The sequence below is a fragment of the Heteronotia binoei genome, chromosome 8 (assembly GCF_032191835.1).
Source record: "Heteronotia binoei isolate CCM8104 ecotype False Entrance Well chromosome 8, APGP_CSIRO_Hbin_v1, whole genome shotgun sequence".
In the NCBI taxonomy this organism is placed as follows: Eukaryota; Metazoa; Chordata; class Lepidosauria; order Squamata; family Gekkonidae; genus Heteronotia; species Heteronotia binoei.
Window position 1 is genome coordinate 25,133,559 of NC_083230.1, and position 144,179 is coordinate 25,277,737.

Consider the following 144,179-nt stretch of genomic DNA (forward strand, 5'->3'; position numbering starts at 1 on the left):
GCACTGTTGCTGAATGTACCTAAAACATGGAATTTATAGGTAATTTATAAGATAATGTAATATTTTGGGTCTACAGATAAAGTCTTAACAGAACAGCAATTTCAACATCCTGTACTGTCATCTCTCAGCCTAACTCTAGAACAAGCAAAGGCTATGCGATCTTACAAGTCTACTGATTACCAATTCCTTCGCACTGTCAAGTATAAGAGAATATGTCTAAATTATAAATTCTATCACTGCTGGCAAGCTTACTGTTTCTGCTGGGCAGCAATGAGCATATTTTGGGGAAACAAAAAAAAGTAGTTTTTCTTCATATTCAAACAGAAAGTATAAGAACATAAGAGAAGCCATGTTAGATCAGGCCAATGGCCCATCCAGTCCAACATTCTGTGTCACACAGCGGCCAAACATATATATATATATATATATATATATATATATATGTATACACACACACACACATACACACTGTGGCTAATAGCCACTGATGGACCTCTGCTCCATATTTTTATCTAACCCCCTCTTGAAGGTGGCCATGCTTGTGGCCGCCACCACCTCCTGTGGCAGTGAATTCCACATGTTAATCACCCTTTGGGTGAAGAAGTACTTCCTTTTATTGGAATGTATTGGAAACATGTCAGAGGCTTGCTGAATTAGGGTTACCAACCTCCAAGTGGGGCCTGAAGTTCTACTGGAATTACAAATGACCTCCTGAGAACATAGATTAGTTCCCTTGCAGAAAATGGTCATTTCAGAGGGCAGACTCTAAGGCAGGGGGGGCCAAAGTTGCTTAATGTAAGAGCCACAAAGAATGAATGTCAGATGTATGAGAGCCGCAAGACATGAACATCAGATGTTTGAGGGAGGGAGGGAGGGAGGGAGGGAAAGAAGGAAGGAAGGAAGGAAGGAAGGAAGGAAGGAAGGAAGGAAGGAAGGAAGGAAGGAAGGAAGGAAGGAAGGAAGGAAGGAAGGAAGGAAGGAAAATAGAAGGGGGAGAGAGAGAGGTGGAAAGAAATCAACTTTAACTTTAAATGCATTCTCCAAGCCACCAGAGAAGCGATTTAAAGAGAGAAATACCTTCTCCAAGCTAGCTGACAGGGTAGTGGGGGCTTTGAGAGCCACATATGTGTGAAAGAGGCACATGTGGCTCCCGAACCAGTTTGGCTACCCCCTGCTCCCCAGATTTCATCCTACACAAGCACCACCCCTAAATCTTCAGGAATTTCCCAGGCTGAAGTTGGCAACGCTATAATGATTTTTTTTTTTCTCCAAACAAACAATCATCCAACAAGTCAACTATTCCCTGCCTGAACTACTATAAGTTCACTTTTCTTTTTTTTTAACAATCATCTATTTGGAACATCATAGACTGCCTTCATGTTCTTCATGCTGTTTATTCACCCCTGTCTCATCCATCTCATCCATTCCTTACAGGGCTTCATTCTATCACCACTTAGCCTGTTGTACAAAGCCTTTGCTCTCTATGGAATTCTGTCTGCTGGACAGTTATTATTGAATGGTCTCCATTTTTGGCAGGTGGTCACTGTTTGTGCCATAATATGTGCTGGTATGGCAGGCGAATGTCTGATTGAGTTTTCATGCTAAAATGGGACCTCTAAAATGATGGTGCCAATCTGTATTTTGAATAGTTGTATACCATAATAGAGAAGCTAGGTTTGGCCATCAAAAATTTTTTTTAAATCATTTAGAGCATTTTAAACCCACTTTTCTCTAGTCAAGATGGGTTGCAAGCAATACTCCCTCTAAGCTGTGGAGTCTTGTGAGCAAATATTCTACTTTGTGAGCTACTGCATAAATCAGTTTGTTCTGGGGCCATTTTTCCTGAGCTAAGACAAAAATGTGTGATCTGGAGGCTAAAAAACTGTGAGCTAGCTCACACTAACTCAACTTAGAGGGAACATTGGTTGCAATATGTACTGTATATTGTGGCTCTTGGCAGTTACTAAAACAACAGCCAATGAGCTCTAAGATTCCCCACTCCTCCACTTGCACCTGCTAGCATGGCCTTGGGTTAGCCATAGCTCTGGCAGAGGTTGTCCTTGAAAGGGCAGCTGCTGTGAGAGCCCTCTCTGAGTTTGGTACAAGGTGCTGGTTATTACCTTTAAAGCCCTTTATGGCCTAAGACCTGCCTACCTTAGGGACGGTCTCTCCCCATATGTCCCCCAGAGAGTGCTGAGATCGGGTTCTCAGAATCTCCTTACAATCCCTAGGCCAAAGGAGGCCCGTCTGAAATCAACTAGGGACAGGGCCTTTTCGATCACAGCCCCCTGCTGGTGGAACCAGCTGCCGGAGGAGGTGAGAGCCCTGCGGAACCTTGGGCAGTTCCGCAGGGCCTGTAAGACAGACCTCTTCTGGTTGGCATACAACTGAACGATATCTGAACATCCGAATATCTGAACATCAGAATATCGGAATATCTGAATAGCTGAATTTTTAAGGAAGACTTAGCATGGCATACAGATAATTGTGTTTTTACTCTATTTTATTGTATAAATTATTAATGTATTTTAAATTGATTTATTGTTAGAACTTTGTTTTGTGAGCCGCCCTGAGCCCGCTTCAGTGGGGTAGGGCGGGATATAAATCGAATGAAATAAATAAATAATAAATAAAAATAAAACTATGTGCCATCCAGCAACTGTCACTCCACCTCCCTTCCAGAACTTCCAGAAGGGAGGTGGAGAGACAGCCCCAGATGGCATACAGCCTCTGTGGCGCTCAGAGTCTTGCTGGGCCATTGCGCAGCCACCACACATGCCCTCCCTGCCCTCCTCCACTGTGCACGCCTTTGGGGGGTGGAATGGTGCGGGCAGCAGGACAGTGAGTGTGCTGCAGAGGAGGGTAGTGGCACAGCAGGGTGGGGGTGGCATGGGGTGGCCTTGCCTTGGGCGTCACATGCTCTAGGGCTGCCCCTGAGCATAAGTCTTTTAAAATTGGTTTTTGAATAAGAATTCCCTCATGGAATCAGTAAAAAATGAAATACTGAACTAGGTGAAGTAGTTGGGTTGGGAAACTGAGACAGTCGATAGGAAGGATGACAAGGGGGGGAAAGGGGCAATGTAAACAAAAGAAGAAACTTTGTGTGTAGTTGAATGGATTTGTATACTGTGTATCAGTACTATTGATTGTAATTTTGTAAATTTTAAAAAAATTAAAAGTCATCTTCTCCTTAAGACAGCACCTCCTCTGATACCACCTCAGCTTTCTCCCATCTATCGACCTGTTTGCTGTCCCCTGCCAGGCAACTTTCTCCTTCCCATGAGGAAACTTGACTACAATGAGACAGCCCTGTGCATACACATTCCTCTGCACAGTGCACACACCCGATGCATTAGTATAGCTCTAGGTAGACATTCCAAAAGAGCTTGCATAGTTTGGGTGCAGAACTTACTGCCCTGTTCCCCTGTGCCCACGTGCACTGATTATAGATGTTTAGATCAGTAACTCCCGGCGCAGTGCCCATTGATGCAATGGGACTCACTGATGTGTTTCCTGGCACCAGTTTTGTTTCTTCCTCACAGTACATCCCCCCACCCCCCCCAAAAAAGATGGTTTTAACTATCCTCTATTTCAGATGGTGCTTCAAAAGAGCTCAGGAAGCATCATCTTGTGTCTATAGAGAGCACATATTTGGAAACAGCTGCCTCCACCAAAAAGATACATGGCCTGGAACACGCCAACAGTTTGTTGAGCACCCAAACATATTGTGATTGGTCCCACCATCAGACTCTGGCAAATATTTTGTTTTGGTGCCCCCTAACTGTGGTCAAAATTCCAAGAATGGATACAGGTTTGACAAGGACCCCTTCACTTAGGGCCAAACTAAACATTATGGGTTTCCCCCCCACCTTTTACATTTCCTAGAATCATAGAGTTGGAAGGGACCTCTAGGATCATCTTGTCCAACCCCCTGCACAATGCAGGAATCTCACAAACACCTCCCCCTAAATTCACAGGATCCTCATTGCTGTCAGATGGCCATCTAGCCACTGTTTAAAACCCTCCAAGTAAGGAGAGCCCATCACCTCCCAAGGAAGCCTGTTTCACTGAGGAATAACTCTAACAGTCAGGAAGTTCTTCCTAATGTTCAACTGGAAACTCTCTTGATTTAATTTCAACCCACTCGTTCTGATCCTACCTTCTGGGGCCACAGAAAACAATTCCACACCATCCTCTAGATGATAGCCCTTCAAATATTTGAAGATGGTGATCATATCACCTCTTAGCCGCCTCCTCTCCAAGCTAAACATCCCCAGCTCCTTCAACCTTTCCTCATAGGACTTGGTCTCCAGACCCCTCACCATCTTTGTTGCCCTCCTCTGGACCTGTTGTCTATATCCTTCTTAAAATGTGGTGCCCAAAACTGAACACAATACTCCAGATGAGGTCTTACCAGAGCAGAGTAAAGCGATACCATCACATCACGTGATCTGGACACTATACTTCTGTCGATACAGCCCAAAATTGCATTTGCCTTTTTAGCCACCGCATCACACTGTTGACTCATGTTCAGCATATGATCCATTAAGACCCCTAGATCCTTTTCACACATAGTACTGCTAAGACAAGTCTCCCCCATTGGATTTTTCCTACCTAAATGCAGAACTTTACATTTATCCCTGTTAAATTCATGTTATTGATTTTAGCCCAGTTTTCCAGCCTATCAGGGTCATCCTAGACTTGACTCTCTTTCCCCACATCCACACAGCAACTGTAGTTAATGTGTGACTAAAAATAAAAAAGAACACAGTTGATCTGGGAAGTTGTGAGATGTGGGAATGACAGGCTGTTGCCTTCCCCTCTGCACCTTTTCCCAATCAGGAATAGTGTTGGGAGGAAATTATTTCCATCTTTGTCTATTGCACATGGAACAGCCAAAATGGGGGAAATAACTACCCCCTCCAACATAATTTCTCTTAAAAAGTAAGAAGTGCAGCGTAATGCACATTGGGGCCAGAAATCTTAACAATAAATACTCAGGGTCTGAACTAGTAGAGACTGAGCAAGAGAGAGATCTTGGAGTCATGTTAGATAATTGACTGAAAATGTTGAGACAGTGTGCGACTGCAAAAAAAAAAAAAGGTCAATGCTGTGCTGGAGATTATTAGGAAGGAAAGTGAAAACAAATCAAAAGTAACATGGAATTGCTTTCTGTGGCCCCAGAAGGTAGGACCAGAACCGATGGGTTGAAATGAAATCAAAAGAGTTTCTGGCTCAACATTAGAAAGAACTTCCTTACCGTTAGAGCACTTCCTCAGTGGAACAGACTTCCTCAGGAGGTCGTGGGCTCTCCTTCCTTGGAGGTTTTTAAACAGAGGCTAGATGGCCATCTGACAGCAATGAGGATCCTGTGAATTTAGGGAGAGGTATTTGTGAATTTCCTGCATTGTGCAGAGGGTTGGACTAGATGACCCTGGAGGTCCCTTCCAACTCTATAATTCTATGATTCTATCATAATGCCCCTGTATAAATCGATGGTCCTGCCTCATTTGGAATACTGTGCAGAATTCTGGTCACCACATCTCAAGAAAGATATTATAGCATTGGAAAAAGCACAGAAAAGGGCAACAGTAGCTCTCCAGGTGTTTTTTGCCTACCACTCCCATCAGCCCCAGCCATTGGCCATGCTGTCTGGGGCTGATGGGAGTTGTAGGCAAAAAACATCTGGAGAGCTACCATTGGCCACCCCTGACTTATATCATGCTACCTGAGCAGAAATAGTTCCATTCACCAGAAATATTAGTGGATCTGCAGCCTTAGAATAGGAAGCAATTCAAAGTAAAGTTTTACATGCAAAATGTGAGCACAGATAATCCTTGGAACAGAAATTTTCCTCAGGTGGCATACAGGTGTATTGTGAATGAACCAAGCTGTAATCATATCGGATTTGGTTTCACAGATCGCCAACAGATGGAAAGCAAATTTTCTATTTTATTTTGTAATAGCAGAAGCAAAACTAGTTGGAACCAAGCCTTTCTTCTTGTTTATTTCGGTTGGTAAGGCTCACACCTCACATATAATACCATATGTTTTGTTTTCAAGTCCATCCCCCATCTGATTCAGAAGCAATGATTTCAGGGTTATTCCCATGGAGATGAGGCCGAGAGACAGTCACTTCCTAAAGTAATGCACAATTGAGTGGGGATTTAAAACCAGGTCTTCATGATCCACATGCAATACTTATTCACTATCCATGATGCCTTAATTCTAGTATCTTGAAATGTGTGGCATCAGCCACAGACAGATACGCCTGCCCTCAAAATCAGTCCTGAGTTATTTAAAGTAGCCCTCAATCCCTTTAATATATGCTTATGAAGCCAAACAAAGCTTCTCAAGAGGAACCAATCAGATATATTTAGATTTATTTATTTTTAAAGAAACATGACAAAGCTTGTATATGGAGGAAATAGCCTGTTATGCACATAGGGGAAAAAACTAAAAGTGTCAGAAAATATAAAATCTTAATTCCTATGCAGGTAACACTGGTGGAATCTCCTACCATTGTTCTGTTTTTGGAAGTCTACATTGGAGTAAAGTAGTTTGTAGTAGTTAGGATTCACCTTCCCAGAGAGGGACAATTGAACTGAAAAAACCAATTCAAGTTACCTATTTCACTGAGAAAATTGAGAAAGTGGCACCATCTAGTGGCTCATAATAAACACACCCTATCCCTTTTTCTTTCTCCCCCACCCCCTTTTTTGGGGAAAAGCCACTCACTATATACTTCAGAGGCCTCTTCAGTTGTTACAATTTTACTGATCCAGCTTCACATCAGGAGAGAATGCTACCGGACATTCTAACAATATGTGCATTTGCCATTTTGTTTGCATGTCAATGCATTTTCCAGCTTTGGTGCATGCAAATATGTACCCTCAAAAATCTTGGTTTCTAATTGTGCATACCAAAGCTGGAAAAAATTGTAAGGGGTGACAATAACTATTCTGTGTCTGCCCAAGCACCACGTATTAGCTTCTGCAGCAACAGAAGACATGAAGCTTGAGAAGACAATGATGAAAAACTGGAAATCTACCACACTGGTCCCAATTCCTCCTGGAGACAGCTCATGTGTGTATGTGGAAAACAGAGTATTGTAACAGCACTGGGTGGGAATTTTCTGCCCTGCTGAGAGCTACCATGAACCCCAGATACCCTTGTCCCTTCCACCACCACCCTAAATTCAACCAAATGAATACAAATCACATGCCGTTCCCAGCTGTGTGCGCCCCCAAGACTCTCCAGAATTGTCTGCAACCCAATGCTTACTAATTCTTACGAAGTCTTTGAATAGCAAATAGGACTAGCCCAATGGTAAAATAAATCTCAACCAAACTAAACTGGCTTGAGTGCAGCATTGCTTCTTATTTTGTTATGGACTTTGAACACAGAAAAATTGCAATCATTGGAAGTATCAGCTGAGGTTTAGCTTGCTACTCTGCTTGGAAACATCCTGGGGATTTGAGATGGAGCATGGGAAGGGCTGGGTTTGTGGGGAGGCACTTCAGTAGGGTATACTGCTATAGAGCCCACACTCCAGAGGAACTGACCTCTTTAGTCTGGAGATAAACTGTAATTCCAGGAAATCCCCAGGCCCCACCAGGAAGTTACAATGATGGGAGATTCATGGGGAGCAGGATAAGAACAATGGTAACACAACTGTGAACAGTATTGACTAACCAATATTTCCTTTCTTTATACCAAAAATTACAACTCCCCCCCCCAAAAAAAAAAAATCGTATACAAATCTCCCCTTCAAAGTGCCCAAAAACGACTGTTCAAAAATCCCACAGCCCACTAATAAAGGCAAACAGACTACTCTAGAGTAATCAGAGTCTTCGTCTGCATGCTTAACTTCCAGGGGAGGCAAATGGACCACTCTTGAGCATGCAGCGTCTTCATTTGCAATCACAGTTTCCGGAGTGAAACAATCACACAGTTCATATACAAATTCTTTTCTGTATGGAAATAAAGTGTCCGTGTGAAGACTGAATGTTTATTTTCATAACATATGTTGGACTCCTGTGCCTCTGATGGAGCCCACCAGCTGTAATAGAAAGCCCATTTCTGGTCTCTTCCTCAGAGAGGGGTATAGGCAGTCCTTGCATGTTCAAACTTTGTAGCAATTCAATACATGTTTGCATTTGTACAAGCACAAATCATTAGGAGCACAGTGTCTCTGATGGGTAGTAATTCCTAGCCTCACAACCCACATTTCTTGGGATGGGACATAGACAGGAAGAGGTCCAAGCATTTCCATATCTCCAATGTCTTCCAGTCCTTCTAAACCTAGTCTCACCACTATATCTCCCATGCCCCACTATGACTGGTAGTTAAAATATCATGCAGGACAAGTGCGGGGGTGGACAAGTCAGTGTGGTGTAGTAGTTAGTGTGATGGATTAGGAGTAGGAAGACCTGGGTTCAAATCTCCGCTTTTGCCATGAAATGCATTGGCTGGCCCTGAGTTACCCACCCATTACTGCTATTCTCCAGGGAACAGGGCCTGCTTCAAGGCATCTGTCACTCAAGGCTCTCTGTTTCTGTGAAGAATTAACCCTTCACAGTCCTTCAGTTGTTTGTACAGCACTTCTAAGCTTCTTTAAAGTGCATTCCATCACAATAACATTTCTCTGTTAAAGATGAGTTCTCTGGACACCTGTGTCATGGTGTTTATTTTAAAGCAAAGCCCAAACTAATATTGCCAATTCTTTTGCACAGTGATTATGGTTTATTATTTGTGGATTAATTACAGGTCTTTGTGTGTGTGAGCACACGCATGCATGCATGTGCAGGTGTATACACACACACAGGGGGGGGTTGTTGCAGAAATGAATGGTTTGAGAAAATCAACTTTTAAAAAGGGGTTCTAGCATGTGTAACTGAGGCTTCAAGAGTCAGTTTCTGATAAAATCTGAGAAACCAGAAGTGAGCTTTAGAATTTCAACAGGTCATGTCCAGGTATACATGGCTTCATGTTTCTCCCTATAAATTAGGGTTGCCAGATCCCCCCTAGCCACCAGCAAGGGATGAGGAGTAGGGTTGTCAGAATCAGGTTAGGAAACTCTTGGAGATCTGGGGATGCAGTCCAGGAAGGGACCTCAGTGGGGGTACAATGCCATAGAGCAGGGTGTCAAACATGTGACTCATGGGATGCGTCTGGCCCACAGAGGGCTCAAATCTGTCCCCTGAGCTTCTTTCTCCTGCTTCCTTTCCCATAATAGCTGCCTCTTCCTCCTAGCTCCCTCAGTGGCTCTTTGCTACCTGTTTCCTGCCTTTTGCCTCCCTCCTGCCCCCCCCCCCCGCACAGGCACAAAGAGAGCTCCAGACTGGCAACCTGGGCCAATGGGGCCAACTATATACACTTCAAGGTTCCCGTGCTAGGATGCCATTGAATCATATAAACCAGCAGGGGGGCCATGATTGGAGAAGGGCAGCAGAGAATTGGATCCTATTGCCCATTGTTCCTGAGTCCCCAAGCTCAGTCCTAAAGGCTCCAATGAGCCAGGCAGGAACACAGGTAATAGTATCATCAGTCCACATACACAACATCCCTCCCCCCCCCCCCTCCCGGTACGCAAGCCCAAACAAACATAGTCCTGGAGGAAGGAAAGCTTGCGGTGCTTCTGCGTAGACCGTCTGCATGTCGAAGTGGGCAGAGGAGTGGTTGCAACTTCTGGTGTGGTGAGCAGAGGGGCTGGCAATGTGGAAGTCTTGGCTTCCTTGGTTGCTGCTTACATGGCCCAGGGCACTGCAGCCGGGTACTCAGATTCGGCCGGCTTGGTCGGTTGAGGTGGTGGAGCGTCTGGCTGGTCAGCGGGGCTGTAGTTGTCAATCTCATTCTCTAGGATGGGGCAGGACCTCAGTTGGTCAATGTGCCACCAGAGGGTGAACACATCTTCAGTGGTCACCTCATAGGAGACCAACCCTAGAACCTTTGCCACCGTGGCCAGAATCCAGGCCGGGCCACCCCTGAAGTTCTCAGCATAGATCAGGTCCCTCAGAGCAAATCCACAGGGAGCCTGGAGCATGCCCAGAAGCTTTTGCAGGACTAGGGCTCCGTCCAGGTGCAACCAGTCCAAGAGGATGGACTGCTACCAGCCCATTAGGAGTTCTGCTGGGCTGTGGCCTGTGGCAGTGCAGGGAATGGCATGCTGGCCCAAGAGAAACTCAGCAAGACAGGCCTCCCAGTCCCCATGGATGGTGCGACGGAGCGATTCCTTGGTCATCTGCACCATCTGTTCTGTCTGGCTGTTCGTGGCTGGGTGGAAGGGCACAGACCTGATGTGCCTTATCAGGTTCCGAGCGCAAAAGTCCTGAAACTTGCCTGATGTAAAAGCAGTCCCATTGTTGGAAATGAGAGTGTCCAGCAGGCTGTGCATAGCGAAAACCCGGCAAAGGGCTCCGATGGAAACTTGGGAGGAAGTAGACGCCATGGGAACTACTTCCAGCCTCTTTGAGTATGAGTCCATGATGAGGAAGAAGGTCTTTCCCTGAAAGGGCCCCGCAAAGTCAAAATGCAGGCGGGACCATGGGTTGCGAGTGGACTCCCAATGTTGTACTGGGGCACGGGGTGGTACTGAATGGGTGTCCTGGCAGGGTTGGCACTGGGCGACTCAGGACTCGATTGTGTCATTGATCCCAGGCCACCAAACATAGCTGTGGGCAAGCGCCTTCATCCGCACTATTCCTGGAGGAGTTTTGTGCAGTGCAGTTAGGACTCGCTGATGCAGAGCCAGGGTCACCACCACCCTATTCCTCCACAGAAGGCACCCCTTGTGGATGGAAAGTTCATCCTGGTGGGATGCATAGGCTGTAAAATTCAGGCCCACCCAACTGGTGGGCCATCCCCTCCACACCCAGTCCAAAATCACAGGAGAATATCCAGTCCTTAGCAGACTGGCATGCAATATCCTTCTTGTGTATGGGGTGTTCCAGGAGGGACTCAAAAAGCAGGATCTGGGGTGCCGGAGCAGGATCAGGGTCCCCTGCTGGGAGCAGCAGGTAGCTCAGGGCATCCGCATGACCCATCACCTTCCCTGGCCGGTACTGGAGAGAGTACAGGCCAGGAAGATGGACCAATGCAGGACTAATGATGAAAGCATCTGGGATGTCTGGTGGTTGGGGGTGAAGAGGCCAAGCAGAGGTTTGTGGTCCATCTGGATTGTGAAGGGCTGGCTGTTGAGGTAATCGTGAAATTTTTTAATCCCTGAAACAATGGCCAGACCCTCTTTATCAATCTGAGCATAGTTGTGCTCGAGGGACTGTAGAGTCCGTGAGTAATAGGCTATCGGGACCTCGTGGCCGTCTGGTAGCTGGTGAGCCAAGATGGCACCAACCCCATAGGGAGAGGCATCACAGGCCAAGACAACAGGTGCAAACAATTGTCGAAGTGCACCTGCAAACTATTCAAAGTAAAAATTTCTTTATCCGCATGGAAAACGGTGGCTTGCCTGTGGCACCAGACCCAAAATGCCCTTTGTTCCATTAGCTGGTGGAGGGGCTTGGCTACTGTGGCTTTGTGGGGAAGAAATGAGTGATAGAAGTTCAATAGGCCAAGAAATGCCTGGAGCTTGGCCTTGTTGGTGGGTGCTGGGGCACTGCAAATGGCCTTGACCTTGTCCTGCATGGGGTGGATTCTGCTTGTGTCCACAGTGTACCCCAGGAAGTTGATCCGAGGAACCCCCAGAGGCACTTCTCCCACTTCACCTTCAACCCAGTTGAGTTGGAGTGTGGAGCACTGCGCGAATGCAGGAGGCGAACTCGTCCTCATTAGTAGCGGCAATCAGCACATCATCAAAGAATGGCTGGACCCTGGGAATTCCTTTTAAAAGAGAGTCCATTAAGTTCTGGAAAATTCCCAGGGCTACGCTCACCCTGAATTTACCTGGAAAGTGCCCCAGTGTGTAACAATTGTTTGCACCTCGGCTGTTGCCTCGTCTATGGGTAACTGCTAATACACTTGGGCCAGGTTCAACTTTCCAAATATTTTTGCTCCTGCCAGTGAAGCCAGAATATCGCTGACCACAGGGACCAGGTAGGCATGGTCCTGCAGCGCTTTATTTATAGTACATTTGTAGTTTGCACAAATGCGGACACTTTCGTTGGGCTTCACTGGTGTAACAATGGGGGTTTCCTACTGTGCATTGGTGACTGGTTCTAAGACCCCCTGGGCTTCAAGGCAGTTCAGCTTCTCTTCAATCCTGGGTTTTAAAGCAAAGGGGGTGCGTTGTGCCTTAAGCCTTATGGGCTGCACGGTGGGGTTGAACTGCAGGGACACTGGAGGCCCGGTGTAACTTCCCAGAATTCCATCAAAAACTGACAGGAACTCCTCACAGATCCTTTGGAAGTCTTGGCCGATGTGGGTTTGGTGGATTCCAGTTACGCAGATCCCTTGAGGATTGAACCATGCCAAGCCTAGCAGACTAGAGAGGGACCTAGCAACAACTAGTAATGGAAGCATGCCCTCTAATTGGACATAGTTAACCTGGAAAAACCCCACACCATTCACAGTGACTTCCCATTTTTGGAAGTCTCGCACTAATACTGGGGAGGAGTATAGGTGAGGTCCCCCCTTTGGGCAAAGTTGTTGGAGGGTTTGGGCCAAGATCACCAAAAAGGTGGCTCCCGAGTCTATCTCCATCTTGCATGGAGCTCCCTCGATGACCACAGTGATCTTTAGTTTGTCCAGGGAGAGCATAGATAGCTAGCATACCTGGGTTGATGATGTGTTGAGGGAATGCAGCCCCTTTACTCTGGCGGCCATGTGGCATCAGCCATGTTGTAGCTGTGTCATGCCCCTGATGTGGAGAGGCTCGTTTTGGACCAGCAGATCCATGCCAGGTGGCCAATCTTCCTGCACTGGTGGCAGGTAGCATCCCTAAAATTGCACGATCAACACTTGTGATCTTCCCCGCAGCTAGCAAAGGACAAGGGATGTGAAGGTCCAGGGGAAAAAAAATGGATAAATTCAGGGGGGAAAACGGTTTTCTTCCACTTTTTTTCCTGAAGCCTTTTTTTTTTCCTCAAAAAAATTGAAAAAAGAAAATTAAAAAAAAAATTGATCAAGGAACATTTTATTTTAACATGATGAATAAAATATTTTATGACAAGGTATTCAAATATTTTCCAAATCATTTCTAAAAAATATGTATGGTATCAGATTATTCTAACTTCTGTGCACTGAGGACAAGCGAGTCCTAGGTTACAAATTGAACTCTCCAATGCAAGAACAAGATGCATTTGTTCCTTTAGGAGGTGCTATTGCCACAAGAAAAGAAAAAGGTTTCCGTTTTGGTTTTGCATGTGGGTGGGTATACTGGCACTCAGGCTTCACTAGGTCTTAAAGCATTGGAAGAAAATGCAGAGCAACAAAAAGGACCTGGAAGTATATACTTAATTTTAAAAGGTAAGAGTTTTCATTTATCTGATTTCAGAAAACTGAATCATTTAGCTACATTAGTTTATCTCTATAACCTTTGTGTAAATAATAATGTAATTACTACTAATCTGGTTCCTTGCTTCCCACCCACAACCATAGGTTAGTGTCTTCTTGGAAACTAACCATTACATTTTTTGTCTTTCTTCCTATTCCCCTTAGGAAAATGGTGAGACCAACATCAAGCATATGGAGGCATTTTCACATTACAAGTTCTTCTGAGGAAAAAAAAAATGCGACTTGCAAATATTGTCAGATGAAATATGCATTTCCAAATGATACCAGGATGACAAAACACATTCTTGTATGTAACAAGTGTCCTGTAGATATTAAAAAATCCTTCATAGATCTAAGTGAACAGGACCACAATGATGAAAATGCACATAAGTTTTTTCTCAACGTTCTAGTTCAAGAGGTTCTCTTTCTACTCCATCTGTAACATCAGCAGCAATACAAAGTGTTGTCCCATCAGCAGCATCGTCAAGTGAACAGATACTGATGACATCTGCATCCAAAAATTATTCAATTAATTCATTTGTAGACAAGATGACACTTGAAGATTAGGAAAAAATTGATGAAGCTCTTGCAAGAGCAATATATTCTTCCAGAACGACATTTTCAATAACTGAAAATACAAACTGGCAGGAAGCTTTAAAATTACTAAGACCATCATACCATTTGCCCAGCAGACATTCTTTGAGCAAGCCTCTTTTTGGAGTCAGAATATGGACGTGTAATAGAATCTGTGCAAGGAAAAATTAATGAAACACTGTGTCTTGCACTACTTACAGATGGATGGACAAATGTGAGAGGAGAAGGAATTATAAATTTCATTATAGCAACACCTCAACCAGTTTTTTACAAAAGCGTTGAAACAGGAGAGAACAGACATACTGCAGAGTATATCAGCTGTAAAATATGTGAAGTCCTACAGAAAATTTGGAGTGGTAAAAGTATTTGCTTTGCTGACTGACAATGCCAGCAAAATGAAAGCAGCATGGGAGATCATAATGGATCAGTATCCACATATTACTGCAATAGGATGTGCATCTCACGGACTAAACTTGCTTCTTAATGATATTATGAAACTAGATACCCTTCAAATGATCAATAGACAGGCAGAAGAAGTTATAAAACATGTAAAAGGTACTCATATTGTAGCTGCAGTTTTCAAGAAAAAGAAAGTAGAAAAAAATGCAAAGGATAAAATTGTGACACTGGAGCTCTGTAGTAAAACTCAGTGGGCTGGAGTGGTGACCTTTGAAAGTTTAATAAAAAACAAAGAAGCTCTTCAAGAAACAGTAGCAGTTGAAGATCTTAAAGTACCCAGGAGTGTAAGAAACACTCTTCTTGATCAGGATGTCTTCTGGGTTCAGCTGCAGAATTCCCTGAAGATTCTAAAGCCAATTGCTGCAGCAGTCACTGCATCTGAAGCAGATAGTGCACTTTTGCCAGAAATTCCTTAACTAAGGACCAAGTTTAAAAAAAAAACCCTTTTTTAAAAAATCTCAGTATATCTTCACTTACAACTATAGAAGAAAGGAAAGTGAAAGATTTTATTTTTAAAAAGGGAAGAATTTTGTTGCCATCCAATTTATGCTGCTGCAAATCTGCTGGATCCAAGATTCAAAGGTGGAAATATGTGATGATGGCGCTGTTACTGCATTTGACTGGATTATAAAACAAGCATCACATTTAGGACAATGTTGGGAAGGTACTTTCAAATGTTACAGAATATAGAACATCTTCAGGGATTTGGTCCAGGAATACAATCTGAGATTCTGCCAAACATATTCCTCCTGCAAGATGGTGGAAAGGTCTTGGCACAACACAGCCTCTGACCCCTCTTCCTTCTCACCTTCTTCAGATTCCTCCATCTTCTGCAGCCTGTGAAAGGATGGATTCTTCCAACAAACACAATGTACATTGAGGAAATTGTTTTGGCTTATTCTAAAAAGTTTTTTAATGGATTTCACTGTTCCTATCTAGATTTATTTTCTTTCAAAAAGACCCTGATTAGGAATTAGAACACTTAGGCTGATTCCACACTCACCTTTCTCTGGGGCAGGCTTCCATTTCTGGGCAGAGCAAACTGGTGATTTCACACCAGTTGCTCTTCGCCAGCATTTTGCACGTGGCAAACCCATGATTTGCCTCACTGCAGTGTAAACCTGTTTTTTCAGGTTTACACTGCGGCGGGGCAAATCACCAGTTTGCTCTGCCCAGAAACGGAAGCCTGCCCTGGAGAAAGGTGAGTGCAGAATCTCAGACAGGTCCTATCTTGGAGAGTAATTGCAAATGCAAATAATGATAGCAAATATCAGTAATGAGACAGGAAAACTAGCTCTCAGTTCAGTGCTGGAGGATGCATTGTCTTGAGCTTTGTTAACAATTGCAATTCATCATAATCCCAAAAGAGGAAGAATAGTTCAAAAAAGATTCAAAATACATTGAAATACAAAGTAAATACTGTAAGACTTAGCATATATACATCCAGGTCAGTCATGATACAAATACAAGAAGAAAAAATAGCAATTTTCATCGGGTAGCAGTAGTTAGGTATTCGCACAGAAGTGTCCAGCCAAGCATATAGCAGTTCCCAATATTTTTAAGCATCTCCCATAGTCTTGCCTCTCAGTAAAGAAGACAGATTGTCCAGTTCAGCTGTCTCTAATATTTTTTCCAATCAGTTCTTGTTTAGTAGGCAGTTCCTGGTGTTTCCACTTTTGCGCAATTAAAATTCTTGCCGCCGTATTAATATGTGCCATCAGGTGCTTTGCCTCTTTTAGATAACCAATACGATAAATGTTCGATAAAAATAACTCTGGATTAAATTTGATTTGCATTTTCAATATTTTCTGCAATAACTCTTGTATAATCTCCCAATAGTTTTTGACAGCATTGCAAGACCACCACATATGATAAAAAGTCCCAGTATGGAAGGTACAGTTCCAACATTTATTAGGTAGATTAACATACATTTTAAACAGTTTTTCAGGAGTTACATACCATCTATAAAACATTTTATAAACATTCTCTTTAAAAGTAACCGCTTTAGTTAATTTAATATTAGAATTCCACAAAGCCTCCCACACATCTATACCAATATTGTGGCCTATATTCCTTGCCCATTTAATAATAAAGTCTTTTATAATTTCATCTTGCATTTTAATTTGCAATAAAAATGAGTATAGCTTCATAATCAATTTCTCCTGTGAACCTAAAATTATCTTGTCAAAGTCGTATTGTTGGGTAGAAAAACCAACTACTTTATCTTTAGAGTATATAGACTCCACTTGTAATCTGAACCACCAATCCATAGTAATATTCTGGAACTCCAGCTCCTCTTTAGATTTCAATTCATTATTTTGTTCCAGTGATCCTCGTACCTCCAAATCATGTTTGGATTTAATAATTTTGGTTGAATAAAAGCTTCAACTGGTGAAACCCATCTCGGGATCTTTTGATACACCTTCAGCTTTAACTAGACCCACGGTGATTAAAGAGATTTCCGTAGTAAATGATTTTTAAAATAAGAGTGACCTTCCAATCTCTGCCACCATAAATATGAGTGCCATCCCATAGTAAGGTCATATCTTTTTAGGGACAACAGTCTTTTGTTATTTAGCAACATTCATTCTCTCACCCAGGTCAGTACACAAGCTCTATAGTATAATTGCCAGTCTGGTAATGCAAAACCAGCTCTTTCCTTGAAATCTTGTAAGGCTTTCAGCTTAATTCTTGGGTTTTTATTCTGCCAAATATATACAGAAATCAGTTTGTTTAGTTTTTGGAAAAAGCTATTAGGCAGCAAAACTGGAATCGTTTGAAATAAAAATAACAGTCTCAGAAGCATATTCATTTTTATTGAAGCAGTTCTACCCATTAGGGACACGCTCAAGTCCTTCCAAGTCTCTAGGTCTTTTTAAATTTCTTTAAGTAGTTTATCATAATTATCCATCTTTAAGTTAATACATTTATTCAAGATCTAGAGCCCGAGATATTTAACTTTCTTCTCAGGTAAATCCTGAACTTTCTTGATGAGTCTGATCCACTGTCATATTCTTAGTTTTAAAATTAGTTTTCTTTTAATTGGTTTTCATTCCTGTCACCACTCCAAACTGCTCCAATTTATTCATCAGGTGGTCAATAGAATCTAATGGTTGTTCTAATATAAAAACAAGATCACCTGCAAATGCTCAGTTTATGCTGTTCCCCTCTGATCAGTGTACCTTTAATATTTGGATCTTCTCTAATTTGATTATTCAGTATTTCCAAAGTAAAAATAAAAGGCAACGGTGATAAGGGACAACCTGACAAAAGTTGTGACAAAAGAGGTGACAAAAGAGGAAGTCCTACAACTGATAGACAAATTAAAAACTCACCGGGTCCGGATGGCATACATCTGAGAGTTCTGAAAGAACTCAAAATTGAATTTGTGGATCTTCTAACAAAAATCTGTAATCTTTCACTGAAATCTGCCTCAGTTCCTGAGGACTGGAAGGTAGCAAATGTCACCCTCATCTTTAAAAAGGGTTCCAGAGGAGATCCGGGAAATTACAGGCCTGTCAGTCTGACTTCAATACCGGGAAAGTTGGTAGAAAACATTATCAAGGACAGAATGAGTAGGCGCATTAATGAACACGGGTTATTGAGGAAGACTCAGCATGGGTTCTGCAAGGGAAGATCTTGCCTCACTAACCTGTTACATTTCTTTGAAGGGGTGAACAAACATGTGGACAAAGGAGACCCGATAGATGTTGTTTACTTTTACTTCCAGAAAGCTTTTGATAAAGTTCCTCATCAAAGACTCCTTGGAAAGCTTGAGAGTCATGGAGTAAAAGGACAGGTCCTCTTGTGGATCAAAAACTGGCTGAGTAATAGGAAGCAGAGAGTGAGTATAAATGGGCAGTCTTCGCAGTGGAGGACGGTAAGCAGTGGGGTGCCGCAGGGCTCGATACTGGGTCCCATGCTCTTTAACTTATTCATAAATGATTTAGAGTTGGGAGTGAGCAGTGAAGTGGCCAAGTTTGCGGATGACACTAAATTGTTCAGGGTGGTGAGAACCAGAGAGGATTGTGAGGAACTCCAAAGGGATCTGTTGAGGCTGGGTGAGTGGGCGTCAACGTGGCAGATGCGGTTCAATGTGGCCAAGTGTAAAGTAATGCACATTGGGGCCAAGAATCCCAGCTACCAATACAAGTTGATGGGGTGTGAACTGGCAGAGACTGACCAAGAGAGAGATCTTGGGGTTGTGGTAGATAACTCACTGAAAATGTCAAGACAGTGTGCGTTTGCAATAAAAAAGGCCAACGCCATCCTGGGAATTATTAGGAAGGGAATTGAAAACAAATCAGCCAGTATCATAATGCCCCTGTATAAATTGATGGTGCGGTCTCATTTGGAATACTGTGTACAATTCTGGTCACCGCACCTCAAAAAGGATATTATAGCATTGGAAAAAGTCCAGAAAAGGGCAACTGGAATGATTAAAGGGTTGGAACACTTTCCCTATGAAGAAAGGTTAGAACCAATTTGGTGTAGTGGTTAAGTGTGTGGACTCTTATCTGGGAGAACCGGGTTTGATTCCCCACTCCTCCACTTGCACCTGCTGGAATGGCCTTGGTTCAGCCATAGCTCTGGCAGAGGTTGTCCTTGAAAGGGCAGCTGCTGTGAGAGCTCTCTCAGCCCCACCCACCTCACAGGGTGTCTGTTGTGGGGGGAGAAGATATGGGAGATTGTAAGCCACTCTGAGTCTCTGATTCAGACAGAAGGGCGGGGTATAAATCTGCAATTCTTTTTAAAACGCTTGGGGCTCTTTAGCTTGGAGAAACGTCGACTGCGGGGTGACATGATAGAGGTTTACAAGATTATGCATGGGATGGAGAAAGTAGAGAAAGAAGTACTTTTCTTGCTTTCTCACAATACAAGAACTCATGGGCATTCAATGAAATTGCTGAGCAGTCAGGTTAAAATGGATAAAAGGAAGTACTTCTTCACCCAAAGGGTGATTAACATGTGGAATTCACTGCCACAGGAGGTAGTGGCAGCTATAAGCATAGCCAGCTTTTAGAGGGGATTGGATAAAAATATGGAGCAGAGGTCCATCAGTGGCTATTAGCCACAATGTATATATGTGTGTGTGTGTGCATATATATATACACACACACATATATTGGCCACTGTGTGACACAGAGTGTTGGACTGGATGGGCCATTGGCCTGATCCAACATGGCTTCTCTTATGTTCTTATGTTCATCTCTTCCAGTTGTACTCAGAAATAATGTCACAACATTCTAGGAATTCCCCAAATCTATACAATTTTGACCATTGAGAACAGGCAATTCCTAGAGCAGGGGTGTCAAACTCATTTATTATGGGGGTCAGATCTGACATTAATGAGATTTTGTCAGGTCGGGCCGGGCCATGTGTGTCATAAAATGTAATGCCAGGTAGCAGAAATAGAAATTTATAAAGCACACAGACACAATGAAAGGTTTTTTAAAAAATTAAATAAAACATGCTTTAAACATTAGCGCTCATTGGTCTTAAAAGTGCTTTCTTTGTATATCTCCTGTGTGATCCAGGAAGGAAGTTCTGGGTCTTTCCTTCCTTACTTTGGGGATCAGGAGGGGAGGCGCCTCAGCCAATAGAAGGAAAAGAAGCTTGACTCAGTAGCTCTGCTGTGCAATTGAGAGAGCCTGGCAAAGCAAGCTATCCCTCTCCCTCTTCCTCCCCAAGGGAGGAGCCTCAGCCAATAGAGAAAATAGAGGTTCTGCTCTGTAGCTTCTGTGCGATTGAGCAAGCCTGGTAAAGCCTCAGTGATGGCCCCTCGTTGGTGGAACCACCTTCCAGAGATGGTGCGAGCCCTGCGGGACCTGAACCAATTCCGCAGGGCTTGCAAAACATTTCTTTTCCAGCTTGCTTTCGAGATAGAACCCGATTAATCTGACATGTGGACATCTAGCCATCTTGTGGATATTATGATTACAGTATTTAGCACCCATTTTATACATTTTATCTATTTTTTAAAATTTATTATGTAATTGATATATTTAAATTGTTTACATTGTTTTATGAATCATGGGATCCCCATGTCTGTTAGCCACCCTGAGCCCGCTTCGGCGGGGGAGGGCGGGATATAAAAATAAAGTTATTATTATTATTATTATTATTATTAAAGCAAGCTGTGATGGAGAAGGAAGCAAGAGAAAGGAAGAAGAAAGATTACAGCCATTTGCTCGAGGGCCTGATAGGAGCCCTCTGGGTGGCTGATTGGGCCCCTGGGCCACATGTTTGACACCCCTGTCCTAGAGTGTTGTGACATCACATCTGGGTACAGCCAGAAGGGACATCACATGCTGTCTGTCCATCCCCCATTTTGCTCCTGCTGGAGCAAAGAGGCCAGCAGGCAACCCTTCCTTGAGATCATGGACATGTATGAACAAGAGCCATGTGAGATGGGGATTGATATAAGGAAGAGAATTAACTGAAATGGACTGAATTTCTTAGCCACCAAGAACTACCCTCATATTGTATCATGTAGAAGAAATAATGAATTAATTCTTATTCTTACTATTTTTTTAATCATGTATTATGGAAAAGCAGATTCTCCCCCCACCCCATGGAATGAATTTCAATTCTAATCGACCCTGGGTTACCTCCATATGGTGCACACATTCTATTTTTATTATTGTATCTGCCAAAGAACAGAAAATCCTAGAAGGAAAATCCAGCAGTGGTACAATGCCTAAACTCAGCCCTCATATTACATTGCAATATTAGACAGCTCATATGCTAAGATGACCTCACGTTCTCATTAAAACCACTCCATTGTTATGCAGGAACTAGAACATATTAGGTAGGCAAACATTTTGGAATGCCTAAGTAATCTCATTAAAACAAAATTGGGAGTTAATTTGTCAGCTTTAAAAAATCTATTATTGTCAGCCGTGAACAATCAAAATAAAGGTCATTATTAATGTGCATATTTTGTTGAATGTATATTTACTGACTATTGCCAAGCCTGAAACAGAGCTAAAACATTATTGGGAGGTAGTTGGTTTGATTTATTGATGTTGTTGGCTTGGATTGTTTTACAGATATGTTTTTTATTGGTATGATGATTGGTCTGTCAGCTTGGTTCTGCTTTATTGCTGTGAGCCACCATGAGAAGGTCTGGAGACCTGGCAGACAAATCCCCCCCCCCAAAAAAAAATAATAATAACTTGCTTTGCCATGTTCTGCTTCTCTTCAAAGCCTGGGCCAGTTAAAAGCAGTCAGGTGGTTTACCTGCTGAACAGTACCATTGTTCAACTTCACCCTAACTTTTTCCTAGCATAAGGGTCTTTTCCAGAAAATGCAGACAGGATACAAGATGATACAACACTGTATTACACTGAGATACAAAACACTGTGTTACAGGCTGTCTCTGACTTAACAACGGAATGTTCATAGTGCAAAACAATTAATATATAACATTTATAACTTGCCATTGTCCTGTAATGTTCTTCAAGACACCATTCCATTAGATGGGGGCTACCACAAAGAATCTCAAAGAACAGTCTGTAATGGTCCAAACCTACAAGATAGCAGAAATAACAAGCATATCCGGATCCAAAGAGCAAATTTACTACAGGGAAACATGCTAAGATTGTTATTTTTTATTTACTTCACCTCTCTCCTCCATGGCAGTCCTGCGTGTAGGAGTGTCAAAGACCATGAAGGGATAAGTGGCAGTACCTGAAAATGAAATCACAAACAGACAGTGTGATCTTAAATCAGGCATCATGTGTATAATGGCTTACTCCAAATAACCAACTAAGAAATGAGCTGAAGTTTCTGAACTGACCTCTGTGGTAGTCCATGTAAAGCAAGTTATGGTATTAATTTATTTTCACTTTGAGAAGAGGAGCAGAATTTGTATGGCATATGTTACCCCAATACCCCGCCTCCCTGTCAGAAATTATGCTTTGAGGCTCTCCTAGATCCCAGGGCCATATGCAGCCAGAGGTGTGGATAGATTCCATTTCAATATCAAACCAAAGAATAATCAGGCTATGTGCAATAAAATGTGATTGCAAGAGGAAGAAGCCTGTTTCCCATGGGAATGTTGCCACACCTCAGTCAAGATCCCTTTCTATGACTCTCTTAGACCCCTCCTAGACTATTATAGTTGCCAACCTCCAGGTAGGACCTGGAGATATCCTGGAATTACAACTGTTCTCTAGATGACATAGATCAGTTCTCCTGGAGAATTAAAAAAAAACATTGTATGGAAATTGGTGTGGTATAGCCAGGAGAGCCAAAGTTTGCTTGGCATCCTGAAACTCTAGCTCTTTTGGGGGGCTGAGAGAACTATGACTGACCCAAGTTCACCCAGCTGGCTTCATGTGGAGGAGTGGGGACTCAAACCTGGTTCTCCAGATTAGGGTCCACAACACCAAACTGGCTTTCTCTTGGAGAAAATGGAGATTAAATTCTATTGCATTACACCTGTCAAGGTCCCTCCCCCCCCCAAATTATGCCCTCCCTATACACTACTGCCAAAATCTCCAAGAATTTCCCAACCCAGAGTTGACAACCTTACATGATGTTTGGAAGACAATAACTCAACATTCCATGCCACACAACTATCTCTTACAATGCAGACTTACCAGGAAACTTAATCAAATACTTAGGCAGGCTGGATGGCCTCATCTTCTGTCCTATTAGCATGCCCTCAGGAAAGATATTAGTCAGCCAAGCTATCCCACGAGGGTCCTTTGCACCTCCCACTTTCTGTAACATCCGTCATCCAAGTCACTTCACAAAAGATCCTGACACCTCCCCATTGCAATATCCCAGCAATAGTCAGGGAGATAGATATAAAGGAGGCTTTACTGGCCCCATCGTTTTGAGTTGGTTTTCATCCAAAGACCTTCTTCCACCCCTGACACAAGACGGCACTCCCTCTTCAGGACAGGCAAAGTATGACCTAATTTCTCCCATTCTACTCCCTTTTCCAAAAGCTTGCATCTACATCTGCCTTTATCCTCCACCTCTTGGTTCTGACATTTCTACTCCCACCTGGCTGGCCTTATTGTCCCCTGGCACCTGATAGCCTCCCTCAACCAACTACAGGCTCTTTCTTATTCCTTGCCTTCCTCTCCTACCTACCTCCTTCCCAATCTTCCATATCCCTTTAAGAATATTCCCCCACCGTCTTCCAACTCTGGGTGTGTTTTTTTTCGGATTAGCCATGGAAGTGGAACATATTTGTTTTGGATAAACTCTAATTCAAATTAGATATAAGGAATATGCAAATCAATGTTATTTATTAGATGTTTTGGATGCTCTATTTTAATTGCACTCATTGCTCAGCTTCAAACTGCCACTCGCATTTTACTGCCTAGATTTAATCTTGACATGAAAGACACTTTTCTTTGTCTTTCACACTACCCTGTGAAAATAAAGTTACTCTCGGGGGGGTAAGTCTCTGTCTTCCTCCCTCTTCTTTCCGGGTGGTGCATTAAGCTTTGTCATGTTATTGTTGTTGTTATTAACAAAATTTATATCCCACTTTTCTGCTCTTAGAAGGCCATAACTGTATGGAATCTGGAACCAGTGCCTGGGAATTTAAATGTCTGGGGACCCTTACATATGCATACCCTGACACAGGTCCAATTAAATAGAGGGATTTCCTTTTAGTTGTCTACTAGAAAATGAAGATAGCTATAAAATGATCCTGGAGCTGTTCCACATATGTTCCCAACCCTACCTCTCCAGCATACGTACTTAATGTCACAGAAAGACGTACTAAAGATATATGTGTTCCAGGCAAATTCCATGATCAGATACAATATCTTATAAATGATCATGGTAATCGCATCACTTAATTGTGGTGCTAACTTATGGGAGACTGGAAACATAACAGAAGTAAGCAAAAGGTGGTTGCATTATCTTCAATAGCCAAATGATTAACGCACTGCAAGATAGCGATTGTATAGTGTTTGCATTTAAAGCGTTTGGTTCCCCCAAATAATGGTCACTAGTATGAGGCCAATAAGATGCATCACTTCTACAGTCTTTCCTGGCCTGCTTCATCTTTGAGGTGGGAAAAGAAATCCCTGCTGTGGCAGCTGCAGGGACCAGAGCAGAGGCTGGTGGGGACAGTATACTTTGTCCCTGCATTGCTCACCGTTGTCCCTTCCTCTCCCTCCAACACATACACACCTCCTGCCACTCTGACATGTCAGCACAAAAGTACCAGCAATCATACCAGGCACCTCATGGTCTAAGAACAGCCCCTTTATTTCTTCTTAGCTGAGCCGTAATTCAAAGTGACCAGGCAAGGGGGGGAGCACATTAAAGGGCAGAAAAGGGGAGGGGCATGAATAGTTCTTTCATATTGAAGGTGGAGCTAAGCTCTGCCCCTTCCCAGACTGGCTGTAAGTGAAGCATTCTCATAGACATTCTACCCACAGCCACCCCACACTTCCTTCTATAAGAGAGAGCTTCTAGCCAGCCACCCATACGGGAGTGGGAGGAAATCCCTTAATGTCAAGACATTACCGAGATGACGGACACTGCAAAGCCTTCTCAATTATAACCCTAAAACTGATTTTTTTTTTTAAGAAGACCCCATCAACCCATTTCTGCCAACTCTTAGAAAGTTTTTTCATTGATCCAATCTTTTAATTAGTTGTATTGTTCCAATGGTTTCAATCCCTGTGGGAGTACAAATAGGAACTGCCCATTTGGTAACTGCTTTTGAGGAGGGACGGTGGCTCAGTGGTAGAGCATCTGCTTGGGAAGCAGAAGGTCCCAGGTTCAATCCCTGGCATCTCCAAAAAAGGGTCCAGGCAAATAGGTGTGAAAAACCTCAGCTTGAGACCCTGGAGAGCCGCTGCCAGTCTGAGAAGACAATATTGACTTTGATGGACCAAAGGTCTACTTCAGTATAAGGCAGCTTCATATGTTCATATGTTTGGGGGGGAGCTGTTCCTATGTCATGGAACAATGTTCTGGAAGACACCAGAAGATCTACAATGCTTCTGTGGTTCTGAAAAAGGAGCAAGACCAAACTTTTTAGAAGGATTTTGGCTCATAGCATAAGTGTTTTTTAACACTCTGGCTCTGAAAGGGAACTGCTTGTACTTTTTATAATTTGTTATGACTGGATAGTATATGGATTATTTATATTTTTATGTGAGTTTTTTGTTGTTGCCTACCCCATGCCCCATTTGCTCAGACAAAAGATGAATTTACAAATGTTTCAGGTAAATAACAGCACAACATCTTAGAGGGGTATTCCATGGTTTGTATCCAACCAGCTTTTCCTATAGTAAAAAAAAAAAGGGATCCAACCATCTAAAAAGGTTTTGCCTTTTCATGGGACAAACACCATGCAAGAAGGAGGCTGTAGTAAAACAGGAACTGAGCAGGCTTGAATGAAAAAGCTGAGTGAATCTTGTTTTATTGCTATCCACTTAAGTATTTTATATCACTCAGTAACGGTGGGTTTAAATATAGTATAAATTTCCCCCCATTCTGTACCTTAGTCTTATGCTTTTTGGAAATGGCTGGATCCAAACCAATCTCCCTGGTGGAACTTGATAATACAAGTCAAGATGGAAACCTCATTCAAAATTAAATTATGGATAATGGGTAGATCAATGATAGAACTAGAAATATCACCAATGACACCCTTACTGTGCAAACCTGTGCACAGTTATTCCAGTCTAAGTCCATGGATTCTGCACAGGATTGCACTGTTAGCACTGTCCTGAACTAGAGTGTGTATATGAAAGTGCAGTACGTCTGTCCCCTTCCACCCCACCTCACACATCTCCCCATCCTCCTGCTATGCTCATATCTTCCTGTAATTATTTCATTCGGCACCACAGGCACCCCACAAGGATAAATTGGATAAGTCATGCCTCACTTCTAACCTTTTTTAGCCAAGTGAAAGGCCAAAGGAGGAGATCTAACATTTTAGGCCCAGGCCTAGCCCCTCTCACCGGAGCTGGGTGATGAATCTGAATGAAGAATGATCAATAAAGTCAAATTTTCTCACCTTCCTCACTCCCAAAGGACTAACCATTTTGATGTTATCCCATTCAACAGTGGCCTACATCTGGCAGCTGCCTCATAGACAAATGGACTTCAACACAGACTGCTCCATGGAACAAGTAAGGATCATATACAGTCAAATAAATCTAGATTGCAGTGTAGGGGAGACATCACAAGGGATGCCCCACACCACTGCTGCTGTTAAGCACTGGAAGATGAGCAAACAACGAGTTGGGCAAGGAAACAAGAAGCATAATTAGAACAGAGGCTCTTGCTGACAGCCAAATGACTTAGTGATCCGGCTGTGATTCCAGTTCAGGTCCTATAGTCCGGTCCTAAATGGGAGATCTCCTGTTTCCACTGCTTGCTTTGCTTCTGTATCTGCTACCTTGTATAAACATGAGGCTCTGTAGGTTGTATCCAGGAAGCATTAAATCACACTACAGTGGGAAGGGCAAGTATAAAACTGGTCTATCTACCCATGACATCCAGGTCTGGAGGGTAGATCGCATCTTCCATCAGTATATACTAGGGTTGCCAATCCCCAGGTGGGGGCAGGGGATCCCCCGGTTTGGAGGCCCTCCCCCCACTTCAGGGTCATCAGAAAGCGGGGGGAGGGGAGGGAAATGTCTTCTGGGGACTCTATTATTCCCTATGGAGATTTATTCCCATAGAAAATCATGGAGAATTGATCCGCAGGTATCTGGGGCTCTGGGAGGGCTGTTTTTTGGGTAGAGGCACCAAATTTTCAGTATAGCATCTAGCGCCTCTCCCCAAAATACCCCCCAAGTTTCAACAAGATTGGACCAGGGGGTCCAATTCTATGAGCCCCAAAAGAAAGTGCCCCTATCCTTCATTATTTCCTATGGGAGGAAGGAATTGTAAAGGTGTGCCGTCCCTTTAAATGTGATGGCCAGAACTCCCTTTGGAGTTCAATGATGCTTGTCACAGCCTTGATCTTGGCTCCACCCCTAATGTCTCCTGGCTCCACCCCCAAAGTCTCCTGGCTCCACCCCATTGTCTCCTGGCTCCACCCCAATGTCTCCTGGCTCCACCCCCAAAGTCTCCTGGCTCCACCCCCAATGTCTCCTGGCTCCACCCCCCAAAGTCTCCTGGCTCCACCCCCAAAGTCTCCTGGCTCCACCCCAATGTCTCCTGGCTCCACCCCCAAAGTCCCCAGATATTTCTTGAATTGGACTTGGCAACCCTAGTATATACAGGGAAACAGCTTGGTGATTTAAAAACGAAACTGTTCCAATCTTTTCAGCAAGTTTTGCCTTCTGATACATTTCGGTCCATATGGACCTGATCTGTTTCAGCCCATATGAACCTGAGCCATGGTCTGAAATAACAATATATATTTTTTCCCTTTTAATGACTGGATTAAGATTCTAGGCCATCTTAAAATGCAACAATAAGATAACACTAAATAAACATAGATGACACCTCTTCCAATTTCTATGCATTAAGCTGCAAGAACTAATGAGATGTAAATTACCCTTCTGCATAGGCAGTCATGCGCTTTTGTATTAAGCATATACCATGGCCAAGCTTGTTAGATAATTGCGATGAATAAAGAGCATATCTGAGAACATGCCCTATTCCAAGAGCTTGGAGACTTTGAAATATTGGTTCAGTCCCTACAATAACATAATATGTAATTTAGGACAATTTCCTTTTGAGTCCAAATACAGTGACGGAGGGTGGGATCAGACTAGCACTTTATGGGTGGTAGCATCTCAGATCTGCAAAAGCCGTTCGAGTTTGTGCTGCCCTGCCACAATCAGACGACGGTGCTCAGCTGGCATCACAATGACACAGGCCCATGGTTGGCCACTCACATTGCTAACATACTGCAGCCATAGACCCATGGGGGATGAGTTTGTTTGTTGTTTGTTTGAAAAAAGTCCTACACGAGTGCTCCTTGGAGGGGGGTTGGAGAGGGGAAAAGGACACACCAGAAGTGGGGTGATCAGACACCTGGAAAGCCACATTGGAAGCACTTTCCTGGGAAGCCACCAGGAATCATGGTAGCACAAGGCAAGGATGAGTGGGGCACGGGGCCAGATGCGTGAATATGATCGTGCCCATTTAATGTGTGTGCGGGGGAGAAGGGTGGCTATATTAGACTAAGTTGCTCACGTGATTGCATCCAGAGTGTGACTGACACAGTGAGTAAAAGAATGGACTAGGACAAGGGGGAATCTGGGTTCAAATGCACACTCAGCTGAGGAGGTCAGTGGGTGACCTTTGGCCAGCCACACTTTCAGCCTAGCCCACCTCAGAAGGTTCTGAGAATAGTGTGAAGGAGAGATGAACCACGTACACTGCCCTGAGCTACTCGAAGGGAGGGCAAAATAAAAATGCAAGCACTCAGTCATGTTTATTCATAAGCCCTATTGATTTTGATGACTAGTGGATGTGGCATTTGCAGTATTGCTGCTTGTGAAATCTTGTGCTAGTAAGCGACGCAAATGCTGGCCTTTTGAAAAATCCTCTTAGGAACTTACTTTGAGCTGGGGTCAGCATACTGTTGCACAGGCTGCCCAAGAACCACTCAAAATTATTCTCACAATCATATATAAAAGGACCCGGTTGCTCCCTGAGTTTTATTGTGCTCTGTAACAGATACAAGCTTAAGAATGGTAGATCATGGGTTGCAGACATATGAAAATCTCCAGCAACAGAAACCACTTCCATCAGAGGAACAGAACTTTCCTGCCTCCCTTGCTTCTCACGCAACTCATTGATCTCCCCAAAATGCTATTCTTCAGAGGCAGGAGATCCTTGGGGATGACATGACGGGAAAACCAGTGGTCTGCAGCAGGAAGGGGGATTTGGTAAAAAAATTACTTCTCCCTTTCCATAGCGGAAAATTTAGTCTGGTTCCAGCCCCATAAACTGCTGACTTACAATTTTGACACGAGAAGCATAAGATTCAAGGAGCTTTTTCTGAGATTTGGCACACTCTTTGCTCACATTGCTTCCTCTTAAATGCCATCAGGAAGACATAGGGGAATTTTTAAAGTCACAAGAGGGGACCCACAAGACTCACAGGGGGTAATCCAACACAAACTAGTCACTTGCTGTGCAGCATGCACAGCCAACAGCCACTCTGTCCTTGTTGTGTCCTAGGTTCAAATGGGAGAACTGTTACTTTTGGAGGGAAGCCGAACAAGCCAGAGCTTGAACTCCACACCAGGGTTCCAGAGAAGTCCTAAGCGTGCCCAATCAGGGGAAGGATTGAAACATAAGTAGCCAATCAACATCCAGGCTCATACTGTACCCTGATAGGTCCTTAGGGCCCTGTAAATAGCCAATCCGTGTAGATAGTTAAGGACCAATCAGAAGGGGGCAAGAATTGTATAAAGGAGCGGGAAGTTTGAACAGGGTTGTTGTTGTGTGTGTGTTCCTGAAGTAAAGCTGGCTGAAATCACTCTCAGACTCTGGTCTCTTACTGCGCCGACCCCAGTACTTTACAGTCCTCTTCCCCCTTATCCTTCCCCCCTCACTCAGCAGGCCAGCCACTTGCCAGCCAGCCTGCCTGCCCAGCTGAAGTGCTGCTGACTGTCTGGGGCAGCAGCTCCTACTCCCCTCCCCTCCATGCCTCTAGTTTGGGGTAGAAGTGGAGACAACTCTTCTCCCTCCCATCTGGCCCCCACCTTGGCTCCACTCTTCCCAGCTCATGCATTGGGAGGGGGCTCAATGGCTCTTCTGCTTTCTATCTGGCTGACATGTTTTTGGGGGGAGGGGCAGCAGCAATTCCTCCTCCCATCCCCTTCCCTGCCACTCTGCCCACCAGCTCATCACTGTATGTCCTTCCACTATCCAGCTGTAGCATTGCCATCTCTGCCATCAGGGAGCAGCTGCAATGAAGGGGCATTGCCCCTCTGTTTTGGGGGCATTTAAACCCCCTCCTACATTTTGGATGTTCTCATTTTTTTCTACAAAATTGGAGGACCCTCAGGTTTGTAGAAGAAAACCCTGCTCCCTTCATGGGAACCTGCTCCCTTCTCTGCTTTATCATGGAGGCCAGGTTCAGAATTGATGTGTGCCTTTTGTGGGAGTGATCTACTGTTCTCTACTGGGGACGTAAGGTGGATTTTGCTGTTCCATCCTAAACAGAATTACACCCTTTTAAGCCCACTGATTTCAATTAATTTAGAAGGGTGTAACTCTGTTTAGGATTGCACCGCTAATCATCCAAGTACAAATGTCTAGTTCTGCAGGATGTATACTTTGTGTGGGGTATCGTACTTAATTCACTTTGCAGAAAATATGTAGCATAAACTGTCTTGCATTTCCTCCTAATCCTGGCCAGTCTAGGTCATTAACAGTGCAATCTTAAACAGAGTTACTCCCTTCTTAGTCTATTGACTTCAATAGCCCACAACTGCACTGCAAGTATCCCCTAAAGCAAACTGAGCAAAGTGCTTGGGAAGCCAGCAGTGGAAGCCCGCCTCTGCATTTTAGTGTCAGTTTGCCGACGACACAGATTGCAGACAACACAGACCATTCTGACTTGCTTTAGCTGAAGAAGTGACTTCAAACTCTAGCAACATCTAGCCAATATGATCTGAAGCTTATACGAAGTCATCTCAACGCTATTAATAATAATACATTTTATTTATATCTCGCCCTCCCCGCCGGAGCAGGCTCAGGGCGGCTCACAACATATTAATCCAATATACAGTAAAATCATACAATTCAATAGTTATTATATTATAAAACCAACATTTAAAACATTTCTATTTAAATTAACATTTCTGGTGCTATATTGTGAATTTAATTACGATTGTAATGGCGGGAAACATCTACAGCGAGTCCATCAATGGCTCAGTAATAACTCTTAATAGACAGCTGTTCATGTGATATCTAACAGCCTGACTACAAAAAATCATGTTGACAACGGGAGGAGGGTTCCATTTTCTTCTTAAATGTATTTCTCCATATTAAAGGCAGGGGAAGAGTTGAAAAGTATCTGTTGTCCAGTGTCCACAAGGAGGGACTGTTACGTTTCACTTGTATTAAGGAAGCAGGCAGATGTACAAATTTCGGCAGCAAATCGGAAGTGCACCGACTGTATGTTCTCCTTGTCTGGATTGGGCCAGAATTTTCAATTAGCAGCTTCTTATGGGGGAATACGTTCTTCAGATATGTTGTAGGCGCTGAATTTGCATACCACATTGGACAACTCTTCTGTGAATTATGGAAACACATCCACCCGTCTTGTCGCACGGCTGTACAGAAAACTGATTGGCTGTGCCTTTTGTCACAGTCTCAAACCCATCCTCTTCCCTCAAACCAGTTCTAAATATGTAAATTAAAACTAAGAGAATGGAAAACAACTAGAGAATTTACAACTGTGGAGTGGTGTGGAGTGGAGGACGGTAAGCAGTGGAGGACGGTAAGCAGTGGGGTGCCGCAGGGCTCAGTACTGGGTCCCATGCTCTTTAACTTGTTCATAAATGATTTAGAGTTGGGAGTGAGCAGTTAAGTGGCAAGTTTGCGGATGACACTAAATTGTTCAGGGTGGTGAGAACCGAGAGGATTGTGAGGAACTCCAAAGGGATCTGTTGAGGCTGGGTGAGTGGGCGTCAACGTGGCAGATGCGGTTCAATGTGGCCAAGTGCAAAGTAATGCACATTGGGGCTAAGAATCCCAGCTATAAATACAAGTTGATGGGGTGTGAACTGGCAGAGACTGACCAAGAGAGAGATCTTGGGGTCATGATAGATAACTCACTGAAAGTGTCAAGACAGTGTGCGTTTGCAATAAAAAAGGCCAACGCCATGCTGGGAATTATTAGGAAGGGAATTGAAAACAAATCAGCCAGTATCATAATGCCCCTGTATAAATCGATGGTGCGGTCTCATTTGGAGTACTGTGTGCAGTTCTGGTCGCCGCACCTCAAAAAGGATATTATAGCATTAGAGAAAGTGCAGAGAAGGGCAACTAGAATGATTAAAGGGCTGGAGCACTTTCCCTATGAAGAAAGGTTGAAACGCTTGGGACTCTTTAGCTTGGAGAAACGTCGACTGCGGGGTGACATGATAGAGGTTTACAAGATAATGCATGGGATGGAGAAAGTAGAGAAAGAAGTACTTTTCTCCCTTTCTCACAATACAAGAACTCGTGGGCATTCGATGAAATTGCTGAGCAGACAGGTTAAAACGGATAAAAGGAAGTATTTCTTCACCCAAAGGGTGATTAACATGTGGAATTCACTGCCACAGGAGGTGGTGGCGGCCACAAGTATAGCCACCTTGAAGAGGGGTTTAGATAAAATATGGAGCACAGGTCCATCAGTGGCTATTAGCCACAGTGTATGTGTGTATATAACATTTTTTGCCACTGTGTGACACAGAGGGTTGGACTTGATGGGCCGTTGGCCTGATCCAACATGGCTTCTCTTATGTTCTTATGTTAACTGTGTAGGAAGCAACATCACCCCAGAGTCGAAAAGGACTGGTGCTTGCGCAGGGGACTACCTTTACCTTTTGAGTAATGCATAAGCATTCAAGTCCTGGGTGGGACTGAAAATGAGCAACCCTATGAAACATGAGGGGAGTCAGTTTTCGGCACTATTGCAGAGATGAGAAAGAAGCACAGCTCATCCATGGGAGGGGGATCTCCTGTTCACTGGTACATCTGTGCAATCCTAGGTATCTCCATTGTTAGTAAGGAAATCATAGAAACTATTACTTTGATGAATAAGAGGTACAGTATATCCCAAAGATCCGGTCTATACGTTCCTCTATGCGAAAATATGAGCATGCTGTCTCTAAGAAATGTTGTGGTCGAATCGATGTGCTGTCTGACAGCATCTTTCTGCCAGCATGCTGAAAGTCAGCTGTTTTTTTTTTTTTCCTGCTTTGACATCAAGAATTAACTGAGGAGCACTTTCTGCTGAGGCAGGCGTCTTGCAACTGAAATGGAGATCCTCCCTTCATTACTGTGTATGTGGAAAGCAGGCCTGTACCTACAGTGGGGCCTCACAGGTCCCAGCCCCACCACTTACACACCGAGGCCAGAGTCCCAGCCCCACCAATTACCACCCTCCAACTCTCCCCGCCCAAGTTGGGGCTTGTTTGTGGCAAAATCCCCAAGCAACCTGAGACGCTTCCTGCCACTTTGGCTCAACTGCTTGCTCGCTCTTCGCCTCATGTCGGGCAGCCAGCCAGCAGGCCTGTCCCAACCACTCTGGCCCTTCACTCTTCTTGCCCCTTGAATGCTGAGCAGCAGCAGCAGTAGGTTGGCAGAGATCAGGGACAGACTTCTTGATGCTGCAGCTCCACCCCTGGGAGCCTTAGCATTCCAGAGGAGGGGAGGGGAGAGGAGGTAGGGAATCTCAAGCAGCTTCCCAGCTGACTGGTGAGGCATGCACACAGCCTTTGGCCAGGAGGGAGCTGCCTCACTTTGGTGGGTAGCATTTCTGCTTATTAGATGTGCAGGAAAAAGAGGCACGGACTCCAAGTGGATTCTCTGGCATGCTCCTCTCCTCGCTTCCCCAGCTGGGAGTGTCTGCAGGCAGAGATGAGGCCAAGGGAAGTCAGCAATCACTTCCTAAATGGGCACCCCAAGATTTCCCCCCTCCTCTGTGCGCCTCTGGAAATCACAGGTTAACATTTCTTCTACCTCTCTGGGCTTCCAAACCCAGGGCTTGGCTCTGCCATGCAAATCTTCCATTTTGCTAGCCTCTTTCAAGAAAACGTCCCCTGCTGTGTCTCAGGATCTCGTTTGTTTGAGAGGCTATGTCCTCAGAAATGCTAGTTTGGTGTAGTGGTTAGACTAGGATCTGGGAGACTCAGGTTTGAACGTCCACTCTGACATGGAAGCTTGCTGTGTGACCCTGGGCTGGTCACACTTTCTCAGCTTAACCTACCTCACAAGGGAGTTGTGAGAATAAAATGGAGCAGAGGAGAATGATGCAAACCATCTCATTGCCAGTCACCTGAAGCAACATCAAGCCTTGGCCTCTCTCCCCTGTTCGTTGACCCTTTAAGCCAGTTGGCCACTGCATGTGAAACAGGATACTAAACTAGATGAACCACTGGTCTGATCCAGAAGGGTTCTTCTTATTAGGGTTTGTAGAATCTTTCGGGCTCAAGTGCCGTGTTCTACTTGAGCCCGAAAGATTCTACAAACCCTAATGATGTTACCAGCCGTGAAAACCTGAAATCTTTGGTTCTTCTTATCTTGCTGGGTTCAGCTTCTGCCTCTTACATCTCCAGTTTAAAGATCTATGGGAAAGGTATTAGGAAAAACCTTTCTTGCCCTGAGAAGAGACCAATTAAAGTTAAATAAGCTAATATTGAGCTAAATGGACCAAAAGGTTTAATTAAGTATTAGCAATTTTATATATTCAACATGTGATGAGAAAGAAAACAAATATGGAAAAAGCAGGAATGATCACAGGGCAACTTGAGTGGAGGGTCTGCTATTTCAGAAAAAGAATGGGGAGAATGCCAATGTGGTATAGTAGTTACAGCATTTGATTAGGAACCGAGAGATCCAGGTTTCAATCCCAACCTTTCAGTGAACCTTGTTTGGTGACCTTTGGCCAGCAATACACTCTTAAGCCAAACCTACCTCACTGAATCATTGTGAGGATAAAATGGAGGAGAGAAAGAATGTTGTAAGTTGCTCTGGATCCCCCATTGGGGAGAAATGTGGGGTATAAATGAAGTAAATAAAAAAATGGGCTTGTTCTAAGCCCTGATGAGGAAAAGTTCTTTTTATCACCACCCCATGATAACTGTTATCAAGGTTGGCTGAGAACTACACTGGGGGTGGTAATATCCCATGACTTTGCAATAACTCATGAACAAACAGAAGCTGTGGCAGCAACAGGCCTGGTTCTGAGGACTTGGTCCTGGGGAGGGGAGGTTGAATTTGCCTGCTTTGCCTCCAACCCACATCCTCTGGCAGCACTGCAGAGAAGGGAAGGAGCTGGTTTGGGCTTTAAGGCAATCCCACGAGGAATAAATGTGTGTTGTGTGACAGAGCTGGCTTAGCCATTGCTTTACACCAGAGGTGTCAAACTAATTTGTTATGAGGACTGGACTTGACATAAATGGGATCTTGTTGAGCTGGGCCATATGCATCATAAAATGTAATGCCAGGTACAACAACAACAACAACAACAATTTTTATTTATATCCTGCCCTCCCCGCCGGAGCAGGCTCAGGGCGGCTAACAATAAAATTCCATACATTAGTTATACAAATAATTACACAAAAATTACATTAACAATTTAATTAAAATCTATTAAAATTCTAAAATTGATAAAAAATATGCTGGTGCTATTTACAAAGGCGAATTCTTTAGCAGTTACCCTCTTGGTCGGTGAAGGCCAATCGAAAGAGGATAGTCTTGCAGGCCCTGCGGAACTGTTCAAGATCCCGCAGGGCCCGTGTTTCCTCTGGAAGTTGGTTCCATAGGCGTGGAGCCATAGTAGAGAAAGCCCGGTCGCGGGTGCTTTGTAGCTTCACCTCTTTCGGCCCAGGAATAGTCAGCAGGTTTTTCCCAGCTGACCTCAGTGCTCTCTGGGGTTCATATGGGGAGAGACGTCCCTAAGGTAGGCAGGTCCTCGGCCATATAGGGCTTTAAAGGTAATAACCAGCACTTTGTAGCGAATCCGGTATACAACTGGCAGCCAGTGGAGTTCGCACAGCCCCGGCCATATGTTCTCCCACTTTGGGAGCCCCAACAGCAATCTAGCCGCTGCGTTCTGCACCAGCTGCAGTTTCCGGGTTCGGTACAAAGGCAGCCCCATGTAGAGGGCATTACAGTAGTCCAGTCTCGAGGTAGCAGAGATATAAACTTCATAAAGGACACGGACAAACACAATTAAAGATATTTTTCTTAAATTACAAACATAATTAAAACATTATCAGTCTTGCAATATTTTGTTCGTTTAATAGTCTTTGATAACTGCGGTGCTTGCTCTGAATTATTGCATCAAAATCTGGAGACAATGTCTGCAGTGTAGCAATCCCAAGCATGCTGTTCAGGTGTGTATCTGTATGCTGCAAAGCTAAATTTGATTTATTGACATTCATTACAGAAAACTCATGGTTAATGCTCTGAGCCTAGGACTCAGGAGAAAACATGAAATGGCTGGGCATTGCAACCTTTTGTCTGTAAATTGCTCTGTGCACTAGTTAAGAACATGTGAAGGCATCATGATACAGAGTGAGGGCTATGTGTTTGTCCGCAAAACTATAGTCTTCCCCAGAGAAATAACTACAACTCCTATAAGGCAATGCAAGTATAGAGAGACAGCAATCTATAGTGGTCAGGATCAGCCTACTATCTGGGAAACCTAGCTTCAACATCCCCAGTCTACAAAGAAAATGTGTTGGGTGAACTTGGTCTGGACACTCATTCTCAGCCTAATCCATCTCACTGACTTGTGGTGATTCCTCATCTAAATAGTTCACATTGCTTTCCTACTGAGAAAGACTGGATAATGAGGGCAGGAACACAGTGAAAAAGAGGAGGCAAGGGAGAGCCAAACCCAGTTGCACTCTGGACAGTTGTGGCATAATGAGTCCAACATACACAAAGTAGCTGCAGCAAGGCATAGGAAAGCTCATACCTTAAATAAAATGTTGTTGGTCTTAAAGGTTCCATTGGACTCAAATTTTGTTTCACACATACAAAGTAGCAAGGGAAGGGGGACCCAGTTGCACCCAGACATGCCAGGGCATGGCAAGCCCAACAAAACACACACAAACTGTGGCAAGGCGCAGGAAAGCTCATACCTTGAATAAAACTTCATTGGTCTTAAAGATGCCACTTGACTCAAATTTTATTTTATACACACACACATACACACATGGTAGCAAGGGGAGGGGGAAGACAGCACCTTAGCCAATGTGATTGAGGGAGTCTGGCAAAACAAGCTGTGATGCAGCAGCAACCCCAGATAAAGAAGCAGGAGACAGCCAGTTGCTTGTGGAGGGGCTTTAAGCCCTGCAGGGGCAAGTTACAACCTACAGGCCATATGTTTGACATCCTTGCTTTATACTGTCTTGATTTCAAATTCTTAGGTTTTGTTATAGTTGTTGTAGTTGTTCTCAGGGGTCAGCAACCAGTTTAAAATTTAAATATCTACACATTTAACATTTCCCAGTAAATGAAAGTCTGATGACCCCAAGACCACAAATCACTATATAATAGGTCCAGCTAAAAGGAGGAAAAGCTTGTGTGTTTTAGCATGGTATTCGGTTTTGAACTCAGTTCCATGAAATTCATGAATGACATCATTATTACTAAGTAGTACAGAAAAAACTATCTACTTCTGGTATGTTGTTTCTAAACACTTGAGTTTTTTTAAGTAAATGAAAATTTTCAGGATCTAGGTTTAATTACTCAAAACAGTGCTTAAATGGCATTCAAGAAAAGTTTGCTTTAAATGTTTTCTGCAAGCTTTTAAAAATTATTTGGCTGTTTTGATATAAATATGAGTTGAATCTGTGAAAACAGACAGTATCCAGAGTTCTTTATATAGCAAAAATCCTCTTTTCCCAGTCCTAGGATATCAACTGTTCTGATGTGTCAGGATCGAACGGCTGGTTGTTCATCCAGTTTCCAGTTCACTTGTACAAAGTATGAGGCAGGAAATTCCATATTCAGGGGCACAAGTCTACTTGAAATTGGAGTTCCACCTAGTGGAGTGGGCTTACTGAGAAGGTAATGAGATACAATTATCAGACCCCCCTTTGGGGCAGCGGTGCTCCCTGTGGTCACTCAGCTGGTTAGTGGGAGCAAAAATGGTGCCAAAATAGAGGGGCATCAGCAGCATCCTAATGCACTGATGGTACTCCCTGTGCTGCCTTATGTGACATTCATGTAATGCCAGGTAGCAGAGATATAAACTTTATTTTATTACTATTTATGATGTACTCTGCTCTGAGCCCCCAATGAGGGAATGGGCGAAATATAAATCATCATCAGTGTCCTCCAGCAACACATGAATGTCACATAAGGGAGCACAGGGAGTACCATCACTGCATCAGGATGCTGCTGATGCCCCTCTATTTTGGCACCATTTTTGCTCCCACTGACCAGCTGAGTGACCACAGGGAGCACCGCTGCCCCAAGGAGGGGGGGGTCTGATGTCACATTACCTTCTCAGTAAGCCCATACCACTAGGTGGAACTCCAATTTCAAGTAGACTTGTGTCCCTGAATATGGAATTTCCTGCCTCATACTTTGTACAAGTGAACTGAGAAGAAAATGTTTCTGATTATTCTTTGTTGAGAGAAAAGGGCAGAAATATTGAGATAAACTGAAACACATGTAGTATTTTCCTAAACTTATTTTATTGCATTAACAGCATAAATTGCATAATTTATAACTTAATGCATAAAGTTGTACTGTTAGGCATCTTAATGGAATTTAAAAGGACAATTGCCTTACATTGCAATCCTAAAAACACTTTCCTGGGAGTAAGATTGCTCTCTTACTTTTTTTACAAAATGGTGGCTATATGCAGTTCTTGAGAGACAGATGTTAACTGTAATACCTTGTGCTACCTTAGCATGTGTATCTTAGTTTTTGCTGTCTGAGATACTGGAAAAATAAAAAATTAAAATATAAAACAATATTTGGAAAGAATTAGTCTTATACAGTCACAATATGACAAGCAGTACATTTAGATCAGGGGTGTCAAACTCATTTATTATGAGGACCAGATCTGACATAAATTAGACCTTTTGGGGCCAGGCCATATGTGTCATAAAATGTAATGCCAGGTAGGGGAGATGTAAACTTTATGAGGGACACAAACAACCATAATTATTTTTTAAAAAAACTTAAAATAAAAATATGCTTAAAACATTAGCACTCTTGCAATGTTTTGTTTATTTAACAGTCTCAGATAATTGACACCTCTTGCTCTAAATTATTGCATCAAAATCTGGAGACAATGTCTCTGCTGTAGCAATCTTGAGTATGCTATTCAGGTGTTGTTCAGGTATGTATCTGTAAGTTGTAAACCTACTTTTGATTTATTATTCATTACAGAAATCTCATGGTCAATGCTCTGAACCTAAGACCCAGGGGAAAACATGAAATGGCTGGCCAATGTGAGCTTTTGTACATAAATTGCTTTGTGTACTGGTCAAGAACATGTGAAGGCACCATGGCACAGACTGAGGGCTATGTGTCTGTCTACAAAACTATAGTCTTCCCCAGAGAAATAACTACAACTCCTATAAGGCAGTGCAAGAACAGAGAGGCAGCTATGTATAGTGTCAGTATCAGCTATGTCAGTATCAGCCTACTATCTGGGAAGTCTAAGTTAAAAATCCCCAGTCAATCAACGGAAATCAAAGGAAAATGGGAAATGGGAAAGAAAAAGCAAAGGAAATATGTTGGAGGAACTTGGTCTGGACACGCACTCTCAGCCAAATCCACTTCACTGGATTGTTGTTATTCCTCATATAAATAATCCACATGATTTCCTACTGAGAAAGACTGGATCATGAGGGCATGAATACAGTGATAAAGGGGAAGCAAACCCAGTTGCACCCAGGAGAGCTCTGGCATAACAAGCCCAACAAAATACACATACACACACTGAGCAAAGTAAGGGGACAAGGAGGGGGAGGAGCCTTAGCCAATGGAAAGGAGGTTTGGCTCAGTAGTTCTGCTGTGTGATTGAGAGAGCCTGGCAAAGCAAGATCTCTTGCTTTGTAGCTCCTGTGCAGTTGAGAGAGCTTGGCAAAGCAAGCTGAGAGCAGAAGGAAGCAAGAGTGGGAGTAGGAAGCAGATGACAACCAGTTGCTCATGGGGCTGATAGGAGCCTTGTGGGGGATGGATGCAGCCTTTGAGCCACATCATCCACAGACCATCCCCAGCCTGGCTGCCAGGTGGAAGCTGCTGTCCCCAAAGTGGCTGCTGGGTTGTGGGCTTATGTTGCCAAACTGAGCTGGCTGCCAGATGGGTGGGTATGTACTGCTGCCTGAGCTAGCTACTGCTTGTCTCTTGCCTGTTCTTTCCCCCTTCCACGTAGGGCAGGGCTGTGGGTGCTCAGGGTTCTGCCCAACCTGAGGGCCTGGGGCAATTGCCCCAGTTCCCAATAGCTAAGAAAAACCTGTGTGTTTTTCTTTCTTATTGTTACCCACATGTCCAGCTGTGCACTAAGGAGCATAAGAAACTGCCATATAGATATGCCTTAAAAAGCCAACACCCCTTTCCTAAAACGTTCCTGTAATGTAATTGGTTTGCATTGCCAACCTGCTCTTGCAATGCTATCACCATAGTTTGTGGACATGTAGTTAATGGTCTGCTCCATTCCAGAACTGGCAGAGCAAGTCTTGGGATGCCAGTGTCTAGACCTGAATCATTCTCATGTGCACAATAAGGTCCCAGTGACTCACAGGAGCTCATCTCAGTGGCCTGCTCAGATCTACTCTTCAATTCCAACACAAGAATCTCCCCAGGTAGGATTTTCAAAGTTTGCGATGCAAACAGTGCCATTTATATTGGTGTTTCTTTGACATACAGTAACCAAATGGTTAAGATAGGGCCCTAGAATATAGCATTTCCCTTGTTGTATGCTAAAGGCTTTAAATTTGAATCCGTCACCTTGTATTGAAGATTAATACAGTCATAGGAAGATTGGTGCTCACCTAGTTGTCCTTGGATAAAGAAATGGTACCATTCCTTCATATTTGCTTTATGAGGAGCAGGAAACTCCAGTTTCCTTCAGCTTGTCTGCCAGCAAATAAGGATGTGCCCACAAATGTGGCTGATGTTTCTGTTTTGTGCTCCTTTCAGTTTTTTAACAAAATGTTAATTCTTTTATCATAGTTATATTACACGTTTATTTTATTCTTTGTTTTGATTGCTTTCGATGGGAAACAGATTTCTGGTTGTTTTGGGTGAGTCGCCATGTTAATCTGTAGTAGTAGAACAAAATTTGAGTCCAGTAGCACTATAAATACCAATAAAATTTTCTAGGGCATAAGCTTCCATGGGTCAAATCTCATGTCATCAGATATATCAGATTTAGATTTGCCAACCTCCAGGTAGGACTTGAGTTCTCCTAGATTACAATGGATCTCCAGACTACAGATATCAGTTCCCATGGAGGAAACAGCAGTTCTCAAACCAGAGTTGGTAATCCTAGTCAGATTTCTGGTTGTTCTAGGCATTGTTCCCCTTGCTGAAAGAAATATCTGGGAAATGTTAGGCAGATATAAGAATGCCTCTCTATCCCCTTTTCTGAGAAACAACTGAGGGATCCTAAGCAGGTCTACTCAGAAGTAGGTCCAATTTTATTCAGTGGTGCTTGCTCCCAGGGAAAGAGTCTTTGAGATTGCATTTTAACAGTGAAATCCTAAACAGAGTTTACACCCTTCTAAATCCATGGGTTTAGAGGATTACACTACAAATGTCTCTCGCAAAGTGGACAGAATGAGATGTTTGGCAACAAGGAAGCAGGTATTGGTGGGTACAAGAAGTATATACCGGGGGTGTTATGTAGAGTTGCCGACTCTGGTTTCAGAAATACCTGGAGATTTGGGCAGAGGAGCCTGAGAGAGTGGGGTTTAGGTAGAGAAGAGACCTTGGCAAGATATAATACCATGCAGTTCACCTTTCAAAGAAACCATTTTCTCTAGAAGTGGGATAAATGTTTTAAGTAAATAAATGATTAATCTAGTCTGGAGATCAGTTGCGATGCCAGGCGATTTCCTGCCTCACCTCAAGGTTGGCAATCCCAGAACCATTCATGTTTTTCTATTTTTAAGCAAGAACAGACTGCATGGCTAAAGGGAGCTAAATCTTGTCTCATGTCACACTTTATTTTGGTGCATTCACTTCTGGCATCAGAGGAATGTGGTAAAATGCAGGAAGGCTTAGACCTTCTTGCAACATACTCTGCTGTTGTTTAAAAGTAGACATCCACATTACAGTCGCCAAGTTAGAGTTGGGAAATTCCTGGGGATTTGGCAGTGGAGCGTGGTTGAGGGCAGGTTTTGGGGAGGGGAAAGACATCAACAGACTATAATGCCATACAGCCTCCATTTTCTCCAAGGGAACTGACCCTTGTAGCTTGGAGAACAGTTGTAGTTCCAGGAGGTCTCCCGGCCCCACCTGGAAATTGGCAACCCTGGCCAACACACTCCTTTCTGCATTACATGTTTATGCCTCATTTCAATGGAGTGGAATATTGTTCTTTGTTGATTAGGTCCACAAATCTGTCTTGAACTCCACCCTTATTTTTTCCTAGTGTAGCATCATAATGAGCCACGCTCATGTGTAATTGGATAAATGCATATTTTATGAGAGGATTCAGTTGTTAATAGAATTCCTAGGCTGCTTTAATGTAAAAAACATGGGTGAGTATGATGAGAGCTGAATAATTTGTTCATAGAATCACAACAGTATGAAATGTATGAATCAGCCCTCTTTATTATAAAATAGCAACATTTAAATTTTAAAATAGTGTATACTGCAACAGTTGTACGCAATGTGTACAAATGTACATTTTGAGTTAGGGTTGCCAGGTCCGACTCAAGATATATCTGGGGACTTTGGGGGTGGAAAGAGCCCCATGGCGCAAAGTGTTAAAGCTGCAGTACTGCAGTCCTAAGCTCTGCTCACGACCTGAGTTCGATCCCTGGCAGAAGCTGGGTTTTCAGGTAGCCAGCTTGAGGCTGACTCAGCCTTCCATCTTTCTGAGGTCAGTAAAATGAGTCCCCAGCTTGCTGGGGGGAAAGTGTAGATGACTGGGGAAGGCAATGGCAAACCACCCCGTAAAAAGTCTGCTGTGAAAACTTTGTGAAAGCAACATTACCCCAGAGTCGGAAACGACTGGTGCTTGCACAGGGGACCTTTCCTTTCCTTGGGGGTGGAGCCAGGAGCAAGGGTGTGACAAGCATGATTGCACTCCAAAGGAAGTTCTGGCCATCACATTTAAAGGGACCACTTGACTTTTAAATGGCTTCCCTCCATTTGGAAATAATGAAGGATAGGGGCTCATAGAATTGAATCCCCTGGTCCAATCTTTTTTTTAAACGGGGGGGGGGGAGTTTGAGGAAAGGCACCAGATGCTATGCTTAAAATTGGTCCCTCGAACTAAAAAAAAAAAAAAAACTCCCCCTCGAGCCCCAGATACCTAGGGATTGATTCTCCATTATACCCTATGGGAACCAGTCTCCATAGGATATAATGAAGTGCCCAGAAGACATTTCTCTCCCTGCCCCCACTTTCTGATAACCCTGAAGCAGGGGGAGGGCCTCCAAACTGGGGGATCCCCTGTCCCCAGTTGGGGAGTGGCAACCCTAATTTTGAGACAAGTGTACTGATTTAAATCATGGAGCTATAACAGGGAACCTATGGTTACCCAAGTTCTATGCCATGAATTTTAGGTGATGCCAGTAAAGTTCTGGGACAGGTCTGCACCACTACCTTTCCTCTCAAACCTCTCTCATTATGGTTGGGTTTGATTTCAGTGGGTTTAGACTGGAGTAATTCTTCAGAGAATTGCACTGTTAATTAGTTGGATAGTAAATACAACACAGAGGGAAGTCATGTTTCATCAGCCGTAAAAGAGGCAATGGTTAGGCCTCTGCTGAAGAAACAATGGTTGGCCTCAACTGATTTGAGCAACTGTGGGCCAGGCTTCTTGAGTTGCTGGTGGCAGGCCAGATCCGGGTCCTTTGAGGTAATACTGATTATATGTACCTAGAAATCTTTTTCTGGAAAAAGAGGTGCCGGAACGCTCAAGAACAAAGTGAAGGAGAAACACACAGGTGCCCCTCATGAACTTTTAAACATTTTTTGAGAATACTGTTTCCACAAAGAGGTTCCAGAACTCCATTCTGCCATGTTCCCCCGGGGGGAAAAGCCCTGTATGTACCCATTTTTATTGAGCTTCAGGCTTGATTTTATATAGACACTGTTTGGTGAAGAGAACATTGCTGTGATACTAAGCCTCCTTTTCGGCAATGTCTCTATCTTCCTCCATCTTGGGTGTGTAACCAGCTAGTCTTAGGTCATGCTTGGAACTTGGCAAACCTAGTTTGGGGGCTATTCCAATACAATAAGAAACAAGTTGGCGGAAGAATATGTAAGAGTAGAAACACCCAGCCTGGTGCATTATAGATGCAATAATACAACGAACAGCCTGCAAGGCATGCCATGAGCTCAGATGGAAGATCTTCAGCATAATGAACTAAGTCACCCTTTAATGCTGCTCTTTTTTGATATTGCTGTCCTGGTTTCTGATTTTATAATCATGTGGAAGCTTATTGGCTGTTTTGACTTTAATGACTTCGAACTACCTTCGAGGCTTTTTGCTACGCATGTGTATTCAGATATTCTAAGATAAGTAAAAAGAAGCAGGGACCCTTGAGAAACTCATGAGGGAAGGGGAATCCTAGTGACAGCTGCCTGACTCACTCACTCACCCTCACCCTTCCTCACCCTTCTCTGATGCTCTGTCAACCCACCTGCCTCCCCTTTTCCCTGCCACTCTGCCTACCATCTACCTGCTCCTGATGCTGATGCTGTGCCTACCTACCTCAACAGCAGTGGCAGTTCCTAATTCTAGTCCCTTGCCAACCTATGGTGTCATTGCCTTAGGGGAGGGGCTGTGTCACAGTGGAAGGTCCCAGGTTCAATTCCTGACATCTCCACTTAAGAGGACCAGTCAATAGGTGCTGTGAAAGATCTTTGCCTGAGCCCCTGGAGAACTACTGCTAGTCTGAGTAGACAATACTGACCTCGATGGACTGATGGTCTGATCAGGCAACTTCATGTGTGTTCACATCTGGGGTGGGGGGCAGTAGCTCCAACTCCTTTTTTTCCTTCCCCAAACAACCTTCAGTATTTCTCCCACAGCAGTAGGGGGGCAAACTGTCTCCATTTCTCCTTCACCTTCTGCCCATTCACTCGCTATGGTGCTAAACACATTTATCTCTGCTTGCACAGAAACACACACACACACACACACACTTTATGAATACACTGGGATTTTTCTGCAAAACAGTTCTACAGGGCTTGCAAAATGGAGCTGGGTTTTGGTTGAGGAACTGGACGTCCAACCATTTGGCCTCCCTGCAGAGGAGAAGGGGGATAGACAATTTGATGGAGGACAGGTGATTTATCAACAGCTATTGGCTATGGTAGCTGTATGGAGCATCCATACAGGTGGAACCAGCCTCCAGGTGGAACCTGGGGATATCTCGGAATTACCGCTCATCTCCAAACTGCAGAGATCATTTCCCCTGCATAGAACCTGCCTTGACCATCTGCCCATATGGAGTCTTGATGTGATATAAGCTGAAGTGACTCCTACTATCATCTGTAAAGTTCATGGAGGAATTTTTGAATTTACGAGTATGATATTTACTTCACCATCTTTTTATTGCTAACTATTTTATCTGTCTATTTTATTTGTCTTAATAACTATATCTTGACTGGTTTTTAATGTTATATATATTTGATGTTACTTAAGCCTGTTTGGGAAGGGCATTATAAATATAATACATAAATAAATAAAAATAAAATAATAGAAAAATGTAGGGAAGGGCACAAACCAGCACACAAACTAAAGTTTGTGATGAATTTTGGCCAGTTCGTGGTTCACAAAGTAAAGTTTATAGCAGGTCTACTGGCACAAACTTTCCACAAACGTTCAAGTTGTTCATGGAGGTTTGTGCCAGTTCATGAATGGATACATTTCCAGACAGACTGTCTCAGCTCAATCAAAATGTTTACCAAACTTCAAAGCAATTGGGGGGGGGGTGTAGAATTCTCCAGCTTTGGACTGTTTTCTTTTCTTCTTTCTCTCTGTCTCAGCCACCCAGAATGATTGCCCACTTGTCAGTTTCAAACTAGGCTTGTCAGTTTTAAGAGCTTTTTTTTTCTCTGCTGCATTTCTTTTGGTTCCCTTCCCATTTTCTTGCACAGAGCTTGCTAAATCCCTCCCCCACACCAACACTTGAAGTCTGATTCTGTGGTAGACATCAGTACTGTTCAGTTGGCATTGCCACAATGGCACTGGATTCTGCTGGGCACTCTTTGGTTGCACTGGTACTGCTCGGCACTCTGTACATTTCACTGGGTCTGCTGGGCTTGCACAAATACCACCCCCTTCAGTTTCTACTGGCTTAAAAATTGTATTTATTTATTTTATTTATTTTTATTTTATTATATTTATATCCTGGCCTCCCCTGATGGGCTCTGCCTTAACTTTAGTCTTGTTGGGTTTACAATGCCACAGTGGCACTGGTTCTACTGGACTTGCAAAAATGCCCCCCCTTTGTACTGTGGGATTTCTCTGATTTGACATTAGTCCTCTTCTGCTTGCACTGCCACAGTGACATGGTTCTGCTGGGCTTGGACACACGCACACACACCACTTGCTTGGAGTGCGATTCTGTGCTTCATATCAGTCCTGTTGATCTGACATTGCCACAATTGCTCTGGGTTCTGCTGGGGGAATATACTAAAAGGAATGGCAAGATTGTCCATTGAAAACAATGGGAAAGGCTTGAAGGCTCATTGGAGATAATGGGAGTCAGGAATGCCAATTGACTTGCATGGTCTCCAGTGAAATACATTACAGCACAAAATAGTTGCAATGAAAATGCAGAGTGGATTTTCAACTAATGTGCCTGGGCCCAGATAAAGTGCTTTGGGACTGGAATAACAGGTTCCAGAGTGAAAAGACAGCCCCCAGAAATAATGCTCTGGAATTGGAATGACAGCCCCCCAAATGGAATGACATCCCCTGGTAGTATTAGAAGTGTTCTGGGACTGTAATGACAGCTCAAGGTGGAATGGCAGCTCCTGGGAGTAGCAGAAGTGTTTTGGAACTGGAATGACAGCCCCCAAAGTGAAATGACAGCCTCTAGAAATAGCAGAAATGTTTTGGGGCTGACAGCCCCCTCCCAAATGACAACCACTGGGAGTAGCAGAACTGTTTTTGTACAGGAGTGACAGTTTGCAGAATGGAATGACAGACCTCGCGAGTAGTAGAAGTGTCTTGGGACTGGAATGACAGCCCCCAGAGTGGAATTACAGCCCCTTGGAGGAGCAGAACTGTTTTTTGAAAGGAGTGACAGGTTGCAGAGTGGAATGATTACCCCTTGGAGTAACAGAAGTTTTCTGGGACTGGAATGACAGCCTCTATATTGGAATTACAGCCCCTAGAAGTGTTCTGAGACAGGAATGACAGGTTGCAGGCAACATTCCCTCTAAGCTGTGAAGTCTTGTGAGCCACTGACATTAAAGACATGAGCTACTGCATAAATTAGTTTGCTCTGGGGCCATTTTTTCTGAGCTAAGACAAGAATGTGTGAATGGGGGGCTAAAATACTGTGAACTAGATCACACTAACTCAGCTTAGAGAGAACATTGGTTGCAGGGTGGAATGACAGACCCTGGGAGTAGCAAAACTGTTCTTGCACTAGAATGACAGCACCCAGAATGGGATGACAGCCCCTGGGAATAGCAGAAGTGTTCTGGGATTGGAATGACAGCCCCCAGATTGGAATGACAACCATTGGAAGTTTAATTTACACCATCAACTTCTTTCCATGGTGACTGAAGTAAATGTACAGGAACAACCTCTGCTATGGTACATTTTGTCATTAGCTGCTAAAGATACCACAGATGGCCAGCTTGCCCAGAGAGAGTAAGCTGTATGCAGGGACTGGAATGGGACTGGAGAGAGAGCTCTATGGTGGGACTGGAATGATAGCCCCTTGGGGGAGTAAAATGTTCTGAGACTGGAATGATAACCCCCAGAGTGGAATAATGGCTCCTGAGCTTAGAATTTGTGCTCTGCAACTGTAATCACAAACCACAGTGTGACTTGAAATCCCTTACATTTTAATTAATGTGCTATGGTGTGTAGTTATTCCAAAGGTGCCCACAGGCTCAAAAAGGTTGGGGATCCCAACCTGACACCAATATCATGACTCTGCAAGGAAATACAGCAGCAGGCAGGCAGGAGGATCAGTATTTCGATGTGGCTGATGGGGGAATTTCACTCTGGGGGCTGTCATTCCACTACCAGAAGACTTCTGCTACTCCCAGGGGCTGTCATTCCAGTTGGGGGGACTGTCATTCCAGTCCCAGAACACTTCTGCTACTCCCAAGAGCTGTCATTCCACTCTGGAACCTGTGATTCCTGTCCCAAAACAGTTCTGCTACTCCCACTAGCTGTAATTTCAGTTGGGCGGCATTGTCATTCCAGTCCCAGAACACTTCTGCTACTGCCGTGGACCATCATTTTATTCTGGGGGTTGTCTTTTGAGTCCCAGAATACTTCTGCTACTCCCCCAAATTTGCAGGAAATATCCCTAGTCTATATATGGCCCCAGTCCATAGATTTAAGTAAATGAAGATGGGGCTATGTTGAGATTTAGATATACTGATAATAAAAATGTTTATCTCTCTCATACAAACCCTTTTCAGATCTTAATTTTGTTGCACTATCTGTATCATGAACTACCCGTGATTCTCCCACTTGGCTGCCATTGTGTATCGATAGGACAATGCACTTATTTTCCAGCTTTGGTACATGCAACACTTGATCCATTCCAATCCAGGTTCATGCCTGGGTTTTGGTACTGAGACAGCCTTAATAGCCCTTGTGGATGACTTCTGATGGGGCAGCTCAGTCGATCATTCACTCCTAGTCAGCAGCGTAACCTCACTGGCAGTATGAGGCACTGCTTTATGTTGGTTTACCTCATTCCTCCAAGGATCCACTCAGAGGGTAGCCACTGGGGACAGGACTTTCAACCAGGAACCCACTGGATGATGGGATTCCACAGGGTTCAATCCTATTTCTGATGCCATTTAATATTTATATGTGTTCTCTAGTGGAGCTCGTCAGGTTTGGTGTCGAGTGCCATCAGTATGTGGATGAAACCTAGCTCTTCCTCCTGTTGGATAAAAAGCCCAAGACAGCCCTCTCAGTCCTGAAAGGATATCTGGAGGCTGTGGTTGGAAGGCTGAGGCAGAGCTGGCTGAAACTGAATCCAATTAAGACTGGGCGTTTTCGCACTGACCTTACGCCGGAGCGACGTCCCTCTTCACCGCGCAGCGTCTGCGCGGATTTCGCACTAATTGCTCTGCAGAACCCGGAAGAGCCACAAAGTCCTGCGGCTTTTGCGTCGCAAATGTAAACCGCCAAAACCCAGTTTACATTTGTGACGCAAAAGCCACGGGACTTTGCGGCTCTTCCGGGTTCTGTGGAGCAATTAGTGCGAAATCCACGCAGACGCTGCGTGGTGAAGAGGGACGTCGCTCCGGCATAAGGTCAGTGCGAAAACGCCCACTGATATTATGTGGCTGGGTAGAGCTGCGTCAGTGGTGAGACTGAGAATGCCTATTCTGGATGGTGTCCAACTTATTCTAGTGGACTCTGTGAAGAGTTTGGGGGTAAGGATGTGCATTTTTTTCTTGGCATTTTTTGGCTCAGGTCTATTGGCCCCCCAAAAAATTCTGGGGTCCCCCCCAATGGATCCCAATACTGGTAAAGTATTTGGATCCAGGGTTTTTTCGGAAATCCTGATTTTTGGGGGTCCAACAGACCTGAACTGAAAAATACAAAAAGAGAAAAGGGCAGCAGCAAAATCACAAGAAAACAGCTGAGAAGCGGCTCAACTTGAGCTTTTGGGGGCATCCCTTTAAACCAGACTGCCCCAAAGAGCCCACAAAGAAGCTGCTCTTGCAGGGAGAACGCTTCCTATGGACAACTGGGACTCTCATGGGCAGTCTGATTTAAACCAGAATACCCAAAAGAGCCCTCAAAACAGCTGATCCAACAGTCAGAACTCTTCCCATAGGCTCAGCTGTGGCTGTCTTAGGCATTTCAATCTGCCCAAGAGATACCCAACTGGGCCCATGGGGAAAGTTGTCCCTGTAGGATCAGCTGCTTTGTGTGCTCTTTGGGGCAGTCTGATTTAAATGGCACTCTCCAGAAGAGTCTCAGCTGAGCCAGAGGGGAAAGTGGTTCCTGCAGGATCAAGTGCATTGTGGGCTCTTTTGAGCAGTCTGGTTTAGACAGAACTGCTCAAAAGAGCTCCAACTGAGCTGGGGGTGAGGAGTGGTCCCTTGTCCCTGGATTGGCTGTTTTTCTGGCTGTCTTCTGCAATCCCTGTAAACACCCCCTGTTTAACTTCAGGTTGTTTAGTAGGGATGGGCATGGGCTGGAAAAATGCAGTTCGTTGCAGTTTGTGGTTCATCACTGCACCATGGACCAAACCACAAACTGAACTGAATCAGATTTGTTCACAAACTGAACTGGTTTGTGGTTAATGGCCCCACAAACCCCATTGAAATGGACCACGGTCTTTTTAAATGAGATTTGCAGAAAGCCCAAAAAATAGCTGAGCGACAGGGAGCAGCTTGTTCTTTGTGGCTGGGCCAGGGGTGGCCAATGGTAGCTCTCCAGATGTTTTTTGCCTACAACTCCCATCAATCCCAGCCAGCATGGCCAATGGCTGGGGCTGATGGGAGCTGTAGGCAAAAAACATCTGGAGAACTACTGTTGGCCACCCCTGGGCTAGGCTATTTCAAGCTGTCTTGTGCAATCTCTTTAAAGTTTAAACAGCTGAGCACTGGGGAGTGCCTCCTTGCTGCTCAGCTATTTTTGCCATTTTTATAGGGAACAAAAATCAGGAGTTTAACGAGACTATTTAAAACTCCAACTTTCTGTTCCATCCATGAACCATCACAAACTGCTTTAAAAGTTCATGGGAGTTTGTGATGGTAGAACCATTAGAGAGCCAGTTTGGTGTAGTGGTTAAGTGTGCGGACTCTTATCTTGGAGAACCAGGTTTGATTCCCCTCCACTTGCACCTGCTGGCATGGCCTTGGGTCAGCCATAGCTCTGGCAGAGGTTGTCCTTGAAAGGGCAGCTGCTGTGAGAGTCCTCTCAGCCCCACCCACCTCACAGGGTGTCTGTTGTGGGGGAGGGAGATAATGGAGATTGTGAGCCGCTCTGAGACTCTTGAGTGGAGGGCGGAATATAAACCCAATGTCGTCTTCTTCTTCTGTTTGCAAACCACAACGGAGCAAAATTCATGATTAATTTTGTTTTGTGATTCAGTTCCTGCTCATCCCTGTTGTTTAGAATGCAGCTGACAGGTTGTTGACTGATTCACTGTGATTTTCACACATCCAGCCCATTTTATGGCAATTACACTGGCTTCCAGTTGGTTTCCAGGTCAAATTCAAGCTATATAAGCGCCCAGATTGCTCAAGGTTTTGGGCTGGGTTGTCACCAATATGCAGATGACACCCAGTTCTATCTGTTGATGGATGGCTGGTCAGACGCTGCCCCAGACCACCTGACCAGGGCATTAGAAGCCGTGGAGGGATGGTTGCAGTTCAGCCGGCTGAAGCTTATCCAACTAAGACGGAGGTCCTGTACCTGGGTCAGGGGGGATTAGGATCGGGCATCCGACTTCCCACCTTAGATGGTGCCCCTTTGGTGCCGGCTCAGCAGGTGAGAAGTTTGGGGGTGATACTGGATGCCTTCCTCTGCATGGAGACCCAGGTCACTGCAGTTGCACGATCTGCCTTTCATCATCTTCGGCGGGCCAAACAGCTGGTGCCCTATCTGATGTCCCAGGACCTAGCTACAGTAATCCATGCAATGGTCACTTCCAGGTTGGACTACTGTAACTCGCTCTACGCAGGCTTGCCCCTGAGACTGATCCAGAAACTCCCATGGGTGTAAAGTGCAGCAGCATGGCTTTTGACTGGATTGCCCACACACGCAGGCAGTTGAGCAATGCTGTGCACATTGCGCTGGTTACCGGTTGAGTACCAGATCCGCTTCAGGGTTCTAGTACCGACAGTCAAAGCCTTACGTGGCCTGGGACCGCCATACCTGCGGGACCGCCTCTCCCCATATGAGCCCCAAAGGCAGCTGCAATCTGCCAACCAACATCTTCTGGTTATCCCTGGCCCAAGGGACGTTCGTCTTGCCTTGACCAGGGCCAGGGCCTTTTCGGCCCTAGCCCCATCCTGATGGAATCAGCTCCCAGTGGAGATACGGGCCCAACCGGATTTGTTACCTTTCCGTAGGGCCTGTAAAATGGAGCTGTTCCGCCAGGCGTTTGGTTGAGGCAGGCAGATGCCCTTTGCTCTATTGCCCACTCCATCGGCTATCCTCCCCCACAGTGATCTGAACTATTGTATTTGGGCCACTGACTATACTCCAACCTGCACCATGAGCCCACCCGCCTTTGTTATACTGTACTGTGTTATGTTGCTGTTTTAACTGTATTTTATTGGTTTTATTGGTTTTACTGTATTGTATTTGCTTGGTTTATCTGTATGTAATCCACCCTGAGCCCGTTTGGGAAAGGGCAGAATATAAATTAACCAAAATAATAAAAAATAAAAATAAACCTTGAAAGTTCTGAATGGTCATACCTAAAGGACTATTTCTCCTATTATGATCTGCCATTCTGTCTTGGCACTGTCTTCATTCTGCTGCACATGCGGTTTTGGTTCCACTTGTCTCTTATTATGCCCATTTGAGTGCATCATGGTCAAAGTCAAGTCAAGTCAAATTTATTTTTATATCCCGCCCTCCCCCGCCAAAGGCGGGCTCAGGGCGGCTCACAGACATGGAAACCATGATTTAAATAAAATACAATACAATGTAAACACGAATTTTAAAATACAGTTCAAATAAACAAATTAGTTAAAATAAATAAAACAGATATTATAAGGTGCTATAAAATTACAATCAAACATAAGATGGCTAGATGGTTACAGGTCAATTCTAATTTCGATTTAGCCAGGTTCTATCTCGAAAGCCAGCTGGAAAAGATAGGTTTTGCAAGCCCTGCAGAATTGATTCAGGTCCCGCAGGGCTCGCATCGTTTCTGGAAGTTGATTCCACCATCAAGGGGCCATTGCTGAAAAAGCTTGCTCCCTAGTTGTCTTCAGTCTAGCTTCTCTTGGCCCAGGGATTTGTAACAGGTTTTGAGAACTAGATCTCAGTGCTCTTTCTTCATGGTGAAATGCTCTTTCTTCTTCTTTTTTCAAACAATTTTTATTAGTAACATATGGCAATATATTCAATTTCTTATATCATTAATAACTACTTTTTTTCTCTATCCCATATATTACTTTCTACCTACCCCTCCCCCCATTACTTGGCCCCTGCCGGTGTACTGTATTCAAATCATCATTATTAAAGGTACCCCTAATTAATAAGAACCAAAATTCATATCCTCCTCCCACTTATACTTAATCATTATCAAAGATTGTCCAATGTCCTTTTATTTTCCATTCTTTTTCTACATATCTTCTGAACTTCTTCCACTCCATCTTAAATACTTCTAAATCATAGTCTCTTAAAGTTCTTGTTAACTTATCCATTTCACTCCATGTCATAACTTTTACAATCCAATCCCATTTCTCTGGTATTTTTTCTTGGTTCCACAACTGCGCATACAATGTCCTAGCAGCTGAGAGCAAGTACCAGATTAAAGTTCTATCTTCTTTTGGAAATTTTTCCATTTGTAATCCCAACAGAAAAGTCTCTGCAACTTTGTTAAATTCATATCCCAAGATCTTAGAAATCTCTTGCTGAATCATCTGCCAAAACATTTTAGTTCTTTCACAAGTCCACCACATATGGTAAAAAGAACCTTCATGCTTTTTACATTTCCAACACCTGTCGGGCATCTTATTATTCATCTTTGGCAGCTTTTTAGGAGTCATATACCATCTATACATCATCTTAAAACAATTTTCTTTAATACTCTGTTGAAAGTTTCATAGAGTTCTTCCACAGATATTCCCAAGTTTCCATCTGTATTTCTTTGTTTACATTAATTGCCCATTTAATCATTTGAGATTTCACTACTTCATCTTCTGTAGACCATTGTAGAAGTAATTTATATACTTTTGAAATTAATTTATCATTGTCTCCAAGCAGAACTTTTTCCATTTCTGTTTGCTCTTTTCTTATTCCTTCAGTTTTAATGTCATTTTCCACCAAGCTCTTTATTATGGTGGAATGCTCTTTCTGAGGAGACTTGTCCCCTGCACAACATGTCTGCATTCTGCAGGGCACGTGCAACTGAGTTATTCCAGCAGGCATTTACCTAATGTAATTTTGGTTGACTATAATATCAACACTGTTGGTTTTTATGTTGGAGTGAGCAACTTGGCATTCCTGGAGTTGGAGTACATCACTCTAAATGTATACAGGTGTTGCCTTCTTGAATGAGATGCCTCTTTGTCTTAACCTGGGAGTTGCCTGCTTACCACCACCACCACCCCTCCATCCACTCTATTTTCACGGCCTTCCATGGAGACACATACATGTCCCTGCACATGTCTCCTGTAGATCCAATGCCCTCATACTCCCACTCACATGATGCCAGACAAACTAGCCATTTGTAATAAAGTACTCTTTATATTAGACTTCTTTCTCTTCGTTTGACTGCAACCTGAATGTGAACTGGAGCTACATGAATATATGTAAGTTTACCTTTTTTGCAGTATACTTATTGGGAGATTTATTTACTGCACTCAGCATCATGCTCCTAGGGCTAGTCAAAACTCTGCTATATTAAACAGATTTTCCAATAAGTCTGCTGTATGCTGAGTTTTAATTCAGTTTTATTGATATTATGGTTTTTATTATTGTTAGTGTATTGTTATGCTGTTAGCTGCTCCAAACCTCATTCTGGGACTCTAATAAAATACCTACTTACATAAACACAAGATATTTATGGATTCACACATACTGAAGCTGAACACATATGGAAAAATTCATGCATTGCCCTATTTGCACAAAATGATGACTAGGTGCTGTATATCAAGAAGACCACAGGTAGTGAGTGCTGTCATGACATATAGTAGGTAGGGTTGCCAACCCCCCCACCCCAGCCACCAGTGAAAAATCCCTGGAAGTTTGGGAGTGGAGCCTGGGGAGGACAGGGACATCAGTGGGGCACAATGTCGTAGTGTTTGTGTACCCTCCAAAGCATTCATTTTTCTCCAGGGAAACTGATCTCTGTAGTCTGGAGATAAGCTGTGATTCTGTAGAATCCTCAGGTTCCACCTGGAGGCTGGCATCCCTAGTACTAAGGGTGCCAATATTGAAGTCTGAAAATGAGATAATACTTTTCCTGTGTTTTCTATATACAGACTTCCAAATTACAACTTTTTATTATAGTGCTAGGGAAAATGACTTCTGTGGGGAAAGAACTGATAATATATGGATGTTTATATTATAAAATGTTCTCTCTTTATTAAAAAAGAAACAAGCAACTAATATAAATCCGAATTTCTGTCATAGAGTAGAATTGAAAGGGGGGCAGTATGTGACCACAGACTATACCATAAAAATCAAGGATCCTGCACTATGACACTGTATGGTGTAGAAGATTTGCATTCCAAGCTCCTCATAACTGGGGGGGGGGGGAGAGGTAGGGTTGCCAAGTTCAATTTAAGAAATATCTGGGGACTTTGGGGGTGGAGCCAGGAGACATTAGGGGTGGAGCCAAGATCAAGGCTGTGACGAGCATAATTGAACTCCAAAGGGAGTTCTGACCATCACATTTTAAGGGGCGGCACACCTTTTCAATGCCTTCCTTCCATAGGAAATAATGAAGGATAGGGGCACCTTCTTTTGGGGCTCATAGAATTGGACCCCCTGGTCCAATCGTTTTGAAACTTGAGGGATATTTTGGGGAGAGGCACTAGATGCTGTACTGAAAATTTGGTGCCTCTACCTCAAAAAACAGCCCCCTCCCCAGAGCCCCAGATAACCGCGGATCAATTCTCCATTATTTTCTATGGGAATAAATCTCCATAGGGAATAACAGAGTTCCCAGCAGACATTTCCCTCCCCTCCCCCTGCTTTCTGACGACCCTGAAGCGGGGGGAGGGCCTCCAAACCGGGGGATCCCCTGCCCCAACCTGGGGATTGGCAACCCTGGGGGGGGTCATATACACATCATGAATGATCCATGCCTGTGGTTAGCTAGCGGATTTGGGATATATCCAAGTAAAAAGTATGAATGAATCCCCGTCCTCTCTATCTATCTATCATCTATCTATCTATCTATCTATCTATCTATCTATCTATCTATCTATCTATCTATCTAGCTATCTATCTATCTATCTAGCTATCTACCATTATTGCAATAACTTTTAATGCACAATCACTTGCTACCATTATTAATTGGATTTGATGACACACATTTGTGGCCTGCTTGTAAGATCTGTATCTTGTTTTGGCAGCCCAGTGGCACCACAAGACACCAGGTTTGTAATTGTTATAGTACTGCATGCACAGCGCACAGATGACAACTGGTTTGTTTGTTTTTTTTACAGTGGATATTTTTGCTACTGACCTGTAGAAAAAAATCCTGAAGATCCCTGCCTGAGAACCGTGTTTTTGCAGTATGGAGTGGTGGCCCCACAAAGTACTAGATCTAGGAACAGACTGAACGTATTTTCTGGAAGGTCACTGCCCTGGAGGGCAACTAGCAGTCAGGCGAGGGCAGAGTCAAACCACAACGGGTCTACCAGTGCATGGGGTTTGTACCAAGGCTTAGGACTTTCAGTGGCAACAATTACCAGTTGGCGGAATGTAGGAGGCAATGGATGAAAGACACCTATCGCTGATATAATATAGTGGGTTCAACGCCATCAAGAGGCGAGGTGGTAGTGGTCATAGCTCTTGTTATTCAGCACAGCATAGTATAAGGCTGCGCTCTAAGACTGATATATACACTCAGGGTTCCCATGATAGCATGCCATTGGACCATTCAAACAAGCAGGGGGCCCGTGATTGGAGCAGGGCAGCAGGGATTTGGATCTTACTGTCCATTGTTCCCAAGTCCCCAACCTCAGTCCTACAGGCTCCAATGAGCCAGGCAAAACCACCATACATTATACACATCTCAGATCACATATACAACATCCCTTCCCGCCCCCAAAGTTTGCAAGCCTAACAGACATAGTCCCTTAGATAGGCTGGCTTGCGTTGCTCCCACGTGGGACCGCCTGAGCTCCAGAGCGGGCAAAAGAGCAGTCGCAGTTTCAGTGGTGGCGAGTGGAGGGGCCGGTGATGCGGGGCTTCTGGTGTCTCAGTAGCCACCAGCACTGCCCAAAGGTGCTGACTTGGTCAATTTGGTCGTGGGAAAAGTTGGAGTGGCAGGCTGGTCATCGGGACTGTAGTCCTCGAACTCTTCCTCGGGGGCCTCTCGTGACTGCAGCTGGTCTGTGCGCCGCCTAAGAGTGGACCTGCCCTCCGTGGTTACTTCATATATCACTGACCCTAGGACCCGGGTGACCCTTGCCAGGATCCATACGGGCTCCCCCCAAAACTTCTTGCCATGACCAGGTCCCCAGTATCTAACCCACAGGGCACCCTAACTAGCTCTGGTACCTTCTGAAGGTCCAGGGCATGGTCCGGGTGCAAACGGTCCAGTAGAGTGGACAGCCACCTGCCCATTAAGAGCTCCACTGGGCTGTGGCCAGTGGTGGTGGTGGTGGTGGAGAGGCTCACATGCTGGGCCAGTAAGAACTCTGCAAGGCATGAAAACATGGAAGTCTTTGGCTCAGTGAGGCACAGACCTTCATCAGCATCTAACCATGATGAAGAAATCCAAAATTTGCCTAATGGCTGGGTCAGAAGACTTGAAAGATTCCCCTCTCCAGGATGAATCTACCAAGACCCCAATATCATCTAGCACAGGGGTGGGGAATCTCTGTCCCAAGGGCCATATACGGTGTGGCCCTCAAGCTATTGGTGGGAATCTCTGTCCCAAGGGCCGTATACGGTGTGGCCCTCAAGCTATTCGAAGTTAAAATGTCCTTTACTGCCTGAAAGACGGCGGCTTGCCAGCAACCTCAAACCCACGGAGCCCTTTTGTCCAGGAGCCTATGCAGGGGCTCTGCTACTGCCACCTTGTGGGAAAAGAAGGCATGATAAACATTAAGAAAGCCGAGGAAACCCTGCAGCTCCGCCTTGTTGGTGGGGGCCAGCGCGACGCAGATGATCTTGTCCTGCGCTGGGTGGATTCCGTTTACGTCCACCGTGTAGCCCAAAAAGTCGATTGTTGGGAATCCCAGAATACGTTTCTCCCCCTTTACCTTAACGCCCGCCATGTCAAATCGCTGAAGCGCTGCACGGAGGCGGAAGGTGAATGCTTCCTCTGTGGCAGCGGCGATCAGCACATCGTCAAAGAATGGCTGGACCCCAGGGATGCCTTTTAAAAGAGAGTCCATTAAGTTCGGAAAGATCCCCGGGGCCACACTGACCCCCGAACTGGAAGCGCTTGACTCAGAAAGCACCCCAGTGCATCACTACGGTTTGAGCCTCCGCCGTGGTGGTGTCCATGCGGAGCTGCTGGTACGCTTGAGCCAGGTCCAGCTTGCCGAAAATTTTTTGCACCTGCTAGTGAAGCCAGGACATGGCTGACCACAGGGACCGGGTAGGCATGGTCCTGTAGTGCCCTGTTGATGGTGCATTTGTAGTCCGCGCAGATGCGGACATTCCCGTTGGGCTTCACTGGGGTGACGATAGGGGTCTCCCATCATGCGTTGGCGACCGGCTCTAGGACCTCTTGCACCACGAGGCAGTCTAGCTGCTCCTTGATTTTGGGTTTCAGAGCAGAAGGTACTCATCAGGCCTTCAGCCTTATGGACTGCACAGTGGGATTAAGTTGCAATGCCACAGGGGGTCCTGTATAAGTCCCTAGAGTGCCATCAAAGACTGATGGGAACTCCCTGCAAATGCTCTGTAAATCCATACTAGTGGATAGCTGGTGGATTTCCATCACCTGGATCCCCAAGGGATTAAACCAAGCCCGGCCTAATAAACTGCAAAGGTCCCCATCGACCACTAGCAAGGGTAGAGTTCCTGAGAACTGTCCATATTTCACCCTGAAAAACCCGACCCCTAGAACGGTGACCTCCCACTTCTGGAAGTCCCAATGACTGGGGATGGGTGCAACCAGGGTCCACCCCTAGGGCATAGTATCTTTAAGGTCTGGGCCGAGATGACTGTATAGTTGTTTTAAATTTTTCTGGGGAAGACATGGAAAGTTGGCATACCTGTCCAACCAATGTGGTGAGGGAGTGAAGATCCTTGCTTACTCTACTGTTAGTGGGCACAGTGTAGAATGGAGAAAAGGTACTTCACTCAAGTAAGTAAACTGTGGAATTCACTGCAAGTAGAATGTAGGGGGTGATCGCCAGCCTAGAAGTCTTCAACTGGAGGTTAAAGATTGATAGAGGAGAGGTCGATCAGTGGCAACTAGGACAACTAAAGCGAACCTCCACATACAAAGCAGGAGTCAAGCGGCACCTTTAAGACCAACAAAGTTTTATTCAGAATGTAAGCTTCGAAAGCTTACATTCTGAATAAAACTTTGTTGGTCTTAAAGGTGCCACTTGACTCCTGTTTTTTTTCTACTGCTTCAGACTAACAGGGCTGCCCACCTGGATCTATCTCTCCACATACAAAGGCACGGATATCAGTGGTGGTGGGAATGAGGTTGACCTCTATACTCAAGTTTGTCGGTCCTCCGGGCTGACCAGTGTGTGATACAGGATGCTGTTCCAGATGGACCAATAGCCTGAAATAGCAAGGCTGGGCTACTCCTATGAATTGTGATTTCATGGGAGATCTGTGTCCATATAAAATGATGAGGGTCCACATCTCGGTTGTACGCTTGTGCCACCACCAACCATAGCTTTGCAAACAGTGAGTTTGCTGTGTGGCGATCATGGAAATCTGCTTCTAGGCTAGGGTTGCCAAGTCCAATTCAAGAAATATCTGGGGATTTTGGGGGTGGAGCCAGGAGACATTAGGGGTGGAGCCAAGATCAAGGCTGTGACAAGCATCATTGAACTCCAAAGGGAGTTCTGGCCATCACATTTAAAGGGACGGCACACCTTTTCAATGCCTTCCTTCCATAGGAAATAATGGATAGGGGCACCTTCTTTTGGGGCTCATAGAATTGGACCCCTTGGTCCAATCTTTTTGAAACTTGGGGGGTATTTTGAGGAGAGGCACTAGATGCTGTACTGAAAATTTGGTGCCTCTAACCCAAAATAGAGCTCCCCCAGAGCCCCAGATACCCGTGGATCAATTCTCCATGATTTTCTATGGGAATAAATCTCCATAGGGAATAAGAGTTCCCAGCAAACATTTCCCTCCTCCCCTCCTTCCGCTTTCAGACGACCCTGAAGCAGGGGGGGGGAGGGCCTCCAAACCGGGGGATCCCCTGCCCCCACCTGGGGATTGGCAGCCCTATTCTAGGCCTCTCAGCCCTGAACCGATGCTCGATTTGTTTTCATTGCTTTGTGGCCTTTGTGTGCGATACAGGATGCTGTTCCAGATGGACCAATAGTCTGAAACAGCAAGGCGGGCTACTCCTATGCATTGTGATTTCATGGATTTGTGTCCATATAAAATGATGAGGATCCACATCTCGCTTGTACGCTTGTGCCACCACCAACCATAGCTCTGCAAACAGCGAGTGTGCTGTGTGGCGATCACGAAAATCTGCTTCTCTAGGCCTCTCAGCCCTGAACCGATGCTCGATTTGTTTCCATTGCTTTGTGGCCTTTGTGTGCGATACAGGGTGCTGTTCCAGATGGACCAATAGTCTGAAACAGCAAGGCTGGGCTACTCCTATGAATTGTGATTTCATGGGGGATCTGTGTCCATATCAAACGATGAGGGTCCACATCTCGGTTGTGCGCTTGTGCCACCACCAACCATAGCTCTGCAAACAGCGAGTCTGCTGTGCGGCGCTCATGCAAACCTGCCTCTAGGCCTCTCAGCCCTGAACCGATGCTTGATTTGTTTTTATTGCTTTGTGGCCTTTGTGATGCTGTTCCAGATGGACCAATAGTCTGAAACAGCAAGGCTGGGCTACTCCTATGCATTGTGATTTCATGGGGGATCTGTGTCCATATCAAACGATGAGGGTCCACATCTCGGTTGTACACTTGTGCCACCACCAACCATAGCTCTGCAAACAGTGAGTTTGCTGTATGGCGATCATGAAAACCTGCTTCTAGGCTAGGGTTGCCAAGTCCAATTCAAGAAATATCTGGGGATTTTGGGGGTGGAGCCAGGAGACTTTGGGGGTGGAGCCAAGATCAAGGCTGTGACAAGCATAATTGAACTCCAAAGGGAGTTCTGGCCATCACATTTAAAGGGACGGCACACCTTTTCAATGCCTTCCTTCCATAGGAAATAATGGATAGGGGCACCTTCTTTTGGGGCTCATAGAATTGGACCCCTTGGTCCAATCTTTTTGAAACTTGGGGGGTATTTTGAGGAGAGGCACTAGATGCTGTACTGAAAATTTGGTGCCTCTAACCCAAAATAGAGCTCCCCCAGAGCCCCAGATACCCGTGGATCAATTCTCCATGATTTTCTATGGGAATAAATCTCCATAGGGAATAAGAGTTCCCAGCAAACATTTCCCTCCTCCCCTCCTCCCGCTTTCAGACGACCCTGAAGCAGGGGGGGGGAGGGCCTCCAAACCGGGGGATCCCCTGCCCCCACCTGGGGATTGGCAGCCCTATTCTAGGCCTCTCAGCCCTGAACCGATGCTCGATTTGTTTTTATTGCTTTGTGGCCTTTGTGTGCGATACAGGATGCTGTTCCAGATGGACCAAGAGTCTGAAACAGCAAGGCGGGCTACTCCTATGCATTGTGATTTCATGGATTTGTGTCCATATAAAATGATGAGGATCCACATCTCGCTTGTACGCTTGTGCCACCACCAACCATAGCTCTGCAAACAGCGAGTGTGCTGTGTGGCGATCACGAAAATCTGCTTCTCTAGGCCTCTCAGCCCTGAACCGATGCTCGATTTGTTTCCATTGCTTTGTGGCCTTTGTGTGCGATACAGGGTGCTGTTCCAGATGGACCAATAGTCTGAAACAGCAAGGCTGGGCTACTCCTATGAATTGTGATTTCATGGGGGATTTGTGTCCATATCAAACGATGAGGGTCCACATCTCGCTTGTACGCTCGCGCCACCCCCAACCATAGCTCTGCAAACAGCGAGTCTGCTGCGCGGCGCTCATGCAAACCTGCTTCTAGGCCTCTCAGCCCTGACCCGACGCTTGCTTTGTTTCCCTCGCTTTGTGGCCTTAGCCACAGTGGTGACCCCAGGGTGACTTTGGAGAGCCTTCATGCCAACTTCGGCATCTTTGTTTTTCTCCTTTGGAGGAAGAGGAGGAGAGGGCAGCCTCTCCATTCCCGGGCAAACAGTCATGGACTTCCTTGAGCGCCCGTGGTGGTGACTACGCCACTGCCTCTGATGACAGCCGAGGGAATGAGGCTGGACTGGCCCGGCCGGTATTGAAGAGGCGAAGGCCGCGGCGAGCAGCTCCCTTATGCCAGCCTCGACTCAGCTTCTCCCCGCTTCCTCCAGGAGAGGAGGAGGGACAGGAAAAGGAGGGCGAAGGCGGCCTTTGGGCTGAGCGCTCCGCTGTGCTCCCCGGGCCGGCCGCTGTCCTCCCCTCCTCGGCTTTTGGTTTCGCCCATCCGCCTCTCTCTCTCTCCCCCCCCCCCTCCCTGCCATGTTGGATTGCGCGGCCGGCGCCAGGGAGAAGTTGGAAGTTTAGAGCTCGCCGGGCAAGAAGGAGCAGCCGAAGAGGGAGCGCTCCCTTCCGCCGGGGCCTACCGGGAGCGGCCTAGTCAGCCAGCCAGCCCCTTCCCGCCCCCATGCTGCTGCTGCGGCGGCGGCTGTGAGCCAGGCTGCTCCGCCGCACTCGGACGCCGGGCCCGAGTCACCCAAGAGGAGCGGCGGGGGGAAGGCGACGATGAGCAACAACCAGCAGCAGCCCCCGCCGCCGCGGCGGGTCACCAACGTGGGCTCCCTGCTGCTCACCCCGCAAGAGAACGAGAGCCTCTTCGGCTTCCTGGGCAAGAAATGCGTGGTGAGTGGAGGCGAGGCGAGGCTTGGCCGGGCCTGGCTGAGCTGCAGGGGAACAGGGGGGGGGGGGTGTTGCTGGGCTGCTAGGGTTGCCAATCCCCAGGTGGGGGCAGGGGATCCCCCGGTTTGGAGGCCCTCCCCCCGCTTCAGGGTCGTCAGAAAGCGGGGGGAGGGGAGGGAAATGTCTGCTGGGAACTCTGTTATTCCCTATAGAGAGTTATCCCCATAGAAAATCATGGGGAATTGATCCGCGGGTATCTGGGGCTCTGGGGGGGGGGCTGTTTTTGGGGATAGAGGTACCAAATTTTCAGTATAGCATCCAGTGCCTCTCCCCAAAATACCCCCCAAGTTTCAAAAAGATTGGACCAGGGGGTCCAATTCTATGAGCCCCCCAAAAAGGTGCCCCTATCCATTATTTCCTATGGAAGGCATTGAAAAGGTGTGCCGTCCCTTTAAATGCGATGGCCAGACCTCCCTTTGGAGTTCAATGATGCTTGTCACAGCCTTGATCTTGGCTCCACCCCTAATGCCTCCTGGCTCCACCCCCAAAGTCTCCTGGCTCCACCCCCAAAGTCCCCAGGTATTTCTTGGATTGGACTTGGCAACCCTATGGGCTGCAGAAGGAAGACGGGGGCAGCTCTTGCGAAGGTGCGTGACTGCATCCGCCTCTCGCTCCTCTGCACTTGCCCCTGTGCTCCCCTGGCCACGCCGCCCTATGTGGGAACCCAAAGCTGGAGATCAGGGTAGGTGTTTGCGTGCGTCTCCAGGTGAAGCCGCGAGTTCCGCTGACCTCAGTGCCACTTCCCTGTTGCAAATCGGTATCTGTTCGAGAGGCCATGGATTGCAGGGGGGGAAGAGAGGTGATGTGCGGCTCCTTCTGCCTTGGTTTTTTTTTCTCCCTTGTGGGGGAAAATCCTTTCTTGGCTTTCTTGATTCGAAGGGGGAGGATTCCCCTTTCCAGGTGTTGTGTAAGTCATAGCTGCTTGCCTCCTTTCTTTTTCAGTACTCCCTCCCCCTGTGGTTCCTCACCGTTGGAAGCCGGAGGGAAACAAGCCATTTCTGCTGAAGTGCTTTGAAAGATACTGGGGGTGGAATTTGTTCCTGCTATTTTGCTTTCCCAAGAACATTGTGCATGGGGTGCTTGCACAACCTCTTCTCCTTAGAATGGGGGCTGCAAGCTCTGTTGTTTGAGGGGAAGCAAGAAAAGCCTCCGAGGGTGTCAGATGTGGCAAAGCCTTTTTTTGGTTTGTTTTAACCTTCTGGGCCAGGCCTTCATCTCTACGCCCTCTTCTTCCCACTGACACATTGAAACTGCTTTGAGCGCACTGAAGAAGATAGGCCTGATGTGGTGAGGAGGCCTCCAGCCGGCTCTTTCGCAGGTGTATTTGTAACAGTTTTATAGCACAAATGTGCCTAAAGCTGCCATGAAGCCATTTAGAGGGTGGGTGTTGAATTGAGTCCGTCCCCCTCTAGCAGGTATATTTTAGAAGTAATGATTGTAGAGTAATGATTTGCAGTTTGCAGCAGGAGCTAATTAACAATAGCACTGTTGCGATATTTGTGTGTGCGGCACGTGCAAGTGTGGAAAAGTTTAGCTAGTTATAACAGGCCTGAATGATTCTGTCCTGCTTGCACCTGTAGGACTTTCAGGAATCGGGGTGGTATGACCATCACAGGCAAAAAAGGAATGTACTGTATTTTGTTTCCCTGAAACAATAGGCTCACGTGCAGATGCAAAATTCCCCAATGTAGGGATACTTCTGAAGGGAACAAAAACTGTATAAAAGACAGGGAACAGGAGATCATTGTAGACATCATTTCGTGAATCCTCATTATTAGGATTCCAGAATTTTATGGAAGCGTGAGCAGGATTGGAAATCAACTCTAGCATTTGTGTCCAGTATTTTTGAAGGAATTTAATGTGTAAAAACAAATCTCTCCCCCCCCCCCTTCCCAAAATGTGAAATTTCTTCTGTCTTCTTGACAGAAATAAATCTTATCTGAAGTCTGTTAACTTCTGGATTGATCCTTATGAATCTTTTGCTTTTCTGGACCTTTGATTTATCCGAAGTAGTAAGAATCTATTTACAGTCATAAGGAAACTATGGAATGTATTTTTTTTCCTGATTCCTTTGAACTATAGTCTAATCAGAAGGAAATAGCACAGTTGAAGATTGGCTAGGTGAAAGGCAACCTTGAAAAATATGAGATGGAATCTAGAAGTCCACCAGTGAGTTGTGGGTGCTGTGGGTTGTGATTTTTTCACTGTAGTGATGCCATAGAAGGAGGTGAGCTGAGATGCAGGAATTAATGGCAAATTTAGGTCTTCCTCTACATACAGTGTGCCATGAAACAAAGCCTTAGCGTTGCTATTTGTTTTTTTTTTAATGTTCTGTACATTTTATATTGGAGAAGGGGAGATTAACATGGTGTTACTTTGCAAATCAGTCCTAAAAAGTAGGATGAGTTTAGAAATGGATCCCACTTTTAAAAGTTTGAGAACTGAGTTATAGGAAACGAGTAATTGGCACTTTAGTGAGGGATGCAGCTTGCAGGGGTAATGGCAAGAATGCAATGTAGGAGTTTGGCTTTTGTCTTTGCTAGGCTCATTGCAGATCTTAACTCCAGTCCAGCCTGCTTGCTGGCCGGATGTGCTTCTTCCTTACTTCCTTCCCAGTACAGAACATTCAAAGCCTGCCTGGTTACTTGTACTTCCAGTCCATTAAGAATCTCTTTGTGATGTAATACGTGCAGGTATTTAGTCAGTGTAGACATATTAGTAACTTTTTCTCCAAGGTGTCCCCTTCTTCCAGCTTTTGGAATGAACAGGGATTTGCCCCTGATTACCTACTCCACCTCATATTTGTGTATCCTGACATAAAGGCCTCCATATATATATATTTAAAAAATAACGTCAATTGATCTTTTAATTTTAATAAGAAAAGAGTTGGGTTAGCTTTATATTCCCCTTTCAGCCCTTTTTGTACTGGTTTTTGGAAGGGGTTAAATGGTGAGATGTTAAGAGGCCGTCTATAGAATAATGACAACAGAAGTTTTTCCTAGGAAGTGCCAAGGAAAACATGAATTCCTTAGGTTCCTTGAAGACTGGGCCAAGAGGCAGAGTGCCAGCTTCTCTCTTGTCAGTTGGTGCAATGCAGGAGATTGAGTGTCCCACCCTTAATGCGTTTCGTGCCATTCATCTTGGGGGGCAGCTGTTTTTTGTAATACAGTGTGAGCAGTGTGATCTGAACTGCCTATACTATTAGCTTGATTTGGGAAGAATACAGATTTACGACTTCAAGATTATGACACACAAATTCAGTTGCTGTTGCATTAAGTTGTGGTAAAAGAAATTGGTAGATGTGGTAGAAAACTAGGGCTGCAGTGTCTACGTAGCTTTAAATGGTTAATCTATTAAGATGTTCTGACTGACTGAAAAGTGTTTTAAAATCCAATAATTGCTCTAGAATTTAATCATGTGCAAGAACTAACACCAGCTTTATGGTAGATACCATCCTTGAAGAGTCATTTCCTCTTCACTATCATCTGCCTTTGAGTGCCCCAGGACAGGGCCTTCTGTGACACATGCACGGGTCTAAAAACAAGTGAGCTGTTCTCAGAAATATTCATATGCAAATATATGCCGATTCATTTATCATAATATTAATTGACTCAGGGTTTTTTAATTGGATCATAATGCTTCAGAAAACCTGAACAAATTGTGTAAAGAACTGCAGAATAAGTAATATTCAGGCAGCAAGCAAACCTGCTAGTATTTGATTGTATTGCTGAGGAGTATGTGTCAGACTCAAAATATTCTAGGTCACAAATCTGAAATGTATTTCTAAGTTCTTTGGTACCTGGGCATCCTGGTACTTTCTCCAGTTCTGCGCTGCATACATAAGTGCTGTCTAGAGAAGTATAAGGTTTATTGCTAAAACAATTGACATATACCTTAAATTAAAAAAAAAAAAAGATTCTGAAAAAATTATTGAAGGAAGTGTAGGCTGGATCCATTCGTTGCTTGAGTCCTTGTCAGTAAACAGGCATGCCTTGTTTGTGTAAATACACATTGGTGTTTGGTGTAATATTGCCTAACTTCTGTTGTGTCATACAGATCTTAACAAGTAGACAAAACAGTGCTATACAAACTGATAACATTGTAGTAAAGAATGGTTTCAACAGATCGCTATATATGGACAAAATACAAGTGTTAATCACTTGCTTCAGAAAGGCAGGGTCAAGATCAATAATGGAGCACGATTAAAAAAAATCTTATCTCTGGAGTCATGCTTTGTAGTGGTTGGAGCATTGGACTAAGATCTGGGAAATCCAGGTTCAAGACCCTGCTCTGCTATGAAAGTTTTGCTGGGTGACCTTGTGCCAGTCACATACTCTCCACCTAACCTGCCTCACATGGTTGTGGCAGTAGAATGGAGGAGAGGAGAACAATGGCTGCAGTGCGGAGAAAGGAGGGTATAAATGAAGAAAATAAATTAATTGCCCTGCAGTTTACTTTGTTCCATTATTGTGTTGATTCCAAAGTTTTAATGCAGTTACCTGCATTAAAAATTGTACATCTGCTTACTCCTCTTTCTCTTATGAAAGTAAAGGGTTTTTAGTGATTCACATTCTTCCCTTGCATTAAAAAGAATCTGCCAATGAATATCATCAGTTGTGGACCAGTACATTCCTACATCATATGCCATTTTAAGTTTAATAAGCTATTAGGATTTTTTTTGCTGTTGTTTTTTGCATAGTGTGATTGCTTTAGCAGCTAGAATGTGCAAGCTTTTGAATCTGAAAGCAAAATCTATTGATTACTTCATCCTGCGGGTCAGAGCAAAATAAGTCTGCAGAGTATACATGGGATATGCTACAGTGCCAAAGTGTTCTTCAAAGAAATAGCTATTGTATCATCCAATAACATGTGGTCTGTTGTACTCCACAGAGGACAGCTGGGATAAAAATATGGTTAGCTCTATCACATCTAGCATGACCTTCTGATGTAGCTTCAATCAACTGTGGGTTCCACTAGTGACAGGATGTAACACCATGTTTAATAATCCTTGCATTTGTATCCTTCAAGTTCATAACTACTTATTTTTGTGTTCTGTGCCTTCTGTTCTGTCTTATTCTGGCAATCTCTTCTCTATTCTGTACAAACTGCATGTCATCTAAAAGGTCTGTATGATGGGAACCAACTGGTAGTGACATCTGCTGCCTGGACTTGATGAAACATCTCTGGAAGCTAGCAAAATACGTAATTTTCTGAAGTATGAGAAGGACCCATGGAGATGTAAGACGCATAACCTTTTACACGTCCCTGCTCTGCTCAGGTTCAACTAAGCAGTTCTGGATCTCTGAAGTCAGTGTATTTTCAGCCATGGAACACTTTTGGAACAGTACACAGGCTTGAGTTTTAATAAAGGCAATTCTTCTGTCAAACTGCCACATCCTTTTTCATCAGCGGCTTAACATTAACAGTGGAGCAACAAAAGTGTATGCGTTGTACATGTCCTTGTAACCTCGACCTCTCCTTTTGCTGTTAACAGGGATCTGCAACAGCATCTATTCCTTTGTTGCATCAAAGTTCATATTAAAATAACTGATGAAAATTGAGTTGGTGGTCTTGCAGAACTGAACTGCCTTTCCCAGTATTATGCACAATTCCTGTACTGAAGTAATGTTGTTCGGTTTATGTTCAGAGTTTTTGTTTTTGTGTAAATAGTATAGGACAGGACAGCCTTTGCTTTCCTGTAAGATTAAGGTGTGTGTGTGTGTATATAGGGTGGGGGGAAGAGTATGAATGACGTTTGATGTCATTGTTTTTAAAAAGTCAGTCTTATTTTTCATATTTACTTGTTGAGGTATTTTGTATAAATTCATAGAGCTGGACTTTATCTAATGTGGACAAAGCAACGTTTGCAGAAACAGGCTCTCACTTTCCCCTTCTTGCTGCAGTTTACTCTGTTCCCAAGTCCTGTTATGAGGGTAGGTAGGCCCCAGGGTTGCCCCAGGTTGGGGGTCTGTAGTGAGAAGGGGAAATCTGTAGAAAACCTCTGCTTTTCTGCTGGCAAAAAGGTCTTCTGGTGGCAGGAAGCATATTCAGAATCCAACCTATAGTGCTAGCAACTTAGCAAACAGGTTCTTTATGGCTCTCCTACTTCAATATCTGTTGGTGAGTTGGTTTGCATTGCTTTCAGCTCATGGCTTTGCATCCTTTTTCTTGCTGTGAATCAGTGGCAAGAATAAGATTTGCTAGTATTAAAATGTTAACTAGGCTGGTGCATTTTCAAGAAACCTATGGAGGAATATATCTCTCCTATATAATAATTCCCTTAGCAGACTGGTTATGAATCATATATTCTCCCATGGGCTGAGCTGCCTGCCATTGCTTTGCAGAGGAGAGAAAGGAAGCTTCCCCATGATTTGCTGAGGGAGGAGAACATAAGAACATAAGAGAAGCCATGTTGGATCAGGCCAACGGCCCATCAAGTCCAACACTCTGTGTCACACAGTGGCAAAAAATTTTATATACACACATACACTGTGGCTAATAGCCACTGATGGACCTGTGCTCCATATTTTTATCTAAACCCCTCTTGAAGGTGGCTATACTTGTGGCCGCCACCACCTCCTGTGGCAGTGAATTCCACATGTTAATCACCCTTTGGGTGAAGAAGTACTTCCCTTTATCCGTTTTAATCCGTCTGCTCAGCAATTTCATCGAATGCCCACGAGTTCTTGTATTGTGAGAAAGGGAGAAAAGTACTTCTTTCTCTACTTTCTCCATCCCATGCATTATCTTGTAAACCTCTATCATGCCACCCTGCAGTCGACGTTTCTCCAAGCTAAAGAGTCCCAAGCGTTTCAACCTTTCTTCATAGGGAAAGTGCTCCAACCCTTTAATCATTTTAGTTGCCCTTCTCTGGACTTTCTCCAATGCTATAATATCCTTTTTGAGGTGCGGCGACCAGAACTGCACACAGTACTCCAAATGAGACCGCACCATCGATTTATACAGGGGCATTATGATACTGGCTGATTTGTTTTCAATTCCCTTCCTAATAATTCCCAGCTTGGCGTTGGCCTTTTTTATTGCAAACGCACACTGTCTTGACATTTTCAGTGAGTTATCTACCACGACCCCAAGATCTCTCTCTTGGTCAGACTCTGCCAGTTCACACCCCATCAACTTGTATTTGTAGCTGGGATTCTTAGCCCCAATGTGCATTACTTTGCACTTGGCCACACTGAACCGCATCTGCCACGTTGACGCCCACTCACCCAGCCTCAACAGATCCCTTTGGAGTTCCTCACAATCCTCTCTGGTTCTCACCACCCTGAACAATTTAGTGTTATCTGCAAACTTGGCCACTTCACTGCTCACTCCCAACTCTAAATCATTTATGAACAAGTTAAAGAGCATGGGACCCAGTACCGAGCCCTGCGGCACCCCACTGCTTACCGTCCTCCACTGCGAAGACTGCCCATTTATACTCACTCTCTGCTTCCTATTACTCAGCCAGTTTTTGATCCACAAGAGGACCTGTCCTTTTACTCCATGACTCTCAAGGTGGGAAAGAGCTAGAGAAAGCCTCTTCTTGATTGGCTGAGGTTTCCTCCCTCTCGTCCTCTGGAAGGGAAACAGCCAGGGGAAAATGGCACCTGCCAGTTCCAGGTTGGTGGGAAATTCCTGGAGATTTTGTGGTGGAGTTTGAGAGGGGCAGGATTTGGGGAGGGGAAAGGCCTCAGCTGAATATAATGCCATAGAGTCCACTCTCCAAAGCTGTTATTTTCTCCAGGGGGAGAGAGAGATCTGTTGTTTGGAGTTCAGTTGTGATACCAGGAGATCTTCAGGGTCTAACTGGAGGCTGGCAACCCTACGTCTGGCTGCTTGCTACTGTCCAGCAGCAGCCCCCTCCCACATAACAGCCAGTGTGACATAGGAGTTAGGGCTTCAGAGCAGGGCCCCTGTGACCCAGGCTCTTGCTGTGAAGGCTGACTGGGTGATTTTGGACCAAGTCACAAACTTTAAGCCTAATCTGGGAGGGAAGGGTTGTTGTGCAGATCAAAAAGGGGACAGGAGAATGATGTGATCTGCTTTGTTCCCCTTTCACTGTGGAGAAGGACTGTTCTTTTTCTAGATAGGGGCTGCAGAGAGCGGGGGGGAGGTGATAGAAAGCTGAAATCAGAGCGGCAGATAAAGGGAAGGAGATAGGGTTGCCAACTGCAGCGTGGGGAAATTCCTGGAATTTTGAGGGGTGGAGCCTGGAGAGGGTGGGTTTGGAGGGGACCTCAGACAGGTACAATGCCATAGACTTTGCCCTGCAAACCAGCCACTTCCTCCTGGGGAACCATTGTTGCTAATCTCCAGGGGAGGGCTGGAGATCACTCAGAATTACAACTGCTCTCCAGATGTCAGAGATCACTTCCCCTGGAGAAAATGGCTGCTTTGCAAGGTGGATTCAGTGTCATTATACCCTGATTAGGTTGCTTCCCTCCTGCTTTGCTCCACACTGATTTCGGACTACTCACAGACTTTTAGCCTAACCTACCTCACAGGGTTGTTGTGCAGATTAAAAGGGAGAGAGGGGAATAATGTAAGCTGCTTTGGTCCTCACTGTGGACAAAGGCTGTATTTTTCCTAGACAGAGGCTGCAGGGAAGCGGGGAGGAGATGGAAAGATGAAGTCAGATCAGTTTCCCTACAGAAAACGGTTACCTTGGGTGGCTGGGAAGACAGTGTGTGGCGGGGGGGGGGGGTGTGCCTAGAGCCTCTTTCTAGACCTTTGTATTTTTCTTCACATTGGACCTTATTCTAGTGGTGTAATAAACCAATGATTTAAACTATTTGGCAACATTTGGCCAATTTTTGATTAATTACCAAGTTTATTCTATCTCGCATATTAATAGTCCATTAAAGAAATCTGATTTTTCTGGATAGTCATACCATATTTGTAGCATCCAACTGCATTTTGATGCAAATTATAAACTATGTAAATAAGGAGAAGGTAGTTCTCTAGAAATTCTAATGGCATACTTTTTAGTTCTGTAAATAACAAATTGGGTATTTGAATCAGTTGATTAAATGCAAAGTGGCATATTAACAAACTCAGTATAAGGGAATGTTGAAAGATGTGTGAGATTTGAATTTAATAAACGTTAGGGTTAACTTCTGTAAAATAAGACCATTTTTAATATTTTCCCTTCCATATTATAGCAACACAAAAGGATATAAATACTTTCAAAAAGTAAATAAGCATCTCCTTAACTTTTAGTATCCCTGATTTTAAAGCATAATTCATGAACGCTTATTTAATTAACCTACCCATTAAAGCCTATACCTCTGAATATCTGGGTCTGGATTGTCTAAGACCCTGAAATCCTCGAGATACTTGGTGGATAAATAAATGGTTGTTCCTAGGCCACTATGCTGCTTGAGGCATTTGTGTTAGTCTGTGAGACAGATCCATTTTTTTAAATGTGCAGAATTGGAATCAGAGCATTTTAAACATTACATTTATTTGGACCTGTCTTCTGAAAATGTTTTTAATTCTAAACTTTGGTCCCTACCCTTAACTAATCTTATTGTAAATCTCTCATCTTCTGACTTCAAAGAAACTCCAGCGATCTTCAGTTCTTGATTTCTGTGGTTAAGATTGCAAAAGAGAGTAATATTCTGTAGTGCTGTGGGTTTGAATAAGATACCACAAATTAACTTCCTTTTTGTAGTTTAGCAGTAGCTTGTACTTACAGTATGGCTTTAGTACTTTGAAAGTATAGTAGACAGTGTGTTTATGTTTGCTTGAGTTATATCCCAACCTCCCTGCTGAAGCAGGCTCAGGGTGGCTTACAATTTATAACAGAACAACAATAAAAACATTTTAATTAGAACATTAAATTAAAAGAGTTTGGTGCTAATTTCAGTACAATTTAAGGATGGCATTCAGTAATCTTGAACATCCAATAAGATCTAATACAGTGTGTATCCATAAAGGTCTCTCAGAAGGTCATCAGAAGAAAAATGCTTTGACTGCAATAAGTGGCCTTCTAGGGTGTTGTTGGTGTGATTCCTGCTGGAACTTGAAGTATGACTGAAGATCTGCCACTGAGCTCTTTTTGGACACACAGAACAACAACCTCCGCTCTCTCCCCCCCCCCCCCCGGAACACAAAAAACAAAACCTAAAGAGGGAGGGGCCTTTTGAATGAGAGGGTTTCCTCATTTGATCGAGTAATTAAATATCTCCTTCTAGTCTTTATTTTGCTGCCACTGACAAACTCATATTCTACACATGGTTTTAGACTCACTTCTCAGCATCTCCAATAATAATAATAATAATAAAATTTTATTTATATCCCGCCCTCCCCGCCGAAGCAGGCTCAGGGCGGCTAACAACATCCATAGGTATACAATAGAATAAATATACAGACTTTAAAATTAACATTATTTAAAAACAATTCAGTGCACAATTAACTTAACCTGACAGCAACAGTGATGTTCCTGACGCTATTTCTGTCAGTTTACACAATAACGAGGGTCCTTAAGCAATTAGAGGATTTCAGGTAACAGCACTGGAAAAAAATCTGCCATACTTGATGTAGACTAGGATTGCAAGCTCTAGGTTGGGAAATCCCTTGAAGTTTTGGGTGTGGGTTCTGGGGAGGGGGGAGTTCTCAACAGAGTGTAATGCCGCAGAATCCAATTTCCAAAGCAGCCGTTTTCTTCAGAAGTGTTAGCGTAGAAGGCAGTTGAGCTGCCAAGTTTGACAACTTGGCGTACTAAACTTTGGGAGTTCTTTGTTTTGGATAAATTGACTGATACTGTTGTAACTGTTAAAAAAATCTGGACCGCGTTAGTTATTAGATAAATGGTTGCCTTTCTTGAATTATGTGTTTGGCAAGGAGTTTGTGTCTGGCCGTGATATATATTTAGATAGCACTATATTATTATTGGCATTTCATTGTCAGTACTTGGTCGCTTATTGTTTTTTCTGTACACTGTTCCGTGTGTGTTAATTCTGTAACTATTTTTCAATAAAACTGTTGAACTGGGCAGTTTTCTCAGTGGGGGATGGTAAGTAGTGGGGTGCTGCAGGGCTCAGTACTAGGTCCGATGCTTTTTAACTTGTTCATTAATGATGTGGTTGGAGTTGGGAGTAAGCAGCGAAGTAACTAAGTTTGTGGAATGCACTAAATTATTCAGGGTGGTGAGAACCAGAGAGGATTGAGAGGCACTCCAAAGGGATCTGTCGAGGCTGAGCAAGTGGGCATCAACGTGGCAAATGAGGTTCAGTGTGGCCAAGTGCAAAGTAATGCACATTGGGGCCAAGAATCCCAGCTACAAATTGGTGGGGTGTGAACTGGCAGAGACTGACCAAGAGAGAGATCTTGGGGTCATGGTTGATAATTCACTGAAAATGTCGAGACTGTGCGATTGCAATAAAAATGGCCAACGCCATGCTGGGAATTATTAGGAAGGGAATTGAAAACAAATCAGCTTGAAATATTCAGTCCTGGATAGTAGACTGGATTCCTTCCCACCACTCTAATGGAGTCAGCCAGTTTTTGCAATTCCGCTTCCATGCTCTTTTTTAAAGAGGGGCTTGAAAAAGAGCACAGAAATGGTATTTTTATCTGCATGAACCTCCAGGTGGTAGCAGGAGATCTCTTCAGGTGACAGAGATTTTTTTTCCCAGTTAAGAACATGAGAGAAACCCTGTTGGATCATGCCAATCCAGTTCAACATTCTGTGTCACACGGTGGCCAAAAAAGAAAAAGGTGCAATCAGGAGGTCCACCGTGGGGCCAGGACACTTGAAGCCCTCCCACTGTGCCCCCCCCAAGCACCAAGAATACAGAACATCACTGCCCCAGACAAAGAGTTCCAACAGTATGCTGTGGCTAATAGCCACTGATGGACCTCTGCCTCCATATGCTTATTCAATCCCCTTTTGAAGCTTGCTATGCTTATAGCTGCCATGACCTCCTGTGGCAGTGAATTCCATGCATTAATCACTCTTTGGGTGAAGAAGTACTTCCTTTTATCAGTTCTAACCTGTCTGCTCAGAAATTTCATTGAATGGCCATGAGTTCTCGTACTGTGAGAAAGGGAGAAAAGTACTTCTTTCTATACCTTCTCTATCCCATACATAATCTTGTAAACCTCAATCATGTCACGCCTCAGTCAACGTTTCTCCAAGCTAAAGAGCCCCAAGCGTTTTAACCTTTCTTCATAGGGAAAGCGTTCCAACCCTTTTATCATTCTCGTTGCTCTTTTCTTCACCTTTTCCAATGCTATAATATCTTTTTTGAGGTGTGGTGACCAGAATTGCACACAGTATTCCAAATGAGGCCGCACCATCAGTTTATATGGGGGGGAAGAGTAAGGTACCCCCCCCTTTCTTCTCAAACAGATTTGACAGGTGTGACCCCACTCTAAGGCGGGGCGTAAAGGTCACGGCAAGAGTGGGGAGGTGTGACATCACCCAAAGGGGCATGGGGCTTAAAGGTCACGGCAAGAGAGGGTGGGAGCAGGCCAGGGTCATCCAATGGGATCATAGGGGACCACGTGACTGTATTTTCCCAATGGCGTAGGAGCGGGCAGTTTGCATTTGACCCTTCCTCCCTAAGCCAGAAGGTGCCACCATTTTCCCCCCATGGGGGGTGTATTGGGGATGTTGTATGTGTTTTGAACTGTATTTTTGGGGGGGATGTGCTTTGTACGGTTTGGAACAGAGGGGGGGTGCTTTTGCAAAGGTAGTGAAAGATCTCTAGATGGTGCCTGGAGGAGGCTGACATCCCCCCCTATTATATAGGGGTTTAACTTGTGCTTTTGAAACTTTTCTTCACGGGAGTTAAAAAGCTCAACGTTCCAGGAGGTTTGCTGCATTTAGAATAAACAGGAGTCCCCCGTCCCCGGCCAAGCAGCAGTTATCTTAACAGTTTGCCCCTCCAGCCTGACAGCTTTTTTGCAAAAAGCACAGTGGAGCAGACAGGAAAAAAGAGATTTTGTGCCAGTCACTTTGCCAAGCAAAGAGTGGAGTCAGTTCCTCCCTTTCTGGCAAGTTAACCTTTCAACCGTTTCAGCAGGGTCAGCCCCCCCCCCCCTCCTTCTGGCAAGTTTGCTTTCCACCTCTTTCTGGCAAGTGAACCTTAACTTTTTCTGCAGGTCAGTTCCTCCACCACCCTTCTTCTTGCAAATGAACTTCAACCTTTCAGCAGGTCAGCTCCTTCCCTTCAGGCTGCTGACATTTGACATTTTGCTTTGGAGGAAAAAAAAAACAGAACTCTGGTCTGTTTATAATTACTGCAGGTATTTTTTCAAAACTCTCAGTGCTTTGAAATAAAATAAAATAAACACTTTCTATCTCGTAAGAAGGGAGGCTGTGAGGCAGTTTTATTAAAATTGGGGGGGATTTTTTTTTGCTCCCAACGCCACCCCTGCCAGGTAGGCAGAGGGGAGAGACCCGATTCATGTAGGTGTACCTTGTGACCACTCTACAGACACATCTCGGGGAGGGGAACCTTATGGCGTCGTTTGTGGGTGGTAATCTACAACCCAGAAAACACATACTGTGTGGTGCTTAATGAAAAACATAATCCTTCACAGTATGTTAGGGGAGGGGGGGGGACAGCTAGGGTGTTTTAAAAATAAAATGACAGTCTCTGGACGGCATAGATCTGCAGGAAATGAAACTTTGGGGTCAGCCCTGCAAGGTAGGCCAGATCAATTTAGAATGGGGCTGCTGCATTTTCCAAATCCTAGCGCAGCAAAACGAAGTAATTTTAATGTGGCTGAAAGTCTGGCAAAATGTAATTCAGACACTACCAAGTAGAAACAAGAGAGATGTTTGCAATGAATGGACATGGCATACTCAAAACACAAGTTCCAAAGAGTTTAAACTGAGACTTTCCTTGTTTTTAATAACGTATGCTAGACAACCAAGGTGGGAATGGTTCTACACTCCAGTTAAGGAATCCTTCTGGGTGGAAACTTTTGGTGGCCAGTGGACTAGGCGCTACGAATTTAAAAACACTTCCCTTCTAGTATCAGATCCAACAGCAATATGGCCAAAGTTAAAAGAGAGTCAGGAGTTGTGGGAAAATAGAGGGTTCTTATGTAGACATTGTAGTCCTAAAATGGAATCAAGGGAAGAAACTAAAGAAAGGTTCTTTAGTAACCAAGATTTGGAAAGCCCAGAGGGGGAGTTAGATCCCCAAGGGCCAGATTAGAAATGGGGTTGGGTCCCAACAATTGGGAATCTTATATTTGGTATCATGGTTGGTCTATTTAAGTTGGATGTTTTTCATTTCAGAAGGGGATTTATTCTTACAGGCCCATGAGATCACATATGGAAATTTAGTTGGTATGTTATCCTTGGGGACCTAAATTAGATACTAGAAGCTTATGGCATGGGATACCAATTATTGTAAATAATATCAGTTATAACATGACAATAGAAAAGCCTAATAAAGTAACTGAGGATTTGGTTTTAAGAACATAAGAGAAGCCATGTTGGATCAGGCCAACGGCCCATCCAGTCCAACACTCTGTGTCACAGTGGCAAAAAATTTTGGATATGGATAAGCTGGAAATTGTACAGGAAGTGAGGAAGGATATGAGGGATGTCCCCAGTATATTGGTATAGTCTGGGTGTATAACCCATTTAAGCAAATTGGTAGAAAAGGAAATAAAACTTGTTTGAAAGAGAACACTAAATATTCTCCACTTGTGAAATTAAACCACCAAAATCAACTGAGCAGTTCCAGTTAATGCAAGTGGATGGAGATATTACAAGGCTTCTACTTACATTAATAACACTAATGTAGGGCAATAACATTCTTCATATGGTATGTATATTTGTAGGTAAAGATGTATTACTCCTCCTGGATTATATTTTCTAAAAGAGAGAGGAAAGTCTTCAAACTATCATAGGGAATGTTAACAAGTAGCAAGGGGAGTTATTAAACTGGGTGATAACACTGGTGAAAAGCAAAGATTTCTAGAATGGCACCAAAATTATCCAAAAATGGGATTCAAGTGACAGGAGTTTTGTGCTGATAAAAAATAAATGGTACAACCTAGAAAAAACATTATAGGGATAAGTATAGGATCTGCAGCAATATCTACACATGTTTAATTGTTCAATTTCAAGATCGAACGGTATGTGTTTTTATAACTTTTGGAAATGTTATTTGTAGAGTTCTAGAAAAAAATTGGTGGAGATTTTCAGCAGCTTGAGGTGCATGCAAAACAAAATAGAGTGGCTTCAGATTATTTGTTTGCAGCAAAAGGGTATGCTTGTATAATAGGTCAGACTTTCAAGAAGAGTTACGTAAATAAAATAAAGGAGGGTCTGAATAGTGTTACTGTGAATCCAAAGGGTATTTAGGAACAGTTGTTTTCTTGGTTATCAAATTAGGGTTGGTTAAAAACAGATATTAATGTTTGGACTATTATAATTGCAGATATTGTAAGTTATTGTTGCTTAGCTGTGCTTACCTGTTTGCTGGTAGTGTTTAAGAAATGGGACGATGAAATCAACAACACAAACGCAAAGAGTAAAGTTTATGTTGGCGCATCTTGAGGTCACTTTAGCTCAAAGAAAAGGAGTGGGGACTGAGGGAAATGATTTCGATGTTTGAGCTGAAGTGAAACCCGGTGTGCAAGGGCTAACTTTAGCCAACAGAGAAGCAGGAGTGAAACTTAGGGATGCTACATATTATAGTGAAATCTCTGTGTTAGACAGAGTTTGATACATCTCAAGGCCATCTTGGCAGCGAGCATGCTTAATAGTTTTATGCATATTCAGTTTCACGCCCAGCATAGGTAATTGCTTCATTTGCATGGATATGGAATACATGTTGAAGGTGGGGGTTCATATTAAGGAGTTGTTATGTAAATTGTGTGTGTATGGCATACCAGAAAGTTGTAAACCTTGCTGTCTCATTCAATGAGACAGCAGGGGAGGGGCCTGTTGGTCGGGATCAGGATAAATTGCATGGAATTTTGTTAATGTGCGGAGCTTGCCTGATGGATTGCTGCTGCTGCTATCAGTAAATCTATGAAATGGATCTACCTGACTGACTTTCTCTTTTGGAGGTTCAGGGGGAGCCCGTTTATAACAGTATATCTTAAATTCATTTACATTTTCACAATCCCCAGAACTCTGCTGGTGTATTTCTCCCATTGTACATTAGATAGCATATTTTTATAGGTAACATTGTGTCTCCAGTGCTGTATCTGAAGAAGATCTGTGTACATTTTTAAAAAGTGCTAAAGTTTGAACTTGTATGCATTTGTGCAATTACATAAAAGCTACACGGTAAGAGGAAAAAATGTTAAGGGTTGTGAAAACCTCATTTGGAGCGTGTATTTATAGATTATAAACTTCTATTAACTGCAAAAACCTCTTTGAGAAGACAGAGTACTAGGCCTGCTCTGCAGGGCTGATTATCTGATTTTTTTTTAAAATCATTTTCATACAACTCTAAGCAGACTGTAATTTTTTTAAAAAAAATCCTAGCTGCCTCCCCCTCCCAAGCATACTGTGAAACAGTAGGACACTCTTAAAAGTTTTCATGTGGTTTGTTAGCATGCTCCCATGTTGCAGAAAGCCTCACACTTTGGCTGCATAGTTTTGGTTTTTCTGCAAATTATACAGGGTTTTCATAAAACCAAGCCTGTTTGCCTGCATCATGAACTTTCTTAGGAATATACGCTTTCTTTGATAATTCAGTAAGGAAAAAAAATTTCTACCCCATGTCATTAGGAGTGTCTAGACCCCTTCTTTGAATTCTGCTGCAATGTGTAATTTCCCCTGTCATCATTGTTTATTTACTTCATTTATGTTACTTTCTCCCCTCCTTCATTTTATTTTTTAAAGCACCCTTTTGAGGTAGGCTAGGATGAGTGTTTTGGCTTAAGGTCACAAAAACACTTAAAATCCTATTTTATTGTCTGAAATGTACCATGTTTGGAAGAGATCTGAGCAACAGCCTCCCCCCAAACTCCCCCAGACATTTGATAAAGTTCCTCATCAAAAGCTCCTTAGTAAGTTCGACAGTCATGGTGTAAAAGGACAAGTCCTCTTGTGGATCAAAAAACTGGCTAATTAATAGGAAACAGAGAGTGAGTATAAATGGGCAGTTTTCACAGTGGAGGATGGTAAGCAGTGGGGTTCCGCACGGCTCAATACTGGATCCGATGCTTTTTAACTTGTTCGTTAATGATTTGGAGTTGGGAACAAGCAGTGAAGTGGCTAAGTTTGCGGATGACACAAAATTATTCAGGGTGGTGAGAACCAGAGAGGATTGTGAAGCACTCCAAAGGGATCTGTCGAGCCTGGGTGAGTGGGCGTCAATGTGACAAATGAGGTTCAACGTGGCCAAGTGCAAAGCAATGCACGTGGGGGCCAAAAATCCTAACTATAAATACAAGTTGATGGGGTGTGAACTGGCGGAGACTGACCAAGAGAGAGAGCTTGGGGTCGTGGTAGATAACTCGCTGAAAATGTCGAGACAGTGTGCGATTACAATAATTTTTAAAAAAGGCCAATGCCATGCTGGGAATTATTAGGAAGGGAATTGAAAACAAATCAGCCAGTATCATAATGCCCCTGTGTAAATCGATGGTGTGGCCTCATTTGGAGTACTGTGGACAAAAAAGATATTATAGCACTGGAAAAAGTGCAGAAAAAGGCCACTAGAATAATTAAAGAGTTGGAACACTTTCCCTATGAAGAAAGGTTAAAACGCTTGGGGCTCTTTAGCTTGGAGGAACGTCGGGGTGACATGACAGAGGTTTACAAGATTATGCATGGGATAAAGAAGGTAGAGAAAGAAGTACTTTTCTCCCTTTCTCACAATGAAAGAACTCATGGACATTCAATGAAATTGCTGAGCAGTTGGGTTAGAACTGATAAAAGGAAGTACTTATTCACCCAAAGGGTGATTAGCACATGGAATTCACTGCCACAGGAGGTGGCTACGGCTACAAGCATAGACAGCTTCAAGAGGGGATTGGATAAGCATATGGAGCAGAGGTCCATCAGTGGCTATTAGCCACAGTTTATCGTTGGAACTCTCTGTCTGAGGCAGTGATGCTCTGTATTCTGGGTGCTTGGGGGAAGGGGCACAGTGGGAGGGCTTCTAGCGTCCTGGCCCCGCTGGGGGACCTCCTGATGGCACTTGGGGTTTTTTGCCACTGTGTGACAGAGAGTGTTGGACTGGATGGGGCCATTGGCCTGATCCAACATGGCTTCTCTCCAGTTTAGGGAGGACGGTGCTTAGAAAAGAGAAGTGGTAATCAACCTGGTACAACCTAATGAAATATTGTCTTGTTAGTTCTGGGTCTCCCCTCCTGCATCCTGGTGCTTGGAAGAATGGGCTACTAAAATCAGTGAGAATAGCTGTGTCTTGAGGCCTTAGAAAAATTAAGGACCCTAAAAGTCTCAGTCACAAGTACGGTTGAATTAAATTTTGCCAGGCTTCCAGCCACATTAAAGTTACGTAGTTTTGCTGTGCTAGGATTTGGAATATGCAGTAGCCCCATTCTACATTGATCTGGCCTGCCTTGCAGAGCTGACCCAAAAGTTTCATTTTCTACAGATTTATGCAGTCCAGTCATTTTATTTTTAAAACATTCTAGCTGTTCCCCCCCTCCCCCAACATAATGTGAAACATTTTCATTAAGCCCCACACAGCTGTGAGTTTTTCTGGGTTGGGAGGGTACCCCTATCACCCCAAAAACAACATCACAAGGACCTCCTCCCCAAGACGTGTCTGTAGAGGTGTCACATGTCATCCCAACTTGAATCAGGTCTCTCACCTCAGCCTACCTGGCAGGGATGGCGTTGGGAACAAAAAAATAATACCCCCCCTCCCACAATTTTAATAAAACTGCCTCACAGCCTCCCTTCTTAGTAGATAGAAAGTGTTTATTTTATTTCAAATCACTGAGAGTTTTGAAAAAACACCTGCAATAATTATAAACAGACCAGAGTTTTTTTCTCTCCAAAGCAAAATGTCAAATGTCAGCAGCCTGAAGGGAAATTTTAGGTATAGATTCTAAATTTTAGAGCTATATGATAGGTCCAGATTTTGAGTTCTTATGTATGGATTTTAAATGTTAAATTTTAGAGATATTCCTGTTATATTTAGATCAATTTTATTCTTAAATGTTTTATTGAATAGTTTTTGCTTTTGATTTGTACTGGTCATTGGCCGATTAAATTGACAATCAATCGGTAAAGGTGCTCCAACCCTTTATTGCCTTCTTCTGTACTTTTTCCAGCTTTGCAATGTCTTTTTTTGACCTGTGGTGACTGGAACTACAGTATTCCAAATGAGGCTGCACTATAGATCTATAGAGGAATTATAATATTGACAGTTTTATTTTCAGTCCCATTCCTAATAACCCCAGCAAAGAGTTTGCCTATTTCATTAGTGCTGCATAGATTTTGACACTTTCATTGAGCTATGAACACAAAGGCCGTTTTCCCACTGACCTTACTCCAGAGCGACGTCCCTCTTCACCGCGCAGCGTCTGTGCGGATTTCCCACCAACTGCTGCGCACAACCAGAAAGTGCCACGGCTTTTGTGTCGCAGATGTAAACCGCTAAAAACCAGTTTACATCTGCGACACAAAAGCCGCGGCTCTTCCTGGTTGTGCGCAGCAGTTGGTGGGAAATCCGCGCAGACGCTGCGCGGTGAAGAGGGACGTCGCTCCGGAGTAAGGTCAGTGGGAAAACAGCCAAAGTCTTTTCCCCTCAGTTTCAGCAACTTCAGATCTCATCCACACACTTACCAGCAGACATGCCCTTTTATTGGCAGAAAATGGCAGCTGGATAAAACTTTCTAAATTTAACATGTTCTGGAAGGAACTTACATTTAGTATACAAGGATCCTTTGGTATATTCCCCAGTCTTTAACTTTATTATCCAACAAGCCAGTTAAATGCTATTCTGCGCTGGTTTAGGCTGGATGCTTGTGGTAGTCCACATATAATTAAATACAATCTGATTAGCAACACTAGGTAAACTAAATGAAGACCATGAAAGATATCTTAGAAAAGCTTCTTCTTGTGTCTCTTATGCCCAAATAAATCATACCAGTACTGAATCATGTTTATTTTTTAAAAACTGCTGTTCAGAATCAGTATTCCATTTGCCCATTTATCAATACACCTATTCTCAGAACTGTATTGATACATGGACAAATGGAATATTTGTGTGTGTATAATGTCCTACATCAATATCTGATCATAGAAAGAAATATGCTGAGAGAAGTCACTTTATGGAGGATGGAGAAAAATGGCCAACTTTCATAAACTTTTGGAGGAAAACTCATTAATTAAATCTAGGAGCACGTGTATGATTTTTCATAACGAGAGTAAAACATTCTGATGCTAAGTTTATATTCCTCTTATACATTGTGGGTTGTATCTGATGGAACCATGAATGGAAAGAGCTCATGGAGGTTCTTCTGTTTCCCTCTCCAACCAGTTTTGTGCGAGTCTTTAAAACCCTCTACTGAAATTAGGGGATCCTTGTCAATCAAGTGCACCTTGGCATGTGGGAGCTGCAACACTGAAGATGCAATCAAGCAAAAATTCACCCCTTGTGTGAATGGGCAGCTTACTCTGCTTACTACTGGCAGCTTAGCACGTCTATCAGTAGAAGTCAGAAGAAGAGGTAATATGGCCCTGCTCATCCCCTTCACCGCAGCCCTTCATCTCACAGTACATTTTGTTAACAATGGTTCCCTAATCCTTAAAGATTTGCAGGGGCGCAACTAAAATGATTCACCTCTGTGAGTTCCCTTTGCTCCCACTTCTCTAGGAACTCCATCCCTGATGTATTGCTTGTTTAAAATAGATTATGTTTATAACTTTTCCCTCTGCTTTTCTGCGAGAGAGAAATTGCTGCTTCAGGTGATTCAAGAGTAATCTAAACATATAACCTTGCTAGATTATAGCCTGGAGCACAAATCATGGTTCCTAATCACATCATTGTAGCTTTCTTCCCCTTTCTTCTTATGGTTTTGCTGAATGCATGTATTGAAACCGAAAGAAATTGGAAAGTATTTCTTGCTTTACTTGTGCTTCCTCTATTCGGTTAGTTTAGTAAAACACACCCATTGCTGCTTTTCTAATCCAAGATCTATAAAAAGTAGAAGAACTAGGACTGAAGGGCGTGCCTGGAGAATAGTGTTCAAGTCTGTACAATTGATGTGATAACAGCATCATAAACCCAGCACTTCCCCATATGAACCATCTTGTGGCTCATTCATACAATCAAAATGGATTCACAAGAACTTGTATCATATATGTGGCATACAGGTGGAAGCTGGTTTGACCAGCGCAGAATCCTCACCCCCATGCTCTTTTTCATTTCCTGGTTGGCTTGTTTCATGATGTGCAAATTGGGAGGGGAGGAGTGAGGACTGAAGCCACTTTTACTCATGCAGTGTGGTCGTGATCAGAACTGGGGCTGCGTAAATCTGGGAGTAATAGAACTCCTCACAGACATCTGTTAAGAAGGCCTCATGACCCCAAGTACCTTTTGTAATGTCAGTCAAAAATCTTTGCTGACATAGTCCTTAGCCCTGTTCATGAGCATGGCACTGGTAACACCATGGTCACAATAGCAAAGATCAAACACTACCTCATATACCAAAGTAGCCAAACCAATTAGGTTTTCTCCCAAGCTAATAGCTCACATGGTTAAAGAACAGCTGGTTCAAGAGTTCAGTTCTTCACTAAATACTGTTAAAATAACCCAGCAGAGTAAAATGTTTCCACTTTACAATAAGTCAGTATTTTGGTATTTAAATCATTTCTGTACTTAATGAGCTGTTAGCTTGCTATTCTTTAGTTTTTCAAATTTTAATCCACTTCTGATTTGGTTACATTAAAGTTGCATAGATGTACTCTTAGCTATGCAGCAGTAGAACTCATTTCAATTGAGTACATATTTGATTTTTAAAAAATTAACCTTAAAATGCTGTGTCACATGGGTTCTTCAGTGCATAAAATTGCACATACGAAACAGGATTTTATTTTGATTTACTTAGTAGAGGCAAAGGTGAGGAGGACATTGATATCGTTCGTATTGAAATTGTTTGTACAACTTTTATGTGATCTTCGTACATGGCTTACACTGGTTAACAGTTTTTATGTTCCTGTTGCTAACCTTGAGTAGTTGCAGCATTCATTCTGCTTCAAGTTTGTGAGAATATTATGTGTTGCTGCAACAAGGATATGTTGGTTCTGTCTGCTAGCAACTTTACTTTGTGGGAGTGCTTGTTCTCACACGCCATGTTGTGCTTTTAACGCAGCTTGAGTCCTTCATTGTATCACTTCAAGCAGACCTTAACACATTCAGGCACTGAATGCTATAAGACCAAATTCTTGCTGAGACAAAAGTGCATTTGAGCTGTACCGCTTTGTTACGGCAGGTGCAGATTTTCAGGGTTGAATGCCTCTCCACGCGCTAACTTCCCTCACACAGAAGGAATCATCAAGTCAGGGATGGAACCTGAACCGTTCTCACTAACCTGCTAGATTATATGGATGAAATTGTGTGGAGAAGCATGAGGTGATCCTTTTCTGAAATCAAAAGTGGTACAGCTCAGACACTTGTAGCACCTCCATGAGAATTGGGCCTGAGTTCTCCTGTTAAATTTATTGATGCAAATTCTTGCTCAATTCACTTGGAAGGCCTCTGGTATGGTGATATGTCTGACTGACCCATGGTAATCCAGCAAGCTTCCGGTAAGGATTCAAGTCTGCGTCTCCCAGTTCAGCTAAGACTCTAACCACTATACCACACTGGCTTACAGCAAAATGAATGGGTTTGGGGGGGAAAACCTAGAAAGGTACTGGTTGTAACAGCTACGTCGTGGGTACTAGTTCATTTAATGGACTGCCTCTCTCAATATATCCCCATGTGCCGGATATGGTTCTCTAGCTGCCACCTGCTGGCTGTTCCCCCACTTAATATAGTTCACCTGCAGAGCCTCTGCCATAGCCTCTATTTATGGAGTGGACTTCCTGGGGCAGTGAAGGGAGCCACCACCTCTTGAAATTTTTTAGAGGTGCTGCAAGGCAGTTTTATTTGTAACGGTTTTTAATGGCTTCAGGCATGGTCTGGTATTGTACTGCGCATGTTTTAAATTGGTTTTATAAGGTGCCTTGAGCCAAGAAGGAAAGGTGGGGTATTAATGTTTTAATAAATTAAAACCAAACGTCAGAAACTCAATTCACTGCCTCCTTTGGGAAGATGGGCTGGTTTTTGCTTCCATTGATAGGGAATGGAAGTAACTTGGAAAGTCCGGTGCTTCGTGGAGCCCAGCCTGTGGTCGCCAAGGACAGATGGGCAAGCTTACATAGCCCTGCTACCAGCTTTGTGGGCCTTCCTGTGACAGCTGCCCTGTTCGTTTTCCCTACTGAATAATGTGGGAATGAATGGTTGCTTTCCGTTTAGTAGCAAGCGATTGATTCGGCCTTCCAAAGTCTGTAAGCGTAGATGACTGGAGAAGGCAATGGCAAACCACCCTGTAAAAAGTCTGCCAAGAAAACATAATAATATGACATCACCCCATGGGTCAGTAATGACTCAGTGCTTGCACAAGAGACTACCTTTATCTCCCCCCCCCCTTTTTTTTTTCCTCTTTTTTTTAGGAATGTGTTGGGTTTTCTTTGACTTGGTATGTGACATAGCCATTGCTTTCCCTGCTGCACACTGTTATTTAGAAGGTTGGGGCTATTGACCAGACTTGGTCTGAGGTTTGGTTAGGCTCTAACTAGCGGTAGAAAGAATTAATGGAGTTTGCTAGTATGTAGGTACAGCTATTTGGTGAGCACCCTGAGGCAAGCAATAATTAAGGGAGAGCTTTCCCAGAGCAGCCTTTCACAGGCCCATTCAATAGCGGAGGACAAATCCTTTAGTGCCGTGCAACATCAACCTATCTTAGTTTCCTGAAGAGCAATTTTTGATGGGTGAAGGTACCCAGATGCTGGAAGGTGGAACAGGTTTTCTGTTAGACATAACACTTTCACTTTAACACTGAAGATAATTTTATGGTGCTGATAAGCTTTAAGGAGTTCCATTCACATGTTCTGTGTTTTGTGTTTTCACTCTGAGATGGGGGGCAGTAGAAATGGAAAAGTATTTATAGTGCTGTACCAAAATCAACTACTTAGAAGTCTTTCTTTTAAAAGTATGAAGCAATTAGTACAAGTATGAGGACACAAGCCATAATAGACATCCTATTTTGTCATAACTTGTGGTATATCTGAGCTTTGTGTGTGCTGACTGATGTCTTAGAAATAAGCTGGCTGCTTGGGTCTTGGAGGCTAAGCCTCTTCAGAATAAATCAGAAGTTCTGCCAGTAGTGTTCAAGCTTCCATGAACCTTGAAATGAGAGTACAAATAACATATGCAATCTAATCGTGCAGAACTGGAGTTGCAGCAGAGTCTATAAATCGCAGGGTACAGTAGTAAATACTTGGTTTTACAGAACAAACAGAAGCAAAACAGATAAGCAGAAGTTCAAAAACCCAGGTACTTCTGAGCTCCTAAACAGTTGGTTCAGGTAGCTGGAAGCAGGTTTATACCATGCGTTGTGGTATGGTGCAAGATCTGGTCACTGCCACTTCTTCCTGATTTCTACTTTAAACTCTCAGCTGTCTGCTAAAAGGGTGCTCAAATTAGAGGCTTCAGCCCTTACATCTTTTCTTTAAGCCTTAACTAGTGAAAGTAGGGCAGGGGAGAAGAAAGATACAAACACATAAGTTTGGGGTGGGGGGTGGGGTTGTTTTGCAAATGTTCTTGTACCCTTGATAGTAAGGAGGGCACTACAAAAATAGAATTGTGTTTAATTGTTTTAATTGAAGTCCTGCAATTTGAAATATTCCACTGTAGAATGAATTGAGTGACAGATCTTGATGGATTTTGTCTGACTTTGAGCCTGTCATAGAAAAGGTGATAAAACAATGATCCATTCTAAGCCCTAAAACCTTTTTTTCTCTTTTTCCAGACCATGTGCTCTGCAGTAATTCAGATTTATGCAGCAGATCGCAATGCTATGTGGTCAAAGAAGTGCTGTGGCGTAGCCTGCCTTGTGAAAGACAATCCACAAAGGTCTTATTTTATCAGAATATATGATATCAAGGTAATGATCTCTGCTATAGAAATACATAAATAGGACGATCTGTACTCTAGAGGATGCAAGTATATCAAATGGTAGGAAGCAAAAATTAGTCTGCATTTAAAAAGTTGTTACATCCTGTAGGAACAAAACTGAATGTGTTGGATTTTTGCTTGGTGCATGTTATCCCTTTAAAAAAAACATAATTTAGGGATAGAAATAGAGAGAACAGCACCTTCACTTCCTGACTTTTGTGGCAGAACTTATTGTTGTTGAACAAAAAACTGCTGTGTAACTTGAAAATATCTTATCTCTTAGGCAGAAAAAACAGCCACGGTGAAGATAGGAAGTAAAGGTTCAATTATGAGAACAATTATGTGTGTGTCTCTCCCTATGGACGCCTCATTGTTGGATCATGGCTATGCTCTTTTAAAAAAAAAATGAGGCAGTCTGTGCTATGGGGTGGGTGGGACTACAGTTATGAAGTATTTATATTTGGATGGAAGGAATCTATACAAAACCTGTGCTGTTTTCACGCGTAGGACACTTCCAAAGCCATTATTTAACAGCTGAATGGTGCAAGTACCAGGGAACATGTCCTCAAGATAATGTCTTTCTTTTGATTTCCAAAGGGAGAGTGCTGACTAGGAATCTAGGAATTTCTGAAGTACATTGGAAACTTAACGTTTTTGCTAATTTATGGGGGTTTTTTTATGGTCTAAGTGTTTGTATTTTTCTTTCAGGATGGAAAACAATTATGGGAACAAGAACTCTATAATAATTTTGTATATAATAGTCCTAGAGCGTATTTTCATACCTTTGCTGGAGATGTAAGTGCTCTGTATATCTTCCATAATTAATCTCTTTAAAAAAAAAAACTTGCGCTTTCCTCTGAAGCTGGCCATAAAGTATCAAGTCATGTATATTTGAGATGTTTATATTTATGCTATTCGAGGTTGTCCACTGTGCTCGCATGTGCAGAACTTCTCATTTTTGTTGCACAGATATTTTTCTTGATAGTTCATGTTTTTGAAGACTTATTGAAAACTCATGGCCATGAAGTTTGCTTGCTTTCAGTGGGATCCAAATACAGCCCAGAGCCACAGTACAGGATGTGTTTGGCTTCAAGTTCCAGCTGTTGAGAACTTGACTCCCCAAGTACTTCAGGGCCTGACTTGGATCAGCACCAGCAGAAGAGAAGCGTTGCTCCCCGATGCCTTTTTCCTGAGCCAAAACTGCACAGGGGGCAAGCACCTTTTTCTCCATTCTGGAGCTGTACATGCAGTCTCCCCACATGGGGTTGCCAGTCTCCAGGTGGGGCCTGGAGATCTCTTGCCTTTACAACTGATCTCTAGCTGGCAGATCAGCTTCCCTGGAAAATATACCAAAACTGGAAAGATCACCAAAGAATGATAGTTTAAAACAACCGTGGCTCAGTGGTAGAGCATCTGCTTGGGAAGCAGAAGGTCCCAGGTTCAGTCCCTGGCCATCTCCAACTAAAAAGGGTCCAGGCAAATAGGCATGAAAAACCTCAGCTTGAGACCCTGGAGAGCTGCTGCCAGTCTGAGCAGACAGTACTGACTTTGAAGGACCAAGGGTCTGATTCAGTAGAAGGCAGCTTCATATGTTCAACCGCAATATCCTTTCATTAATAAAAGCCCTACCGTGGCGGCAAATATGAGGATTTTCATTGGTTGGCTGTGGGCTACGCAGGATTGGCTTGCACTCTGTCTCTAGTGTGCCATTGGCTGATTCTGCTCCCCACCACCAACCCCGTCAGGCAAGAACCCCACCAGATAGTCACTGACCTCTGAGGGAAGACAGTACTCTGCTGACAGGTTCTCCTGGGGGCTTACTGATCACTACTGTCTCTCTTTAGGACCTGCTGTAGGAAGTCTGGGACAGTCGTTCTCCCCTTCCCCCCAAACAACACTGTCTCAAAGCAAACAGGAAACTGTGAGATATATGTTCACGAGACAAACGGTAGCAGTTACTTTTCTTCAACTAACACAAAAGGAATGTTCATTTGGAGCAGGGAGAGGCCAGTTCAATAGCAGCAGATAAACAGACTGACACTATACAATGTATTAAGCCCCCTTTCCACCTGCAAATACTCTTCATTCCTTCTATTCAAACTAGGCTACAGTGGGCTCATACGATAGAATGGACTCTATTCTGTCCTGTGGGTCCAGTGGACAGATTGGAGTCCATTCTATACTATGAGCCAATAGGACAGAATGGACTGCATTGTATCCTGCGGGCCCATAGGATGGAATGAACTCCATTCTGTCCTATGGACTCATAGGATGCAATGTAGTCCGTTCTGTCCTATGGGCTGATAGCTTAGAATGGAGGTCCATTCTGTCCAGTGGGCCTATAAGATACAGTGGAGTCCATTCTGTCCTATGGTCCCATGAGATGGAATGGACTCCCTTTCGCTTTCCTGCTGCCTGCAAGCAGGAGGGAGCGAAAGGGAGGCTTGCAATGGCTCCGTGGTTCTTACAGCCACCAGTGGAGCGGGTCCGCCTGTCAGCTGCTTGCTTTGAGATGGGGAGCCATTGGAAGACTCTCTTTCACTCCTTCCCGTCCGCAAGTGGGAGGGAGTGAAAGGGAGGCTTCTAATGGCTGCCTGCATGTCTGTCTTCCTTCCTTCTGTTTTTCTTTCTTTCACTCCTTTCTCGCCAACTTTTCCATAACTCTCCCTTCTTTCCTTCCTTCCTCTCACTCTGTCTCTTTTTCTTTTATTTCTATCTTCCTTCTTCTCATTTTTCTTTCTCTCACTCCTTTCTCCCCTTCTTTTTTAACATCTCCCTTCTGTTCTTTCTCCGTATTTCTGTATTTTTATTTCATTCTCTCTGTCTGCCTTCCTTCCTTTCATTTTTCTTTCTTGAATTCCTGAGCCTGCTTTGGCGGGGAGGGCGGGATATAAATTAAAAATTATTATTATTATTATTATTATTTCTCCCCATCTTTTTCCTACTGTTCTTTCTCTCGTTCTTTCTGTCTCTTTCTTTTTCTTTCACTCTGTTTACCTACCTTCCTTCCTGCTACTTCCACATTCATTCCTCCCCGCAATATTTTTCTAGGACCCATTGTATTTTTTCCTACAGCAGGCTTTACTGCTGGTTTTACTATAACTCAAGTAAAGTGTGAAACACTATTAAACTATGTATACAATATTTATAGTATAATACCACATCCAATAGGTCGCCTGTACGGGCACGGATTCTTCCTGTGCTGTGTGAACTGCACTGGCTACCCATTGAGTACTGGATCCGGTTCAAGGTGTTGGTACTTATCTTTAAAGCCCTATGCGGCCAGGGGCCAGCATACGTTCGGGACCGCCTCTCCTCGTATGAGCCCCGTAGATCCTTACGATCAGCAAACGAACAACTTTTGGTAATACACGGCCCCAGAGACGTCCATCAGCCCTGGCCCTGCCTGGTGGAATGAACTCCCCCTGGAGATCCGGGCCCTGCGGCATCTGCTTCAATTCCGCGGGGCCTGTAAAACAGCTCTTTCTCCAGCCTTTCAGCTGAGTCAGTGGGCGTCACTTGTTATCGGCCTCCCCGCCTCATTCCACCCCAAGATCTGCTGGACCTGGACAATAGGTCACATCTGTGAGGCAGAATCTGCCATTTTAGTCTGTCTAATTTTAGATTTTATATTTTAAACTAGTCTTTTACTGTTTTTATTGTTGACTTTTTTTATGATGTAACCCGCCCTGAGCCTGCTCTACGGGAAGGGCGGGCTAAAAATCGAATAAAATAAATAAATACAAATAAATAACAATATATGATAGCTTCTATTCTGGAATTCCATTTTGACTGTGTCGCTTTAAGAGTATTGCAGCCCAAGTTTGTATTGGGAGAGCTTGAACGAAGTCACTTCTACTACCCTGATACTCATATGGGCGTCCAAGCTCCAATCGTTTCCTCTGGTTATCTGAGTTCTTTGCTGAATGATAAGGAGCAATAGCAAACACATCCAAGAATCCATGGAATGAAAAACAGCGAGAGAGAGACAGAACTCATCTTTCCAGAACTTTAAGATGGTTCAATGGAAAAAAATGGCTTCTTTGAAGGGTGGACTCTATGGCATTGTATCATGCAGTTACAAACTCTATGGCATTGTATCATGCTGCCCAAACCCCTCCCACTCCCAGATCCACTCCCAAAGTCTCCAGGTATTTTCCAACACAGACCTGGCAACCCTATGCTCAAACCATTTCAGCTGGGAGAACAGCATGGGGAGGCACCGTGGTCCTAATCTGAGTTTTGCTGTGGAGTGCTTGGACAATTAAGTTCCCCGCAGCTGCCATGTGTCTGCAGAGAGAGTTAGTCAGCTCAGGAAAATCCTGACTCGGCTTGAGGCAAAATGAATTGGGCGGAGGGGCTCACACTTGGCTGAGATTACACATAATGTGCACATTTATGTACAATTCACTAGAAAAATTAAGTCTCTGGGAAATGATTTTTTTTTCAGACATGTCAGGTGGGTCTTAATTTTGCTAATGAAGAAGAAGCTAAAAAATTCCAGAAGACAATAACAGACTTACTTGGACGGCGCCAACGAAAATCTGGTAAATCTGCAGTTTTTGTAATATTCTTCCTTTGTGTATAATGTGAAACAGTGTCCAGAAACAAACATCTGGAACTTAATTGATCATTCAGATTTGTAAGTTAGGCACTTCTACCTCTCAGCTTTTCTGGAATAACTGGGCTACTAATCTAATACAGATGGATTGCTATGGAACTTTTTAGTGTGTATTCACAACATGATGTACTCAGGAGATAACCTAGAAATCGACACTGTAGGGAATACCTCATTCACAAATCTGTGGAAATGAGATCCTTAATATTTAGTCATTACAATAAATGTCAATAGAATTTCATCTGAATAGGGTTCAGTTGTACACAGTGAGAATGAATTGAGCCCCCAAGCAAAACCTGCCTGAACTGAATGGACTTGGGATCCCCCCTGGAGACACATGCCGCATCACTTCTGGGTGGCTTTGGGTGCCACCCTGGTGTGCCTGCATTAGCTGGAAGTGGCACAAGTGTGTTAGCCCCCTGACATGTGCATGCCACTTCTGGATGGTGTTGAGCGCTGCCCCCAACTTGCCCATATTATTTGGAAGTGATGCAGGTGCCCCGGGGGCATTGCCCTATACCTCCTGCAAGTGGCATGCACAAGTTGGGGAGTCTGAACGCTCAAACCAGGCAAAAGCTCTCTCAATATTTGGGCAAGGCCTCCCTCCCTGAACCTCAGTCCAGGGTTTGGTTCTGTTCCCATCCCTGCTAATTTCCCTTCCTGTGCTTTATATTGACTATCTGGAAATGTGTAAATCTGGTGACTCAGTAGTGGTTTCCTGCTATTGCAAATAGGATTTTTTTTCTACTTTCTCTGTAATGCAACTGATTCTATCCTTGTTTAAATTTTTGTCCTTACGTAAAATGTCTCCTTTCTTCCACCTCCTCTATGCTTAATTGGTAGCATGTCATGAGAAAGAAAGAGCCCCGCGGCGCAGAGTGTTAAAGATGCAGTACTGCAGTCCTAAGCTCTGCTCGCGACCTGAGTTTGATCCTGGCGGAAGCTGGGTTTTCAGGTAGCCGGCTCGAGGTTGACTCAGCCTTCCATCCTTCCGAGGTCGGTAAAATGAGTACGCAGCTTGCGGGGGGGAAAGTGTAGATGACTGGGGAAGGCAATGGCAAACCACCCCATAAAAAGTCTGCCATGAAAACGTCGTGATGCGACGTCACCCCAGAGTCAGAAACAACTGGTGCTTGCACAGAGGACTACCTTTACCTTTTTATGAGAAAGAAACCCAAAGAAATTCATGGTAATGGTGAATCCCATTTCCCCGGCTCTGTTTCTTTCCCCTTCATCACCACCATCACTATATCTTAATGGAGGTAACTGTTGCCTCAGTGTTACAGCAACCCAGTATACCTCCGGAAGTCCAGTATTTTTTAAAAAAAAGATATTTAGACATGTTAAGGGTTCTGACTTGCAAGTTAGCGGTTCGGTTTAGTTTTTCAGTGAATATTTTCTGGTACAGAAACTTTCTCATTCAACCACCAGATGGAGTTCTAATTCTGTACTGTAGCCTTGGAAGCCATTCTTGATATAGAATTCAGTTAGGTAATACGATTGCAAATTTACTGGTTCGTGGCACTAATTTCAAACTTCCAAATAGGAGAAATCTCATGTCACTTGACACAGAGGTCTTTGGTTAGTAAAATTAAAATTTCAGCGTATAGTTGCCGAACTGAAATGAAAGTTGTGGTTATTGTCTATATAGCATGTGTTTATACAAAATCATCCTGTATTATTATCACATACGTGCCAATATTTGTGTATTTGAAAATGCATAGTCAACAATTGCTTTGTACCGTTATTACTTTCTTATGTTAGCATTAAATCTAAAACTTGAGCTTGGCTGAATATTTACAGGTTAGGGAAATACAACGTACTTCTACTTGCCTTGCAAAAATGTACACACTTTATGTTCTCTTCTCTACTTTGGAGGAAATGTATATTTTAACTATAAAAATAGCCAGGTGTTGGATGAGGGCGACTCTAGAAGCATTCTTCTAAAACTTCCTGCCATCTGTGAATGAAAGGCGTTCATGGAAGCATCTTCCTGACTTTGCTGCCCTGCAAACCGTGGCTCAGTGTGTGTGTGTGTGAGTGGGGTACAGTAAGAAGGACTGGGAATAGAGCTGATCTGCTACTTTTTTGACCTGAAAGAGGTGTTTTTTCCCTCTTGTTACAGTTTCATCTTGTCACCTCTCCTCTCCCGCCCCCCGCTGAAGAACATCTCAGTCCTCATCAGGGGCTTTTCAGGGCACCAAAAGAGCTGCTTGGGGGCAAGATCAGTGAGCAGAAGGTGTTTGCATAATAGCAGGAGTCATCCCTGTGTGTGCAAGAGAGCTTCTTGAAATACTAAGAGCATGTTTAAGACAGGGAGTGGGAGGACTGATTAGCAAAAGTGACCTGGATCGCTGACCTTTTTGAAACCATCTATGACTTTCAAGAAATCCTCCTTAATAGTAAATTTGTTCTTGGTCTAACATACTGAATTACACTTTGCATTGAGAGCCTGGCTCTCTAAGCTTGTGTTCCACTTGAGCAGTCGCAGTCCTGCTGGGAGATTACTTGGAAGATTTGAGGTCATACACTGGCCATTAGAGGATATTTGTTGTTAAAATGAAAAAAACAACAACCCTATTTTAGCAGTTTGAAATGTGACCTACATTTGTCTAGTAATAACAGATCTCTGAAGGAAAACTAGGAAATGTTTTAACATTCATCTTCATGCCTGAATGAACTGAAATATCTTTTTTCTCCCATTTAAACAGAGAAAAGGAGAGATCTACCAAATGGTAAGATTTTCCTTGTATTAATTATCTACTACCTTCCTCTTTAGACATTTTTTTACTTAATTCCTTAGCTCCTCATCTCCAAAGAGGCTCATGACCTGGCTTGTGTTTAGTCTTTGAACTCTGCAAGGTGAAAGCATCCAGCTCACCCAGGGTCAGTTTGGCACACTCCAGAACCAGTGCATGATCTCCCATTGAAAAGCATTGCCCTGGAGCACTGCTTTGGGGGTCCCATAACTCGGACCCCCAAAGTCCGATCCTCATGAAACTTGGTAGGCACATAGAGGAGAGTTGGCTGGAGATGTCCTGTGAGTTTGGAGCCTCTAGCCCCCCCCCTGGGCCATTTTACATTTGGGCTGGTTTGCAAAGCAAACCACAATTTCCCGATCTATATGCAACCCTTCTGGTTTATCTGTTACTTGGCTTAACTTACTGACTTCAGGCTATCTGCAGAATCTGTGCACAGCTTTCAGCCACTATTAGGGGGATTTTTTACCTTTGTGTTTTTTAAATCAACGTTGGATGGTAGATGCCTTTGAAATGAAAGCTCCCTTTTGCTAGAAGGCTGTCTTAATGTGGCATCGTAAAAAAAAAAAATTGTAGAATTAAACAAATTGGCATTAAGGGTTATATAAAATGCATTAGCCTGTAATTTCCTGGGATTTGTGACTTTATTCTTGTTGGTAATGGAAAAGTCTCTCTAGAGTGAATCAGTTAGCAGAGGTTTTTCTGACCTTTCATCATGATGGTTGGGATGAAAACGGGGATTTATCAGAATTAGTTTTTAAAAAACCTTGCTCAGAATGATGTGGACTACTTGCACTTTAATTCAGAACCTAGAATCTGGTTTAATCTGCAGCAGGCTCCCCTCCAGTAAGGCAGCACTTGGGAAATATATAGAAGTTGCACAAATTCTGCAATGTTTTGTACTGCGTTTTCTGGAAAGTCTTCTGAAGACATACCGGATATCAACATCAGTGGATGCTTAGGGCCACTGTATTGTCAGGTTCTTCCTAACGATGACCTTTATAGGCCCTTTTCATCTTCACTCATTGAGCTGTCGACAGCTAATGGGGAAGGTGCCTCTGTTATGATGGGGAAAATTTTTTTGGATATAAACATGGCAGTGTTGGAAGAAAATGGAAGTTCTTCAGATGATATACATCTACAGATTAATAGTAAGTATGGTTTTCATAAGCTGTGATGAGCACAGTTGCTCTTGGAGTATTAAAATGAGTTGGGAATAAGGATTTGAGGGAGATCGTCTTGGGCAAAAAGATCAGATAAAGTATGAAATGTTCTCTGAGACACGCATTAGTTTTGACATATTAAATGTATTTAAGTTGCATATTAAAGAGCATTTTCCTGAATATGGAGCACTAGGGAGTTACCGTTAGTATACTTTGCCATTTCATTAATCAATATGACTGTCAAGCACATTAAAGATTCAGAGGCATTTTTTATTGCAAATGCCAATTAACATTCAAAAACCTAATTTGACAAATCTGGATGAGTTATGGGAAAATGTTTCTTGATAAGGAAACATAATACCATATTTGGTGACCGGCCTTCTACTTGCTGAAACAAGTAGCCCAGTTGTCCCCTACTACCCCCAGAAGTGTCCAAAGAGAAAGGGAGCACAGCAGGGTCTTTTCCCTTGAAACGTGATTAAACTAACAAAGGCAAAGATACATTAGAAAATATATCAAAATATTTTGATGGGTGTGAAAGGCCAGTTGACAAAATGACAAAAATAATTAGTAAAAACTGGCCTTGCCTGTAAGGAATATATTGTTACAGTATTCTTAGAGGCAGCATCTAAAGCTCTGAGGGATTTTAATCTAGAAATGTTGTAGACTACTTGTTTCTTGTGCGGCTCCATAACATTTTATAGACCCTCTTTCTCTCTGCTTATTCCTTCTTTTCTTTCATCATCGGAATCAAGGTGGTAGATGGAAGTCTCCTATCTAGGCATTAACTAGACCAGCTTGGCTTCACCAAATGTGTTGAATCATGTGACTTCCAATTATATGCTCAGCCAGTTTGGTGGTTAAGTGAGCAGACTCTTATCTGGGAGAACTGGTTTTGATTCCCTACTCCTCCACTTGCAGCTGCTGGAATAGCCTTGAGTTGTCCTTGAAAGGGCAGCTGCTGTGAGAGCTCTCTCAGCTCCACCCACCTCACAGGGTGTCTGTTGTGGGGAGAGAAGATATAGGAGATTGTAAGCCGCTCTGAGTCTCTGATTCAGAGAGAGAAGGGTGAGGTATAAATAAGTCTCCTTCTCCTCCTCTATTTTTGTGTTGAGCCAACCTTTCAATTTGATCAAAACAGTGCCGTGTTTGAACCCAAACTAGCTTTATCAAAGTGTTGGGTTGGAATGCTAGATATTATTGGAATGCCAGATATTATTGTGCTGTATTCTAAAGGTCACAGCAGTTGCACGATCTGCCTTTTACCACCTTCGGCAGGCCAAACAGCTGGTGCCCTGTCTGACGCCCCAGGACCTAGCTACAGTGATCCATGCAATGGTCACTTCCAGGTTGGACTACTGTAACCCGCTGTATGCAGGCTTGCCCTTGAGACTGATCTGGAAACTCTCAACGGGTGCAAAATGCAGCAGCATGGCTCCTGGCGGGATTGCCTTTACGGGCAAGCAATCGACTGATGCTGTGCACATTGCACTGGTTGCCAGTTGAGTACCAGATCCTCTTCAGGGTTTTAGTACTGACACTCAGAGCCTTACGTGGCCTGGGACCTGCGGGACCGCCTCTCCCCCTATGAGCCCCGAAGGCAGCTGCGATCTGCCAACCAACATCTTCTGGTTATCTCTGTCCATGTCCAGAAGGATGTCCATCTTGCCTCGACCAGGGCCAGAGCGCCATCCTGGTGGAATCAGCTCCCAGTGGAGATATGGGCCCTACCAAATTTGTTACCTTTCTGTAGGGCCTGTAAAATGGAGCTGCTCCACCAGGCGTTTGGTTGAGGCTGGCAGACGCCCTTTGCTTTTTAGCCTGTACCATCAGCTATCCTCCCTCACAGTGATCTGTTATTGAACGATTGTCTCTGGGCCACTGACTATACTCCAACCTGCACTATGAGCCCGCCCTCCTTTGTATACTCTGCTGTGTTGTGTTGCTGTTTTAATTGTATTTTATTGGTTTTATTGTATTGTATTTGCTTGGTTTTATTTGAATGTAATCCGCCCTGAGCCCGCCTGGGAAAGGGCGGAATATAAATTAACCAAACTTTAACCAGTTTAGTTATCCCATGCTAGCTAACATGACTGCCTTGGTAGTAATCTGTGTGTGTGTGTGTCATTAAAACCAGCATAAGGCACTGCCTTGGTAGCAATGCTGTGATGTACCCTTCTGAGTGGTGCCAATGACGTTGGCCACTTGACAGCAAGGCCAGGGGTACCAGTAGGGTGATAGAGGAATGTGGATGCCCACTGCCTCAGCTAAAAGCCCAGTGGAATAGCTCCGTCTTAACAGGCCCTGCAAAATGGTAACAGATCCCATGGGACCCTGATCTCGATTGGTAGCTTCTTCGCCCTGACCCTGGTTGAGGCTAGTCAGTCATCCTTCAGGCCAGGGATAGCCGGAAGGTGTTGGCCCATTGAGCAGAAGGCTCTACATGTGGCGAGAGATGGTCTCTGAGGTACGCAGGTCTCTTGGTTGAAAGTCAGCACTAAAGCCTTGAACTGGATCCAGTACTCTATAGGCAGCCGGTGAAGCTGGTGAAGCACTGGCTGAATGCAAGCTCGCGCAGGCATCAGCAGCAGCACACGTGTGCCACGTTCTACACCAGCTGCAGTTTCTGTGTCAGGTTCAAGGGCAGTCCCATGTAGAGCGAGTTACGATAATCCAGTCTGAAAGTAACCGTTTCATGGGTCACTGTAGCTAAAACCTGGGAAGTGAGATAGGGAACTAGTTGCTTGACAGATGAAGACGATAAAAGGGCTGACCTAGTTATTCTCAAAAGCACTTAAAACTTGTCTATTTAACTTTCACTGTAGAGCCGGATCCAGTTATTTAAGAACCAGAGGAATTGTTCCTCTGAGAAGTAGAGTAGATTCAATTTGGTTTACAAAAGGAACATCCAGTGCTGTGTTTGTAGCCAAACTAGCGTAGATTATGGAACAAAGTTTTACTTACACACACACAAAGCTTATACCGACAAAGTCTAAATCTGGGTATAAGCTTTGTGTGTGTGTGTGTAAAACAGAAAAATATATTAATGTGCATTTCATGGCAGACCTGTGATTGTGGTGCTCAACACACGGTTAGAAGTTTTACTTGCCTTTTGAAACTCTCTCCTGAACATCTGTAGATGAGAACAAATGAGTTCAAAGGAGCATAACAGAGCAAGCGAAACCAACACACAATATGCATTTGTTTTGTTGCAGGTCCAAGTCTACCAATGGCAACTGTTGACATCAAAAACCCAGAAATCACCACCAATAGATTTTATGGTTCCCAAGTCAATAATATCCCCTATACCAAAGAGAAGAAAAAAGGAAAAGCAAAAAAGAAGAGACTGACAAAGGCAGATATTGGGACTCCTAGCAACTTTCAGTAAGAATGCCTACTTTCTCTCCAAAATGTGCATTGTAGGAACAAACTGTTTAGCAAAAAGTGGGTTCTAAAGGCTTGGCTTAATCATATTGAATAACATACAATCATTTCTCCATAGGTACAGGTTTCCAGTGTTTGCTTTTATCACCTGTGCACTGATGTGCACTAAGCGGATCAAAATGAAAACTTGGAACTTCTGTCTACGGAGAGCCAGTTTGGTGTAGTGGTTAAGTGTGCGGACGCTTATCTGGGAGAACCGGGTTTGATTCCCCACTCCTCCACTTGCACCTGCTGGAATGGCCTTGGGTCAGCCAGAGCTCTCTTATCTGGGAGAACCGAGTTTGATTCCCCACTCCTCCACTTGCACTTGCTGGAATGGCCTTGGGTCAGCCAGAGCTCTCTTATCTGGGAGAACCGGGTTTGATTCTCCTCTCCTCCACTTGCAGCTGCTAGCATGGCCTTGGGTCAGCCATAGCCTTGGCAGAGGTTGTCCTTGAAAGGGCAGCTGCTGTGAGAGCCCTCTCCAGCCCCACCCACCTCACAGGGTGTCTGTTGTGGGGGAGGAAGGTAAAGGAGATTGTGAGCCGCTCTGAGACTCTTCGGAGTGGAGGGTGGGATATAAATCCAATATCATCATCTTCTTCTTCATATATCTTAGGACTTCTTTATCAGTTCTCAGACTTTTCATTGGCTGTTTGCCATGGAGAAAAGCAGGTTTTCCATCCAGAAAGGAGTCTTCTTCCTGCAGTGGCCAGAAAGCAAACTACAAAGTCTTTTAAGATGCAGTTTGGCAGATGTTATGAAATGAAACAGCTCAGTGTCTACTCTAGAATTTTAGCAATGTCATCTTATTACATAATGATGTGGAATGATTATTTTGGAGGAGGGGAGAGGAGATTAGAGTGCCCACACTACCAAAATAAACTGTAAAGAAACTACTAAAATCAGTTCAGCTATTTAATGACAATGCACACAAGAGACATGCAGTCCAAGCCAAGTCGCAGCAATTCAGCATCAGAGCCCATTTTGGTATAATAGGTGCTCAGTACTCTTTCTGCCTTTGGTAGGCAGTAGCTGTTTTGGATGATGATGATGTTAAATGTACGCTTACTTTGGTAGCTAAACTTTATTTAGGCAAGCATATTCAAAGCAACTCTTCTAGCTTGCTGTGTGAAGGTAGAACTTTGTATTGTGCTGCCCTGTATATGAGCGGAGAGCCTTTCACCTGTGACAAATAAATTTTTTGGTACTCAGGGGTTTAACTGAATTGGATGGCAAAACCAGGCCACTTTCAAAGAGAAGAAATGAAGTAATGGAAACAAAGGGCCAGATTTACTGAAGCACCAGAAAGTGAATACTTAAGCGCAATATATGGTATTGAAAGAGCAATACCTTTTGTATTGGAAGAGCAAATTAAAAACTGCTTTGGCTCATTTGTTGTGTGTTCAATGTAGAAAACTGAATAATTTTCATATGCCCATGAGAAATCAGTATAGTTTTTTATTTATTTATTTATGATTTGTATCCCGCCCTTCCCACAAGTGGCTCAGGGCGGCTGAGTTAAACATGGCTGACTGTTTTTGAAAGTAATAAGCACAATGGCAACTATACAGTTGTTATCTGTCTGTGGATGAGAGTGGTCAACATGAGAGGCACATGAACCCAAGATGATAGTTACAGATTTTTTGTAAAGTGCTGCAACCCAGACTTTTCACTGGAAGTTCTACATAATGAATAACAAATTTCTAATGTGGTCCTGATAATTGCCTACTGTCTTACAGAACTTAGTCTGTAAGCGGTGGCATGGACAGATAAATGCCTAAGTAGGGATATTTTCAGAGTCCAGAACAGCTAGATTCCCCCCTCTTTAAATAAGAAATTTATTTTAAAATAAAGTTATATAAATCATACAATACAGTGTAGAAAGTATCACATAAAATGCAAGAGCAAATGATACAGACATATAAGTGGAATCTAAGTATGTTAATTAAAATTAAAAAGTCAAACAACATGTCAAAACAAAAGTTGGATGATCTCTCTATTGTTATCGTTCAAGAAAAGCATTCAATCAATCTGCAACTTAAATGAGATTTAAAATAGTTAAGAGAAAGGACAAAGAAGGTAGGATAAGAGAAAAAGTTAAAGGGGAAATTAAAATACATAGAATTGTAGATACCCACTCCTATGCCTGGAAAGATAGATTGAGATGGATGGTGATAAATAAGAGAGCTTAGAAGGTGTGAAGAGAAACTAGAAGTAGATCATAGCCATCTGTGAGGGATTGTAAGGAGGAAGTTCCTGTGAAGTGACATAATCAACTAAAGGAAACCATTTGTCTGTAAAGTGTGATTGTGTGCGAGGTGAGGAAGAGCTTAGCAGACTATCTGTGATCTTTTCCATGATGAAATGCTCCCAGACTTTTGAGAGCCATGTAATCATTGTAGGAGCTTTGGATGCTTTCCAGTAAGATACAATGGAGGTCTTAGCAGCAACTAGAAGACTAGTGATCAATTCACGATGTATCTTTGGAATAGAGATAGAGTCCCACTGATTCAGGAATAAGAAGCCAGGTTCAAGAGGTAAACTATAAGCGGTAATACACTGAATTAAGTGAAGAACACCCTGCCAGAACTTCTGTATAAATGGACACTCCTACCAGCAGTGAGCATAAGTTCCAAGTTGTCTGCATTTCCGCCAACATAAGGGAGAATTTGTTTTGGAGGAAGTCTAATTGGCGTAAGGTACCAGTGATTAAGGATTTTAAATGATTGTAAATAGCTAGATTTTAATTCAGTAGAACCTTAGAGACCAACGAAATTTCCAGGGTATAAACTGTGAAGAGTCAAAACTCCCTTTGTCAGATAAGTAGGGCCGTTGGTTTTCATTTTATATGTATTGTTGTCATGGAGTAAACATTATGGAGTAAATGTTACATTGTCTTTGTATGCAGTATGTCTTAATCATGCTAGGTAACTTAAGAATGTGAACTTTCCACTTGTTCCTAAGGACTCTAGCATTGCTTGGAAGCTTAGCAATGATTCCTTGAAGAGCAGTCAATAATCGCAAAAGGTTCCATGAAAAGCTCCTTGTCTGCCATTATTGTACACTGCAGGGGAGCTCTGAACACATACTTGACTTGCACAAGATCACAGTGAAGTCTGCTTGGTGTCCTGAGTATTTATGCTAAAATGTACCACAGAATCCCTGGCGTCATACAAAGCTTTGGTGGTGGGATGTGCAGGAGCGCTTGGGCAGACGGATCGATGTAGAAAGGTTTCCCTGTGTGTGGGAAACTTGAAAACTACTGAAATAGTGGCACTAAAATCTTAAATGCATTCAGTGACAACTCTGATTTCTAATGGCTCTCAGAATTAATTTGTGCTAGAGATTTTGTAGGGACTGTATCACCGAGCACAAAGATTAAATGAAATAAATGGTTCCTGCAGTGTCTGGCATGTAGCAAAACTGCAGCTTGTTCAGAAGCTGAGCTTCTTCACAGAGGCTGTTTCCATGGTTATCAGCCTTTCAAGTACGAAGTATGGGTTTCAGCAGTACAGAATGGCCTCTTTAAGCCTTCAGGGCGTCTGCTTTCAACAATGTTAAACTCCCTTAGTTATTGTTGATGTCTCTAGAATACAGTACTAGCAATAATCTGTTGATGCTGTCCGAATGGCATTTGCAAAATCTTATAGATTGTCTTATGCACTATCTTTTGCTCATCCTAACCTAACCAGTTTTCTTCTGTCAGGTGAACAATTCCGACTTGTCGTTTAATTGTTCTGAAGACTAGATATTCCAATATAGTAGCGTTAACCTCATAATTATCTGTACTGGAATTCCTGATTTTTGTTTTGCTTTCTTCTAGGCATATTGGGCATGTAGGCTGGGACCCAAATACAGGTTTTGATGTAAGTGTGACGACAAACCTCTCAGAACTTAGTATTGTAGCACGTGAGGCTTTATGTGTTTTGCTTCTCACAAGTTACGTGAACGTGCGGTCATCGCTTCTGCAGAATCGGTGGGACGAGCGTTTGTAATCCACACGTTTTATTTATTTGTAGCCTGTGTATCTCCCCAGTGGGAACCAAAAAGAGCATACAGTAGAAGTAAGAAAAAAAATTGGAGAGGCGGCTTCTGACAACAAAGCAGGTCTTCCCCTCTCTCATGAATGATCTTCCAGTCAGCTCCAGAATGCAACCCCTTTGGCTGTTGTCCTTCAGTTTATGCCAAGCTTGTGGGCAGGCCCACAAGTATGAGTGAAACAAGAGAATAAAGTTGACTAGATATTAGGCAGCTGGTGTTAGCCAAGCAGCAGGCTCTTTTGCATTTTCCCCCCTGCCATTTTGGTTCATGCAGGCTTTAAAGCTGTACTATAACCCTGCTTTAAGGTTCATGTGCAAAAATAGAACTCTCACTGGAAATGAAGTACATCTGACTATTCGTTACATTACTGCGAATTACATGGGGTTGGCTCTTCTTCTACTCTAGCTGACCACCCATCCTTCGTGTCTCCCCTGTCCTGTCAACCTTCGTGTCTCCCCTGCGCTGCTGCAGTATTTTGTGACCTCAAAACTGTACCCCAGGAGATCACTGGACATCAGAAGGAGGTCACAGTGGAGGGCTACAGGGCAAATAGACTAAAATTGTCCTCCGCCTTCTTCCCTTGAAGTACTTAGTGCAAGTATAAAGGATCCAAGCTATGGATTTATCTGGCAAAATAATATTTTGAGAAACCCTTTTCCTTCAAATACTGGTCTGTGGCATAAGCTTATCTCTAACTCTGCAAATAACTCTGTTTCCCTTAGGTTAACAACTTAGATCCAGAGCTGAAAAAACTGTTTGATATGTGTGGAATTTCAGAGGCTCAGCTGAAAGACAAAGAAACGTCCAAGGTTATATATGATTTTATTGAAAAAACAGGCGGAGTAGAAGCTGTTAAAAATGAGTTACGCAGACAAGGTGAGTCCTTCACGCAGCTCACTTACTATTTTTTGTTTCAGAATACTGAAACAGTTTCCAGCAAACTCAAACACTGTTGGCAGGCTCTCCCAATTACAAATGGGCATCCTGTTAGCAAGCAGGTTAGACACATACATCCCCCCCCCCCACAAGTTAAGCTTGCTTCAGCATTGATTTACGGGAACAGCATATTTATTTATTCCGCATGGTAAGCTTCTGTTTGGTTTAGAAAGTGTCGTGTCTCACTTCAGCAGTAGGAACTGCTGAGCCAGAAGCAAGGAACACGACTCGAAATGTGGGTGCGGGTATCCTTTTTAAGAGGATGATTTTTGGGAAGTATGTCTAATAGCCAACTAGAGTTAAAAGTGAGAGGCCAAATAAACATGCAATTTTAGTTCAAAATTTAGATCATATTATTACAGAAAGTACATCTGGCATGTTTACCTTTTGTGAGGACTTAATCCATGTTGAGCAGGTGGCAGAGGTTAGAGATTTCCCTGTTTTACGGGGATGGAGTTGAGAAGGCAAGTGGGATTTGGGGAGGCTTCACAGAACATTAATTCATTTCAGTGTTTATTGTCTAGGTCCACCACGTTGGAGTGGTATGTATAAACTCTAGTCTCTGAAGTTCTTCACATTGTGGTTGTGTGTGGCACATGGTGCATAAACACTCGGTCATAACATAGTAAAACAGAAGTGGAACATCAGATTTATAAATTAGCATTTGAATTACAGCCACTTAATTTGGCTAGCATGTTTTCTGTTTGTTGGGAATTCTTGGCAAATGAAACATGCCGCCATCAATTTATAACAATAACTTATTCACTTCCATGTTTTTAATGTATGGTCATTTGAAGTGTGCATGTGTTTTTAAGATCTTGGTTTTGTTACGTTGAAGCAGGCTCCCCCCCCCCCCCCCCTCTGGTTTTCCTCTTTCTGTGTGTGTTCTAATTACAAGCCTCTATACTTACAAATGGTGATGTTAATATTTGCTCCATGGTTGGCTAAATGGATTGCATTTATCAATACAATGGCTGGCTTATGGGCTTTGATGTGAGTGAACTGCTTAAGACTAGGCAAGTTGATGGTAGCCACAGTGGTGGGGTAGATTTGTATACTGAGAGGATGGGGAAGTTTCATATTTTATAACACATGGTATCTCTCTCTGCTGAGGCAGACCATCTCTCTTTTTAATTTCCGAAAGAATTTTGATGATTGAAGACCTATTCAGTATAAGTTTTAAAAAAAGAACATCTTAAGGATAAATAATGCATAAAACAGAAACAATAAACATTGCGGTGCAAGAAAGAGGTTAAGAGACGGTATGTCTAATAGTTAGAACATTAAGACAGACCGTGTCTTAACCGCTTTCTTGCATGGCAATGTTTGTTGTAGCTTCCCTCTACTCCTCCCCCACAATTCTAAAACAGGTGTGGCCTAAATTTTGCACAGCAAATTTTACTGAAGCTCAAACCGTATATCAGATGCACAAACAGGCAAGCTGAATCAGTGGCCTCGCTTTGCTTAGCCGGTTACCAGTCTTCCTAAATGCACATCTCACCACGTTTGCCTGCGTATCTACATATTATTTGAGAATTTGTCATTCGCATTTCAGTGTGAGTTCTCAAACTTGGCCGCAACAACAATAATGAAAGGCTGAAACGCAAATTACCTAAAGAACAAGACAGATCCGTAATTAGCAAGAGTATATATCTAACGACCTGATCTGGATAGCCCAGACTAGCCTGATCCTGTCAAATCTCGGAAGCTAAGCAGGATGGCGGACTATTAATTGGATGGGAGACTACTGGGGAATACCAGGGTCGTGATCCCGAGGCAGGCAGCAGCAAACCACCTCTGAATGTCTCTTGCCTCGAAAACCCTACTGATTGCCATAAGTCAGCTGTGACTCGATGGCACTTGCCACCAAATAGGCAACCAAATATTACAACCCAAGGGATACAAATGGCTCTTTAGTGCTCTTGTGAGCATAGCATTGCATTAACCATCACCAGTGGTCTGACCTAGCCTCAGATCACAAAGCATGGAGGCACACCATCCACCAGGCTGTCTCTTCCTTTGAGAACGCACGCATAGCTGGTCTTGAGGACAAAAGGAGATTGAGGAAGAATCGCACTGCTACAGCACCAACCCCAAATCAGACTTTTCCCTGCAGCAACTGTGGCCGGACCTGCCTGTCCCGCATTGGTCTTGTCAGCCACCAGCGAGCCTGCAGCAGACGTGGACTACTGCACCTTTCTTAAATCTTCGTTCGCGAAGTCAAGCCGAGAGAGAGAGAGCATAGCAAAGTCTTTAATCTCTTATTGCCTATAGCATCTGCTTCCATAGGCATGACACAGCATGCCTGATTTGAGGTTTCCGCCAGGCTGATGTGAAATGAGGAAAAACGTTTTTTTCCAGCTGCTCGGTGTCCAAGATGTAGCAGATTACCGAGCATCTTCTGTCTTATCAGTGCCATAGGTAACGGTAACAATGCCCAAATCTTTCTGTGTCAGATTCACAGTTGGCAAAGAAAACAGAGAATGGATGGTATGTGTTCTCTGCAGCCAACAGTATTAACCTTTAAGGCCCTTAACGGCCAGAGACCCATGTATCCTCGGGACCACCTCTCCTGGTTATACCCCCAAGAGAGCCTTGCCCTCTAGTGACCAACATTTACTGGTGGTCCCCAGCCTAAGAGAGATCCAGCTGTCCTTGACTAAGGCCAGGGCTTTCTCTGCCCTGACTCCAATCTGGTGGAGCTCTCTGTCAATTTCCATCCGGCCTTGTGGTCCGAGGCAAAGAATGCTTTGTAACGTCAGCAGGATAGAATATGTACTTGGATGGGAATTTAATCTGAACGTAAGAAACATTGTTCGAATTTGAGATGATAAAGAAGAAGAAGAAGAAGATATTGGATTTATATCCCGCCCTCCACTCCGACGAGTCTCAGAGCGGCTCACAATCTCCTTTACCTTCCTCCCCCACAACAGACACCCTGTGAGGTAGATGAAGGTATTGGATTTATATCCCGCCCTCCACTCCGAAGAGTCTCAGAGCGGCTCACAATCTCCTTTACCTTCCTCCCCCACAACAGACACCCTGTGAGGTGGGTGGGGCTGGAGAGGGCTCTCCCAGCAGCTGCCCTTTCAAGGACAACCTCTGCCAGAGCTATGGCTGACCCAAGGCCATTCCAGCAGGTGCAAGTGGAGGAGTGGGGAATCAAACCCGGTTCTCCCAGATAAGAGTCTGCACACTTAACCACTACACCAAACTGGCTCTCCCATCCAAATAATAATTATTGTGGTCTGTTTGGCGCTAGATAAACACCGCCTGTCATTCATACTTAGTGTAAATGGAGCTAAAAAATCCCTGTAGGGGAAGCACAAATCGAACACAGAACTATTATAAAACAGCTGGACGGGATTGATGCTTTTAATTGTGAATACTTGAATGTACAAGTGGCTGACTAACCTTTGGTTTGGGGTGGGTTTTTCTTTTTGTTTACTCCAGCTCCACCTCCGCCTCCACCATCTAGGGGAGGTCCACCTCCCCCCCCACCCCCACATAGCTCAGGGCCACCACCTCCTCCTGCTAGGGGAAGAGGAGCTCCTCCACCCCCTCCATCGAGAGCTCCTACAGCAGCACCACCACCTCCGCCACCTTCTAGACCTGGTGCTGCAATGCCACCTCCTCCACCTAATAGGATGTATCCTCCTCCCCCACCAGTTCATTCTTCCTCTGCACCCCCAGGCCCACCTCCACCCCCTCCACCCCCATCGGGTGGTTCATGTGTGCCTCCACCCCCTCCGCCACCCCCGCCACCTCCTGGACCGCCTCCACCACCTGGGCTTCCAACAGAGGTTGACCATCAGCTTCCAGTTCCTTCAGGAAACAAAGCTGCTCTCTTAGATCAAATCCGAGAAGGTGCACAATTAAAGAAAGTGGAACAGAACAGTCGGCCAGTCTCCTGCTCAGGAAGAGATGCACTGCTTGATCAGATACGGCAGGGTATACAGCTGAAGTCTGTAAGTATGTCGGATTTCAAATCTTCCACATGCAAACTCTAAACTCTTTAGCAAAACGGTTTGAAATAAGATTTATGTGCAAAGGCATATGCCTCAGCGTAATCTTATTTCAAACCAATTATCCTTGGCGTAAATCTTATTTCAAACCAATCCTTTGGCATGATCTGTGCGGCGATCTAGGCCTACCTGGTGGGCCCCAGCTCTGCCTACCCCTCTTGGGATTCTGACCCTGAAAAGGCCATTCTGTTCCGCTGCCTCAGGGTATTGCTGCCCCCACTGTTCCCATCTTGGGCTCTGGTTAGGTGGGACAGCCTCCTAACCTCCCTCTAAGAACCTGCCTTGGGACTTCCCAGGGATCTTTGAGGGTCCCCTGGATAGTTGGCAACTGCCCATTTTACCACTTTTCTCCTCTCTAGGGATTCCCTGACCCACTCCTAGCGTTTCCAAGTGGTTGGGGGAACTATATGGTACAGAGGGACTTCACTCCTTCAACAATCAAAAGATTTATTTCAAATTCACAACTATATACAGGCATATTAGAAGTGAACGGAAGAAATAACATAGACAGAAATGCTTAATCTCTCTCCCTACTCTAAACTCATGCCTTATCTAGGTGGTATGCAGGGCAGGTTCCTTACTTAGTGACTCTGAGGTAAGCTGGTCAGCCATATTCCCCAAAATGGCCATGTCTCTGACCCAGGAGCAGGGCTATACTGTCCTCTGTGGCAAACTCCAGCTGATGACTGACTGGCTTCCCACCCCCAAAATAATATAAACTATAGCCCAGGAACTGGCGCTCCCTCCTGCAGCATTCTGGGGCAGATCTCCTCTTAACTCTGATGGATTTCCTGACCTCTCTAAGGAGCTGCCCTCAGACTACTGGTCGAAGACAGGAGGGGAAGAGGGAATGAGGAAGATATTAGGCCAAGGCCTACCTAAAGTGTGAGAGTTCCCTCCCATCCAGCTCACAGAAAGTTAAACCCACACACACACACAATGGCATTTCTTCGCTATCTGAATTAGTGGGAAAGAGAACAGGGTGAATGATATTATGCTCAAATGTCTTATGTCTGAATTTGTAACGCTAAGATGATATAAATATATACTTGTTACACTCCTTAATATAGGGATAAAGCTTTCCTAGGTTTTGCTGATTTTTTTTTTATTTTTCCCATTTTTGTTGTATCTAGCATTAGACATATAGTCTTAGATGTACTCATATAGGCATCATTCAGTTGTTACCAGCATGATTATTTGAAATGTGGGATCCAGAAATACACCAGTGATATCAGCTGTGGTTGATATACGACCATGTTGTTGAGACAATTGTGTTTCAGAGCGTTTTCGCACTGACCTTACTCGGAAGCGACGTCCCTCTTCACCGCGCAGCGTCTGCGTGGATTTCGCACTAATTGCTCCGCAGAACCCGGAAGAGCCGCAAAGTCCCGCGGCTTTTGCGTTGCAAATGTAAACTGGTTTTTGGCCAGTTTACATTTGCAACGCAAAAGCCGTGGGACTTTGCGGCTCTTCCGGGTTCTGCGGAGCAATTAGTGCGAAATCCGCGCAGACGCTGCGCTGTGAAGAGGGACGTCGCTCCCGAGTCAGGTGAGTGCAAAAACGCCCTCAGTCTTTTGAGTTTAGAACGTGAAAGTATAAGGAAACTTGGGAAAATGCATTTGTCAACGTTACATCTTTGTCTCCTTCAGTTGCCTACAACTACTTCGTTGTAACTGTATTTTAACTTGTGTTTTACTAGTGCGATAGTAGAAATAAAACTAGATCATAACCTTTGTGGAACCTGTGTTCCTGGTTCCTGCATATCTGTTTTTTTTAATCATTTGCCCTCAGCAGCTGGTGCATCAGCTTTTAGTTTCTTCTCAGAACTGTAAGGTGTCCTCCCCTCTCTCCGCCATATCAGTTTGAAATAAGAAAGTGACATCGGTGTGATCTGCCTACACAATGGCATGGTTAACAAGCATTAGCATTGGCACTGTGTTCTAAACTGCCATTGATTTTTAAACAGTATTACTTAGTACACTTTTACTTTGCCCTTCCTCCAAGGAGCCTAGTGGTTTTTCCTCTTCCATTTTCTCTCCTCCATTTTGTTTTCCCTTTACAACAGCCCTGTGAGTTAGGTTAGATAGAAAAAGAGGATTGGTCCCGTATTACCAAGTTTGAGTCTTAGCTTTGAACGTGAGTCTCCCACACCTAGTGTAGCACTTCATCTGCTAATAAGCTTTGCTGAATCTTACAGTATTGAACATACAGTTCACAGCCTACATCTGTTTTCATTTACATGCAGCTTTGCTTTATTAGTCTTTTGCTAATCTCTCTCAAAGTTGGGGGCTAAATGTGCTGCTTTTTATAATTTTGTATTCTGTTCTTTCGAGGTATCTGATGGCCAAGAGACTGCAACTCCCACGCCTGCACCCACCTCAGGTATCGTGGGAGCATTAATGGAAGTTATGCAGAAAAGGAGCAAAGCCATTCATTCTTCAGGTACATTGTTAAAATAGTCTCTTTGTTCAATCAATCACTATAAATTGTAAGCTGACTCATAGAACTCTGCACTGGTGGAATATCTAACATAAAAAGGCAATACAGTACATTTATTTTTTCTGCATTGTGCAATTGATTAACATTCTTTCACTGAGAATACATCCTGCTCTTTAATAAAAAATACAGATTCAAGGTCAGATGTTTATGCAATAAATAGGAACCAACACTAAGAATACCTGCTTGTTTTAGAAGACGACGACTGCAGTTTTATACGCTGCCTTTCTCTCTGAATCAGAGACTCAGAGGGCTCACAATCTCCAATATCTTCTCCCCCCACAACAGACACCTTGTGAGGTGGGTGGCTCTGAGAGAGCTCTCACAGCAGCTGCTCTTTCAAGGACAACTCCTACGAGAGCTATGGCTAACCCAAGGCCATTCCAGCAGCTGCAAGTGGAGGAGTGGGGAATCAAACCTGGTTCTCCCAGATAAGAGTCCGCACATTTAACCACTACACCAAACAAGCAGGTATTCTTAGTGTTGGTTCCTATTTATTGCATAAACATTTAATAATTTAACCATCAGTGCAACAGACCCCACCCCCACCCCCCAAAAAAATGTGCACTTCAACTGCAGTGGTGCATAATAGCCACCAACATTAATGTTTTAATTAAGTGAACAATGTTGTAATTCTTTCGGAGCCACTTCTGAACTGCTGGCAGTGAGTGCTTGCTGCCATGGATCTGGGCCAAGTAAAGGGCAGCTGACCTTAGGCCTAGTACAGTGTTAGGTTTATGCATTGCTTTTCCAGGTGCTGTGGTATCATGCGATGTCTGAACAAACCCTACGTATTGAAATGGGCTAGTATTAGATACTGAATACAAACATTCTGTTAACAAAACTTTGGTAATCCATACTTTTGTAAAACTCCGCTGTCCCCAACCAGCACAGTGGATGTCACTATAAAAAGCTCGTTTCCGTAAGGATAATTTATTCAGGAAGGTTCTATGCTGCGCTGCTTCTGAATTTGAATAGCTTAATTTATCTGCAAGAAGCATGTGGGGGAGGGGTAGGAGTTTTGCAAATAGTTGTAGTTGTTTTTGAAGACTCATCAAAGGTTTTTGAGTAGGGTTGCCAAGTCCAATCCCAGAAATATCTGAGGACTTTGGGGGTGGAGCCAGGAGACACTGGGGTGGAGCTAGGGGGGAGGGAGGGAAACGGCGCCGGGGAGCGTGGCGAGCCGCCCCGTCTCGGAGCGGGCGAGGCCGCCACGCCGCTGCCGCCTCTTCTCCGCTCGCCGTGGCTGCTCCTCCAAGATGGGCTCAGGCTGAGCCCATCTCGGAGGAGCAGCTGCGGTGGGGCGGGGGGGGCGGCAGCAGCCTCTGGGGTGGAATCGGGGGGTGGTGGAGGCGGGCTGGGGGCGTGGCAAGCCGCGAGTCCGGGTCCTAGAAGGGCCCGGATTCGCGGCTCGCCATGCTCCTGGTCTGTCTCCGCCCTCCCCTTCTCTGATTTTGCCTGCGCTGCTGCCGCCTCTTGGCTGCTCCTCCGAGATGGGCTCAGCCTGGGCTCATCTCGGAGGAGCAGCTGCGGTGGGCGGGGAGGGGGCGGCAGCAGCGTGGCGCGGCGGCCTCACCCGCTGCGGGATGGGGTGGCTCGCCATGCTCCCCGGCGCCGTTTCCCCCCGCTCCCCCCGCTTCCGTTTTTTTGGGGAGCGGGGGAAGAGGGTGGAAATCCTGGGGTCCCCCGCCAGGGTGGAAGGGTTGGGAAGCCTATTTTTGAGCCTCCATCCAGAAAAATCCAAATTTGTGACTCATATTTGGTTGAAAGATAGGAAAGGAAGGGAATCTATCTTTTGCTATGAAGGAACATAACAGTAGCATGCTTGCACTGTGGCCTTTTTAATGTTTGGGCGTGGGTGTAAACAAGAATAGCAGAAGGCTGCAAAACTCTTTAAGATGGCCAAATGAAATGCAGGCTGAAGAGATCTCAGGAGTGTTTTTTGAAAGGAGAAGAGCAGGCAGCAGTAGGGAATCGAGCACAAGTGCCAAGGAGCTAACACTGGAAGGAACAGGTACTGTGTTACAAAACTATTACTCCTCAGAACAGCAAGTTCTGTGGATAGGTCTATGAAAACATCAGTATCATCTGTCAAAGAGAGAGTGGATTCTAGAGATGACCAGAGCAGGGTATCTTCTTAATGCTTTGCTTAATGCAGTAGTTTTCAGACGAGGATCCTCTCAGATTCCTTTGAAACTCATTGGGGGTTTCTCAGGGATAATATCAGATGGTTTGCTCACCACTGCTGATTCCTCGCCCCCCCCCCCCCCGCACACACACGGTGTGCAATCGAGGTAACCATAGGTTGACTGAGTCCAGTCTTGGATGGTGACTAAAGTGAAATAATTTCTGGAAGTGCTTCCCCACAAACCCAGCCTGACTTCATCCTCGTATTTTCCATGCATTTTCCGTCTTCGCTGCACAAACGCTAGTCGCTAAGTTGCCATCACACTTAAGGAAAATACGGAGTTTTGTTGAGTGTTTCATACAAATTAACAAATATTTCTTGCTACTAGATGAAGATGAGGATGAAGAAGATGAAGAAGACTTTGAGGATGACGACGAATGGGATGACTGATTCAATATATTATATATCGTATAAATATATATATTTTTAAGGTGAATTACTAAACTACTTTCTGTCTATGGATTCTGTAAAATTATCATGTAAATGTTCTACCAATTTGCTGTATATTTTTGTTGCCTTTTGCTTTTTTTATTAATCTGTGCAATACCTCATTTAATCTGTAAAGGTTTGTCATAATCCTCTACAAAAAGCTACTCCCGATTTAATGTGTGCCAGTTTACATCAGGTTGCTCAGCGTACATGCGAATCCTTTCCATTCCATCAATAAGGGAGTTTTAATGTAATGTGTGAGACTGACAAACATTTTAAATGTATTTAGTTACAATGCAAGAAGGAAAAAAAACAAAACAAAACACTATTTTCATACCCTACTTTTCTGTACTTAAATTTTCTTATTAAAACCTAGTATAGCGCTACATTATTTAAGTGGTGCAGCTCCTGGTTGATTAGCCGTCTTGGAAACCATGCTATGTGAATGAGGCTGAGCAGTGGTCTTCATAACACTACACTTTAGCGTTAAGCTATACATCAAACAATCACTAGAAAACGATTTCCCCCTGATTCTGTAGCAGTGCCATTGGGAAAGCTTTTGAAACCTCGAATGCCAAGTCCCAGCCGAGGTCACAGAGCGCAACATCTTTGATGTATGCTACCTTTGTGATTTATTATTATTAATTTTTTTTTTGCCTGCTACCTTTTACAATGAAGAGGGGGTTTACCCTGAGGGCATCTGCTGCAGTCGTTTATTTATTTTTATATAATCTTTTTTACCGAAGGGCTGTGGTTTAATATTTGCTTGGGTTTAACATTGGGGTTTAAATCCGTTTTTTTTAAAAGCCTGTAGGACGTTGATGAACTAATAAATGAACTTAAAGCACTGTAACTCTGCAGTCTTGATGGCTTATGGTACAAACCAAGGCACTTAAAAGGCACCAGCTCCTGCATCTGAAAATGGAGAGCGGTGACATGAGGATGGATGCCTTAATGTAAAACATCTGCTTCTCTCGATTCTGACAAGAGACCCTAATGTGATGGAAGCAATGGTGGAAGGAGACACTTGAGCTCCTCACTGATTTTTTTTGTACATCAAGCCCCTTAACCTCCTTCAGCCTCTAGTTTCTGTGTGTTTGGGCCAGATAGTTGAGTTTGGTTGAGCTCTTAGTACATCAGCGCACTAGTGCTGCTGCTGCTGCAGCCCAGTTCTATATTCCTTACAAGCTTTCCTACAAATTATGGGTTGTTATAGGTCAACATTGTCCTGTTTCCTCTCTTCTCTTTTAGACATCCAGAAGAGAGTGGGTAGAGAACCAGCCAGCTTCTTGGCTTTTAAAGAAGCTTGGGGAATCTCTTTATTTAAAAAAAGAAAACATGCGAAAGCTTACTGTTACAGAGCTACTGCTTTCTTTTCTATGTACTGAACTTGCTCCTTGCGGTATCGATTGTCTTTTGTGTTCTTAAGAATTTAATATCAAGGGTTTGTGATCTTCAAAGACGGAGGCCCTGTGCTTGGAACTAGCATTCCAGTTCATCCTGGAGAAAAATCAGTTCTCATCTTAATTTTTTTTATCCTTGCTAACAGATTTTTTTTTTCCTCTTTACACACAGTAATGTGTTTTCAGGATAGGCATTGTCAATACTGCTTCTACTCGCTGGGGGAAAAAATTAGGTAGGAGAGATTAGAAATCTCACTTTTCTCACTAATGCAGAGTGCTTCGAGTCAGACTTATTTGCAGTGCAAACCGAGACATGCTTTCTTTCTCCCCTCTTTATTCTCGTCGCGATACGTCGGACAGAATTGTATTTACTGAAACCCAGCGTTGCCCTGTTCTCAGCAGGCAGGACCTGCATGACATGGCTTGGATTTCTAGTGCAGTTTATAACTTGTGTCTAGCAGTAGCTTTTAAAAAAAAAACTTCATAGAGAGAAAAGGGGATGGAAAAGGTTGCGGATGGGAAGGAGGTGCCGTAAAGCTGACGCTAAATTATTCAGAGGAATAACTTTTAAGCACATGACTTGGGAGAAGAGATCTCTTTCCCCCAGGTATCCTCCTCCTTCCCCTCCGCCTTGCAGTTGCATTCACAGCACTGCCTGCTGCTGGGAAAGACTTTTTAACTAGCAGTGCTGCCAGTGCAGCTCGACGACTGTGACTGGTGTGGCTGAGGCCTGAGTAAATGCTACTTTGTCGGGTTAAGAATGTGTGCACATGGGAAGGGGGGGTGTTAAATGGCCTTCAGTGCAAGCTTCTCTTTTTTTGTATCGTGTCTTTGTAGTTCCGATACCACGAAGGGCATTTTAAAGCGGGCCCTGCTCAGGTGGCCTCCAAAGACGTTACTTATTAACGTGAATTAAGCACATGCTTCCAAACTAGAGAAAAGCGAGCTTGGGATAGGTTTGATGTTGTACGTCTGATAGTTGGGATGCTTGTGTAATCCACGAATCACTTGCCAAACAGGCTTCTGACGCTTTTTTTTTTTGTTTATACAAGGCGTGTCCATGCTGTTGCACAAAAGTTCAAATGTTTTCGCTTTCAGTAGCATATCGTATGGTTTTGTTAAGTTGAGGCATGACTGCAGTTAGGAGTTCAGCTAAATTATTGTCGCCGCTGCATGTTTCTGCACTCCCCGCTTTCTGGCGTAGGCAGGGGACTTTCATGGCATTAAATCACTACTGCTAACTGTTGTAACAAAGCCGGTTGAATTGACAGTCCAAGGAGCCTTGGCAAAATCCACAAACGAACTCAAGGCTTGTATCTTGGCACTATGCATAGACAATATCTGCTAGCCGCTTATACTCTGAAAATGTCTCAATCGTTCAGTTGGGTTTTTTTTCCCCCATTTCATCAAATTGAAAGTATTGGTATGTAATTTTTTTTTCTTTTTCTTTTTCTTTTTTGAAATGTACAGTGAATAGGATGTTGCACTGGTGGCAATTCATCATGGAGCATAATAAAATTAATTTGACTCAGTATTTAAACATGTGGCATGGGTTTTACTTTGTTCAGTGATCATGCGTATTGATTATCACGAATCGTTTAAGAAGTTAAGGCCCAGTACCACGAGAGCATCACTGCTTCCTTTGGCAATAACTTCAGTGCTTCACTGGCTTGAATTGGACTGTGCCCTGAAATAAGTGAAGGGATAGAATGCCCTGACCCCCTGCCAGCAGCTCCCCTGGAAACAGTTGTCAATACAAGCAAGCAGAGTGCATAATACATCAACATTTCAAGGTTGAGCCATCTCAGAAGGACTAGTCAGCATTCTAAATGTATCAAAAGCCATGGATGTTTTTGCAGTCCCCCCCCCCTTCCAAATCCAGTATAAAAGCATGTAACAATCTAGACACCAATGTCTGCAGTGACTTTGCAATAAAAACGGCCAACACCATGCTGGGAATTATTAGGAAGGGAATCGAAAGCAAATCAGCCAGTATCATAATGCCCCTGTATAAATCGATGGCGCGGTCTCATTTGGAATACTGTGTGCAATTCTGGTCGCAACACCTCAAAAGGGATATTATAGCATTGGAAAAAGTGCAGAAAAGGGCAGCTAGAACGATTAAAGGTTTGGAACACTTTCCCTCTGAAGAAAGGTTAAAACGCTTGGGGCTCTTCAGCTTGGAGGAACGTCGACTGTGGGGTGACATGATAGAGGTTTGCAAGATTATGCATGGGATGGAGAAGGCAGAGAAAGAAGTACTTTTCTCCCTTTCTCACAATACAAGAACTCGTGGGCATTTGATGAAATTGCTGAGCAGTCGGGTTAGAACGGATAAAAGGAGGTACTTCTTCACCCAAAGGGTGATTAACATGTGGAATTCACTGCCGCAGGAGGTGGTGGCAGCTACAAGCATAGCCAGCTTCAAGAGGGGGTTAGATAAAAATATGGAGCAGAGGTCCATCAGTGGCTATTAGCCACAGTGTGTGTGTGTGTGTGTGTGTAAATTTTTTGCCCACTGTGTGACACAGAGTGTTGGACTGGATGGGCCATTGGCCTGATCCAACATGGCTTCTCTTATGTTCTTAACTTCACAAAACTGACTTAATTCAAACCCGAACACAGTGCACAGGCATTTCATCTTGACTTTGGGAAGGAAGAGATGCCTTATCTTGAAGTGTAAATAAACATTGCTGGTCTTCAGGACACCTAGGGGAGAAATTAACAGAGGGTAGGGGAGTGTGATTTTCATCAATGACACATATTTCTCAAGGAAATAATTTCCTTGATATCAAACCCAGTAATAGTTAGGCGGATGTGTATGAATTAAGATAAAAGCACATTTTGAGTTGCTTCTCTTCTATGGAAGGGAAGGGTTTACTTCTCAAGAGAAGTGTTTTTACTGCTGACTCATCTGTATTCCTCTTTGTAGGAATTCCTGTTGGTTCTTGCAAATCCATACATGTGCAGTCTATCTCATATTAAACCCAAAATACAAGTCTGGAAGATCTCTCTGACCTCTTGTTCTCCATTGGTGGTGGCTTTTAAGGAAAAGTTCAGCAAGTTACGTAATATTAATTCTGCCTTGTAGAACCTGATTGGGTGGAAAGGTAGTATAAAAATGTTCCAATAAATAAAATTGCTATTAATGCAGTGATGATAGTTCTGCTATGTATATGTAATACTGAAAATATCAGAACTAAAGCAATGCATTGCTGAGCTAGATTTCAGTTCCCTGTAACGCGTGTTTGTTAATTCAGTTGTGAAAATGAATTTGCCCTGCACCTTCCATAGAGTAACTCACTTCCTTGTTTCTGCTGGGAACGTTATCACTGTTTTCCATAGAGTAACCCACTTTCTTGTTTCTGCTGTTCATAGTTTTTCCTCTTCCAGTTGTTCAGGCACACCTGTGAGATGCAGAAGAAATTGCCTACCTTCAGCCAAGGCTAGCCTAGAACAGTGCAGTCATTACCTGGGAGCATAGGCTTTTTTTGTAATACACTGTAGTGCATGTTATATACGTGGTTCCATTAATGCAGAAGTTAATACCTCAAGAATTTAGCAGCAGCCAAGCAACTAAAGTTAAGTTCACCTCTTTTACTGAACATCAATGAAGTGGAGGCCATAGGAGGGTAAGATTTAAAGGAGCAGTACATAACAGTTTTCCTGGACCTGGTTTTGGGAATTACTAATCTTTGTACAGTAGGGGCTGCTTGATATCCGTGTTTGAAAATCTGTGCTTGTTGGAGAGGGTGGGGGGAATAACAGCAGAGGTTCAACCAATCTGCAGCTTAAAGCCATCTTTTCCACCAGGTCCTTTAATCCTTTAGTGCCACAGGAGTATGTTGTCTTGGGGAAAAAATAAAGTATTAAAACAGTTTTGTTTCTGTTTTGAATTTGAAAACATCTTGTTCTTTCAAAAAAGTATGAAATAGGCTTTACTTCTGCTTTTTTTTTTTTTTGGCGTCTTCCAATGAATCCAACATGGTAAGCAACATGAATAATTTTTAAAGTTTTGTTAAAGTTCTTGGTTGAAATGTATTCTATTTGTGTGGGGGAAAGGCTGGAATTGTAGAAAAGGTCTAAAGCTGGCTTCTGAATCATTTGCACTCTATTAGAGTTTGGTCCCCTTCTGGTTTCTGCAGCAGGTCATCCCTCAGATCCTTTGCTTTAGTGACTTCTGTCAGAAGTTTAAGCTCGTCTGGAACAGCATGTCCTCAGTCAGTCAGGCTAGGCTTTTTCAACTCCCCTTCTAATTTTTACTTCACACTTTCCTCCTCCACCTCCCAGCTAACTTTTGTGTGTACATAATACAATGCCACCTTCTGTGGCAGCCGGAGCTATGTTGCTTTGCATGTTTATGGTTCTTTGTTGCCAAAAGATCAACATTAGGTTTCTCTAACTTGGAACCAGTAAAAGCTTCTTAACACCCTGGATCACCTTCTAGGCCAAAAATACACCTCGTCTCGCTAGAACTGAGGGAGGAGGGGATTTTGAACCACTGGAGTTCAGAAAATATTTGGTTTATGGCATTGGTTTAGCACAGCAATGTAACCTGGCTCCTGCTGGGTCCTCCTTGTGATCGTTGAGGTTTACCACTTTTTTGATTTAAACAAGGCGGGCCATTCTATCTTGACAAGAGTTTTTCTGTGTTTTAGTTCAAATTCACCTAAGAGCCTGACTTAGTCCTCTTCCCAGAACTACCCAGTTGAGCCTAGAGCCACATGCAGTTGACCGAGGTCCAGAATGTTTCAACACAGGTTTTCCTCCACTTCAGCTTCTAAGCTGGAGCACTTTTTTTAAAGCATCCACATGCCTGTTTGTGGGATGGAGGAGAACTCCACCTTCTTTTTTATTTGCCTGTGTTAGCCTGAAGAACAGCAGTGCCTGTGAGTAAAATCCCAGAGAGATCACAAAAATGTGAGCTTGCAAACTCTGTGCATTTTGGCTGTTTTTTGTGTGTTTACACTTTCGTTTACTAGAATTGCAGCTATTGGGAGATGAGGAAATGATGACTATTCAGGTGAACTGCACTACTGTATTTTTATGCATTTATTTTGGAAATGGGAAAGTCTGGCTCCACCCCCAGAGTCCCCAGAGATTTTCTGAATTGGACTTGGCAACCCTATCTCAGGATATCTGTTGTGGGGAGAGGAAGGGAAGGCAATTGTAAGCTACTCTGAGATTCCCTCGGATAGCGAAGAGCAGGATATAAACACCAACTCTTCTGTCTTGGAAATGCCAGAAATCCTGGCAAAACGGTAGAGTTTTGAATGATTTATAGAAAGGTGTGATGTCACTTTCAAGGTTTCTCCCATAAATGATGTCACAAACATTGTCATCCCCGCCCCTTATTCTTCTTTCATCATAACTCTGAGCAGTGGTGGGAAGCTAAAGTCAGGAGCAGGGATCCCTACCAGGAGGGGAGATGGCAGTCCTAACAAGGACTATCATAAGTAGGGTACCAAGTCCCCCCTTGCAACCAGCAGAGGGTACTTATTGGCAGTGGAGGGAAGGACTAGTCCTATTAAGAGAGCCAGTTTGGTGTAGTGGTTAAGTATGCGGACTCTTATCTGGGAGAACCAGGTTTGATTCCCCACTCCTCCACATGCACCTGTTGGAATGGCCTTGGGTTGGCCATAGCTCTGTTAGGGGTTGTCCTTGAAAGGGGAGCTGCTGTGAGAGCCCTCTCAGCCCCACCCACCTCACAGGGTGTTTGTTATGAGGGGAGAAGACATAGGAGATTGTAAGCCGCTCTGAGTCTCTGATTCAGGGATAAGGGCAGGGTATAAATCTGCAATTCTTCTTCTTCTAGTCAGGCATTGTAGTGACATCATTGGCAATGCAAGATGCTCTGGTAGTTGGACAAAAGCTCTGGTAGAAGCTGTTTTACCTCAGAGCTTTTGCCCAAATATCCGAGTGCTTCATGTTGCTGGTGATGCGGTAAAATTGTTTCCACTGCACACCAGAAGTGATGTCACCACATAGTTAGCAATGTCACTGTCATGCCAGGCTAGGCCTCTCCCTCCTCCCCCCATTGCCAATAAGTTCCTCAGCAACTAGCTGATTAGTGGCAAGGGGCGGCTGGCTGCCTCATGCCATTACCAGGTAAGTGGCAACTGTATTTTTCTCCAGAGTCTGCCTATATAACTTAGGCAACCAAACTTACTTAGCGTTGTGTGATCAAATTATAACCTCTACTAGAGGCCTGTGAACAGCAAGCTTACTGTTGGTACAAATTCATCTGTGGTAATCAATGTTAATTTTTGGCCTTGAGTGGCCTACACTGCTTGCCAATTGACAGGGAAAACCAAAGTGGCAGAATTGCTGATCTATACCTTCATGAAGCATCAGCAAATGTGCTCGTTGGAACCCCTTTGCCCCCTGGATTTCCTGGTCTTTCAAACAATCTATTTTGTTCGTTTAACACATTTATAACATACCTTGTCTGTTCCTAAAGGAAGAAGGGGCTATGGCTCAGTGGAAGAGCCTTTGCTTGGCATGCAGAAAGTCCCAGGTTCAATCCCTGCCATCTCCAGTTAAAAGGATCAGGTAGTAAGTAATGTGAAAGATCTCTGAAACCCTGAAAAGCTGCTGTCACTCTGGGAAGACAATAATGAATTTGATGATCAATAGCCTGTTTCAGTATAAGGCAGTGTGTAACCAAGGCAGTGTACAAAGTATCACAAAAACAACAATAAAATAATTATTAAAAACATAGAAACAAGAAAAACCCTAAATGCCCAGTTTTGGGTTTATTTTAAGATGAAAGTTTTCTTGGGTGAACAGCCTTGTATAAGTTTATCAATGTTACCAGCCTTCCAAACTCCCACATCCAGTGGGATCCTGCACACACAAATGCCTGTGAAAAAGCTGAAACCGGTCTACCTGCCTTGAAGAAAGGAGCAAGAAGAAAACATTGACAGAATTATCATGTTTGTACAGGGGACCTTCACATTCAGATATGCAGTTTCCAGGGAACGAAGGGGCTTTAAAGGTAAAAAAAAAATCTGCATTAAACCGAGCACATAAACAAATAGAAAGCTACTGATGATTATTCAAATTGGCATAATGTGTTCAAACCATCTGCCTGCTGCTGCCATGTTCTGCAAGGAATATGAAGATTCCTGAGTCATCTTCAAGGACAGCCCCATGAAGAACATCTTACACTATTCAGGTCTCTTGGTTACAGGAGCATGGCCTTTCTTTGCCTGTCAGTGTGCATTTGTTGATAGGGAAACTGCTACCTTCCGTCTACGAGCTGTATATAATATTTTATCCCATCTTCTTGACTCCATCTATTCAGCGGTCCCTACTTTTAGACTGCTGTCTTTGTCCCATTTCTTCCACCTACTCTGGCTAGAGGGCAGCAGCAATCCTGTTACCCTGTAGCCAAATAGCAAGCAATCCTGTCCTGAAGCACTGCGAGATTTCTTTTTCACTCCCCCTAATTAGCCTCTCCTCACCCCAAATCTTATTTCTCCTTGCTTGTTTCCTCTAGTTCCATCCGGTTCCTATTTTAGTCTGTGGCTTCCATTGATCATATTGTTTCTGAGCTCCCTTCTCACCTACCTGATTTTTAGGATCCTGGCTGGTCTTCAGCCTCCACAGTCATCTGTCTCCAGGAAATTGGGTGCCCCCATGTAACAAAGTGATTTTATCAGTCCCAGAGGGGGTTGCAGAAATTAGCTTGGCCTAGGGTGCCAGGCAGTCTAGGGCCAGCCCTGGTTGTAGGGTTGCCAAGTCCAATTGAAGAAATATCTGGGGACTTTGGGGGTGGAGCCAGGAGACATTAGGGGTGGAGCCAAGATCAAGGCTGTGACAAGCATAATTGAACTCCAAAGGGAGTTCTAGCCATCACATTTAAAGGGACGGCATACCTTTTCAATGCCCTCATTCTGTAGGAAATAATGAAGGATATGGGCACCTTCTTTTGGGGCTCATAGAATTGGACCCCCTGGTCCAATCTTTTTGAAACTTGGGGGGTATTTTGGGGAGAGGCACTAGATGCTATACTGAAAATTTGGTGCCTCTACCTCAAAAAACAGCCCCCCAGAGCCCCAGATACCCACGGATCAATTCTCTATTATTTTCTATGGGAATAAATCTCCCTAGGGAATAAGAGTTCCCAGCAGACATTTCCCTCCCCTCCCCTGCTTTCTGACGATCCTGAAGCGGGGGGAGGGCCTCCAAACCAGGGGATCCCCTGCCCCCACCTGGGGATTGGCAACCCTACCTGGTTGCCAATTTGGAATTGAGAAATGCTGGAGATTTTAGGGGAGGACCTGGGGAGAACAATATTTGCAGAGGGGAAGGACTTCAGTGGGGTACGATGCCAAAATGTCCAACCCTCCAAAGCAGCCATTTTCTCCAGGGAACTGATTTTTGTAGTCTAGGGATGAGTGGTAATTCTGGGAGATCTCCAAGCCCTACCTGGAGGCTGGCGACGTACCAAATTTAACTTTCCCAGTCACAGAAATGCTTTACACTTTTGTCCCAGAGCAGCTGATTTTATGATAAACGTGTTTTGTGTCATTAGACAAGTGCAGCCAAACAACACCCGAGGCTTCACTGCCTTGGGCACCATACATAGCGGTATTCCTGGACTCCTTTTTAACAATGGGGCCCAGGTGGCAGCCACTGCCAAATCAGCCTTTAATCACCTTTGGCTGATAAGGCAGTTGGTCCCCTACCTCAAATGCAATGACTTGGTGACAGTGATCTATGCCACGGTCACCTCAAGATTGGATTACTGTCATGCCCTCTACATGGGGCTGCCCTTGTCTCAAACCCGGAAGCTTCAACTAGTGCAAAATCCTGCAGCCGGGCTGTTAATGGGCCTTCCCTTACAGGAGCACATTCAACCTGTACTGAAAGCACTGCACTGGTTGCCCACTGCATACCAGGTTCGTTGCAAGGTGCTGGTTCTTACCTTTAAAGCCCAATATGGCCAGGGGCCTACATACCTTCAGGACCGCCTCCCTAAAGAACACTTCGGTCAGGGTCACAAATCCTGCTCTCAATCCCTGGCCTCAAAGAGGCCAGGCTAGGATTCCCAATCCCCAGGTCCCAGAGGGGGATCCCCTGGTTTTACGGGCTTCCCCCCTCCCCCAGCCAGCTGGCCGGCGGGGGAAGCCCGACCCCCATAGCCATCATGCACCTCCATGAACGATTCCCATAAGGAATGATGGGGAATTGATCTGTGGGTATTGGGAGCTCTGAGGGGGCTGTTTTTTGAGATAGGGGCACCAAATTTTCAGTATAGCATCTAGTGCCTCTCCCCAAAATACCTCCCAAGTTTCAAAAAGATTGGACCAGGGGGTCCAATTCTATGAGCCCCAAAAGAAGGTGCCCCTATCCTTCATTATTTCCTATAGAAGGAAGGCATTTAAAAAGATGTGCAATCCCTTTAAATGTGATGGCCAGAACTCCCTTGAAGTTCAATTATGCTTGTCACACCCTTGCTCTTGGCTCCGCCCCAATGTCTCCTGGCTGCACCCCCCAAAGTCTCCTGGCTCCACCCCCAAAGTCCCCAGATATTTCTTGAATTGGACTTGGCAACCCTAGGCCAGGCTCATGACCACCAGAGCTAGGGCCTTTTCTGTTGTAGCTCTGTTAGGGTTGCCAATCCCCAGGTGGGGGCAGGGGATCCCCCAGTTTGGAGACCTCCCCCTGCTTCAGGGTCGTCAGAAAGCAGGGGGAGGGGAGGGAAATGTCTGCTGGGAATTCTATTATCCTCTATGGAGATTTATTCCCATAGAAAATCATGGAGAATTAATCTGCGGGTATCCAGGGCTCTGGGGGGACTGTTTTTTGGGGTAGAGGCTCCAAATTTTCAGTATAGCATCTAGTGCCTCTTCCCAAAATACCCCCCAAGTTTCAAAAAGATTGGACCAGGGGGTCCAATTCTATGAGCCCCAAAAGAAGGTGCCCCTATCCTTCATTATTTCCTATGGAAGGAAGAAATTGAAAAGATGCTCTGTCCCTTTAAATGTGATGGCCAGCACTGCCTTTGGAGTTCAATTATGCTTGTCACAGCCTTGATCTTGGCTCCACCCCTAATGTCTCTTGGCTCCAACCCCAAAGTCCCCAGATATTTCTTGAATTGGACTTGGCAACCCTAAGCTCTGTGCTGGTGGAGGTTAGGGCCCTGCAAGAGCTCGCACAGTTCCACAGGGCCTGCAAGACGGCGCTCTTCCACCAGCATTTGTTAATTAAGATCTGAAACATTAATTAATTAATGAAGACTCTGAAACATCTGGACCACCTCTAGCATGAACCTAAGAGCTGCTTTATATAGAACATCCAGCTGGAACAGCAGAACAGTAAAACTTGAAATAAAACAGAATAGGCAGCTGTCCATCTTATCAAACAGATTACCATCTAAAGATCGATATAGCATTTGAAACGTTTTGATATTTTGATGATTTTATGTTTTTATGTCTTAATGTATTTTTATATTTCATGTATATACATGAACATGTAAGCTGCCCTGAGCCTGATTTGGCAGGGAGGGTGGGATATAAATCGAACAAATATATAAATAAGGTAGAAGATAGGGCTCGGTGGTCTGTATGCATGTGAAGGTTTCATAGTTACTGTGGAGAAACGCCATCTGAGAGTGTTGGTGCTTCATCCAAAAAGGCAGGGATCAGTAAATCCATTCAGCAGGCTTTGTAGCCTTCCCCCCCCCTCCCTTCCAGAGCCAAACCAACAACGCTAGGGGGAAAATCTCCTAGAGAGGCAGGAAGTGCTGTTGTTGCTTGCATGTGTTAGGCAGGAAGAGAAGGGAGATTTGAACTGGGGCTCGAGCGAGCATGTGGTGAGCAATGGAGGCTCCTGCCTGTGGGGGAGGCCTGCTCAGGAAAATGAGGCCTCCAGGCAGGCAGACTAAGTAAGTACTTCACAAGACAGGGCAAGTTTAGATCAGGGCCAGCCGGATGCGTTTATAATCAACTTTTCTTTGTTATGCTGTTTGCTGTGCTGTGCTGGGCTGTGCTAATTTTGTAGATGCAACTGTTTTTGTTTGGTTTTTCTTTCCATATCCTTTTCCCTTTTAAATAAATGTTTTTTCTGTTTAAAATGCTGGCAGTCAAACTCTGTACCACATAGATCCCCAGACCGCTTTAGACCACGCTGTTTTTGAGAAGGGGGCCCCGGGGAAGGGGGAAGGCATGCAGTTGGATAAGGTGCCAATCCTCCAGGGGTGCCCCAAAGAAGCGCTGAGGTCTCTGTGAAACCCAAGTGCAGGGTGGCAGAGGACCTGGAGGCCTAGCCTCATAGCTGGAGAGGGGGATTGGGAGTCCTGTTCCTCTCAATCTGAACCCCGGGACTGAGCAGGTGGTGGCAGCGAGCCCAAGGGGCAGGAGGAGAAATAGCTCCCTCCAGGAGTTGGCGACTCAATAGGGAGCTGACGGGACCGGGCCTGAAGGCAGAATCGGGCCGGTTCCGCCACAGTTACCAAAAGGCAAATAGGCATAACTGTTAAGGCCCTTAAAAGACTCCCAAATTAAAACTCTTCCTGTGCTTGCTCAAATGTACAGGGTGAAGGAAATGGGTGACGGTCAGTGCTACATAGCTCCTGATGGACTATGATGAAGACATCTACTCAAACTACTACATTTCAATCACTGATTACTTTGGAAAGGCACATAGATATTAAAGCTCTGCTGGGCCCTTCTATTTCAGCATTCTATTGCCAAAAGTGTCCAGCCAGAGACTTCTAGGACACCCACAAAACAGGACACAAAGGTTTTCCATTTTTGTCTCCTTCCCAACATAGGTCCCTGCTGTTATTTGGCAGTCTCTCACTCAGCAAGACTCAGGGCAGGTGAAATAATGTTTTGAGTTATGATGTTTTGAGTTAAGATTATTATCTGCTATTGTTCAGAGTTAGGCTTCCCAACCCTCCCGCCCTGGCGGGGGACCCCAGGATTTCCAGCCTCTTCCCCGCTCCCCCCCAAAATGGAAGCGGGCCTGTCTCCACCCTCCCCTTCTCTGATTTCACCTCAGAGGCAGAGCAGGCAACGCCGCTGCGCTGCCGCCTTTTCTCCGCTTCACCGTAGCTGCTCCTCCGAGATGGGCTCAGCCTGAGCCCATCTCGGAGGAGCAGCTACGGTGAAGCGGAGAAGAGGCGGCAGCTGCGCAGTGGCATCGCCCACTCCGCTCCGCCTCTGAGGTGAAATCAGAGAAGGGGAGGGTGGAGGGAAGGAAGTCATTTAAAAAGTTGTGAGGTCCCTTTAATTGTGATGGACAGAACTCCCTTTGGAGTTCAATTGTGCTTGTCACACCCTTGCTCCTAGCTCCACCCCAGTGTCTCCTGGCTCCACCCCCAAAGTCTCCTGGCTCCACCCCCAAAGTCCCCAGATATTTCTGGAATTGGACTTGGCAACCCTATTCAGAGTTCAGTTCTCTGAGAGCCAATTTGGTGTAGTGGTTAAGTAAGTGGACTCTTATCTGGGAGAACCAGGTTTGATTCCCCACTCCTCCACTTGCACCTGCTGGAGTGGCCTTGGGTCAGTCATAGCTTTCACAGGAGTTGTCCTTGAAAGGGCAACTGCTGTAAAAAGCTCTCTCAGCCCCACTGACTTCACAGGTTATCTGTTGTGGAGGGGGGGGGGGGAAGGTAGAGGAAATTGTGACCGCTCTGAGATTCAGAGTATAGGGTGGAATATAAAAACAATATATTGGGAAGAAAAGGTCATGGATTTAATAGCCAAAATCCTTGTTTCCCTCAGCATTTTGATGTTTAACTGTTTTTTCTCTTGTATGTGTGTGCTCACATTTTTGTACGAAAATAATCTAACAGTGCCTACCTTGTTCTCAAATTTTATGCTTAAACAAGTGGTCATGATTGAATACTTCTCCTTCTAGTTGTAGGACTTAGTGGATACATTCTAGGATAACTGGAATTTTACATGTTGGGCCTCACATTCCTTGGTCCTGCACTCCACGTAGAAGGGTTATATGTGACACTCCAGCAACTGATATTCAGGCACATGTTGCCTGCAGCATTCTCCTTGCGACTGAGGCCACCACAATTTACAAATTGTTAGAAGTTTCCAAAGAAAATCATAGCTGTGAAGAATTTTGGATTTCCTGGTGGTATACAAATAGCACACTAGTAGCCAGCACTTTGGAGAAGATGAAGTAAACTTAATTTGATAGGTGATTCCTTCATTCTTCTACACCCACTTGTATAATTTCTGTGATATTGCTGAACAAACTGAAAATTCTATTTGTTTTGCTCATATGTAGCCAAACTCTTAGAGCAGCTATTTGCCCAATGCAATGCTTGCAGCGTAGTCGTAAGTACTGGATAGAGAATTTGGTAATCTTTCCGCATAATTTTCTGTGAACAGCTGTGCTGTCATTTTAGAGACTAGGAGTTCTTCCAAGAAACACAAGGGCAAATAGCTCTTCAGACATGACCTTCTGCTTTTATTCTTTCTGTGGTGGTTGAACTTCTAATTCTGTAGTATCTATTTCACGCCATTGGAAGGGGAACAGGAAAACAAACTTTTGCTCTGATCTTCATTGTGCTCTTAAAGGGAACACGGCCTTTATGTTGTAACAATAAAATAAAAGAATCTCTCCACCAAAAATTGATAGTAGTGTGTCCTTTAAAGGAGGGGGGGGCGCGTTTTGAACATTTCCATATACCTCCCTTAAGCTCACCATGATCAAAAGTGTTGGAAACAAATGAAAATCCGATCGAAGGCTGTTACAATTGAAGGTTTTTGATGCAAATGTGCTTGAACACTAATGGGAGGATCGCAAGAACAATGACCCAGTGAAATATTAAATGAAATGGTTACCAGCTATGATGGGTCTACTACTAGTAGTGGATCACAGAAATATGTGGATAGATAGCCAGCCTGCTATCGGTAGCATGGATTATTTCTGGTCAAGGTTAGCAGTTACTATGATTAGGGACATAAGGTTCAAGAATTGTCAAAGCTAAGGCACCATTATATCTCCTGTGGTAGCCAAGATTTATGGCTTTAGCAATGTTGTTCAACATGATACATGTTTGCTTATTCCCCAAAACATTCCTTTCCCAAAGCAAAGAGCCAATCTTGACTTTTGATCACATTGTTGGGGCAGAAGGAACTTTGGAGGAGTAGGAGATTGGATTTATACCCTGCCTTTCACTCGGAGTCTCAGAACAGCTTACAGTCTTCTTCCCTTCCTACCCTGTGAGGTAGGCGGGGCTGAGAGCTCTCCGAGAACTGCTCTTGAGAGAACAGCTCTGAGAGACGAACTGTGACTGACCCAAGGTCACCCAGCAGCTGCATGTGGAGGAGTGGGGAATCAAACCCAGTTCTCCAGATTAGAATCCACCACACTTAACACCAAACTAGCTCTCCGTTTGGAGACATCACCAAGAATTTGGAGGCAGCACTTGAAATGGTTTGATTTTTTATGTTTTTTAATATCTTAATGTAATTTTATTTCCATGTTATCTTCATGAACATGTAAGCCACCCTGAGGCTGCTTTCATGGGGAGGGTGGGATATAAATTGAATAAAATAAATAAAAATAAATAAATTTCTGTTTGCATTGGAAATTGCTGTGTATTCATCCATCATAGGAAGATGCTTGCATTGGAACCTCCTAAATTTTGCGGAACCTCCCAACGTTTTGTAATTGGTTCTAGATCACATGGCCTCCATTTTGTGATTGGTTTCCCCACCACTGTAGCCATTTTGTTGTGGCACCCACTTCATCTATATAATTAATGTCCAACTATATAGATACTTATTTCTGCAGATAGAGGGCACATGGAAGGTAAAGAGATTATTCTGCACACCTGGGGCACTCCCTAGGTGTGCAGAAATATCTCAATTTTTTTAAAAAAAGGTGTTTAAATCCCCTCACACACACAAATTAGTGTTCTCTGTACACGTACAGAGAATACACCTCAATGATTGGCAGTGGGATGGGGAGTCGTACTGGGTTTCAAAGCAGTGGTGGCATAGCTCCAGGTGCCCTGCTGGCAGCTGCTCAGACACAACCACTGTGGCAGAGGATGCCAGTTCCTGCTCCAGGCCTGGATGCGGTCTGAAGGGAAGGGGAGGAAGGATGCCACAATGAGCTCCTCCAGAGAAGGAAAGGAGGGAAGGAAGCATCGGCCACTGAGAGAAGGAAAGGAGGGAAGGAAGCATCGGCAAACGCACCTGGAGCAGCTCTGGAAGAGCCGCCAAGAGAAGGAGGGGGGAAAGGAAGCTTCAGTGAGCCTGTCCAAAGCAGTTCTGCACAACCCATTGAGAGACGGAAGGGGGTGGGAAGGAAGCCTTGGTGAGCCTCTATGGAGCAGCTCCAAACAAGCCACCAAGAGTGGGGGTTGGGGCTAGTGGGTCTTGGCAGCCATCTATGCTTCTATTGGCCTATATGTTGAGAGGATGTGATTTGTAATTTGGAAGGAATACATAAGGACAAATTCAAATTCCCTGACTGAGCTCCTTTGCATATTAGGTCGCACCCCCCTGATGTAGCCAATCCTCCTGGAGCTTACAGTAGGCCCTGTACTAAGAGCCCTGTAAGATCTAAGAGGATTGGCTACATCAGGGGTGTGTGGCCTAACATGCAAAGGAGTTCCTGCTGCAAAAAAAGCCTTGCTGATAATTGTATGACAGCTACTCAGTTGTTTGTACTAGAGGCTTGATTTAATGTAGCCCTATCAATCCCTGGACTGGTGTGATTAAGGCTTCCATCTTTGAACAGAGAACACTTGGTACCTGTATATCATCCAAAATTTGTTGCCTTTGCTTAGGTGTCCATACCTTACATTTCTCTTCGATGATTACCCAAGGTAGTTTGCTTGCACTTTCCCCCAGTTTATTCTCACAACAGCAATGCTGTAAGGTAGGTTAGGCTGAGAGAGAATGACTGCCCCAAAGTCACCCAGCAACCTTACCTTCCATAGCCAAGAAAGGATTTGAATCCGGATTTTCCAGATCTTTGCTGTGGCAGTTGTGAGTTCTTAGCAGGGGTGGAGTTCTAGCAGGAGCTTCTTTGCATATTAAGCCATACACTCTGATGTAGCCAATCCTCCAGGAGAGCCAATTTGGTGTAGTGGTTAAGTGTGCGGACTCTTATCTGGGAGAACCGGGTTTGATTCCCCACTCCTCCGCTTGCACCTGCTGAGATGGCCTTGGGTCAGCCATAGCTCTGGCAGAGGTTGTCCTTGAAAGGGCAGCTGCTGTGGGAGCCCTCTCCAGCCCCACCCACCTCACAGGGTGTCTGTTGTGGGGGAGGAAGGTAAAGGAGATTGTGAGCAGCTCTGAGACTCTTCGGAGTGGAGGGCGGGATATAAATCCAATATCTTCTTCTTCTTCTTCTTCTTCTTCTTCTTCTTCTTCTTCTTCTTCTTCTTCTTCTTCTTCTTCTTCTTCCAAGAGCTTACAAAAAAGAGCCTTGTAGGAGGATTGGCTACATCAGGGGTGTGTGGCCTAATATGCAAAGCAGCTCCTGCTAGAATTCCACCCCTGGTTCTTAGCAATTGCCCCCACACCTTGCACCCCGAGGCAACAGCTGGATGCAGTCCTGAAGCTAGCCAAACTGTTCCGGCACACAAATAAGCAGCCAATCACAAATCTGTAAGATTATTTCATACTAAGTCAACACAGTTATTATGAAGCAGCACAAGGACAGAGTTGTGCTATCTGCAGGAAGGCATCTGATTCGTCAAGAATATCTGATAAAGTACTCTTACAGGGAGAGATGAATTCTAAGACACCCTGAGATTTGAAGGACAATAGTTGATGAACATCTGGAAATATGAAGAAGAGAGAACAGTCACAAACAGAAGTGTTTTTGATGCCCCAAAGCCTGCAGGCTTAGAGTTGTCATCACTGTTGATTGTTGAAAATATTATTGTACCTTAAACAGATGAATGACATGCAAAACCTGTGCCCACTTGCAAAAGTATTCATGCAAGGCATGCATGCCATGCAGCTAATAAAAACGCTGCCAGGGTAAAATATGGCAATCCCGTTTTAGAAATAAAAGGAGGGGTACCATTTTTCTTAAGAGGTTCTATTGATTGTACATTCCTTGGGTGAGGGACCTGTTGTCTTGTACTCTGTACAGGACTTTGCATGCCAATGGCAGTACATAAAATAATAATGGGGGGAGGAGAAGGAAGAGGTCAAATATGTCTTCCACCTATTCTTGATATGTCCCAAATCCCTGTCATGAAAATCAGTAGTCACTATGTTTTGTTTTGTTTTGCTGAGAACTTTGGAGGCTGAGTGAAATGTTTCCATGGGTTAGGTTATACTGGGGAACCTAAGCACTGGATACTCGTTGATCCCGTTCTGCTGTTGGTGACTCAGGTTGCCAAGGAAGCTTGGATTGCTTTCCTCCAATTTAGGATGGTTTGTCAGTTGCTCAAGAAGAGTGTAGACCTGATCACAGTTAATCCAAGCTTTAGTACCATCCAGATTAGACCACTGTGATGTGATGTATATAGAACTGCTTTTGAAATATGCCTAGAAACTATATTGTTTTCGAATGTTGGGTTAGGGTCCTATATCATCCTGAGTATATAAGTCTCCCCCAAAAGCGCAACTTTTCCTCTCTCCAACATCTCTAATTAAGAATGGGGGGGGGACATTTGAGAGTGTGTATTCTTTATAAATCTGATGCTACTGCTTCCAACTGTTTTACCATTTTGTTTCAGATATTGAAACATCAGTGTTATCTTATTTTGTATTTGTTGTTACATTTACTTGGCTGCCTCGTGGTGCATGTTCATAAGGATCAAAATATTCTGAAGAGAAATAAATGTGAGGGGTTTCCACATGCATGACATATACCTGCTTTTCTTAGCAGTCAATCTGCTAGCATTGGAATTGTGTTGGTGGCCGGGGGGGGGGGGGGGGGCGGTGTCATTCCTTTCCCTGTTGTATATTTCCAGTTCCTATGTCAGTTTACCTTTTTACAGACATGCTTTTTTAAAAAAATCAGGATTTTTGAGCAAGGGTGTTGTCATCATCAGTCGCATCAAAGCGCCAACCCCACCCCCTTTTAAATTGCTTTCTTTTATTTATTTATTTGGTTAAATACACACTATATTGATCTATCAATATACTGCTAGGTAAGAGGCTAGGCATATGCATGTGTGAGAATTGCCATATTGTCCTTGTGGGGAAATGCCCCCCACTGAAAAATTTACCCCAATATTTGGACATTTGGAGCTGCAAACGATTGTTGTTGTTGTTTTTAATTTTTCCTGTTGACAGATGGGAAACAAACAAAGATGAGTCAGTTGTTCCTCCTTCTAGTAAATTGCTTTCAAGTGGCCAGTACTTAATTTTAAGTCATGCAAATGACTCTGTTAGGCAGGGAATACTGAAGCAGTTCAGTGGGGCTGCTTTGCAAAAGTCCCCGCCAGAACTGAAAATGGTAACAAATGCACCCAAAGCCCATAAAACTAACATTCCCACAGTCCGGTGGTTATTCACTGCAGGTACAAAGGCGCTGCCTTCTGGGCTCTTCTGGGTTGAGGAAAGCTGGGAATCAGGATTAGTTCTTTGTTTGGTGGAAGAGATGCTGTTTGATTTTCACAGAAAGGGGTGGGTCAGTTCTTTGCATTTCCACAGGAAGAGGTTGCTCAGCCAGATAGTCTATGTACAGCCAAAGGGAGGGAGCTTGGCTGTGACCTGCCTGCCTGGGATGAGCTTTATTAATCTGGGAGTTTTATCATTCCTTGCCTGCTGTTTTGGGTTTTTTTTCTCTATTCAAGAATGTCAGAGGCTCAAGAAGCATGCAGATGCCAGAAAACACATTGGCAGGTGTCTTGTTATGTTATCATGTGCTTCTATCATGTGTTATCATGTGGAGAGCCAGTTTGGTGTAGTGGTTAAGTGTGCGGACTCTTATCTGGGAGAACCGGGTTTGATTCCCCACTCCTCCACTTGCACCTGCTGGAATGGCCTTGGGTCACCCATAGCTGGGCCTGTAAAACTAGCCTTTTTCAAATGGCCTATAAGATTGAATCCTGAAATGACACCTAGCCATCTGATATACATCCAATATGTCCGCATTGTAGCACCTGAACTGTAATGGTTTTAACAAATTATTTATTAATTATTTATTCAATGTATTTTAATGTATTTTACCGTATAATGTATTAACTGTAATCATGGTACTTCCATGTCTGTTAGCCGCCCTGAGCCTGCTTCGGCGGGGAGGGCGGGATACAAATAAAAAATTATTATTATTATAGCTCTGGCAGAGGTTGTCCTTGAAAGGGCAGCTGCTGTGAGAGCCCTCTCCAGCCCCGCTCACCTCACAGGGGGTCTGTTGTGGGGGAGGAAGGTAAAAGAGATTGTGAGCCGCTCTGAGACTCTTCGGAGTGGAGGGTGGGATATAAATCCAATATCTTCATCTTCTTCTTCTTCTTCTAGATATCTTGTTATCATGTGCACTATATCACAAACAGCTTCCGTGCAAGAAGGAAATTCTTCCAAGTATTTATTTGCATAGACAGAAAAATAGTTCCCTCTTTCCCTGAATTTTGTTCTCCAGTAACAAGTTTAAAATTTCCCTTGGGTAACATATAATGAGCTGGGCTAGTCTTTGATAAGTATGAAGAGAACAACAGGGCTTCAGATTACAATGAAGGAGCAGGAGGCTCCTTTCTTTGGAATCCCCATAATTCTCCAAAGTGGCACCTGAGGCTGCCATGGTACCTACCAATATGTTTCCTGGTGCCACTCGCTTCTTCCCCAAAGCAAAGAGCCAGTTCTCGCTTCCCTTTACTTCACTGGAGCAGGAGGTGTATCAAAAGATTCCAGAAGACATCAGTTTGGGGTCTTCAGAAAGTGCCTATTTGGAAACAGCTACATCCATCAAAGCAAGACACTTGGCTTGGGACTTCTCATTCATTTGTAATTGCCACTCAGAGCAGACATTCTGTGACTGCTCCCATGAAAGAGATGCCTACTACCCTTCTCAAGACGCCTTAAGTGCCCAGAGGCTCAACAAGGTTGAGAACCCCTGCTGTTCCACATTAAGAGGAGGGTGCACAGCATCTTGTGGGCAGCGTGGTTTTTACCAAGTACATTTTCACATTCTCATGGTGGCTGTCAAAATAAAAGACATAGTTTGAGTAGTATCAACTCACCTTATGGAATACAATTTTCCCAAATCCCTGCCCCAGTTTCATTCTTCTTATTCTTTGATGTTCCATTTGCTAATAATTCATTTGGCTTTATTCCAGTTGAGGCAATAGATGCTCTTTGTACCCCTAGGTTGTTGCCGCTTTACTGTGGATGTGCAATAATATGTACTTCGTTGAAAAAGAACAATGGGGTTCAGAAGATGTCTGTGCCCTCATTGTTCTGTAAAACGTAGTCTATTCCAATGGGCTACCATTGGTGTGGCACAGGCTTTAACCGACAGTGTTCTTTGGATTCCCTGAAATAATACTTAAATTTGCTCCCAATGTGTGGTAAATAAACAAACATGTTAGATTATAGTCTTAAATTATCAGTTTTCATTGTGGAGGAGTTAGAACTTCATCATACATGTAAGTCTTTATTATGCAGAATGACCTTTAGGTTAAATAGCACTTCATGCACAACAGAGGGATGGGCCATGGCTCAAAGGTAAACCTCAGTTTTGTATTCAGAAGTTCTTAGTTCAGTCCCTGACATCTCCAATTAAAAGGTTCAGGTAGTAGATTATATGAAAGATCTCTACCTAAGACCCTGGAGAGATGCTTCCAATCAGAGTAGACAAACTGACCTTGGTGGAGTAGTGTGCTGACTCAGTATTATCAGGTTTCCAGACAGTTGGTTCTGCTTGGGGGAGAGGGGGCGTCTCACGTGTTCAGTCATTGTCTTTACTTTGTATAACCTGACTTTGCATACCAACATAATCTGCATTATGTAGCCAAGTCATACTCTGCTCAAATGTATATCTAATTGAAGATGCTTTGGCATTTCTCTTGCTGTAACTTTCTCAAGATGCGCAGAAGAAAAACGCAGGAAGTAGGGCTGTTATCTAGTAACTATGGCAATGTCTGCCTTCAGCCAGATGACCTTGAGCATCCAGTTCACTATGCTGTACACCTAACCCTGGGAACCTAACTGCCAGCAGCTGGCTTTATTTGCGCACCTTTTTGCTGGGTATATTATTGGTTCTGTTTGTACGCTATCTTATTCTCGGCAACGGCTTCATAACAGGAAGGCCCATTGCTCTGTATTGATCCTGAATAAACAACTGACACTTTCTATATGTGCTCATAGGCGTAAACTACATGGGGGCTCCGGGGCTTGATCCCCTCCCAGATTTTCCTGGCGGGGGCTAAGCCCCCTCCGTGCAACCAACACAGGACTTGGGGGCTTCCAATTTAAATTTTCAAGGAGGAAGATCATTATCTTCAAAGGCATGAATGGGGTGGTAGAGTCCATGTGTGATTTTCCCTTTGGGCTGCAAAGAAGTTAGTGGTGTTAATGACTTTACAACCCCAGCTTCTTAGAAATGCTAATTGAGCTAAGACAGAATAAAACTTTGTTTGTCTTAAAGGTGTTACTGGACTCAAACTTTTGTTCAACTAGTTAATGATTGGGGGGACGAATAACACTGTATTGCTATGTTGCATACATATTGCTATAGTATTTGGGGGTTCTTTTGGCAGATAGTTATCTTGTGTCTTCTTCAAGTCTGTGATTGTTTACATTCATTTAAGTGGATGCTGAACCAGATCCTTTTGAAAATTAATGGCCCCAGCAAGCCTTTTTTTTCTTCTCAAAATGACTACACTCATAAAGACTTGGTCAAGTAGGTGCGTATTGACAATTGTTCACCACCTAGGCATAGGGTTTGGGGCCCACCCCTTGCTTCAGGGTCACCAGAAAAGAGCGGGGGGAAGGAAAATGTCTGCTGGACACTCCATTATTCCCTATAGAGATCGATTCCCATAGGGTATAATAGTGAATTGATCTGTGGGTATCTGGAGCTCTGGAGGAGCTGGTTTTTGAGGTAGAGGCACTAAATTTTCAGCATAGCATTCAGTGCCTCTCTTCAAAACACCAAGTTTCAAAAACATTGGACCAGGAGATCCAATTCTATGAGCACATGATATGTATATTTGCAGATCTTAAAGTGGCTATTCTAGAAGTGAATTTCAAAGACAGGACACAGCAAGAGACCTCTGAGATACCACTATAACCGCTGGCCAACTCCCACCTTTCCCTGGGTTTGGCCCGGTCCATGGACATTGTTGGGGGGGTGCTCCCTAAATTTATGGGGAGGGAGCTTCTCCATAAATTCATAGATAGTGATAATGTGATGTCACTGGCTCCTCCCTATGATGTCACTGGATCAAATGCCTCTGGCTGGGCCCCTGTGCCCCCCCCCCATGAAATTGAAAAGTCTACACCCCCTGTATGTGCTAAGTTAACTGGGGTTAATAACGAGCAAAACCTTACAAGTATAAGGCAGTTTTACATGTTCAATATGAGAAACACATGTGAAAACTATTGGAGATGCTTCTTTCTGGCATCAGCTGCTACAAAGTTGTAATATGTGAGAGTCATTTGTTATATTAATCACCCTGATTAAATGGAATACTTCTGTGAAACCATCTCACAGTCCAAACAAAAGCCTGCATGGGCATGGCACACAATAAGAGGAATGGTAGCCTAAAAATGATGAAAGTAACTTTTTTTAAAAAAAGAAATAAGGACCGTCCATGTGACTAGCATCCACCAACTGCTACATATACTACCACACAATTTTTCACATGGGTTATCTTGCAAGATGAATGCACTATAAATCCCAGGTACATGAAGAATGTTTCCATGACATCTGTGTTACTCCTTAAACCCTTGATCTTTTTTTTTTAAACGCTTTTGTAAAAATTACAGGTATGAAATGCAGGACAGATTGTTTTGTCACTGAAACTCACACCATCTTTATTGCATATTAATTAAATGGACAAAACCACAAGTAACTGAACAACTGCGTCTCCATCTAAAGAACATAGTCTATGAAGTGCTATATGTGATCAAATAATCATTTTTTTCTTAGAAATCTTGTTAAATAAAAAAGGTAGTCCCTGTATTTACAAATTAAAATGCTGATGCATCCTCAAAGAGTCACTTAACATTTAGCAGGTCTCTTCATATATTTCAGGCCTGGATGTATACTTCTGAAGCCACTGACCGCTGTAGATCATTTCAGTACCTTTTTTCTAATCATCACAGTACTGTCCTCCTTATTCTTATTCTCTTCATGTTTTTTTATCGCAGAGCTTCGGGTACTTCCACCTGAAAAAGAAAAGTTGTTCTTTTATGAAATCAGTGCTATTTGGAAGGGAGAAAATCTGATCATATAGTTATGAAAACTGTCCTGTTAACATAATGAGTACTTATCTGTTAGCAGACCTGAATTTAAGCACTAGCTAATCACTGCGGTTTAGGAGAGGGGTCCCCAACCTTTCTGAGCCTGTGGAAACCTTTTGGAATTCTGATACACTGTGGTGGGCACAGCAGCAAAATAACTGCTGCAGGAGGCTGAGCCAGTCACAAAATGGCTGCTGCAGCTTACCTTCAGACACACAGTGAAGGCCCTTGTGCTGTGGTGGCAGTTACTGCCCAAGCAATGTGTTTTTTTTTTAAAAAAAAATCTGCTCAGCCAATCAAATCTCCAACCTTCAATCAGTAGACTTGCTGGGCAGAAGCCCTACCTTGCCCTGCTCACTTTCTAAACAGTTGGGGATTCCTGGTTTAGGGGCTCAGATTAAGTGAGTCCTCTAAATGAAAAATATTACTAAATTTTACTAAATTACCATGGGGCAGTAGTGCTACAGAACATCTTTAAGTTGACCGTCTTAATTTGACTTTGCCTCTGTGTGCTTTTGCTTGCCCATATAAACATTAAAAGAAAGCTATTTTGTTTGTCTCTCAATTTTCCTACCAAATTTTAAGGCTTTGAGCAAAAAATATTTTTGCGCTCTTACGCTTCAAACAAATAAATGTAAGACTATAAGAATTTCATATAAATATTGTATTTCTTTTGAAAGGGTACTTTGAAAAAATCAAATGGCTACCGATCTTCCTTTTGAGCGCTTCCTGGAAGCTAAGGTTGCCAAGTCCAATTCAAGAAATATCTGGAGACTTTAAGGATGGAGCCAGGAGACTTTGGGGGTGGAGCCAGAAGCAAGATTGGACAAGCATAATTGAACTCCAAAGAGAGTTCTGGCCATCACATTTAAAAGGACTGCACACCTTTTAAATAACTTCCCTCCATTGGAAATCATGAAGGATAGGGGCACCTTCTTTTGGGGCTCATAGAATTGGACCCCCTGGTCCAATCCTTTTGAAACTTGGAGGGTGTTTTGAGGAGAGGCACCAGATTCCATGCTGAAAATTTGGTGCCTCTAACTCAACTTTATTACCCAACCTTTCTCTTCCCCTTTAGTTAGTTAACAATGGTGTTTTGAATTCAGTCATCAAAGAACTGATACAGCAACAACAACAACATATTTTATAAGTTTAGAAAAATGTAATCAGCAATGCCCATTTTAGAGTTGAGTATAGCAATGTTTATGAGTTCCAAATATTTCCATTTACATAATTTTAATGTGCTTACCCTGCATATCTAAGACTAGTTTTGTTACTATAATTCCAGAGGTTTAGCCATGTAGATTGTGGCAACAGAGCTGGATATGAATGTTGAGCTGAGGGTATGAGATTCTTGTTTATTCATTATCATGTATCTGAGACACAACTTGCCTTAAACAGCTTAAGAAACTTACCCTCCTTAGCTGTTTTAAGCTACTTCCTCTGATTGCTTCCATGAGATCACCATGGAGAGATCTCTGTGGGGTAGGAGGTCGGGTAGAAGGACGTGAACCTTCTTCTGATTTCTTATCTGGGATTGATTTTAAGGAATCTTTGATTTCTCTCAAGATCTCATTCTCATATTTTTTGCTTTTCTTGCCTTTTTTCTTTTTCTGTTTATTTTGTACAACTTTTTGAGCACTTTCCTGCTGTTTGATAACTTCTGCAATATTCCTAGTTGGTGCTTTTTTCTCTGGGACAATTTGAGAAGGAGGAGGTGGTGGAGGAGGAGGAGGTGGTGGAGGAGGAGGAGGAGGGGATGGTGGTTGGATTTTAACAGGTGGAATCTTTTTAGGCAGTTTTGGGGAGGACCATGGTGAACTCTGAGGAGATGAGTAAGGTGAAGAACCAGGAGTTGCTTTTTGCAAAACTTTGGTCTTTGGGTTGATTGCTCCATCCCAGTTGGACTCTTGCTGTCTTTGTTCCTGCATCCGTTTCTGCCTTTGTTTATCCATGTTTCTTGTCAGGATGCTTGTCATACTCATTCTTGGTCCAGCAAGCTCAAAGTGATAGCCTAACTTCACCAGTGTAATATTGTCCTTCATAAGTTTGGCAATATCCATTTCAACCTGACTGCCCATGATATGTCTTTGGTTGTGGAACCGTAATTCTGTCAAAACCTTGTTATACTGTAAAGCCCTCATAATAGCTAGTATCCCTTTGCCTGTGATAAAATTGGAATCCAGATTTAGACTTGATATATGTTGATTCACTTTTAGCATTCCAGCAATGGCCACTGCAGCATTGTCATCTGCATGAGTGTTGGACAGACTGAAAGTTTTGACTACAGTATTGTTCCTGAGGGCCTGAGCAAAATGGGTCAGCATCTGGGTGGTGATATTCTCAATATTATTTAAATTGACTTCTGTAGTGTTAGGGTCATTGTTCCTAACTTTCTCCAGAGCATCTTCAATCACCGTAGGATTTCCACAAGGGTGAATGGCACCTGTTCCGCAACTTGAGTCTTCTATGCCCCTTTCACTATGACCATTGGTAATAACTTCACTGTCACATTTCCTTTGCTTAATTTTGTCTGAAGTCCTGCTGCTTTCACAATTTGTAGTCCTTTGACATACTTCAGCAATTTCCTGTTCTTCTTCATCTGTACTACTTTCTTCTTCCTCTTCCTCCTCTTCCTCCTCCTTCTCTTCCTCCTTTTCTGCCACTTCCTCATCTTCTTCAGTATAAGCCTCCTCAGAAAATTCACTATTACTTCCTGTAAAATCATCTTCATCAATTTCTGATGTGTCATCATCTTCATCTTTAGACTCCTAAATAGGAATAAAACATCAATAATTATTTTAGGAATACCATAACCACATTAAAAGTTTAAAAGCTTGGTTCTACTGAAGGTCACTAAGGTTCCTCTTCCCTCCCCATTAGTTCATTAAGCTAAAAATGTGGAAATGTTACTCATTCATGGTGTGAAATCCAAACACCTTCCCATAAGGAATCATTTTTATTTTAGAAATATCACATCTTCCCCAAAATATATTGCACTGGGAAATGCAGTTATTTTTGCAGCTAGCAGCTGACCAGTGTTCTTTGGAATGCATGCACTTATTGACATTTATTTATCTGAAAACACTTCTATCTTGCCTTTCCCAAGGTTCTGGCTTGCATGCTCATGGGCCTCTTTGTGGGATGTAAAAATGTGGATGGGTACCAAAAAGGTACATGCTGTTCTGTAGAAATATTTTATTTTTATCCTTTCTTCAAAGTCCTCAGGGCACATTACACCTTCCTTTTATCTTCACCACAACCCTGTGTTGGTAGATTAGGTTGAAAGATAAAGACTCTCCCAAGATCATCCAATGAGTTTCATAGCTGAGTGGTGACCTGAAACCAGGACTTCCTAGTCCACCGTTCAAAGAACTGGAATCCACGTATGTCTGAGGATTTACCAGGGAATACAAAGGGACGATGGCTGTACTGAGCCCTAGGCTGAGTTTATTCAATTAATGCCTTCCTCTGGCAAAAGATGTCTTCCTGTAGCAGAAAAGACTCTTGCATCTGGGGAAGATATCTGAGGAAGTTTTGCACTAAAGGAAGATACTGCCATTAACAGAACAGGTTTACCTGTGTGCTGATGGTAGAGAGGTATGTCTGCTGATAGTAGAGAGGTATAGCTATTAATCGTAGATCTCCCTAGGCCATAATGAATCAACAAAAAAACATATATGACAGATATAATAAAATATAATAATATAATAATAAAGGTGTTTGAAACCAAGCAGCCTCAAGTTTCGACACGGCTGAAGAGCAGAACTAATTGTGCTTTTGTTTTTTTTAAAAAAAATATGTGGACACATGAAGCTGCCTTGTACTAAGTCTATCAGGATCAGTACTGATAGACCTCTGACTGGCAGCAGCTCTCTAGAGACCCAGGTAGAGGTCTTTCAACTTAACCTGTTTTTTTTTTCCATTGGGGATATCTGGGACTGAATGTCAGACCTTCTGCATGCAAAGCACATGCTCTACCACTGAGCCTCAGCCTCCCCTCCCCAGGAGGCTTCCCAGTTCCAGAAACCCGTTGTTGTGATATGGGTTCGTGGCTATAACACACAGCTTTGCAGCTTTCTAGAGTCCTTATTGTTGTATTGTGTTAGAAAACTCTTGTTGCTGTTTTGCCCTCCTCTTTGACAGAGCAATGCATGACAGGCCCTATATTAATACTTTGACTGATGGCACACCAACACCCTGGCCGCCGCGCTTGGATAAATTCCTTCTGATAAGAGCTAACTCAGAAGTGAGATAATGCCCTGGTGCTGCTTTTCATGGGTAGAGGACATAGCTCTATCAGTGCTGTGGTATATATATAGCCCTATAATCTCTAGCCTGTTAGGCATTCAGTATTCACTCTTCGGTGCTTTGTGTGTTCAGTTTGCTCCGTGAAAACAAGCGATTATATTACAAAAGAGGTAAAGATACATATGAGATCATGACCCTATGAAGTTGTGGGGCTGTCTTGCGTGCCATTTTTTCGTTTCGTCTGGTCTTCCGTTTGTAAATTATTTTGTCCGTGCAAATCCATTCCCCCCCTGACAATTCCCTGAGAAGTGATCTGGTAAATAAGGGCCTGTACACAGGCTTTTTAAATCAAACTGAAGCAAATATAGAAATGGCCCTTTATTGGATGAGTGTAGGATGATTTGATTGCAGTAAATCGGAAGGTAGCTTATGATCTTTAGAAAATCA

The 144,179-nt window shown here is 43.8% G+C and overlaps 2 protein-coding genes across 3 annotated transcripts in view; one reads left to right on the forward strand and one right to left on the reverse strand.

The window, feature by feature from the left end:
• The first annotated feature begins 62,943 nt into the window (after positions 1-62,943).
• Positions 62,944-117,655, forward strand: WASL (WASP like actin nucleation promoting factor). 2 transcript variants are annotated; one of them, XM_060244813.1, is made up of 12 exons: positions 62,944-63,447; positions 88,492-88,626; positions 89,346-89,432; positions 93,088-93,184; positions 95,967-95,990; positions 100,393-100,561; positions 104,427-104,469; positions 105,367-105,520; positions 106,105-106,122; positions 109,034-109,548; positions 111,939-112,047; positions 114,618-117,655. In XM_060244813.1, exons 1-12 carry the CDS (start codon positions 63,331-63,333, stop codon positions 114,677-114,679), a joined length of 1,530 nt encoding a protein of 509 aa, XP_060100796.1. In that variant the 5' UTR covers positions 62,944-63,330; the 3' UTR covers positions 114,680-117,655. The 2 variants fall into 2 exon arrangements, with proteins under 2 accessions (XP_060100796.1, XP_060100797.1); XM_060244814.1 differs by lacking the exon at positions 106,105-106,122 and having other exon boundaries at positions 62,993-63,447.
• A 21,643-nt stretch (positions 117,656-139,298) lies between these two features.
• The window catches only part of LMOD2 (leiomodin 2), an 11,028-nt gene continuing 6,147 nt past the window's right edge, over positions 139,299-144,179 (reverse strand). Inside the window, exons 2-3 of the mRNA XM_060244815.1 lie at positions 140,889-142,252; positions 139,299-139,396 (exon numbers count right to left, since the gene is read on the reverse strand). Coding sequence (XP_060100798.1) covers positions 139,312-139,396; positions 140,889-142,252 — 1,449 coding nt within the window. The 3' untranslated portion in view covers positions 139,299-139,311. The remainder of the gene's footprint in view (positions 139,397-140,888; positions 142,253-144,179) is intronic.

Excerpts from the sequence above, each read along its gene's own strand:
- WASL (XM_060244813.1), top strand. The coding sequence starts at position 63,331 with ATGAGCAACAACCAGCAGCAGCCCCCGCCGCCGCGGCGGGTCACCAAC. Across the intron at positions 88,627-89,345 it reads TCAGAATATATGATATCAAG|GATGGAAAACAATTATGGGA; the intron begins GTAATGATCTCT and ends TTTTTCTTTCAG. Across the intron at positions 109,549-111,938 it reads AGGGTATACAGCTGAAGTCT|GTATCTGATGGCCAAGAGAC; the intron begins GTAAGTATGTCG and ends TGTTCTTTCGAG.